The sequence below is a fragment of the Leptinotarsa decemlineata genome, unplaced genomic scaffold (assembly GCF_025532065.1).
Source record: "Leptinotarsa decemlineata unplaced genomic scaffold, Ldec_3_MD MMD2_tig00000035_RagTag_RagTag, whole genome shotgun sequence".
Classification (NCBI taxonomy): domain Eukaryota; kingdom Metazoa; phylum Arthropoda; class Insecta; order Coleoptera; family Chrysomelidae; genus Leptinotarsa; species Leptinotarsa decemlineata.
The window spans coordinates 20,506,302-20,650,480 of NW_027412540.1; the positions used below are offsets into that span (position 1 = coordinate 20,506,302).

General features: G+C 35.9%; 3 protein-coding genes across 4 annotated transcripts; 2 read left to right on the forward strand and 1 right to left on the reverse strand.

The window, feature by feature from the left end:
- The first annotated feature begins 18,274 nt into the window (after positions 1-18,274).
- mRRF1 (mitochondrial ribosome recycling factor 1) lies at positions 18,275-23,527 on the forward strand. Of its 2 annotated transcripts, none has more exons than XM_074172005.1 (4): positions 18,275-18,427; positions 19,858-19,995; positions 20,054-20,264; positions 22,097-23,527. In XM_074172005.1, the coding sequence occupies exons 1-4, from the start codon at positions 18,418-18,420 to the stop codon at positions 22,335-22,337; spliced, it is 600 nt and encodes a 199-aa protein (XP_074028106.1). In that variant the 5' UTR covers positions 18,275-18,417; the 3' UTR covers positions 22,338-23,527. The 2 variants fall into 2 exon arrangements, with proteins under 2 accessions (XP_074028106.1, XP_074028105.1); XM_074172004.1 differs by having other exon boundaries at positions 18,279-18,680.
- On the reverse strand, positions 23,167-24,745 carry LOC111511224 (Proteasome alpha6 subunit). The gene is made up of 2 exons (XM_023167241.2): positions 24,312-24,745; positions 23,167-23,863 (listed from the first exon to the last, which is right to left on the reverse strand). Exons 1-2 carry the CDS (start codon positions 24,646-24,648, stop codon positions 23,355-23,357), a joined length of 846 nt encoding a protein of 281 aa, XP_023023009.1. The 5' UTR covers positions 24,649-24,745; the 3' UTR covers positions 23,167-23,354.
- Positions 24,746-32,132: 7,387 nt separating this feature from the next.
- Positions 32,133-89,683, forward strand: LOC111511713 (LIM homeobox transcription factor 1-alpha). Its single transcript, XM_074172006.1, has 7 exons — positions 32,133-32,263; positions 49,012-49,192; positions 76,575-76,792; positions 77,023-77,219; positions 79,733-79,856; positions 82,987-83,160; positions 86,298-89,683. Exons 1-7 carry the CDS (start codon positions 32,260-32,262, stop codon positions 86,501-86,503), a joined length of 1,104 nt encoding a protein of 367 aa, XP_074028107.1. The 5' UTR covers positions 32,133-32,259; the 3' UTR covers positions 86,504-89,683.
- The last annotated feature ends 54,496 nt before the right edge of the window (positions 89,684-144,179 follow it).

A 144,179-nucleotide genomic window follows, 5' to 3' on the forward strand; every position in this document is an offset into this window, starting at 1 on the left:
TTCTCATACATCAAATAGTATACAGATCATGTGCGTGAGAGCCAATACTTGCTTCAAATTGTAAAATGTAGAAAGATAGAATGCTTTCGTCCAAGAAGTGGCTTATTTAGGCTGCTAGACAGCAGGTTCCTTTCACCGTCAGTAAAAGTAAAACAAACAGTTGATGGCTTGCTTCAGGATTATGGAGGGCAATTCATCTCTACGCTCAAATGCTCCACTCAAAGATTTCCTACGAATGCCTTACGAATATTTTTGTCCGACGGTAAAATTGAAGCTATCAAGTCGGACATGCAAAACTTGTGGTCTTTATCATCAAGTCGATAAATCGTAACATCGAAAAGATCCACACTGATGTGCCTCATTCAAAATTCAGAGGACCACGACACACAGCATTGACCAGCAAACATATAATATCAATGGAAACTAAATCATGGATTCGAGTGTCATGGACTGAAGACTGTTAATTGGAATTGATATGTATACAAAAAAATTCCAAAGAAGTTTGTTTTGTTCGTAATATTACTTAAGATTATTGTTCGGACTAGTCAGTCCCACTGTGAATTCTTTTGATTTAAAGTCGAAATAATCCAGGGATTAAACGTTTCAAGTCAATTTCTTTATTTTATGAAGTTTCAAATATTATTGTAGATCAATAAAAGGATTTGGAAAAGCTAAATACACTTATTTGAATTAATGAATCGAAGAGGTTTTGTATTAAAGTGTATAATATTTTAAATTTCTTGCAAAGCGCGACGAAAGTCGAAAGCGCTTTGCAAGAATTTTAAAATATTATACACTTTAATACAAAACCTCTTCAAATATTATTGTCAATGTCAGAATCGTCTTTTTTGTAAAGAATCCATGATCAATAATTTCAACATACTATTAACAAAATTAATTTAAAGCAACAACATTCTACCCCTCGTGATGAAATCCCTGCATTTGACATATTTTTCAATCCATTTCCGTTAAGAATCTGTACCACTGATCAATTTACTGATTCTTGTAACTGGCCGTTTGTAGGTTCCTGATTTTGTTTTGAAGTCCACAACTCCAATTTTATCATCTTTTCCTCTATAAACATTTACAATTTTCCCAAGTGGCCACAAATCCCTTTATAAAGTGATGTTGATGCCATTATGTGTGAGTACTGGTATAACATCGTGCAAATGTCCGTTATGGATTCTCTAGGTGGAGCGCATTTGAAATGTCCTATTTTTCATAACCGATGACGCAGCCAGCCCAAAATCGACACCAACCAATGAATTTTTTGAAATGCATTGAACGCTCTTGGAACTCATGTTGATTGATTTTGTCACAAATTTGAAAATTTTGTTTGTTTACGTACCCATTCATTCAAAAATCGGCCTCATCGATGAAGATGACTTTTCGATGGGAATCAGAGCCAGTTTGTCAATTGCTCCAGAACCCATTCAGCGAACACTCTTCATTGTCTATTGTCTTTTACCTTCAGTTCCTGGGTCAGTTTTATTTTGTACTGGTAAGTTACGACACAAAATTCGCCAAGTTATGGTCTGCGAATGGCCGAGTTCTTATGAGCGACGCGAAATCGACTGCCTCGGATTCTCCTGCACACTCTCACAGACATCGGCAATGTTTTCGGCAGATCTTGCGTTTCATCGACTCACGGGTGTTGGTCAATCGTTTACTTAACCATCAGTGGACTAAAATTTATCCACCACATTGCGAATAGTCCTCATGAATATTACTGGAGTTTTTTTCCCAACAGGAAGATAAAACAGTTTTATCTTCTTCTTCAAGATGATCACTTGGTGATCGAAACACGTATCGAGGTATAAAAATAACGATTTGGTGTTGGGAAAAAAACTCCAGTAATATTCATTACTACACCAAAGGTTCCAAACAGTACATCATAAATAGTCCTCATGTTAGGACGATTATGGCGACCGTAAAAAGTGGAAGCGCGCGGTACGTTGCCTGAACAGAATATTAATTTTGATTGAAAAATTTCAATATTTGCCAGTGTGGTTGTGGCTATATCCGTCCATGGTGTAGCTTCATCAAGATGGCCGTTATCAATTGTCAAAGTTCCCATGATTTCGCTTCTGTTGAGAAGGATAACCAAAAGTTAAATGAAATCATGCAAGAAAAAGAAACAAATTTTATAAAAAAAGCTGATACTTACTAATCACACATGAATAATCAGAATCATCATCATCAGAGATAAAACTGTGAAAAATATTCTGAGTCTGGTAAAAAATTGTTACTGTGAGGATAATGCCTACTCTTGGCAGAAATTGAACCGCAGTTCTTATTATTTACAGTTACATCGAACACAGGCAGCTCATAACCACAGTGTCTGCTTACGCATTCTCTTCTGTGGCCACTTTTGAACAGTTTGCTCGATATCCTCAATAGAAAAAATATAGATATTCAAGAGGAAACAAATATCTGTAAACCTTAGCACAACTCTGACGATACCCTTCACCAGAGCAAGGACAATAGAAAGGGTGGACAGAATCTATCACTGGCATTGCTTTTGCTTGAATGAAGCAAATATAATCACTGAACTGCAAGAAGAGTTCCAGACTATCTTCAAAACCTGTCAGATCAGCCTATTCCAGAAAAACCTTACATCCTTTAAAGAATGTCACCAGACAATTGTTAGACTACGGCAGAGATGACTTTAGTTACTCAACAGACCTAGCTACTGTCATTTGAATCATCATATGAAGAAACTGTCAGAAGATCTGAATTGCTGCATCTTTTTGGAAGAACATACTTTGTGTATCTCGCCGCGGCCTGATTCAAATTTACTGTTCGGCAGAGTTCCACTTTAACCATCTGGCCGGATAGATCATTCACCAAACGAACCAATCGCCTTCGATAAGAAGCTGAACTAACCTCGTGAAGTTTGAATTGACCTAACCTTCAAATCAAATAAATCTCCGCGAATGAGTTGAGAACGTACCTATAAGGTAAAAATACCAAAAAAAGTTTTGAAAAAATCAAGAAGATGTCCACTCAGTCTTCTAAATAATAAGACCCTGTATTTTATATCATCAAACATGCTGTTCTTCGCCTCTGGTTGGTAATTACAGTGGTCCATTATCATCCCCGAGATTGACGTGACCGCCGCTGTCCGACTGGCGATGGCGCCGCGCTTCACTTATTCTGCTGAATCGAATAACGCCTTTGTATCATGTCTCGAGAAATTAATCGAGATCCGGTGATAACGCTCGTTGTGTTTACATCCTCAAAGTGGATAATTATATTCCCGACCCGGGACTAGGTCGGATTTATGTGGGCGTTCATTGCTTTAAGATGAAACGGAAAGGAAAGCGTCATAGTCCTTGCCTAAGCCCTTGATGATCTTGTCTTGAGGAAGATCAAATCACGGAAACGAATATTACTTAGGTTGGATATTATACAGGGTGCACTACGGGGTCAAAAAGATTCACTTTAATTACGGAAGATAATATAGGGTCTTCCAACAGGGACTTCCAACTTTGACAATTGATAACGGCCATCTTTCTGAAGCAGTGGCGATTCTAAAAATTGAAGGCGGGGGGGAAGGGGGAACACCAGAACTAGGCGCGCCAAGATTCAGTAAAAAGGCATAGGTATGTGAAGTGATACTGTATTTCTCATTAAGAATAGAAATAAAGCCGCGAAACTATAATAAAAGAAATATTTCAATAATAAACAATAAGCACTATCAAAAAGCCAGCACACAAAACAAAACAATTTATCAACTCTTGGAGAGAGAACTAACCTTTCGCGTACGCTGCGCTGTCCAAAAGTCGTTTTTTTTTTTAAATTTGTACCAAGAGACGTTAAATTTTCTGTAATTGGAAACTGAAAAGTCTTGGAAGTCATCTAATAACTCAGGTTGGCAAGGTCCTTTTAGAATTAGTTGACGCCCTATTTCAGAGATCAAAATAGTATTTTTGAATGAAAATGAGTCGACAAGATAAGCATCTTCATCGACAGAAAGGTGAATACCTACAAAATTGAAATATCAAATATAAAATGATCCATGTAATAACAAAATGTTTTCCCACCTTCATTCTCAGCAGACATCTTATCAGAATCGTCTTGTTCTTAAGTACTATCATATCCGAATCATAATCTTCTTCCGTAAATGTTAAATCAGCAGAACCTAATGAAAAATCGGATTTTTTCCATACTATATCGATTGATGTAGATGGAACATCAAGAAATGGTGACCCCGTACTGACCGTACTCTCCGTAGTGTAACGTTTATATGGCACCGATCCCTCTGCACAACTTTGAATTTGAATTGATTTTTCTTTTATTTCTCTGTAAATGCATAAAAGTTTCCACAATGAAAGTGGTTTCGGAACTTCAAAATTGAAAATTAAGAACTTACGAATTGAAAGTTTTACAAAAATTTTATTTTGTTTGAGAATGTGATACGTAGCAGCATATTTTAACTTCTTTTCGCGTGACTTTCGACAATCCTCTCCAGACAATTTTATCTTTTTTTCCATAATCAATAAAATCGACAAACTGTTCATTCGTCAAAGTAACAATAACAAACCAGACTGCTACTACTGCCTCGAGTGCCACGCCAATTTCCAATCTCTTAGAAAATGATCACATTCGCATTAGACAGCGAACGATATGGGATTCACAAATGATCGAGGTCGAGGTATTGATACAACTGTTTTATCAAAATTAGTGTTCTGTTTGGGCAACGCAACCCTTCGCCCATTTCACGGTCGACATAATAGTCCTACATAGAGGGCTATTGGCAATGTAATGGATAAATCTGAGTCTACCAGTTCTGATCTGCCAAATACATCGTCGCAGTATGTAAGAGTGTGCAGGAGAATCCAAGGCAGTTAATTTCGGGTCGCTCACAATAACTCCTTTCGCAGATCATAACTTAGCGAATTTTATAACGTGACTTGGACCCGCACCCATACAAAATTCAACTGAACCAGGAACTGAAGATGAACGACCATAGAACCACGACGTGTGTTCACTGAATGGGCTCTGAAGCTGTTGGCAACGGACCCCAATTTTCATCGAAGAATCTTCCTCATCGATGAGTCCCATTTCTGAATGGATGGGTACGTGAACAAACAAAATTGTCGAATTTGGGACGATATCAATCCACATGAGATCCAAGAGTGCCCAAAGTATCCAAAAAAAGTCATTGTTTGTTGTGGAATTTGGGCTGGCGGCGTCATCGGTCCATATTTCTTTGAGTACGACGTTGGCCAGTCCATCACTGTCAACGGCGAGCACTATAGGTCGATGAATACCAACTTCTTTTGTCCTGAATTGAATTATTTGAAGGAGAGGTTTGAGGGCATGGTCATTTTACGTGGAGGTGCTGTGAACTGACCATCGTGCGAATCGACCCCGTTTGACCATTTCTTGATGGGTTTTCGTCAGTCACAGGTGTACGTGAATAAGCCACAAACTACATCTGTCCTCAAAGCCAACATAATCCATGCCATAGGTCAAATTCAGCCTGATTTATGCGCCAGAGTCATGGAAAGTTGGACGTTTCGGATGCGCCCAACCCAGAAAAGCCGTGACGGACATTCAAACGATGTTATATTTTACTCATAATGGCATCAATAGCTCTTTCAAAAAAATAAAAAATTTCGATGACATTTCACATACACTGAGATTTATTCAAATTTATAGATAGGAAAAGTTCAATGAAATATCCTATAATTAACTCCTCGGTGTTACAACTGATAATATTAGCGATGAAAGTGTCATTGCTTTTCGAGTTTGAAAGCCGTGGATTTTTGGAATTTCTCCCTGACGTTTCGCTGGCGCGAGTGGCTAGCTTCTTCAGAGGTTTAACCATCATGGCTTGCTGTCCGATGACTACCTTTTAGGCTTCGTAAAGCGTATTTATGCCTTGTCAGGTGATCAGTTGTATTTGTACCTGTATTTGTGCCTGTATTTGTGCCTGTATTCGTACCTGTATTTGTACTTGTATTTGTATCTGTACTTTTAACTGCACTTGTACCTGCACTTATACCTGTACTCGTACCTACACTTGAACCTGGAACATTAACAATCTTGCTGCCTGTTGTCTTATTCGTTATTCTAGAATTCCTTAAAATGGGGTTCCATATTCGATTGAAGTTCACCGCTTCTTCTTTTCTGTTGAAATTCTCCGTGTGTTTGTGGATCTTCATTGCCTCCCGTACCAGTCGGCTATGGTATCCCTAGTTGGGGGAAATTAGTTCTGTGTTTTCAAATAAAATTATGTGGTCTCCTTCACTAAGTGCGTGTTCTGCCACAGAACACGCAGTCTTGTTCCCATGGATCGTTTGGTGGTTCCGATATATACCTTACCACAAGTGCACGGTATGCGATAGACCCCTGCTGCTGAAAATTGGTCACTTTTGTCTTCAGCCGACCTGAGGCTTTGTTGTATCTTCCTCGTGGTTTGAAGACTGTTTCGATGTTATGTTTGCCCAATAGTTTTCCTATTCTGTCCGTGACCATAGGTTTGAACGGTAGATATGCGCGTGCAACCATATGATCCTTTTCTGCTTTTTGAACCGTGGTGCTCTTTGGTTTCATGGCTTTTCTGGTCTCTTCAAGATATTTCAATTCCCTCTCCAGATGTTCTGGTTCACATATTTTCCGAGCCGTTCCGTTAGAGTTGAGATGACTCCTCTCTTTTGGCTAGGATAGTGGTTCGATAGTGCGTGCAAGTATCTATTTGTGTGTGTGTTTTCGATATACTTTGTGGTTTAGTCTGGTACCACATTGTTCTACAAATACATCTAGGAAAGCTATACGTTGGTCTTGCTCAATCTCCATGGTAAATTCTATGCTCGGGTGTTGGACGTTCAAGTGGTTAAGGAAACGGTTCAGGACGTCTCTTCCATGTTTCCATATGACGAAGGTGTCATTCACGTAACGTAGCCACAAGGTCGGCTTCAATTCAAAAGTGTCTATCGCCTTCCCTTCAAACCGTTCCATGAAATAATTAATAAGGTGCTGGTCTTTCCCACATAGGCTTGTAGGAGCGAGGCCAGATATCTCGCCAAGTGGTATGTCGGAGAGCCCGGGGTACTGACTATTCGAAGTTCGTAGAGCTTAGGTGGAACAGCTTCAGTTCTAAGAATGGCTTCCTGTATGGTTTCCGATAGTGAGGAAAATCTTATGATTTTGTTCACGTTCCTTAACTTAGATTGCGTTGGGTCCCGTTGAAGTTTGCGATAGTTTGCCGGGTCTAGTACTTCTTCAACTTTGTTGTTATATTCTTCCGTTTTCAGAATCACCGTGGCAAACTCGAAAAGCAATGACACTGAAAACCTCAGCCGTGAAAGTCTAAACCATTTTGTCATTAGCGATGAAAAACTACCTAAGAGTTGCCATCTCATTATAAATATGGGGGTTCAGTAGTTTACTGCCTAAATGAGGTGAAGTACAAATCCAGAATAAATGATGATTTATCGGTTTGTGATCAGTTCAAAAGTGTGGCTGTTGAAGCGACTTAATAGAACATGGTTAGTTGTCTGAATCCATAAACTATAAGGAACTCTTATTGATATATTTATGTCTTAAACGGAAGAGCTGTTAAACACGATTCAAAAACATCTAACTTTATAGCTGATGATTTCAATAAGAAATCAGAAAACACAAATAAAAAAAGGAATGTAGGGTTTCACGGCTGGCGTCAATGTTTTGGTTGATTTCCGGGCTTTGCCGTGGTCATCTTTGGTTACAATCTCCATTATAACCGAAGAAGACCACGGCAAAACCTGGAAACCATCCAAGACACAAATGAAATAAGTGAGGATATACTGTTACTGTTCATATCATGGAACATGTTGGAAACAATGAAGAATTGAACCAGTGTAAACATATTCTTGATGTGTTACCAGTTTTGGCTGGAAATAATGTTTCAAAAAACAGTATCTAAAACAGAGCTTCACTAGACCACAAAACTGAATATATGCTCAACTTTTGTAATGAACTGACAGGTAAAAACAAAACCTCAGATTGTTGAATGGAAAAAAGCAATTATAATCTGAATATTATAACTGAATATGATGAAGAACATTCCAGTTATTTCATTTTAGTAAGAAAAGACGTATCACGCAACATTGAGAATGAACAAAATTGTGGGAAAGATGGTATACCAACAGTTTTATAAAATATCCTAATATAAAAGAAATGCTCACATGAACAACTCTGAAAATTTGGCATTGAAGATCGACCTATGTGCAGCACATTCCTTTCCTTCAAATGGGGGTAATTTTCTACAATTTCGGTCTTCAAACACTCCAATAACGCTATATAATATTCAATTAATATTACACCACACACTTTCTCAAAATACCGGGGCCATAACCTTTACAGCCGATTGTTTGAGTACCCAGGTGGATATCTAGGGTGGATTACTTGAGGGTGATGATGCTAGTTTTTGAGATATTAAAGGACAAGAGATTAGCATCACACCAGTCTTTTATTTTTATAATATCCATGCTGATCAAATCATGCAGCTCCCTTTCATTCTTGGAATGCGAAAATAATGTAGTGTCATCAGCGAATTGGGTTATGTCATCCACATATATATGTCAATACAAGAAATACTTAAACAAAAGATGCTTAAGAATCGACCTTTTTAGGTTACCCATGAAAATTTCCGCAAGTGAGGGACTCAACGGATTTTCCATAATTGAACCTTTTGAAGAGTTATAAATGTTGTTGTGGAATTGAAAATAATTTTGTTTGAGACAACGACAGAAGGTCAGTGATTTCTTTTTTTTTTTTTCAAAACTGGGTTCACTCGATTTTTATCTAATAATTCTATAATCAAAGTAATAGTATCATCAAGAGCTATGTGGGTAAATTGATTATGCACATCGAAGGATATTAATTTTGCGTTGTTTGTTAGAGTTATGCCCTTTATTTTATTTACCAACTCATATGAATTACGTAGAGTGCATTTAGGTTGAAATTTACTATGGTTCATGATGATACTGATTAATCTTTCTGATAATTTCACTGATGGTGCAGTGACAAAGGAAACTACCAGGAACTAACTAAACTAACTGAAGGAAACCAGAAAACTCTGTTTCTGCAGTTTTAATGGTTAGTGCCATTTCGGAATTCATCAAAGGTGATTTGAATTTTTTCCCTTCATTAAAAGGTAGATTTCATTTTTTTTCATGAATTCTAGTATTTCATCTAGAAATTCACTTTCGAGATGCAAGAAAGCGATCATTTCATCCATCATCTTCAATATAATAGATTTCAAGTCTGAAAATTTTTTCTGGTAAGCAAAAAGTGTTTTCAATAGATTCATTTCACAACAGAGGTTCCAAAATCTACTCGTAAATCTAGGGAGGAAGTGGTGAAGACATTCATATCTTTCGAAGTAAATCTGATGGTATCAAATCAAAATGTGTCATCTGAATTATGCAGAATTGGTTTCTTCATTTTATTACTTCTAACTGGAATCAACTTGCTTCCAAAATTGGAACAAGAAGCGAAGACATTAATGAGATCAAACTATTCATGATGTTCACTACGAAAATACCTCTGTAGATCTGTGAAATATCTTTTTTCTCTCTTCTCTGTTGACTCTGTTGACAAACAGTTGACTTTAAATCACTTCAATATTTCACTCGATATTCCACATGGCATTTAATTATGTACTGAAATCATACTTTCGCCTTGGTACCTATATAATTGTGATTAATTCTCTCATCGCTTGAACCGAATTGATGTTGAAGAATTACCTTCACATCGATCATTGCAATAAAACACAATTCACGTTATTAAGGAGCATTTCATTTAATAAGATTCCATTCAGTATTCAATTAATTTCACGGTCCAAATCTGTTTTCTATTACTCCAATAAATCCTCTAATACATCTCCCTTTATCGATAAAATCAACCGGAGTGTCAGCCGTAAAGAGAAAATCGTTCCTAATTCTTACTCTCTCCTCCCGAACGCATCAAACAAAATAATTTCTTTTATTCATGACTCTTGAATTGCTTCCATCGAACTGAAACCAATGAAGTCAAGCTCTCAGTTAATGTGTTGTATATTAAGTCGACGTCGATATGTTAAGAGGTCCAAATGAATTATCATACTAATGGAATCACGGAATCATTGATCTAATCAGATCAGAGAGCAAAATAGGTTTATAATTTAATCAGTTGAGGAATGAGGAAGAGAAAAAATATACTGCTACCCAACGTTAACGGATGAATTATAGGAAATCTTTGACAGAAGTGTCAAATATTTTTATTTTTGAATTTTCATTTGGGAATAAAAATTTGAAACACCCATCCCTTTAGCCTCTAGAAGGGATAGTCCTTACTTGATAGTACTTAATTTGGATTCCAAAGTATCCCTTTTGATAAATTGATTCATAGATTTTTCATACTGAATATAATATTAAAATAATTTTCAAAAGCAACTGTCAAGTAAATAAAATATTCATCAAAATGTATTCCCAGAAGGCGTATTTGTATTTCTCACAGTAATGTCGTAGAAGCAATTGCAACTCATTCATCACTCGCGTCACGAAAGTTGAGAGATCTGTTTTCACAATTCACTGAGAACAAAAGAATCGAAATTTGAATGATGATTGAGTTTGAAAATGTTAATAAGGCGCACAATGAAATTATGTGTCTAAACTTTCCTACAATATTCCGAACAACAGTGCGTCGGTACGTCAAAAAAAAACATTTTCCAGACATGAGCATTAATTTCACCTACATAAAGTGTAATTGGCATAGGAATTGTCCGACAATTATAGACAATGATGGAATTGTACAATGTTGATTATTTGTCAATTAGAAAAATCGTCTTTTCTGATGAGGCATCATTTTATTCGAATGTTACTGCGTATGGCTCTCCAGCTTTCTGAAAGAACGGTTCCTGCAAGTGGTCATCGATGGATATCTCTGGAATACTTTTACCATCAACGTTGGTGTTCCACAGGGATCCATATTATCTCCAACCCTCTTTTTATTGTGTATTAACGACTCATTGAAAAAAATCCAAAAATCCAATATATTGCTTAGCTGTCGACAGCACACTTGTCTCGTCATTCCATTTGGATTCCAGGCCGTTGGCTATGGAGGCACATCTTCACCGGCAACAGGAAGTTGCATATCTTAATGAGGATCTAGAAGTGATTTTGAATTGGGTTCAATTCAATGCCACAAAAACTCAGGCATCGGTTTTCTCCAAGAACATAAATGTCGACGAACCGGATACAATAATTTCATGTCAGACAATTTCGGTTTCTGCTTCGATAAGTTTGTTTTGGGTTAAAACGGACACCAATATGTCTTGGAACAGTCATGACGCTGGAATTGCAATGGCTGCTTCTCAAAAGTTTGGAACACTGTTCCGAACAAACTGTACATACCTCAGCAACTTTTGATGCTTCATAAAGCTTAGATCAGACCTTCTTTAGAGTATTGTTCTCATGTATGGAGACGCGAACATCACGTGCAACCTTGATAGCCTGGAACATCGAAGGAAGGTTGGAAATTTGTCTTTCTTCTATAGATACTTTCACGGGAGGTGTTCAAGTGACTTGGCACATTTGATTCCATCAAGAGCGGTACATATCAGAAATACGCGACGGACTGTGGTGGCTCATCGTTTCGAGGTTCAACTCAGTACACCTCGAACTTCACTGTTCAAGAAACCTTCCATTTGGAGAACTTCGTTTACATGGAATAAATTTCCTAAGAACGTTTTTCCAAATGGATTTAATCTCAAGTGATTCAAATCCAATGTGAATCGCTACTTTCGCACATGCGCTGCTCGTAGAGCTCCTTGAAGATTTTCCAGAAGAGTTTGTGTTTTGTCCTTAAAAAAAATAAAAATTACCATTACTAGGCGCTTCAAAATTCACATTAGATGACAACATATATACACTTTCCCTAGTAGTCAATGTATGGGCTCTAGAGTGATTGGGCTAAATGAAAGCTGATGATGAAAAGTACCTGAACTTTTTTCAAATTCAAATAATTCCTTTGAAAGTGCGATTTTCCAATGCATAATATTCTAATGCAACCAATGACAACATTTTGTCAGAAAGAGGATGTCGCTCCATTTCAAGCACGTTCAGATCTATCTCACCTAGATCAAGTATTTACCAATAGATGAAGTGAAAAACACTGACCTATTAAATGGCCAGCAGGATTGCCAGATTCATTTCCGTTGGATCGTTTCCTGCGAGGTTATTTGAAAATTGAGTTCATTATGATACATCTGAAAATATTTAGACGTTGAAAGATGTAACTCATCAGAAAATCCACACAATTACTTCAGAAATGGTGGAGGATGATGATCAATCTTTTTTTATAGATTGGATCATTGTGTCGCAAGTGAAAATTTTGCGTTCCATCATTTCCATTTTGTCAAATCGTAATAATTGCTCTTCCAAATGGATGCGACTGAGTTAATCTCATAACTCAATTTTCACCAGTTTTTGAGCTACATGTTGTTGAATATAAGATACAAGTTTGCCCACTTTTTTTTAAACCGTATTTCAATAAGCATTCTGACGGGATCTCAAAAGGATTATGTTCAAAATTACGCATATAGGTAATTAAAAATAATAATAATTGACTTTATTCATCATACGAGATAAAGAATAAATTGATGGATGTAGCCGTTACTACGTGGTAGGAAATCATAATGAAGAAAAAATAAATGAAACTTTCTATGTTTTTTACCACTTTTGTCTGTAACTAACGTTATGTCCATATAGGACGAAACTGCAGGAACGTTAGTTTCATTTCTTTATTGTACTTTATTGTATAAGTTTGAAAATGTTCGTATAGGACGACGGTAACGTTAGTTACGAATAGAAGTGGTAATAAACAGAAAGTTTCATTTCTTTATTCTTCAGATAAAGAATATCTCATTTGTATTCATATTAACTGAAAAATGGGCAGTGTCAGATAAAGCTGTTTTTCAACTCAATTCTGTCATGCAGGTTTCTCTCAATACAGGGTGGTCCACTAAAAATAATGAGAAATGTTTTTTGTCGAAATAAACAAATAATATTCATTGCAAGCATCAAGATGGCCAGGACAGACAGACACCAATCACTCAACGGTAAGAAAGTTAGATGGTTTGAGAGAAGTGATAATTGGAATAATGAGTTCATTTTTTGAAGCATTTCAACACTCTGATAAAATCAATATTTCTATTGAGAAAATTCATATGGATATAGATTCGACAACTTTCAAGTTCAGTCTGAGTCATCAGTAAGTTTTATTCAAATTTCTTGATGAAAAAAGTGTAAATATTTTCTCAATACCCACCTAAACGTTTCAAAAAATATCCTTCATCAAAAGTCAATAAGCCAATATAAAATCGGTTTTGTTTTCAACAGCAGCTGCCGGCACTGGTCAACAATAGAGGTCCGATCCTGCACCACGACAACGCTTGTCCGCACGTATCACAAAACACCGCACCGTCCGCTAATCAGGACCAAGCAAAAACGGCCTTCGTCGACTTCATAGAATTTCGAGCACACAATTTTTATGCTGAAGGGATTCAAATGGAGCTTATTTCGAATAAATTGAATAATTATTCATCGATATATTACATTAAAATAATTAATTGAGAAAAATTTTTTAAAACAACCAAATAATATAGACGAAGACACCTGTAATGAAAATATTCTGTAATTTCAATGTTTATTGCCCTGATTCTGATATTCACTTCAATGAATTCCATATCTTATTGAATATTGAGCTTATCAACAACTGACTCAAGTGTTTTTTTTAATTTGTTCGGTATTTTTTTACATCACTGTCAGTTTACTGTTAAATATTGTTTCTTTTTATTTTTGTATTGTCCCGTGAATAAAGTGATGTGTTTGTTGGGCAATTTGAATACATTTTTATTTTTATTTCATTTTTATTATCAACATCCAGTGCAATACATTAGGAGTTAAGAAGTCTTGACTTCTTTCGAAGAAAATCAAATTTTTCATTTTACTTTCATTGTTTCGATTCTTGATTAATTTTTTCTTCACGATTCAATAATCCGTTTCGATTTAGAATCTTTTTCAATTCAAGGATAGCCTTGAATCTGGACAACTCTAAAATATATGTATAGCTAATTAGGCTTTCAAAGAACAGGTTTAAAATTTTTAGGGGTCTAGAGAGTTGTCAATGTAGTCCCAAAAAGACATAACTTTTTTCCTCCTTCTACATACTATAGAAACTGTTTCAGGCATTTTTGTATGTCTTTTATTGTTCTAACTTACCTACCTACTGTTAGTTAGTTAGTCAAATTGTCGTCCAGTATACATGAAACTGTGCGATATGAGCCAAGTGAAATTAAGTTTCTTTCATAAGCTGAAATAAAGTGGGGTCCAAGAAAAATCAAAAACTCGCTACTATCAACATCATTAATAGAAATGAGTGAAAATAAAAGAAATCGTCCAGAAAAATTGTGTGGTGATAATTCCCAATATCTCAGTATCGACTGAGATTGCTACCAAAGAATGGGAACAACTAATTTACGGATTATTGAATTGCGATGGAATTCGGGGAATTTCATTAGCACATTTCCTTTTATTCGGAAAGATTTTTTTCCTTTTCTTTCCATCCGCCCATTTATTTTATTTTAACAAACATCTATCTTTCCTCCGGTCTTGACCTGCAAAAACTTCGTCGAAAAGAAACGAGAAACATCTTTTCACGTCATTCTAGCAATATTGCCGGTTTTTATAGTCGATGGATGATGTGGTTGTGGATTTGCCCTTTTCGGTTCTTAAGAATTCACATATTTTATTGTAATGGCCATGTGATATTTTCTACTCATTTAATAAGTTTCTGAAAAAACTATGTTACGATAAATAACAAATGTATTTTCAATCAAATTATTTCAAGCATACTCCTCGTATCGTCTCATATAATAATAATATTCTTGGCCCACTGCGCTTGCTCAGGGCACATGATACTCGGACCCAATGATCACTTACCCAACCGAGTAGGGAGTGGTCATTGGTTGATAATGCTGGCGCTCCCTCCCGAATGTATCGGGGCTTCGGGGGATAGGGCCTGACCAGCGCATAATACGGTAAAATAATAATAATAATACTCTCGAATCTGAAAATCATACCGGCTTGCCGCACTAAGGCAGAAATCTTCGCCACACAGATGCAGAAGGCTGTCATTCTTGGCTCACTGCGTTTGCTCAGGGCACATGATTCGCGGACCCAATGATAACTTACTCCACTTACCCTATCGGGGATTGGGCCTGACCAGCGCACACTGCGGTGAGAAAAAATAAATAAATAATAAACACTCGAGGGTATAACTGTGGCACCCCCGGAAACCGGAGGCACAAGGTCACACATTTGTTTTATATGGATGATCTTAAACTTCATGCCTCTGGAGAGAAGGATCTCCATCAGGCCTTGAGGATGGTGGAAGAGTACACGTATGCTATCGGTATGAAATTCGGGATATACAAATGTGCAATGGTCCATCTCAAATCATCATCAAAAAAGTTTGGAGTGTGTACATGACAGAATGGTGCTGGATACAGCCTATCAAGTCGTCAGGAGTTTGGATCCCCTTCTCTGCATGATCCGTGACCATGAGAGAGCAGGAATTTGAGCATTTTTCTTTAGGGCAGCTGCCCCAGCAGCTGGTGATCTCGGTATAGTTTTCGACACTGAACGAGGTGACCACAACTCTGTCACCGAGTTGGAACCTGTTCAGCAAAAAGCTCAGATAAAAGCCGCAGAGATCACCTTACTTCTGCAGAAACACAAGGAAAAGCCAATGCATGGGGTCTTCTTCAATAACATTGGAGACCTTGACTTATCAAAGCGCCTGACCTTCGCTTTTCTCAGGTCGAGTGGGCTGAAGTCGGAAACTGAGGGGTTCATCATGGCTTGCCAGGATGGTGTCTTCAACACCTTAGTCTGCCACAGCCGCGTGATGGGTATAGAGGTTCCTGACACAAGGTGCAGGGCCTGCCACAAGGCGCCCGAGACCCTAATGAACTTGCTACCAGCATGTCCAGAATATGCGGTATCGGCCTATATCCATCGACATAACGCGGCCCTAAGAGTGCTATATTACCATCTACGGCACTCTTACTGTATTGACGACACACTGGTGTTGCCCTACGCTCCGGTGCCGAATTTATTGGAACTATTCGTTCCCCACCCTCAGGCTCACACAAGCTAATAAGCCTGATGTAGTCCTTCTCGGCCACCAGAGCAAGACTATATTTGTCGTGGAGTTTTCAGCTCCTGGCGAGACGAATATCGTCCAAAAAATGAGAAAAAACGAATAAATTATCGAGATTTTCTCTTCGAACTCCGCAGACTGTATCAAGACCCCTCTGTCAACCATTCCTGGCAAGGAAATCAGCAGCTTCAATACTTTACAGGCCAATGTGGCCAGGAGTTCAGACCAGATACAATTTCTTGAGTCTTTCCATTCTCCAAAAGTATTTTTAATGAATTATATGATATAAGTATTTAAACTAAACGGTTACCTACATAACCTATTCATTCATTTATTTATTTATATTCAAACATACCTCAGGGGTTTGTAGGCCTGAGTTAATTTCTGATCGGAAATAAACTCAGAATGTATGAACCACGGCCTTCAAACTCAGAAAATAACGAAAGCATTAACCATTTTGTCATACCTCAGAGGTATGACAAGGATAAGTCATTTACAATACGATAGGTATTGTACAAGTTCTTCAAATCACAATTAGTATCTATTGATCGTACTGGTCTCCTCGCTAATATTTCTGAGGACTTGATTTTATAATTGATAATTTCAAATAAAAAGAAAAGCATTGACGTGATATGCCTGTGAAATTGCAAACTCATTTCTCAAGTAGGTAAGTTGTTCTTATAGTCAGCTCTTCCATGGGATTTCTTGAAGTGAAGGAATTTATTTTGAATGTTCTCAATTTTCTGCAGTGAAAATTGACCCTTCCCATACCGTTGTTTGATAGAAACAAATATTTTGAAATCGATTTTTTTGCCTTATTACAAAGTTCAATACGCAGTTTGCTAAACGCACAATACCTAATAAAAGATCACCTATTTATTTAAAATTCAATGAGTTGTTTTGAACGAGTCAATGACATAATGCTACATTTCGTGATGTTGAAGCTTGATTCATGAACATAGTCTATATCCTTTTGTAATTTCCTGCATTCTCCCACATTATGAACTCTTCTTAATATTTTAGGATTATTTGCAAAAAGCAGACAACCTGAATGTGTCGATATTGATAATTCAGAATTTGATGGACTGCATCGGTGAAAAAATGTGAGTCTACACAATTTTAATCTAACCTAAATAAAGTTAGTCCCACATTTTTGGTGGGCTGAAAACCAACATAGCCGTGTTCTCCTCAATGGTTTGTATAGAGATGTAGAGGTGGACATTCGTTCCCTTTCGTATTGTTCATACCAGTTGTAATAACCGGCTGGCTTCCCAGACTTGAACCTCAGGGATTTCGAAATTCAGTTTCTGCCTTGGTGCAGAAGAGTTTGGCTGTCGATCGTCGTTGCTGTGTCGTCGAATTTCGAGCAAGTGAAACAAGGGTGTTGAGAGCTGCATTGTCTCAATGTTATAAAAGTGCTGCATTGTCTTAATGTTATGAAAATGTTTGTTACGTGTCTCATGGTCTCTGATCAAGAGCGGATTTATGGGGGGTAATGGGATACTGTTCCCAAACAACAGAACTGCAACACTTTTGTCGACGTCTTTCAGGATTTAATTCCCAGAAATCTTGCTGAAAAACATGAAAACAATAATACTTCTAGTCTCTAATGATATCCATTCTGAGAAAGTATTATGATAATACTTTTGAATAATTGATTCATCTATTTGATGGAATTACTTCTGTCATCTTTTTCGCGATAGCTTGAATATTCAGTTAAGGGAAATTGAAATGTTAGTTACTATACTAAAGAACTCTGTAATATCTCAACTCATATCTTGTAATACACACGCTAGATGTCCTTTAGTGGATGCCTTTACCTTTGCAACTACCTTTACAAATTTTCTCGAAAATGTATAAAACTACTTCAAATTATCATATCCGCAATACATTCTCAATTAACTTTTTCGTCTCATCTGCCCTAATAATAAACAATGATTCATCGAAGGGCAGAACTGTCAATAAGCTTGCCAGGCCAAAGAGGATGGCTGTCTCTAAATACAATCTTATTTTCAGTTTTTATTTGTTGTTTGATAATATTGATAATAATTACCACATGACATTATTAGATATGTTGAAAATTTCATTGTGGAGGTTAACATATTGTAAATAAGGAATGCATATACATTCATTATGAAATATTACCACTAGGAAAATGCGTATTGTAGGTTGCATAAATCACACCAAAGAAAACGACAGATAATAGGCGATAGGTCTATAATGTATAAAAGTGAGGTTAAAAGAAATAAAAATGTTTGTTTCAAAAATTTTTCAAAATTGGAGAACGCTGATAGGGCCTATTAGCTCAAATACAATTAGATCTTTTAGGTCAACATTTAATTGTGATGCAAATATTCTGAAAAGGAATTTAACAACCATCTGTGAAACACGTTATAAACCATCAAATATTTGCAAAACCTCTTCACAATTAGTTCATATCACTAGAAATTATGCAAAAGGCAAAGACAAAAAAAAGGAAAAAGGTGAATTTTCAACTTCAGACGTACTATCTGTATCTGTAGAGTAGGGAGGGTGAGTGTAAGCCCACGCACTTAGGCCACATGTAACCCATCGAACATCCTCCCGAGGAGTTGTCCTCCTAGGTCATTGTCCATCCTGGTCTTTCCAAGAAGGTGGACAGGTCGCTGGGAGACATCTCCTTTATATAGACAGGTGTAGACCAAGCCTCGCCGAACACACACTCTCTTATTGACGATAACTCCAGGCACTCGCACAGGACATGCCTGACAGTTTCATCTTCCTGTTCACACATCCTGCATAGAGGTGTGTCCACTAGCCCCATATTATGAAGGTGTTTCCTTAGTTGACAGTGGCCAGTCAGAAATCCTATTGTAAGGCGTAAATTTTTCCTGGTCATCGCCAGATATTTCTTCGGCGCCAGCTTCCCAGGATCGCCCAAGGTGATCCTGGTAAGATTACATCCTCTGATTTCATCTCATCTCTTAAAGGATTAAGCATGGGTGTAACATTTGACTAGTTCCGCAATTGTCGAAGTCATCAGGCCGTGGGTGCCACTGGGTCCTAAAATTCTTAGTCCAGCCGCTTTCTTGACTAAAGAGTCGGCAATGTGATTACCTTTACTCTTGTCGTGTCCTTTAACCCACCTCAGGATAATGTTATTATCTACCGATGCTTTGGCTAAATCTTGGTGGCACTCTAGTATTAGCCCTGAGGTGACACGCTGTCTGTTCAAGGCTAATAGTGCTTGTCTGCTATCAGTGCAGATTGTTATGTTTTTTCCAGAAATTCCTTTCTCGTTTATTTCTTTTGTGGCGATTGAGATACCAGCCAGTTCTCTTTGGACCACGCTGGTATTTCTTCCCATTCCCCACTTAATCCATAGGCTTAGTGACCTGGAGTACTAACCATTGATTTCAGTAACTGAAATTATTCATTTTTCATGAGTTACTTCTGATATATTTACCCTTTCAAAGTAAAAAAAAAATATCAAATCAAAATTGAGACAATTTGGGTACTTTTAGATCTGAAAGTTCAACTAAACATATATGTCGCTCTCTATAGCTATCTAGTTTTCGAGTATAAGTGAATCTTTCCATTTTTTGCCATTATATAAAAGTATTCTCAAAATGTTGCAAGACATCTTTCATGAAAACGTTTCCTTCAACATGTTTATTGTAGGTAAAGGTAAAGTAGAAGTAAATGAAACACAATTATCAGAAGTGATAAATGTATCCTCCATGAAGTCACAAATGCAAAACGTCATAGAACATCTGAAGGATGATTTTATAAAAAACTTGTCTTTACGTTCTACAACAGGTGAGTTATGAGAGGCTGACAAGTCTGATAATTATTAAATTGTTACATTTCACTCCAGGTTCCATTGAATTGTTGCCTGTGAAATTTGAGGAAAAAGAACATACCTTGCAGGAACTTGCTCAAATTGTCAGAAAAAATCCCAAAACTCTTGTAATAAATATGTCAATATTTCCACAAGCTATTCCAGCAGCACTGAAGGCTATAGAAACCTCAGGAATGAATTTGAATCCACAACAAGATGGTACAACAATTTACATACCAATACCCAAGTAAATAGTCAGTCCAAATTAAGGAACTATTTTATCCAATTTACCACAGTTCATAGAGAAAAGTTCTTTGAAAAGGAAAAATTGCACATATTTGTTTAGAATTCCACACTTTAAATTATATTGAAAGTATCAAGTATCAAATTTTACTCAACTTTTCAACAGACTCAAAATCTGAATTAGAAACGTAAAATTTACCAGCACTAGAAAAATTGGAAAATTCAAGAGTAATCCACAAAGTGAATTGATGATTATTTTCTAATAGAGTGGAAGCCCATGCTAACTTTTTTGGGATTCATATGATATCTTTCAAAAATATGATTTTTATAGTACAGAACAGAAATTATATAGTATAGAAATTTTCAGAAAAGTAAAAACGATAACTCAAATGGGGGAAGGTTTATGCCAAAAGTTTTGGTATGTCTTTCATAAATTAAGATATTGGTTACGAATTATTCTTTCCTAACCAATCTCCTTACAGAAAAATAAGTAAGGAAAATGGGATAAGTTACCTGTATATACAAAGGTGATACATTCCAGAATGGCTTTTTGGGAAATTAGTTTTTTCTATCAAAACAGGTTATTTATTTGGCCATACCAAATATATTCATGGGTTCATCAGCCGGTAAATGTGACATCAACCTCCTGAGTTAGGGTTCAAAGTCATTCTTGTGGAGTCAATCTTAGATTCACCGTCATATAAACCGACCAATTTGTACTCGTACTTTATGACCAATAAATGATCATTTTTTATTTTCAAAATAATTCTACAAAAGCAATACAGAAACTTGTTACCTATGTAAAGTTATGAAAGCTGTACATAAGTTTTCAGAGATTTTCTATTTCTCCATAAATTTTTGTCCCTTTATAAAATGTTTCCATACAATCTACGAAGTTGAGATTATTCTGCCATTTGTATTTTAGCCATCTTCAATTTTATAGTACCTATCTGTGAAAATTGATTTTGAACAGAAAATAATTCATATTTGTCTGAGAATATATTTAATCTATCAATCTGTAAAAATTGTCGATCAGTATGTATTTGGATATAAAGTCTTTTATTTTCTTTATGCAATTTTTGAATTTTCCCTTATCACTAGTATTTATATTTTATTCAGTATCATCATTTTCAAAAACTCATTTTCTATATCACATAATAAGTACAACTAACTACATCGGGACTTTAGCAGAATATTTCAAAATTATGTAGTTGTATAGCTTTCAAAATTATTACACATGTCTGGTATAATTCATTTTTTTTCAATTCAGTGCAATCAAATGATCTCATGAGTATTAAACCTCATCAGTATTTTTGAGGAGACAGAATGTATGATATTATATAACCAACACAATTTGTATATATGACATTTGAAGGGGCTTCCTCCTTCCCATGTAATAGCCTACGGTTGCACACACACAACCGAAACTTTTTCCTGGAATATGGAAAACTTCATTCAATCCAAAAGTTCTCAATTTATTTGGAATACTTAGTTGAATGATGTTTGCCTATTTTCTACAGGCAGCAACTTATGAACTGAAGTCAATGCTAAAAGTACCACAGCATTCCAAATATTTGTCACCAACTCAGTGGAAACAGTTGAATATTATCCAGTAGAACTGGCTGATTAACATGTTTCAGAAAAATGTCAATACTTCTTTGGTCAGTCACTGTTAACAAACTGAACAATTCCACCATAAATTTCGTTGATGATGCAATCAAAAAATTATCCAATATGCCTCTTTCAAACATTTTCAAATTATTTAATTTGGTTCCAAAACTCTATGGAAGGTGGTTGCTGCAAATTAATTTTAATTTAACAAATATTTTTTTCCAGAGTAACAAAGGAACATCGAGAAAATCTTGCAAAAAATGCGAAGCAGTTATTCACAAAATGTAAGGATGGAATTAGAGATGTCCAGATAAAACATGTTAAACAAGTTAAACGAAAAGAAGGCCTTTCACAAGATCTTGCAAGAAGTGTTGAAGCTCAAATCATTGCAATAGCTGATGGTTTTATAAGTGAAGGAGAAAAAATATATGAAGCTAAAAAAGAGGAACTAATTGGAAAGGATTAACTGTTTCTTGCAAAATTGATGAATCAACTATATTAATGCAGCTAGACCATGATTGCAATAAGCTAAGTTCAAATCGATTGGACTGCCAGTATATAAAAATGCATACCTCTTATCAAAACAGAGTGTATCAGTGGCTTTTATTTTCTCAGTTTGTTCATTGTAATATATTCATTCATTATAGAATGTATGTCCTATAAAGTGTATGTAATATTTATTATATCCTCAACTGCCACAATTATGATCTCAATAACAAACAAGCAAGCAAAGAATAAAATGAAGTAATTTAAATTCATATAAAGATGATTCTTGTGGAATGGTGTATCCTATACTTTTCCCTCGATAATGATTAGAGGTAAAACTCAATGCAGTGCAACTATCTTCTTTCCTACAGTCCAGTACTAGTATCTTAATAATGGGAAGAGTTGTCAACAGAAAATAGTATATAATAAATTGGATGCTCTAATATCAACTTGTATATTCCTAAAATACCAAATTCACGTTATGGTGACTTTCAAACAGAATAAATTAACATGGTCGGTCATCCCTTAATCCTTTGTATTTTTGTCGATTTGAACCAAGATGCATTTGGACCCCCACTTCCTTATGTAAAAATATTTTCAAAAACTCTCAACCTACGGCACTCTTGCTAAATCAATGAAGATTTATATGTATACTAGGACTTCTAAATGAAGTACATACATTTATCTACTTCACCCAAAAAAATTTCAAGACAAAAAATCGTTAATCATTTTACTAGTTAGCTTACTTTAACCTATCTAATGATAACAATCCATCTTTCAGTTGATTGAGGATGTAATTAAAAATTAAATGCCAGCAAGCAAGTTTAATAGATTGAAAACAAGACAAATTGAAATGAATGGAAACAAGTGAAAAATATTATAAATATCCTGCCGTGGCTGCCTCATTTAAGACAAGACAGCCACGGCAAAAGCCCTTTATACTTATTGGAAAAAAAAAAGAAAAATTGATGTTTGAAAAAATACAATTCTGAAATGTTTATTCTGTGGTATCCATTGCTGTTGTTGGCACTGGGTCTCTGGGCCCTTCGTCCCCCGTATCTTCTCTCAGGGGATCGGCTTGCTGAGCCTCAACACCAGCTCCTCCTGCCCCACCACCTCTTCTTTCCTCTCCCTCAATCAGGGCCAAATATGGAGCCGTTTCATTTTCTTCCAATATTTGGAAAGGCTGTCCCTTACCAACATAACCAATCGCAACATTTTTTGTAGTCAAGTCTACCTCTGGGGGCAAGGTATCTCTTAAGGCACGTAAACCGTGTTTGACGAGTTGCTCCAGGGAACAGGAAGGAAGTTCATCTAGGTGTTTTTCGAGGTAAGTTCTCGCACTTTGGGACCTAGCACCTATTGACATAGCTTTGCAGTCATAAAAGTTGGCTGACGGACATGTTTGATAGATATGAGAACCTGACTCATCATAGCCAGCAACTAGAAGACCAACTCCAAATGGTCTACGGTCATAGCGCTGAGTACAGTGCTGCATTTTATTACCTGCAACAAAATTATTTTATAAAAGCTTTCAGTGGAAACAGAGATGTGGAAAAACAGTTTTTTATCTACAGGCTGTTCAAAGGTACGTGTCCATCATTAAGATGAAATACTCAAATTTTGACATTGCCCCAAAGATCGACACTCTCAACAAAAATCTAGTAAAATAAAATAGTTCACACAAATGTCCACAATACTTTTAAAACATGATAAGGAAAAAGTTGGTGTTTGTTGGAGAGTTTTGTATTTTGTCAGATATTCGAAGATATTGTCAAATGTTAGGAGAATACAAAAGAATTCCAATCTTTTGGAAAATTTATCTAGATCACAAACCTGATATTGAAACATACATTGTATGAAAAATATATGCTTGGATAGGTATGAAATGAAATTGAAATAAACTTGAAATCAACAATAACTCCCGTTGAATAAATACCAAAAACATTCTTACCTAACGTGCTTATGAGTCTATTCAGAGGCATATGGGCATCTAAAGAATATTTGTAATTCAAACACTCATTCCTCATATATCGACTAAGGATCCTAGCATCTGCAGTGAGTCCTGAAATAGTTATTCCAATATGCTCGTCGATGTTGATGATCTTTTTCTGATAGGCAGAGAGCTCCGAAGAGGCTCTTTTAAGAGCAATGAGCACTGCATGAGTTTTACTTTTCAAACCTACAGTCGCTGAACCTAGATTAACGGCTTCCATTGCATATTCTACCTGATGAAGACGCCCCTGGGGGCTCCAGACGGTCACATCACTATCATATTGATTTCTAAACATTTTTGTAGTTTGAAATGAGACGCCGACAAGACACAAATTGAAAAATTGTTTGTAATGCTAGGCTAAACTACGTCAAATATCAAAAATCAAAGATGTAATGACAATGACAATGACACTCAATAATGACACTCGTTTGACAGTCGGTTTGACAGTTTGATCACATTTGTTTTGTCTAACAGTCGCAAGCAGTTACAGCTGCTTTTGAAAAACATCAAAGCATGATGGACTTCATTTACGAATGCTAATTTTATGAGAAGTATCAAATTGTTATTGAACAAAATTCATTTTTTTGTTGTGGAATCAGAGTTTTCGTTCACTATTTCTGGGACTATAATACTGCCACCTTCGACCTGTTTGTTAAAGGTTGCCATCCGTACTGTTGTACTGTTGGTTAAAAAAATCTCTTGATGTGAACTTGTTTCGAAAGAAAGTCGTCAAGAAAAGTCTTATCATAGACCAAGTATGTAGGGACAGTATGTTCGTTAGATCATTGTTTGTAAGAGATACATGAACTCTGTTTCCATATGTAAAGGTGCATTTGGTAAAAATAAAAACTCAATAATATTCAAAGAGATCGATGTTGCAAAATGTCGATGCATACCTCTCAAGGAAGTATTGAAGTGACATTCTGTAATCAGCATTCCCGGTAACACTGAATTTTTTCATTTAACAAAAATTGCCTCAAAATTCTTGTGGTGATACTATTGTTGACGAAAATAATTATTTAAAATTTCGAAGATAATACTAGATGGAAAGTGGAAATCGAAGAAGTTCTCAGAGTAAAATCATGTGATATTATAGAGCATCTGCCAATAACATTCCTCACGAAGTGAGAAAAGGTCTGATGTCTCTAGCGAATCGAGTGGATAATTGTCTGTTCAATATTGCATAGCAAGTCAGGTTTAATTTAACAATCTATTGTTATGAGCTTCCAATATTTACTTAGGAAAAAGGAAAACTAATTGGGAATATATACACCATATTTAGGTAAAGTTATCTTTCGTGTCAACACATAGATATGTATTGTATTTCCGAATATACTTTTCCATTTCTTTGCTAGTTTCGGATCCCATACATCTCGACACATTTTCGGATATATTATAATTATCACACTGATTCACTAAATAATAACTTTTAAATTTCTTTTATATGTCACATGTCACATGTCACAACAAATATTTGCTTGTTTTCGTGACTACGCGGTTCTTTTAGGCGTTGGAATTTCGAATTACGATTCCCAGGTATGATAGCGGCATCTATGAATGGAAAGATAAATTTGTTTGTCCCTCTCTGTTTGTGACTGTTTGCTCCCAACCCAACCTTTTTTATAACCTTTCATCTTTCCACAAAAGATGCCACTAGTAACATTCTTCAAAGAAAATATCAATAATGGTAATTTGAAATTTCAGGTAAATCATGCATTTTTACGAAAGCGCAAAAAGGCCATATATTTTTATTATTCGTGTCCCAGAAATGACGACTTTTGATCTTGAAATTACGACTTTAAATTCGAAATCACGACTTTAAAATCGAAATAACGAATTTAAACTCGAAATTTCGAATTTAATTTTGAAATTTCCAGATTGAAGTCGGAATTGCAATGGACTTGCGAATCAACACCAGACAGCTCTGATCTCATCAGTGGTACTCGGCTGAACCACAGAATAGTAATCAATGCCGAACCTCTGAACTGTACTGAAACCTGAAACATTGATAATAAAAATCAGAAATCACTGGGTTTGAAAATCACTTCATAATTCTTTGTGAGTATTATCAATTGACCTGGCATGAGTGTGAATGCTCAATATTTTTTATGGTAAAATTCAGCTATCATATGGTTATAGGATTTTTCATCAGCTCATCAAAACAACCAAAATGATACTGGAAGCGAACACTGTGATTATAGAAATATGAATCTTATCGTGCATATTATGAAGAATATCAATTTTCATTTCAGAGTAGTTTTTGGCAAGTTATTCAGAAGTTAAAATATAAGTGTTATTCAAAATTTACAATTGTATTTCAACTCTTGGATAGCTCGCTAAAATTGAGTTGAAGAAGAAAATAGGGAATAATTAATTTGAAAAATAAATACGCTATATTTTTTCGATCATTACAAAACATACGTATAAAAAACATGTTCAATTAATTTCCCGGGTTGAACCCTGAGGAGTAGGAAAATTTCGACCTCAGTGCACTGGTATTTTCATGAAAATCGCATCATAGTCGAAGCCGAAACGTCGAACTACCAAAAGCTACCAAAAACACAAGACGCGGTTCAATCCAGACTTTAAATTATACCGAACACACACATGCGACTAAATGAGCCAAAAAAGATAGCCTTTTGCATTTATCCTGCTGAGAATTCCGCCTTAGTGCGGCAAACCGATGAAGTATCATTATTGTTGTGATAGAGTGAGTACCTAAGTAAGAAGTCTCAATTGTGTTGACATTGAATATATAAATATCAGAGCAAGAATGAACTTTCATTTCTTAATTCACTACGGAAAAAGATACTACGTTAGTGAAACATGTGATATATATTTCATAAATGAAGTTTCTGGAGCTCAAATCGTAAAGTGTAGTTTATGAAATTACTATGGATCTTCATCAAGTAACAGCTGAATCAATCAGGTTGAAAAAATTAGACTGTATTTTAACGAAATTGATGCCCATACCAGGCTTACAATAATTAATCATTCATTTCAGTACCAGAACCACCCGTCAAAGACGGTTTTTCTATATGCAAAATCATCGAACCAACTACATGGAAAAACTGCTTTCACAAGATTACAAAGGAACTATTTTGAAAACTTCTCGTCCCTTGATATCACACATTTGACTTCTACCCAGTACAAACAGCAAGCAATTCGGAAGGTCAATTACTTTCAATACTCTTGAGTTGCCCCAGTTGCTAGTTTTAATTTGTCACACATTTGTTTTGTTTTTCTTTGTCCTTGTGTTTTTCCTCTTTTTTATATTCTCTATTTTTTATTGATATTGATTATATGCCATTTTGAATTGTATATGTTTCTGTAGGTTTACTTTGAATCTTCTTTCGGACGATATTCGTCTCGCCAGGAGGTGAAAACCCCACGACAAATATCGCCTCGATCTGGTGGTCGAGAAGGACTACATCGGGCTTATTAGCTTGTATGAGTCTGAGGGTGGGGAACGAATAGTTCCAATAAATTCGGCACGTATCATTTCCCACAACAGATTTATTATACCTTGAGCAATACTGGTGTCTTGATAATACAATAAAAGTGCCGTAAATGGTAATAGAACACTCCTAGAACCGCGTTATGACGATGGATATAAGTTGATAAATATGTGATGAATATAGGCCACAAATGTTTTTGCCATGTTCAGCAATAGGTTGGAGTAGACCTGCCAGGATGGTGTCTTAAACACCCTATTCTGCCGTAAGTAATGGGTATAGTCTAGGGGTTGCTGGTGGCAGGTGCAAGATCTGCCGTGAGGCACCTTAAACTCTCATAGAGTCGCTGTCGGTATGACCAGCATATGCGGTCTCGGCAACAGAAAGCGACTTGCTTTATTACCACCCCTAGCTCTTTTACAGTATCGATGAGACACCGGTGTTGCTCTACGCAATTCATTGTGGGGAAAAAGAAGTGCCAAATTTATTGGAGCTGTCCGTTCCTCACCGTCTGGCTGGTGGAGTTTTCAGCTTCAGGTATGACGGAAAGAGGGGAAAAAAGATAAAGTAGCGAGATTTTCTCTTCAAACTCCGCATACCCTCTCCAGATCACTCTGTCGAGATGGTTGTTCCGATTATTTGAGTCCTTGATGGAATAATGACCTCTAATCTGCAATCTCAAGATCACGTCATGTATTGGCCGGACAAATGCAGAAGGTTGTCATTCTTGGCGTATTGCTTCGCTTTGGGGCATATAGTTTTTTGTTCCAATGATTACTTACCCAACGGTGTGGGGAGTAGTAATTAGGTAGTAGTAATTAGGTGATAATGCTGGTGCCCAATATGTTGGGGCTTCGAGGACAGGGCTCGACCAGCTTAAACTTGGCAGACTGTCACTGTGTTGAAACCAGTTTAGGGAAAATCTGACATCAAAGGCACAGAGATCACTTTACTTCTGCGGTTATATGCATGATGCATGAAGTCATCCGCAACAACATTGAAGACGTTGGTATATCAAAGCACCTGACTGTTGCTTTGGTCAGGTTGATTGGGCTGAATTCAAAAACCGAAGCGGGGAAAACGGATGAAATATCGATATTTTCTCTTGGAACTCCTCAGACTTCATCCAGATATTTCTGTCGAAGTAGTTTTGATGATAATTGGAGTCCTTGGTGAAATGATGCTCACCCGACTCGCAATTCTCAAGATCATGCCGGTTTGCCGCACTAAGACAGAAATCCCAGCCAGACAAATGCAGAAGGCTGCCAATATGATTCAAAAACGTTAATTCAAGTTTGAGTCAACATACATTCAGTTTGAGATAGTGTTTTGAGGGGGGCCCTGCTATAAGCTTATGCCTCTTCAGGCATAAGCTTATAGCAGTACAGAAGTACTGCTATAAGACTGTAATGAGGAATGTTTCTCAATTTGGGTTATTACAGCAAATACAAGTTTGAACAAAATAAAGTTGAGTTCAATTCATGAGTTTTTCAAATTCACTTCGAAAAGTATTCAAATTGATGTTTCAAATGTTGGGTTTTAATTTTCAAAGGGATTTGTTTCTAATTCACATATTGGCAACAGCGCCTATATTAAGTTGAAATAATTTATACGTACCTAGATATCCTAATTTAAAAAAGGAAAATCATCTTTATAAATTAAGGTAAAATTTAAATTATAGTTCAAAATCATCTCCACAAGCCACATAAACAACAGTTGTTTTGTTATTTATTTATATAGAGGAAGATAGGTTAGGTGCACAAAATGTCATATGTCGCAGAATGTCTCGAAACTCGGAACATAAGTAAATAAAACAGCACGCTTCTGAAATATGTCGTCTTTGTTTGTCTCGTACAGGTAACAGATTCATTGTCCTTTATTAGCTATAACCGATGTTGCCAAATGGTGGAATAGAAACGAATCCGTTTAAATGTTGAAAGCATGTTGAGTATTTAAATAATTTTTTGAAGAAAAAGGTTGAAATGAAAGTTAAAATGCGTTGTTTTAGAGCTCTTTTATGAAAACTACTTTATTTTCGTCAGGAGGAACATTCCCCATTCTTGGTTCATATTTCTACTCAGGCCGTAGTTGGTTGATGATGCTATCACGCCCTTCGAAAGTATTGGAAATTCGTGGACAGGGTTCGACCAGCGTAACCTTTGAGGTGAAAAAATGATAATGAGTCACAGTGTATATATGTTTTACACACCATCCCCCTATTGAGTTCCAGCAACTTCAAAACTCAGACCTTGTATAACCTATTAATATACTAAAGAAACGGATGTTACAAGTCTATGTTATTTATAATAATGTAATGAAGAAATTGAAGTCTGAAAAAATATGAAATGGAATTTCTATTTCACAAATGAATACTCTGATTCTACTTCCATTCTCTGATGTTTAAATAAAAATCCATATAAGGGTCCGAGACAAGAAAGCATTTTACCGATGCTACTTAAAACCTGTAGATTTACAGTAGCTAAACCATTGTTCTTATTACTTTCAGCTTCACTTAGTTTGGGAAAATCACCCTTCATTTGAAAATCAAGTTATATAACACCAATTCTCAAGTCTGGTAACAGAGGTGACATAAATAATTTTAGACCGATCAGCATATTAAGTATAATACCAAATTACTTGAACACAGCGTTTGTGATAATATAAAGATTCCTTTAAAACAAGTGATTATCGACGAATAGCACGGATTTAGTGAAGGTAAGTCTACCAACACTAATGTACTGTTGTACACCCAGTATATTTTGACTGCTCTGGAAAATAAACAACAAGTGGACGTAATTACCGATTTTTCAAAAGCATTTGACATCTTGAACCATAAAGTTCTTTGTGAAAAATTAAAGGCAATTGGCTTTTTTCGGAGTTTGTTGAACTGGTTCTCAAGTTATCTTTGTAATAGATCACAGTTTGTGAAAATTAAAGGATTTATCTCTCACGAGATATCTGTTATCTCAGGAGTACCTCAAGGGAGTCACTTGGGACCTTTTCTCTTCAATATCATTGTAAATGATATCAAAGAAAAAATTACTCTCTGTGAAATACTGCCGTTTGCAGACGATCTGAACATTTTTGGAGCAATAGATTCGTTGCAGGATTGTGCGAAAATTCAAATGGACCTTAAATCTTTTTCTGATTGGTGTAAGATGAATGATATGGATGCCAATGTGGCAAAATGTAAAAGTATTTCCTTTTCAAAGTCATTAAACTTTCATACAGCTGGTTATAGTCTTGCAGGAAAGAAGGTGGAACGTGTACAATCTATACAAGATCTGGGTGTTATGATGGATGACAAAACGATGAAAATGTTAGCATTCATATGCAGATCAACTAAAGATTCTACCAACATTTTTTCTATTGAAATACTATACTTTGCATTGGTTAAATCAGTGATTGAGTATTGCACTTGTATCTGCGGTCTCCAACTTACTTCAACCACAGTTATGATATTGAGAAAGTTCTGAAGACATTTTTTAGATATGTTGCTCACAAAATGAACATGCCAGCTAGAAATCATTCGCTCTTTGAAATTCGCTCTACCATTGGATTGCTCAAACTCAGTACAAGACGGGCACATGCAGACATAATATTCCTACAAAAATTGTTGAACAACGGAATTTACTGCCCAACTCTTCTCTGTCAAGTCAATCTGCATGTTCCCCAAGAAGGGCATGTAACAACCAAACTTTCAGTCCCGACTTTCATAGGTGTAATTATGGAAAAACATTCTTCTCTGTCCAGAATTCTATCGAATGTCAATGGAACCAATATTGATTTTTTTCACATCTCTCAGAGCACTCTTAGATATACTCTACGTGGTATAGATTTATAAGACTATTTTTTAATCACAATTATATTTTAGTTTTCTCTATGTTGGTTGATTTATTTGATATATATATATATATATATATATATATATATATATATATATATATATTTAAGGTTGATATATTGTATACAAATTGGAGGTTACCCGTTGAGTGAATGAATAAATAAATAAAAATCTACAAAACGCATTGTCCTGGTAAGAGAAGAATTCATCAAAATAAACAATTCTACCACCATTTTAAATAACATAAATATCTGTTCCCGCGAAGATCGTTCCTAGCAAACATAAAACCCAGAATGGATCCAAGAAAGCGTCCCGAACGTCGTCTATGATCGACTAGCATTGGCGTCGACGATTTGGGGAGGAGCGTTGCGACGCCTGAGGGGATGTCTCCGCCCACCATTTGCCCTCGTGGGGATACAGAAATGGCGGGGTAAAGGAAAAGTCCGCCAGAGGGCCAGAAAATGCATGTGTAAGCTCTTCGTAAAAGTATATGGCGGATCGCTCATTCGATTGTTTAATACTTGATTACGTCAAAATAAACATTTAGTTTGTGTTTTCTGATTGATCGATTCTCGAGGAATTGCGGGGTGACAGTTTAGCATAGATAATGGGTAAAGTTTGATGTTTTAGACAGCTTTTCGCATTTTTTGACTGGCAAAGCTTTCAGCTGATACTGTGTTTGTTATGTTTTTGTTGGTTGAAATTATGGACGCATATCTTTCATCTGTTCTACGTCATACACAGATTTTGTCCTTACGTTAAAAACACTAGTTCAAACTGAAAGATGTTTGCTTTTTAGAAGAGAATAATTTTTGTTAAACAGAGCTTTTGGTTTTCTACTTCTCCATCTTTATACAAAAAAAAATGTGTGAATTTTCCAAAGAAAGAAAAAAAGCAACTAAAATCAAAGATAGTTAGTTCATGCATAGAAGTAATTCAATGTTTATATGGAGATAATTGTTTCGAGAGGCCTTTTTCTTGTAGTTTGTCTCTGGAAGTTACTTTTTGCATGATCTACATAGCTTTGTGTATAGATAATTTTTGTAATCAATTGCGTTTTTTCTTTTTTTGTGAGATTTCCATATTTTTTTGTATAAAGATGTAGAAGTAGAAAGCCAAAACTTTTCTCTCCCAAACATACTAGTCTTGTTAAAACGATACTGGTTTTATTCTAGGAACTGTTTCGCGCATTTACCTGCAATAATAAATGAGATGATATTACAATGATGTTCACACATCTGATGGTTTTAATTATTTTCCTTTCTATTTGTATAAAACATGTTCAGATGGCGGATTGTTATATTTGTGTTTTTGATGAATGACCTGCTACAAATGTGAAATTTTACATCACATATGAATGAATGAATTGACCTCACATAAACAAATGAACTGACATGTCAGATATATGACAGACTGAATTCGAACTTAATAGGTATAGAATAATTATTTGAAATTCACAAGAACTGAATAATTCACATTATATTGAAATCAACCAACTCAGTAAAATGTGAATTATTTGTCTAACGAAAAAATTATTCGTGTGGCGTTTTTCATAATATGAACTTTCAAGTTTTGATTAAATTTCTTCGTTTCCATAATTCTAACCTTTTCATTGACTCAATATGTTATTGTAGTCTTTCTCAATTCAGTTCCTATGTAAATTCATCCAATAACACTTTACATTTTAATTCTAAACAATAATTTTCCTCTCTTACGCCACCCGCTTCTGAGGATGAGAGACATAACACAATATAATTGGATATAAAATTATTACATTCATCTGCTTCAATCAGCCCTGTATATCAAAAAAAGCCTTTCTATAACTTCAACGTAGGGAACTTCGGGCATTTGAATGATATCGCGAATTTTTTCCTATATACACTGAGGACAGTGTTTCTAAAATGTTCTATATCATAGATATAATCATAACAAAATTATGTATCGAAATATGGTAAACATAAATCTGTGTTTCCCATTGGTATAGTGGTCATACTATGAAGACTGTCAGGGAAAAAAAGAAGATGTCATGAAAAATGGAAAATGTAGCGTAATAATATTGACTACTTAACATTTAAACTTTTGAGAGGCAGGTCAAAATTTCTGATTGACTTCGACTGCAACTTCTATATAACCAAATAGAAACCAGAATAACTTCCGATCCCAAACAAATCTAGCAGTTTATAAAGCCGAAAAGAGCGGTTACACCACAATCAATGCTATAAATAATTCTGGCAAAATACTTTTAACAGACGGGCAGAAGATATGTGACGTTTTTTCAGAGTTTTTCCCTTCTTCATTTAACCCGGCAATAGGTATGAATCAACCAGATACTAATAGATTAACCGATAGCTTTACAGTCCTTATTACATCCCTGAAAATACCATTCTGAGAAAGATACTGGCTCTTTCTCAGAAATCACCTGGCGTGGACTGTGTACCCACTTGCGCTCAAGAAATGTCTCACATCCTATTTATTTTATTCAATGAGTCTATTAAAGAAGGCTCTTTCCCAAAAATATGGAAAATTGCACTTATAGTTCCCATCTCCAAAAGTGGTCATGAGTTATTATGTGAAACTCTGCTTGATTTCCAAACTTTTCGAATCAATCATTTGTGACTTCGATGTTGGATCCTCAATCAATAATGAACAGCATGGATTTGGAAAACATCGCTTAATTGAAACCAATTTATTTATTTACACTGAATATCTCTTAAAGAGCATGGATAAAAACCAAGGCATTCGACAAAATAGATCATGCAATTTTACTCGACAAGCTGGCGGAAATCGGTATACACGGTGATCTGATAAGATCTGATAAGTTGTATATTACAAATAGGTCTCAGCCAGTCACTCTGGGAAATTTAGTTCTAGATTAATCAATATCACTTCCGGAGTCCCTCAAGGCTCCGATCTGGGGCCTCTCCTTATCAACATTTATATTAACGATATATCTAGTTGGTTCTCCTGCTGCGATTTTTTAATATATGCCGACGACTTGAGAGTATTCCATACTGTGACATGTTCCAACGATTCACTCCTCATTCAGAACGACATCAATAATCTTGTTATATTCTGCGAGAAAAACTCTTCATTCCTTAATCTTAAAAAATACTACGCTATTACATTTATAAGAAACAAAAATATTTACCACCACCAATATCACATAAACAAACAGCAACTAAAGAAAACATCCGATGTCAAGGACTTAGGAGTATTATATGTCTCTAAGCTATTATTTGACTCATATATTAACTATATTGTAAAAAAGCCAACAAAGCTCTTGGATTTCTGATCAGGACTTGTCACGACTTCCGTAATACTAACTCTGTTCGTACACTTTACATGGCTTATGTAAATAGCCAGCTCAGTTCTGCTTCAGTTATTTGGAACCCCCCGTGTATCTCGTATATTGAAAGACTTGAATCTATACAAAGCAAATTCGTCACCTATATCAATAGAAAATTCTTTAATAATCTCAAAGATCCATTACAAATTAAAAACAACTCAATCTGATATCTTTGGCGGATAGACGCCAAATAGCTGATATTAAGTTCCTATGTAAAATGATAAATAATTGTTTGGACAGCAGTTTTATATTGAACCAACTTATGATAAATGTACCTCTGTATAATACCAGAATATAATATTCATTCCAAACAAATCACAGTAGAACTAATTAATATTTGAATTCTCCCCTAATTAGGTGTTGACTTCTTTTCTAATTTCCTCGCAACCTTCACCACATCTCTCAAACGTTCATACAATCAGCATTTTCATATCTTACTATTGTAATTGGAACTGCACTGCACTGTTCATAACACGATATTGCATATTATTTATAACAACCAAATCATTTATTGTTATTTCCACCTCCTCTTTTTGGGTTTGTCCTGTTTTATATTCCACTGAAAATAAATGAAAATAAATAAAACAATAGTTATTTATGTTCAATAGATATCCATTTCATGGGTAATAATATTCTTCTAATTGAGTGAAAGAATGTGCATTAAAAGTTTTATTGAAATTTTCAATTCATTAACAGTAAGAAATACAAACGCAAAACAAATGAGTTTGTGTCCAAATGTCAACACTTCCTGTGTGTTTACAACTCCTGTGTCAAATATTCACCCGGTGACGAGAGCTTAATTGCGTTCTAAACACAAAAAGTTCGGGCTCATTTTCAACACCATTCAACATGTGAAGCGACTTTGGCGTCATATCTGTTTTGAAAATATGGTGGAGACACCTGGAGAATGATATTTACTTTAGAAATGATATTCGACTCTACTTCTGGATTTCTTTAATGCTAATATACAAAGGGTTTTATACGGTGTCTTATAATTGTGGTGAATTCAGAACTAATTTTATGATAGAAGTTATTACAAAACAAATACGAAAATGCATTGTTATTAACTCACAGATTATTGGATTTTTCTGAAGAAATCTTTTTTTGTATCAACATTGTAAATAACCGTTGTCAATGACTTGACAAATTGCAAATATCGCAAACAATAAGTTCTTGCTCTTTTGGTGCATAAGTACAGTAGTTGTTTTTATCCGTTTTTTGTTTTCATTTTTTGTTATGATTTCAAAACAAGATCAAGACAAGAAGTAATTTTAGATTTCTAGACAAGAGATGATTTCGAGACAAGAAATTCTATGTCAATACCAAGATTTCTTGTCAAGAAAACAACAAATCTTGAAATATCTTGACTAACAATGAAAACCCTAAAACGTATTTATTTGTGAAAAATATAATATATTTTAACGTAACATAACATACTTTAATTCACTGATTAGATACTTTTTTTTGCTAAAACGTTTTACAAAAATGAAAATTAAAAATAATAAGTGATATTTACCTAATTCTAGATTTTATTTTAAATAACAAATTTAGCACTATGCTTTAAATCTCAACTAACATTCTCTTTACTCTGACTTCGATTCATCCAATCTAAAATACTATTACTTCCACTTTCACTTGACGCAGAACATTGAAACTTGCTTCGATCAGGCACTCCTTAAGAAAACTCTCTGTCAAATAACATCCCATGCTTTGCTTTTAAGTGTCTTTTAACCCAAAAGTCCTAGGAAAACAGTTTTATTATGTTTTTGAAAACATGGTATACATTTGGCTAATTTATCATTTTTGTTTTTGCTATTGGTACTGGTGTCCACCTCAATTTCAAAAAAGTTACAGAAATTTTTCCAGTATCGTTCACTCATGGCAAAAAATAAGAAATAATTTTAATATAATTTACTTTTTATCACCAATATACACAAACTCGCATCAAAAATATAACGAAACCGGTACAGACTTCCACTTTGTGATATTAACCTAAGCGGATAAAGTATGCAACTGCACATCAATTTTGCGTTCGGTAATCACCAGACCGGGTTATCAAGAAATTTCAAGATCTTGAAATTTCTTGAGTCAAGACAAGATATAAGACGTCAAGAAAACGCCAAGACAAGAATTTTTTTAATTTCTTGATTTTTTTCGAGACAAGACAAGAATTCTTGTCTTGCTGACCCCCACATATTTGGACCAACTCTCGTCATTAGGTGAGCTCTAGTTAAAGCGGTACAACGGAGAGAAGGAAGAGGGGACAGGTGAAAGCACTCCAAAGACATATGAATAGACTAAGTCCAGCCATAACCCGAAGACAACTGTGGATAGAAATTGATTTTCAAAGACCTGAAGTGATACATTAAACATATCTAAGTTATCATGATATTGATTTCCCATCTTCAAAATACGAGGCATCGAGATCTTTTAAAACTAATTCAGCATGTTCCCGGCAAGTAATTGCTCGATAAAGTTTAAAATCATCAGCAAACATGAGAAATTCTGAATATTTGAAAACAAACTCTATGTCCAATACAAAAAAATTGTACAGCAGTGGGCCCATATGGTATCCCTGATGGAACCTGAATGGTCATAGATGTTGTATCTTCGTATTTTACAGACAGAGTTCTACCAGTTGAAAAGCTATTGATTACTAGCAAAACACTCCCGCCTATACCAAGCGCTTGAATTTTAGATATAAGTAGACCATGGTTGACTCTATCAAAGGCTTTGGAAAAATCAGTATAGGCTGAGTAAACTTGTAGCCTCCTCCCAAGATTTTCAGTTAAGTAAGAACAAGGTGGGTACAAGTGAATTTACTTTTTGAGAAACCTTTGTTGTTGGGAATTGAATAAAGACTTACAGTCCCAGGAAAGTTTCTTTGTAAGCATAGAATCAAAAATCTTAGTAATCTCTGACTGACTGCAAACTGCTCTATAATTCCTAATATGTTTCTTATCTCCTAGTTCATGTATTGATTTCAGGAAACTATATTTCCAATAATCTGGAAAGGTTCCTAGAGAAAATATTTGATTGAAGATGTTTCGTAATGGGATTGCTAAAGTGTATAGATATTTGTGTATAAAAAATGAAGGTATCCCATCAGGTCCCATTGTGATCTTAGGTGAAACAGAGAGAACGTAATCAATTATATCCGTAGTAGTAATACTGTAATTGTTGATATAGACTTTATATTCAAAATCATATTCAGGGGTAAAATTCACTGTCTGGTTATTATATACAGATGAAAAATAAGAAGCAAACAATTTGACAATTTCAGAAGTATTATTACAGACTTCATTTTTCATAAAACATGATGATCCGTTCTTTAAATCTGAATATAACCCCAAAAGGCCTTTGGATTATCAGAAATATTATCTTCAATTTTATCAATGTAATTTTCATAGCACTGATCTCGAATGGCTTTACAACTGTTCCTCAATTTACAGAAACCATAATAGCAATTAATGCTGCCTGTTTCCTTATATTTTTTATGAGTGTTTTTTTTTCGATTCCAATTAGAAAGTATCGTTCTTCCATGTAATAAATACTTGTCTCGTGTAATATAACCACATGAATAAATCATGGAATTACACTCTTTTGCAACATAAATTTAACGCAGCCAGAGCTATAGCACTTCACCTCGTCAAAGAATCCGGGCATTTCCGAATCCTGAAAAGTGAGCGAATCACCTGTAGTCCGAATTGGAATTATTTACGCTCCGCAATAATAACAGGCCTGTCTTCTATATGAATCAATTAATCATGCTTCAGTTAAGCTCAATAATCCCCTCACGATCCGATTATTCGGCTCTTTGGCCATTAGGGAGTCCCCCTGTACATAGGGCACGCAGGCTGCTCTTGTCTAATTGATAAAATATTCCAAATATGTTTACACATCCGCGAGCACGGGGCGTCCGAGAAAAAACAATTAGTTCTGCTTAGTTGTGCTGCTGAAATTTCACTTTTGATTCGGTAAAGTTGCCGACGAGACAGCGATGTACATGTTAGTCAATGGAAAATTCGTCTCGTCTCTTGATCAAAATATCATCCAATATTAGTTTATTATATTTCAAGAAATACAGTGAATTTTCATTTTTCTCAAAAAATATTAATTCATTCATCAATTTCTATTTTGTCCGCTTCAAAGTAGTCCCCCTCAGATATAATTAATACACTTGTATCAGAGTTTCATTGGTCTATTCAGTCTTGGGGACTAGAAAAGTGACAGGGGCCAAATCTGGTGAAAATGGTGGCTGAGACATGAATACGGTGTTGTTTTTGGGCAAAAAATTACGAAAATGCAATGACGAGTGAGCAGGTGTATTATATTGATTCTAAAAGCATGACATTTTTTTCCACGATATCGAAAGTTTTCTTCATATTGTTTATCACAAGCGACGCATCACTTTAAAAAATACTCCATATTGACCGTACGACCATTGCACAAATCAGTTTAACGCAGAGTGCAACAGACTGTTGGTTGACACTGGAAGTTAGAGCATTCTAGAAATGACCTCTGACATCATGCCGCCAACTTTCAACTATAAACTGCCTCATAAAGTACTGTTCTCGAGTAGAGAGGACTGTATCCTTCGGAAGAATGGAATATTAAGAGCAGATAATTGTTGGTACTCAGATGGATCAAAAACACCTTCCGGTTCCGGTGCAGGTGTTTTCGGTCCGCAGACCCGGGACAGAGATATCAACCTGACTAGGAACCTATGCGACTGTATTTCAAGCGGAAATTCACGATATTTAACCCATTAAGGACCCTGGGGTCGTTAACGACCCACTTCAGATTTTTATTGTCAAACCTAACTTCTTTAGCATAAACAAAAGATCAAAACTTATTTCCATATTAGCATTGTTTACCTTTTGCATGCCGGGCGCTTGTTTCAGGGTTTTTGTGATTTTCTGGCTTCAGAGAAATTGTTGAAAATAGTATTTTTTTCTTGTGCGTGCAATGACTTCATATCGGAACTGGTAAGTACCTTTTTTAGTATTTCATTGCTTATTTTGGTAAATTAGTACAATTATAAAAGGTGTCTCACAAGTAAGGTTATAAGAAATCAAACTTCGATTGCGTGGTTGCCAAACTGCATGTGTTTTTTTAGTGGGTCGTAAACGACCCCTTGGGCCTGAGAAGTTCTTGAATATTTTTATTGGTTATTGTTTTTAGGAAGCGCCCACTCACAGCTGCTGAGCTTTCAGAACAGATAGAGAATTTAGAGGCAGATGATGTGATTCCAGACGGAATTGTGATATTACCACCTAATGATGGTGATGAGAGTGCCAAAGATTCAGGAGACGAAGACTGTAGGGATCCGGACCGTCTTTGTGCAGCACAACTAAATGCTGAAGCAGAGTTCTTTTATGACAATTCCGATCCCCCAGAAGAAAGCAAAGAAGCCGCAGAAGTAATTCAGGAGACAATTCAACCCTCTACTTCTAAAACTTACCTGTGAATCATTATATTGGAAACTTCATTTTTTCACAAACATTTCCAAAAATTGCAGATTTCAAATGGCAAGCACCAGGTGATTTCCAGAAAAATGAAACCAATACTGATTTTAAATTTTGTCAGCCCCTAACTGTTTCCAGGGAGAGTGATCCTTTAGATTTTTTTGAACTATTTTTGACCCCAGAAATTATTGAAAATTTAGTAAGATTCTCATGCTTGTATGCTGCGAAAAGAAATAAAGCAGGATTTCAGTTGGATGTTGGCGAAATGTAAACCTACATAGAAATTCTCCTTTTGAGTGGATATGCTTCATTACCACGAAGAACAATGTATTGGGAAACAAACGAAGATGTTCATAATCCTCTGGTGGCCAAGTCTATGCACAGAAATCGTTTTTTGAAATATCTTCTGATTTGCATGCAGCAGATAACGATAACTTGCCTCAAAACGATAAGTTTGCCAAAGTAAGGTATCTTATTGATGCATTAAATAATAACTTTTTGCGATATGCACCTGTTGAAAGCAACATATCCATTGATGAATCCATGATTCCTTACTTTGGAAGGCATGGATGTAAACAATACACAAGAGGTAAACCTATCCTTTTTGGATATAAGGCATGGGTTGCAGCACTAAAGTATGGATACTGTGTACAGTTTCAAGTGTATCAAGGCAAAGACAAGAACATGGATATCGACAAAGGTATGGGACTGGGAGAATCAGTAGTATTTCATTTTGCAGAAATACTGAAAAAACATTACGATGATCAAAAATTCTCCCTTTATTTTGACAATTTTTTCACTTCTGCAAAACTTATTACATTGTTGGGTCAAAAAGGTATAGGAGCAACAGGTACCACTAGAGAAAACAGAACTGGCAAATGCAAACTGCTAGAAACTGCCACAATGAAGAAGCTTGATAGAGGCTCCATGTGTTCTGTACTTGATAACCATAATAATGTGGCCGGTGTTCGCTGGAAGGATAACAATATTGTCACACTTATGTCTAATGAGTATGGGTTAGAACCAGTGGCCAAATGTAAAAGATATTCGGCAAAAGAAAGATCTAAAGTCAAGATATCACAGCCCAACGTTGTAAATAGGTATAATACTTTCATGGGGGGAGTGGATCAGCTGGATAATCACGTCTCAAATTACCGAATTGCATTTAGAGGAAAAAAGTGGTACACTCCGCTAATTTTTTGGATGTTCGATGTATGTGTCACAAATGCATGGCTTTTAGCGCGTGAGTATGGATACAGTGAAGACAATCTTACTTTCCGTCGTACAGTTACACAAGCACTCTTACTGAAATACGGAAAACGAACCACATGTCCAGGACCAAAGAGGGCAAGCATTCAGTACCCAAAAATTGCAAGCGGACGACACATAATCTAAACTGGACAAAGAAGACTCCGATGTGTGGTATGCAAAAATAAGACCAACAAGTCTTGTGATGCTTGTGAATTTCCGCTACATGATAAATGCTTTCAAACGTATCATAGTTAATTTCAAATAATATAAAGTTAATAAACCACCTTATATCTCAAGTGTACATTTATTGCACTCCCAAGTCCCAAGGGGTCATTAACGACCCATCTCAAAACTCAAAAACCAAAAAGATAGCATTTTTTAAAGTTTTTTTCTGAGTCATTTTTGACGTTCCTTGAACTGAAAAAGTTATCAGAATAACCAATTTTGGAAAAAAAATAGTTCTGGGCCTTAATGGGTTAATTGTGTGCGGACAGATTGGAAGAATCCAACCTCATACACAAATAAATAAAAATATTCTCGGAGAGTCAAGCGGCGTTGGAAGCTCTTAGCGCTTACCGAGTAACGTCTAAATTGGTAGCAAATTGACCAAAACCACTCTCCTCGATAGGAATACTCAACAGATTGTCTCTGGTCTGGATTCCTGACCATACTGGCCTGGAAGGCAATGGCTGACTCCCTTGTGAAGAGGATGCTGCAAGCAGTTTCATCGAACCAGAACCTGTCATTGGCATCACTTCAGGCTCTACCAAACAAAGATTGAACACCTGGATGGCAAGAAGATTTATGAACTTCTGGCAGAATCTTCCATTATTGGCTCACTCCAAACTTGAAACCAAACAGTTGTTGGACCACGATGTCTAACAGGTCACTGTCATTTGAATCTTCATGTGCAGAAGCTCGGATTGTCGGAAGACAGTGTATGTTGTCTGTGTTTGGAAAATGATGAAACAGCAAAGCACATATTTTGTGCCTGCCCCGCTGGGGACCGAATCAGGTTTTTAGAGTTCGGCGGAGCCGTACTCTGACCATCTGACCTGAAAGACCACTCGCCAAAAAAACTAATCGGCTTCGTTAAGAAGTTGGGTTTATTTGGTCGAGTGTGAGTAGTTGGAGGGTTGAATAGATCCACTAACTTTGGACCTAACCCAACGACCATGCGGCGAGATCTCCCGAAGCACTACGCCGAAAAAAACATTGGATAAAACCTTGATATTTGGTCGAACTTGGCGTGATTTTTTTTATTTTGGCTTCCCTCTACTCTGATTTCGATGTCATAACTATATACCCATTATTCGTCACTAATAATGATCCTTTCAAGCAAATCTGGATCGCCGTTGACGTCATTCAACAATTCATGAGAGATGCTCATGCGACGGTATTTTTCGAAAAAAAAAAGGCACTTTTGGGACAAATTTCGCTGCCACATGTTTTGTGGTGATTCGATGAAAAGTTTTCCCTTTCTATACACCAGTATAAGGTTCTCTATTATAATTTCTGTTTGATTTCTTTCTCAGAAAATGACTTTTATTTTGTACTTTACAACAAACAATATAAAGTCAACTTATTTGCTGGGTAGAAAAATCTTCAGATATGAAGACTATCAGAGAAGTAGGTAATGGTCATTCTTTAATGAATAACAGGTGAACTATATTTCTTTGATCTCCGTGAAAATGGATAACTATGTGTGCACTCAACTGTCATTATTTTGTTACTAGATCACAATTACATATTACCTATACCATTTTTTCTCAGATTTGATATAATTCATTCGTTCCTGCCAGTTTTGTTAGAGTTAGAAGTAAACATAGGTATGTATTTTCAGAACACCAATTCATGATGTAGCTACGTTAGGTCAGAAGTGAGTGGGTACCGTCCATCGCAATCCGCAAGGGTTTATTGTGGCTCACACCTATTCAAACTTGACCAAATAAACCCAGATTCTTAACGAAGCCGATTAGTTTGTGTGGTGAGTTGTCTCTCAGGTCAAATCGTAAAAGTGTGGCTCGACCAAACTCTGAAAACCTGATTCGGTCCACAGCAGGACAGGAACAAAGTATATGCCCTGCTGTTCCATTATTTTCCAAACAGAGGCGACACACAGTGTCTTCCGACAGTCCGAGTTTCTGCATATGATTTAAACGACAGTGACCTATGAGCATCGTTGTTCATTCCTGCTGTAGTCCAACAGCTGTTTGGTTTCAAGCTTTGAAGGGTGAATGAACGTGTTGGAATGAGCAAATCCTGGAAGATTTTGTCATAATTCCTAGAATATTCCTGTCATCCAGGTGTTCAATATTTATTTGGAAAAACCTATAGCGATGCCAGTGACAGATTCTGGTCCGATGTATCTGCTTGCAGCATCCTCCTTCGCAAGGAAGTCAGCAGCCTCATTGCCTTCTAGACCAGTATGGCCAGGAATCCAGACCGGAGACAATTTGTTAAGTCTTCCTATTGAGGAGAGTCGTTTTTGGCAATTTGCTACAAATTCAGAGGGTACTTGGTAGGAGCCAACACCTTCCAACGCTGCTTGACTGTTCGAGAATATTTTTATTGACTTGTGTATGAAGTTGGATTCTACCACTCTCTCCGCAAACAATTCAATAGCATAGATTTCCGCTTGAAATACAGTCGCATAGTTACCTAGGCAGGCTGATATCTCTATCCTGGGTCTGCAACTGAAAACACCTGCATCAGAGTTCTAAGGTGTTTTTGATCCATTCAACCAACAACTATGTGCTCTTAATATTTCTTTTCCTGGAGGATCCAGTCTTCTCTACTCCGGAAAAGTACTGTATGAGGCAGTTCCTAGTTGACTGCATGATGTGGTGCTCCTATTTAAAAGTCGAATGAACACTTCTTTAAGAAAACTTTGGAGTTTCACGTTTATTTTCAACTTCCAAGATGGGCAACCTTCGAACCTCCGGTATATCAAATATCATTTTTGTTATACGAATTATTTCATAAGAAAAAATCCTGTTCTTGACAACGTACCACTCCGTTGATATTTCAATGGTTCTTTGCCACTATTTACTTCATTTGCCTGTGATCACAGCGTCACAATCAATATACCAAAAATATCATACTTCATAATCTATATTAAAAAAAAATCATCTGTATTATTTTCAACCTAAATAACCCCTAAGCTACCATACCGATTAATGGCAAAGTAATCAAAATAAATCCAAGCTTCATCATTTGTAGAAGAGCTGCCCCAACCATACACCTCCCTCAGAAGATGCCTTTAAATCCCCACTTTTTACTCTGAACTCAGTTTCTTTTCAGTAGAGAACGATTTCCAAAGCTTAGTTTACAAATCAAACAGAACACAAAGTACAATATCATGATATATCGCAATCAAGTGCACCCGTAATAGGATTTTAGTTCGGTAAACAATCATAATTCAATATCGAGACTGGACGGAACACTTGCAGCACATGCACCCTTCGAACGGGAAAGGGTGTCCTTGCTAAACGCTAATAGGTATGACGTTGCATGAAATTGTGATTAAAAGAGTTAAATAGGCAACAAAGGATTTATGTCTCGGATTAACACCCTTGGAACTACGAAATGTATTCTGACAGCGTCAGAGCAAATTTTAAGTTGGTGGAGATTGATGAACTCCTACCGCAGGTGGCTTGTATTGGATTGGGCGAACGGGTATGAATTCATAGTTGATTTGTGGAAGGGTTCCTATTCTCAAACTTTTTGCTCTTGACATTGAAATTGAGGAGGTGTCATAACTTCGAAGCAACCGTGTTTTTGATAGTCAACTTTTCAGTTTGTAATCACAATCTCAAACATATTTTATCATGAGAATGAAAGGTTTTGGCTTTCTACTTCTCCATCTTTATACAAAAAAGGTGGGAATCTTCCACAGAAAGGAAGAAAGCAATAAATTTCAAAAAGGTAACTCTATTTTATACAGATCTGTATGTCATGCAAAGAAGTAACTTTCAGGCACAAACTGAAAGAAAATTCCTCTCGAAACAGCTCCTTTCATATAAACATTGATTTGGGAATGATCAAAATAGTACTTATCTATTCATATTTTGATTTTCATGGAATTATTTTCCAGCAGCTTGACTGCATTAACCTTTCTCGATGTCATATCATTTCTAGAAACAACTGGATTCGTTTTCCGATGGCATTTCAGGTTAGCTTTCCAAATTTCTGCTTTCGCAGTTGTCGGTTCATTGGTCAAACCACCAACACTGACATAAAAACTTGGCAAGTTGACTTGGGTGTCACACCAATAGGTGGTTCCACTTATGTCTCGCTTGCGTTTACGCAGTTAATTTTATCAAGTACTTTTTTTGGTTATTCACATATTGTCTTCAATCGAGGATTGCCTGCCCGGTACTAATGATGGCCAATAGGCTGAAACAGCTGTCTACCGGTGGCTCTTAAATTGAAGTCAATATATATATTCGTTTCACCAACTCATGGAGAATACATACCAAAAACTAAACAAAAAACTGAACACATCAATACAGAAACAAGATAAGGACACAACAACGATGAGAAAACACCACACATTCCATCCGAGAGTCATCAACATAACGAACGTACACTTCAACGATATAGAAATACAAATACTTGAACAAGGCCCAAAATTCAGTCCATATCAGAAAATCACGCCACAAACCATTGAGAACCTAACTGTTGACACAGAGATGGCTTTGAACCAAGTAGAAGCATCAAAATTAGACGAAATCAGATCAGAAGCAATCAACACGCTGAAACAAATAATCAAAAAACCAGAAAAGACTCCGGAGAAATCAGCAATCACGAAAGCCACCAAATCAATAAAAAAGAAGTTGATCTCCAACAACCTCACAGCGGTTAAAGCCGACAAAAGTAACGCCACAGTTATTATTGAAAAACAGGAATTAAGTATGAAAGTGAACAAATATATAACTGAAAACGATTTTAGCACGATGAATCACGATCCAACCACAAAATATGAAAGACAAATTAATAGCCTAATAAAATCCAACAAACAGATCTTTAACAACAAAGCATTGAACAGATACACAGTCAATAACCCAAAAGCACCAAAACTCAACGCACAGATAAAGATACATAAGGAAAATAAAGACTGGTTATCAATTTCACCAAAGCACCTTCATACAAAATTTCAAAAATCATAGCCGACGAACTGAAAAACAAAATCAACAAGAACAACGACCACAGCATCAAAAATTCAATGGAACTCACAGATAGAATCTCTACGACAAATGTCAGTCCGAACACTAAACTGTTCTCGTTCGACATAAAAAACATGTACTCCACTATACCAGTCAACGAAAGTATAAACATCATATCTGAGAAACTAAAACACTAAAACATAGACAAAACCTACATTAACCAAATGGAACACAGTCTAAATACAATACGCAATCAAAAATTATTTCGAATCTGAAGGGAAAATTTATAAACAAACAGATGGACTAGCGATGGGATCCCCACTATCTAGCATTATATCCGAAATATACCTGCAAACCATAGATGAGAAAATCTTAACAATAATAAAAATACATGATGAAATAGGAGAATGGTTCAGACACGTTGACGACGGACTGTACATATCACAAAACAATGGAATAAGAATAGAACAAATAAAAAAAGAAATTAACGAAATGAATCAAAAACTATGTTTCAGCATTGAGGAAGAACACAACTCAAAACTTAACTACCTGGACATAACTATAGGATATAACCACAACAAAACACAATTTCAAATGGCAATATATAGGAAACCTACACAAACAAGCTCCACCATACCCGCAAGTTCAAACCATTCACCATCACACAAAATGGCTGCCTGTAACGAATTCATATATAGAATGTTAAGGATACCACTCAGCAATGTAGCCCGAAACAAAGAACTGAAAGTCATATACCAAATAGCGAACGAAAACGAATGCACCCAAAAGACAATAGATAAACTAGAAAACAGAATCAAACATAAAAAATAGAACAAAGATCAAGCCACCCAAACAGATAAAACAACACAACGATGGACAGCATTTACGTACGTAGAACATCAAACCAAAAAACTAACAAACGTCTTCAAACCACTGAACATCAACATCACATACAAGCCGAACACGAAGATAACACAAAAAATAAACAACTATGAGAAAGAACAAGACAAAGACCAAAACGGGATATACAGTATACAATGCTCGGACTGCAACAACTTCTATATCGGCCAAACCAAGAAAAAACTGATCCAAAGGTACAATGAGCACAAAAAGGCATACATAAATCCAATAGTATATAAATCAAACCTCGCAACACACGCCATAACAAAACAAACATAATTTCCCCCCACCAGAAAACATAAAACTCATAAAACAAGTCAACAAGGGAAACCGCATGGACATTTGGGAAAACTTGAACATCCATAAATTTAACAGTCATAAATCACTATCGAGGAACAAGTACAAATCAAAACACAACAAGACCTCACATTCAATATATTAAACAAAACCATACACATTCCTAGAGAAGATCTTCCTATGAATATTATAATGTGTCGAGGTTATCGTCAAAAAATTCGTTTAATGTATAGTAAGCCTTTTTGACCACAATTGCCTTCAAGTTTCTCCTAAAAGACAGTAGCGTGAAACATTCTCTTGAACTTTTAGTTAACTTGTTATACATTTTGACTCCATTATATATAATTGAGTTCTTGGTTTGACTATTATGGAATTGAATCAGATTTCATTCACAGAATTCCTACACAATATAGTAAATGGAAGAAGTAAAATTTCACTAACATGGAACACTGTCATCCTCACTGGTAGACATCCGATGTTACCGTAAGACACTTGCCTTCAGTACCAGCTCTTCAGTACCAAATTTGGATAATATTATAAGAAAAAACACTCAATTGATTCATGAAATTACAACTTTGTCACGAAATGAGTTCAATCTACTCATCTTATCGATGACAGTACGTAATGAAATTCATTCATTTGTTAAATCCCAGCCAAAGGAATCTTGTTTGAATTGAAAGGGGTATATTTTCAGGGTAGGTAAATTTTTGGAAAAGATTTTGGCTTTCTAATTCTCCATCCTGATGCAGGAAAAATGTGGTTTAACGTAAACAATGCTGCTAGCTGATGTGGTTTTTATGTAAATAATTGATTTGATATGTTACAGTCGTCCCTAATCCCTTTCATTATTTCGTCTACTTTCTCCACTTGTGCATTTATGTAACATTAGAATGCATATTTCTGTGACTCAGTTGTTCCATTTGTTCCAGCTGCAGGCGTGGGCAGCTTGTGTGGCATGTGCTGCAGACCTATAAACGATCGATTTCTCCTGAGAATCATGGATATATTCTATCACGAGCAATGCGTTCAGTGCTGTGCGTGCGGAGATCATCTTCTCCACACCTGTTTCGTTCGAGACTCCAAGTTGTATTGTAGAATAGATTATGACAGGTTAGTGGAGCATGAAAATGTAGAATAATGAATTTTTATAATATTTCAGTACTCTTCGATAAGAAAAATAGATAATAGTGTGACATCACCCGTCGCCCAAATACCGCTTTGAACTTTTATCTATAGAAAAGACGGCCTTATGACAACTCATTTGATAGTTTTTTTCAATCATCTATCCAGATATTCATGAGTAATCAACAGTTTTATATCATTTTTGAGAAACTGGAACCAAATGAAAAATATCACTATTTCAATAAAAAATATTCAAAACTCACTTCAGTAACGGTTCAAAATGTTCACCATTCACTGATTGAAGTCTGTTATCAAATTCACATGCTGTACTTTTTTATTCAAGGACAAAACACAAGCACAACAGGAAAATCCCTAAGACGCCCCAACAGCTGTGTCTGTGCAAAAGTAGCGATTCACATTGGATTTGAATCGCTGGAGATTAAATCCATTTTAAAAAACGTTCTTAGGAAGTTTATTCCACATAAATGCGGTTCTCCAGATGAAAGATTTCTTAAACAGTGAAGTTCGAGGTGTACTGAGTTAAATCTCAAAACGATGAGCAGCCACAGCACAGTGGATTTTTTATATGTACTGCTCTTGGTGGAATCGAATGTGCCAAGTCACTTGAACATTTCCCGTAAACACATCTATAGAAGAGAGACAAATTTCCAACCTTTCATCGATGTTCCAGGCTATCGAGGTTCTGGATGAAATCCAGCAGCTTCAATGCATGCTTAGGAGCTGAGCTCCATGAGAACAATACTCCAGAGAAGGTCTGATCTGAGCCTCATAAAGCATCAAAAGTTCCTGAGGTGTGTATATACAGTTTTCTGGTTTAGAACAGTGTTCTAAGCTTTTGAAAAGCAGCAATTCCAGCGATATGATTGAGCCAAGACATATTGGTGTCCATTTTAACCCCCAAAAAACTTATATCCGATTCGGAGATATTTATCTTTTTGGAGAAAACCGATGTGTGGGTTTTTGTGTCACTGAATTGAACCTGGATAGTTTCACCCCAATTCGAAATCACTTCTAGATCCTCAATGCAACCTCACGCTGCCGGTGAAGATGTGCATCCGCAGCCGATATCCTGGAATCCAAATGGAATGACGATACAAGTGTGCTGCCGACAGCAAAGCAATATATTGGATTCTTCGTTTTTTCAAAAAGTTGTTGATATACGTTGGATACAATATGGAAACAATATGGATCCCTGAAGAACACCAGCGTTGATGGTAACAGTATTCGAAAGATATCCATCGACTGCCACTTGCAGGGAACGTACCACACACAAAAATGATCCAACAAGCCATGGCATCGAAGTTTGTTCAGCAAACCTTTATGCGACACAGGGTCAAAGGAAAAAAGTTTTTGGATTTCTACTTCTCCAACTTGATACAAAAGAAATTGAAGGTTCCCACATTTTTTTGTATCAAAAATGAACCTCTCCTAAAATTATAACTCTTCCAATTTAAACATTCACTTTTTCTTCCATTAATTGACAGGTTATGTATCAACCAACTACTCCCAGTATTTCGATTCATTTTTTCACTCATTCATTTCATTGATTCATTTACTTTTATATTGAAAATCTCCGGTATATATCAGTTTGGAATCATAAACATTATCTTTGTTTTATTTCAGTTCGGACTTCCATTGTCTAATATAATATAAATTGATTTGAAATTCCTGAAATATATTGAAAAGATTAACCGAAAATAACAATTTTATTTGAACAAAAAAACTGAAATTACAAAGAAATAACATAAAACCAAAACAACAACCAAAAAATAAAAATTTAAATATTAATAAAAGCTGAAATTTAAAGATTATCATTAAGAAAAATTAAAATGAGAATTAAAAGATTCCAAACCAAGTTATGTCACGACGTTTCGATTGTTAGTATCAACAATCGTCTTCGGGTGATAACTGGACTTATTCCTTCGAAGTACGACTATTTATAGGCCATTCGAGTGCTTTCACCTATCCCCTTGTCCCTCTCTCCACATCATTGGTTTTAGCGGGAGATGATCGTTTGACGGGAATTGGTCGTGTTTCGCTTGAATAGAGGTTTCCATATGTCACGTATCTCTACGCTAGCTTGACTAAATGCGTTGTTGGACAACATATACGCGGCTTCTTTGAATTTTCACCTAAACCAGTGTTCCTCTTTGTGGATGATTTCAGCTTGAGCCCACTTGATATTACGTTGATGAGTCCAAACATGCTCTGCTATTTCGGATTTGCTGGTTTCTCCTCGCTGTGTATGTTTCTTGTACTCAACAATGCGAACTTTCAATGACCTCTTAGTTTCACCGATGTATGATTCTCCGCACTTGCAGGGTATCCGGTGAATGCAATTCTTGGAATCACAGTCCGCGTTTGATGACCTGGTTTTCGTGAGGTTGCTACGGATAGTATTCCCAGATCTGAAGCAGGTCCTGATGTTATACTTGGACCCAATCCTTCTTATCCTTTCCGATAATCCCCTGATGTAGGGAAGTACAAGTACTGGTTGTGGAGGCTTCTCTTCCTTGTGGAGCTCTTGCTGTCTTCTAGCTAAAGCCTGTTCTACCATCACTCCGGAGTAACCATTCCGTTGAAGGTCATTTTTGATGATGCCTAGCTCCCTTTCGAGACCTTCCTTTGTATTACAGAGCTCGAAGGCACGATCTAGTAGAGTCTTGATGATTCCTCTCTTAGTCGATTGATGGTGGTTGGATTTCTGGTTCAGATACTGTCCTGTGTGGGTGCGTTTTCGATATACAGATGTTTCCCATTTAGTGTCGGTCCTAAATACGGTTCACCAATACGTGTTCAAATGAAATTGTTATTTTCGGTTGATCTTTTTAATATTTTCCAGGAATTTCAAATCAATTTATATTATATTAGACAATGGAAGTCCGAACTGAAGAAATACACCACGAAACATTGTCAACCACCTTCAAACAAACTGTTTATTACACATTGTTCATTACTGGAGTTTAGTCCCATCATCAAACCGATATTTTTAACAACTCGACACGTGTTTCAATCAGCAAGTGATCATCTTCAAGAGGAAGATTGAACTGTTCAATCTTCAAGAGTTTAGTCTCAATACCAAACAGTTATTTTTAACTCTTCAGGATTGAACAGTTTAATCTTCCTCTTGAAGATGATCACTTGGTGATCGAAACGCCTGTCGAGGTGTTGGATTAAACTCCAGTGATATTCATTACTACACCAAAAGTTCCAAACAGTGCATCACAAGTACTATTACTGTTATATAATGGAATAAACTTCAATTCAATTACTATGATAATGTGAACATGTTTTGAAAGAACTGTTCAGGTGTGATAAGATTCTTGGTTTCTAAACATCAAACTTTCTTCTGTTTAAACAATTTCGATTTTTCTGAGACTATGTCATTCGTGCTGAAAAATATTAAATGAACTATTTATATTGAAAGAGTATAACTTTTCTCACACAAAAACAAATATTATTCGAACCAGGCTGATAGCGTATACGCATTCTATGTTGGGAAACATATTGCAGGAAAGGGAGTAGGACAATTGCAATATGTTTCCAGCCCTCCGAGTATTCTCCAGTGGCTTTACTATTATCACATGTGACAAGTATACAGAGAGAAGCTTTATATTACTTGCTTTTGGGGTTGGGTGAAAATTAAAGTCGATTGGCAAAAACAATTCCTTTTGATTTCAGCATGAAATGTTTTTTCTGATTCTGTTATTACCTCCAATATTTGCATATTTCTTAATGACTATGGATCTTCATCAAGTAACGGCCAAATCAATCAGAAAATCTTAATTTGACATTATATCAAACTGATGAACTCAGATTCTTGAAATACGAAAAATAATTCGGCGTCTTCTTCAGTCAACAAATTACTTGATTCATCTTCAATTGGAGGCTTCAATCTAAACGTCTCTATCTCTATCTCACTCGATAGAAATTCCAAAAAAACAATGCTTCCTAATTAAGGTTTGAACAGTAACTCAATAAATGATCCTGACTTGGTTTTGCACCGAACTACTTGTGAGATCTTCGTATATTTATCTATAATATTTACGGATTGATTCTGGGTAAGGAAAAAAGGCGACTGGAGAAATGTACAGTAAACTGGATTAACGGGGTCTCCCAGTCAGAAAATAAAAAAAAAACTTTGCTCTGCTTTGCCAATCTTTCGACGAAAGAAATTTGAACATGTATGAATTTTTTGGTTTGACAAATGTCATACCTTCACATAAATGTAATTTTTCAACGCGTATGATGATTTGATGATCTTTGACTCTAAAGAGAGAGTTGATTGATACAATTTTTATTGTTATCATTATGTTTTTTGGTGTAGTTTCAGTAAGTTACTGTATATACTGCTGAGATTATCAATGTCAGTTTTCTTATTCATACGATCAGAAGACTTATTCATTTCAACCATTTTATGAAAAAAGTGTTTGGAATAATTTTTTTCTGGACATAAACCATATTACTTCAATATCAAAGTTTTACATATAGTTACAAACAAGTTCGATAATATTATATTATGAGCTCATATATTGAGCACATTCCATATTTTGTGAATATTCTACCTTACTTGATATACCTATATTTTACTCTTTGTTCAAACGACTCGACTCAGCGAATCATGTTTATCCAAAATATTCCGTCTATCTTACACATACTCGAGTCCTTTCGATTTTTTTGCAAAGTTCATCGTAAATCTGCGCAGATTCCCAAACTCCCCCATTAATCATTATTATGACAGTAATCCCTCATGTTTTGGCAGCAAACACTGAATTTAATATAGATAACTCAGCATTTATGGGGTTTATCAAAAGTCCGAGATCTCACGGTCTAGTAGACCCGACTGGAACAGAGCAAACGGATAACTGTTTACACAAGGACGACATACTGCCGTCCTCCTGCTATCCCAATGTTGACCAGAACTTCAATATCCCGGCCTCAGGGCGTGTAACACGTGACTTTGCCGTCTGCATACAATTTCAAATCTCTCCGTAAACTTTGATCACTTGCTGGAAGTTACATACGCACTGGTTCCATTATTAGCGGCTCTTTCAGTAGATTATTCATGGAAAGGCTAATTGACAGTTGTGAGAATGGGCGAATCAAGATTTTTATTTGTTTACTCAAGGCTGCATGGAATAGTATTTGTTGAGGGGAGGGTGAAGGTAGTGTATTATCGTAAATCAGATTTCACAAACAAGGATTTTTGAAAAAGAGAACAACCAGGGATTATTAGATTTAGGTAGAATATTGAAATTAATTTTTGTGAAATATATTTGATAAAGTTTTTTGGAAATTTGGAGGCTTGATTTTTGAATTCAGCTCATTGGAAACTATAAGAATATGCATGTCTTACAATACAATACAATACTTTATTTTTCCTGAGACTTTTTTACAAGCATGGAAATCGTCATATACACAGTAAAGATTGTAGTTGAAAAATATCAAGTGATAAAATATGGAACATACATAAAAAAAATTAAATCAATAGTAGATGTAGGAGATAGTTTTATAAAACAATTAAAAAAAACCATAGTATAAACAGTAGAATATTGACAAGCAAACAAGTAGCCAGATCAGTTTGAAAATATTCATCAAGTGAATAAAAGGCATTTTTGTAGAGACTATTTTAAACGCTATTTTTGAAATTAATGGGATTTGAAATTTTCTTAATGAGGTCCGTTTGATACAGATGTTAATTTGTGTACAGGAACTATCAGATTATAATTTTGCCTAAGAGTATAACCAGCAGCTATGCGGATAGTATCCCTTTGCTGAAACTCATGGTGATGATTCTTAATGTAAGTGACACAATTCAAAATATACATGGATATTACAGTTAAAATTTGTAACTCAGTAAATAACTGCTTACAAGAATCACCATATTTTTTGAAACACATAGTTCTTAGTATCTTTTTTTGAGCAATCAACAGATCATTCAATTTGCTGCTGTTACCGTAGCAGACTAAGCAATAATTTAGACTTGAGTGAACATAGGCATAGTAGTAACTTAATAAAATATTTATAGGGACAGAATTTCTGACATTCCAAATGACGAAACAATGCTTGGATAATTTTATAGAAATAGAGTCAATATGATCATTCCAGGATAATTGGGAGTCAATGTTCAACCCTAAGAATTTGACTGATTTTTTCTGCACAATAGATTTAGTATCAGCTCTAATTAGCTCTTGATTATAACCTAATAATTGATTGACGTAGATGTTACTACGTGGTAGGAGATCATTATGAAAAATGAGAAATTAAACTTTCTGTTTTTTCCACTTTTATTTGTGACTACCGTTACTGCAGTTTCGTCCTATATGGACATTTTCAAACTAATACAATGAAACAGAAAATAAAAAATAATGTTAGCCCTTATACAGTGCATTTCTTCAATGTCCTTCTCGTTTTATTTTTTGAACGAGTCAACTCAAAAAATTGAAATTTGGGATAATGAAATCAATGCATGAATACTTTATTTTGAAGTGAAATTGACAGATGAAACTTTCAAGATGGCGATTGGGCGCCATCTGGAAAAAAATTAAATGGAAAGGGGGATCTTGTGACACATCATTTTGAAGCTTCTGACAAATACATCACAACACAAGGAAATGTAGTAAATATCTTAACTTACTACAAAATGGCGGAACATTTAATAATTTCTTAAAGACAAATACATTAATATCGATATTTCTAGAAATATTCCTTTTTATTTGCCATATATGGCATTTCCAACAACCCGTTAAGGTTTAGTTATTTCAAACGTTATTTTTAAACGTTATTCTCAAACGTTAAAAACGTCAAAAAATGTCAGTACGACAATGAACATCATTATTCAGTTACAATATTCTCATTTAGTTTTCGGTTTCACTAGTAGAAAGGTACCACGTCAACAATCTCTAAAACGGTCAGTTCTCGTCCACTGGAAGAAAAAATTGAAGCGATTTTTATTTACGGTACGACGCCTTACTTTCACGAGACTTAAAGGATTTTCAATAAACGTTCTCCGAATCGTCCTATCTGTAGAAACTGTTTGAGGGAACTTATATCCAAATTCACGACTACCGGTAGTGTACCTAACAAGAAGCCCCAGGTCATCCGTCCATTCCGTAAGAACAGCAAGTGTAAATATTTGGTGGGATGGTAGTAACTCCTGAACAGTCTACTTATTCCGTCGCGAATGTTTGTGAGGTTTCTCCTTCTACTGTGTGGAGACTTTTGAAGAGGAATAGGTATCATCCATACAAAATTAAAATGGTACACCAATTAACTGAAGATGACCCTGATCGAAGAACAGAATTCTGCGAAATCATGACGGAAACCATTGCAAGGCATCCTACCTACTTCCACAATGTTTATTTTAGTAACGAATGTACATTTTTTTAACGGCAATGTTCACAGACAAAATTACCGTTATTGGAGTGACACCAACCCTCACGATTTCCGGAAAACACATACCTAATACCCAGAAAAAATTAACGTTTGAGCAGGAATATTGGGAAACCATATTGTAGAACCTCTATTTATTATTAAAAATTCAACAGGGAAACTGTATTTGAATATGCTGGAAACTACTGTTGACCCTCTCATCACTGAAATCGTCGAAGCGAATTCTAATGAATTTGATATGGATATTGTATTCCAACAAGATGGAGCACCACCACAATACTCCAGACAAGAAACTATTTGTATACTACTATTCCTGGTCATTGGATTGGCCGTAGAGATCCTACAGAATGGTCAGCCCGCACGCCGGACTTGACACCTTGGGCCTTTTTTATGGGGCTATTCGAAGCAAAACTGAACCTGCTTTAATACTGGATATACGGCAGAGAATAATAAATACTTGTAGAGATATTGGCGTTGTTGTGTTCGAAAATGTTCAGCGTGAAATATTGGATAGGCTGTTCATATGTCAAGAAGTTCAAGGCAGCCATTTCGAGCATCTTTTGAACTGACCTCAAGCGCATTACCTCATATTATGTAGTTGAATGTCAATGTATTTAGGTAATTATTCAAAGTTCCGTCATATTGTAGTAGTTGGAGACATTGACTTCATATTCTAGAGTTGTGAAGTATTCGTCAGGAGCTTCAAAATGATATGTCACAAGACCCCCCTTCCATCCATATAGTGCAAGAAATGTACTATATATTATAATAATTTTAGGCCTTATCAATGTTAGTCCTTATATCACATTCCGGACACTTGATAGTGCCAATGCGGGACAATGGCCGAAATTTCTCAAGACGGCATGCTAAACATGAAAGGTCCTTCAGACTAGGTTAAATTGATTCGACATTTTCAAACCACTTTTGTGAATGCAACCACAAGGTCAAGAATCTAAACGATACGGAAATTTTGCACTATGAAAGTAAAGGTTGGAAACTCAATTATATGGAATGCTTGGAAAATCATAAGCATAAGCAATGCGGATGTAACCTGCTAAATGGTCAAATGGATCTTGTTTACGGTTTTCAAATTAGCGTACCCACATTGTCACAGGTTAACAAAATTCAGGTAATCAATTGAGTTAAGTATTTTTGTTATTACCTGAAGTGATGTTTAGTTATATACGTATCTTGAAGTAGCCCCGAGTCTGGTTGAGATACGTAGACGACACCTTCATAATATGGAACCATGGGAATGCAGAACTAAACACTTTTCTGAAGCACATCAACAACGTAAATCCTTCCATCACTTTCACAATGGAGAGGAAAGTCCACAACGAATTGCCTTTCTTAGACGTATTGGTGAAGAGGACCGACACTAAATAGGAAACATCTGTATATCGAAAACCCACTCGCACAGAACAGTATCTGAACCAGAAATCCAACCACCATTAATCGACTAAGAGAGGAACCATCAAGACTCTACTAGACCGTGCTTTTGGACTCTGTAATACAAAGGAAGGTCTCGAAAAGGAACTAGGCATCATCAAAAATGACCTTCAACGGTATGATTACTCCAGAGTGATGCTAGAACAGGCCTTAGCTAGAAGACGGCAAGAACTCCACAAGGAAGAGAAGCCGCCACAACCAGTACTTGTACTCCCCGACATCAGAGGATTATTTATCGGAAAGGATGAGAAGGATTGGGTCCAAGTATAACATCAGGACCTGCTTCAGATCTGGGAACACTATCTGTAGCATCCTCAAGAAAACCAGGCCACCAAACGCAGATTGCGATTCCAAGAATTGCATTTACACTGCATTTGCACAAAGAGGAACACGGGTTTAGGAGAAAATTCAAAGAAGCCGCGTATATGTTGTCCAACAACGCATTTAGTCAAGCTGGCGTAGAGATATGTAACATATGGAAACCTCTAATCAAGCGAAAAACGACCAATTCCCGTCAAACGGTCATCTCCCGCTAAAACCAATGATGTGGAGAGAGGGAAAAGGGGATAGGTGAAAGTACTCGAATGACCTATAAATAGTCAGATCTCGGAGGAATAAGTCAAGACGGCTGTCGAAGAATAAGTCCAGTTATCACCTGAAGACGATTGTGGATATTAATAATCGAAACGTCGTGACATAACTTGGTTTGAAATCTTTTAATTTTTCATTTTTTGTTAATAATATTTTTTTAATTTTCAGCTTTTATTATTATTTAAATTTTTTTATTTGTTTGGTTGTTAATTGTATGTTGTTCAATAAAATTGTTATTTTCGGTTGATCTTTTAAATTTTTTTCCGAGTTTGCAAATTCAATTTATACTATATTAGACAATGGAAGTCCGAACTGATGAAATACACATATTTTTCAAACATATTGGGCCCGAAATGGGTGATTAACCCCCTCCCCCCATGGATTTACCCTAGGCAGGCGCCTCTGCAGATCAGAACTGCTTTGAGAATTAGGAGATCATCGCAGAAAGTATTATTTCTCATTTCGAATTGATTGAATATCCATAAATGTTCAGAAAAACACAATATTCCCTCAATCCGCATTCAGAACAGTATGGTGAATTGCACCAAACTATTTTAATTCCTCTAGAAATCAAACACTTTCTTATTCGATTCCTTTCGAATAAAACAGAAACTAATTAGAAAGTTTTCGCCTCATCGATCAAAAGTCCTGGTGAAGAGGAAAAGTCAAATATTAAGACGGCCTTTGACAAAAACTCATTTCTGAAAGTTCCCCAACTTCCAGTCGAACTCGACAAATATTTGGTTTGGAGTCGAAGGCGAATCTTCAACATGACGAGAAAGAGCCGAAGTTAGAATAAAGTACCTTCGAGCAATCGGAAACGATGAGGGCTTCAGGTTATCCAACAAATATTTTACATAAAGAATGTGGAATATTTGGAAGACGGTTTCTTGCCGAAAAGCGGAATACTTTCCGCATACTCATAAGTCTGCAAGAGTGAAAGGGTGTTTATGAACGGAGTTCTGGACTCGTCATAGGGGGATAATAATGATAATAATACTCTCTTAAGATTGTTTACAGTAAATATACATATATGTTACAGACATTTTGATAATTCCGGGCACTATTAGTAATGGCCGGTCTGTATTCATAATGCCCGACTCAATTGGGTTGAAACAGCGTGAATAATCACTTTTCCTGGCCATTATGAATAATGCCCACCCTATCTTGGGCAAAGTAATAAAATAGGTGAACTGTAGTGCTTTTGACGTATTCCAAAAACACTTTATTGTGAGATTTTCACTAAATTGTTTTACAAAAACGCAACACGTGTTTCGCCATACAATGGCTTCATCTGGCATGTCTTTCAACTAATTCTACACATTCAATACTAAATATATATATATATATATATATATATATATATATATATATATATATATATATATATATAGTTTATGGAGTACCTGAAATCGAAGTACCTGTAAACGAAGTACCTGAATTTTAAGTAGCTGATATTTTACCTGAGTTTCTAACGAATTAAATTACCTGCACTTATGTTCCATTTTCACATTTGAAAAAATATATTCAGTAACGGAGAGTTATTGAGTTCTAATTGATCATTCAGTAAATTACCCGAATTCCTGAATCTATTGATTTCTAAACATTCTAGAAGATTAAGTTTCAAACTCTTCTCTTCTAAATGTAACACCTCGTACTCATGATTGAACTCATGTCCTTCTGCTAAAAGATGGTTTGCAAATGTGGAATTGGTCTTTCTATTTACAAAACTACTCCTATGTTCTTTAATTCGTTGGAAAAATGTTCTTCCTGTTTGGCCAATATACAGTTTTGGACAAGAGCCACAAGTCAGCTTATATACTCCTGATCTATCCGACACCAAAGTTTTGTCCTTATTGTTTTTAATAAATTTACTTAGGGTAATATTCGGGCAATATTCCTGTTTGGTTCCCCCACATATATCAATGTCTTATAACTAACGTTATCGCATCTTGAATATGGGTAGACCAGATCCATGGCTTGCTTTTGTCGTTTTTTAGAAAGGATGGAGTTTACGATATCTACCTTATAACCGTTATTAATCGCGATTTGTTTGATCAAATTCAGCTCTTTCTGGAAATCCCTATCAGACAGTGGAATATTCAATAATCTGTGAAGCATACTATTGAATGCAGCAACTTTATGCTGGTACGGGTGTGTGGAGGAATTATGTATGATAATGTCCGTGTACGATGGTTTGTGGAAAATTGCAAACTCATGTTTATTGTTATTTTTCGTAATGGTTAAGTCCAGGTAATTTATTGAATTATTTACCTCCCTCGTAATAACATCAGTAGTTAGTCACCTACTTCTATTTTGATAAAAATATTACTTGAGAATAATAGTTTGAAAATTAGTAAACTGAGAAAAATCAACAGAAATATCTAATAATTAAGGACTGCGCAAGAAAGTTATTGAGTTTAGAATTATTTATTTTTGCAAGATGAGCTTTTGTGACATTTGGAATTGCAAGGAATGTTTGATTTCTTGCATTTACAACGTTTTGAATTGCAGTCACCACTACAGTTGCTGGAAGCCTTGTCCATCAAAATGAGAGTTTCTTCGAGCACATCCTCGAAGAGGAACATCGTCGATCGAAATGAACTTTTCTTAAAACACAGTTAACTCATTTCTGGAGTACAGTTGGTTCAAAATACCGTGTTTATTTTCAAATGTGTATAATTTTTCTTTTTCGACATATATAATAATAGCAATTACATTACGACTATCCGTCTTGGCTCGATCTAAATCTGGTATCCTTACTCGAACGCTTCTCCAATAGGAAATTTTGCATTCGAACGCGCTAACATTTTTTCGGCTTGCATATCAAGTGATTCTTTATCTGCGTTACGAGCCTTCCGAATTTCGTTTGATTTTGCGTTGAGTAAAGATGCAACCTCTTCATTATCAAAAGTTTGCTTTTCATTGCTCATATTGGCAGAAGGCTGTTGATCGGCTGCTCGCGGGTTCTCATTTATTATGTCCACACTCACAGTGGGTTGCTGATTTTCTGGTAGACTATCGGTAGAATGTTGTTCCAGTTCAGAAGGCTGTTGATCGTCCAGTCGAGGGTTTTCATTTATCATGTCCACAGTAGGTTGCTGATTTTCTGGTTGAATATCGTCAGATTGTTGCTCCAGTTTGGAACGGGGTTCAGGTTCAATCGTAATAGAAACCAGTAACAGCGGCTGAGTTTTCATCTATGTTATCGCTGTTTTCGTTTACGGCATCATCCGCTCTATCCACAATTACGTTTTGACCTTTACCGGAATCACCATCTTTATACATTGTCTCAAGGTCATCTACATCAACCCGTCAAATGATAGCGAGACTGATTTTAAACTTACTTTGAGTTTACAGCCAAACATAGCTTCGTAAGGACTGCGATCGATGCCGGAGTGGTCATGAAATGTACGAATCTTAACCCTTCCGATCATTTTGTGGTTTCATTTGTTTCCAACCATGTAAATACCATCTTTTCTATATCCTGATTTGCTCTTTCTACTGAACCTTGAGATTGTAACCTTGAGAGTGGCTATAACGGGGTTTGTCGTGCACCAATTCATCGCATTGCCCGGCTACAAGTAGAGAATTATTTATGCTGCCCGGTCCAAGTGATAAATTCAAGCTATCTCAAACACTGACTTATTACATGGACCACGGGCTGTCGGGCATTATTGATAATGGCCGGTCAAAGTGATAAATTAATGACTTTGCCCATCGCTCTTGGGCATTATCAATAATGGCCGGTCCTTATTGTTAAAGCCCAGTTAATCACGTTGCCCGTAACATATACATATAGAAATGAACAGTGAACAGATAAAATACATCTTATGAGGTAAAATGATCTGCCTGTGTGTAAGGAATGAGAATACTGAATCTGACATTGAATGAGATTTATGCATTAAATTGAGTACTAAGATATAAATTTGAAATAGCTACATTTGAACAGAGTATAATTAAATAAAACTAATCAATCTATTGGAATAAGTACTAGATACTACTGTGTCAAGGATAATGTCGAAATTCAGAGAAACAGGATCTGTAGCAAATCAATATAAGAAAAAGCAGTATCCAAGTAAATATGATGAGGAAGCCCAACTTAACATTTGTTTAAAACTTATTGAACACGGGCAAACGAGCATAACCGATATTAAAAAAATACCGATTACAAGAGAGAAAGTGTTAGAAAAAATTTATTAAAGAATAAATTTTGGCCTTACAAGCCAAAATTTATTAACACATTGAAAGAACGAGATTTTGATGTCTGTTTGGGGTTTTCATTCTGGTTTCAAGGAGAGAGAGAAGAAAATGTAAAGTTTCCGTATAAAATTTTATGGACAGATGAGGCAACGTTATCTTCAAATGGAATGGTAAGTTCTCAAAATTGCCGATGGTGGGCCCGAGAAAATCCCAATTTCACAGTTGAATGTAGTGATCAGTATTCCTTCAAAACTAATGTATGGTGAAGGATACTTAACGACAAAATAATTGGGCCATTTTTCTTTAGGGAAAATTTATCATCCGTCGGTTATCTCAACCTTTTAAATAATGAGGTTAGTGAAGTTTTAGATAATATGCCTTTGAATATTAAATACGACCTATGGTATCAGCTTGATGGCGCACCAATACATTACACGGTTGCTGTAAAACAGTCCCTCCAACAAATGTTCAGAGTCAAAGTTATTGGACATAACTGGGAACATTATTGGCCACCTAGATCACCCGACTTGACGCCTTTAGACTTTTTCTTGTGGGGTTACCTGAAACAAAAAGTGTACCGAATTTGACCATTTACTGGCATACAACATCTGGAAAATGCCATTCGCGAGTGCTGTGCAAATATAAATCCCCGATTTATTAAAAATGCAGTTACAGATGTCAGTAGAAGGACCTTATTTTGTATTTAACGTGGAGAACGACATACTGAAATGTAGGCTATAAGTGTTTAACAACCTCATTTAGATCAATAAGTAATTTTTTGTACCCATTTATATTTTCTATAATATTATTGTTGTTTAAAATTTATAATAATAATAATAGTTCTATCGAAATTATTTGCATTTTTTTAGCTGCCTCTGCTTTTTCGAAATCAATGGTTTGTTTAAGAAAATATTGGTGCATGACTGGTGCAAAGTGATTGAAACTTTGCACCAGTCATGTTAAAATTTTTATAGCAAATTTTTAATTTCTCTCTAAAAATGTCCGTATGAGTAAAAATGTATTAGAAAAGTTAAACTCCATGATGAGTTTCTTATGTATACATGAATTGATGACAATTAACCGAACTTGTTTTTTAAAATAAAGGGGATATCTGTCGAAAATAAGCAAAACGTTTACTTTATCCTAGTTGCATGAAATTTGACATATGGATATAAAATTGCCGTAGACACAACTTTGTCAAGTAACTTTTTGTTAAACTCGATCTAGAAATGCACTTTATCAATTTTTTTCAAAAAAAAGTTTAATTTGACAAACACTGAACGTCAGTGGGTCGCAGTTGGCCGCAGCATTTTAAGTTAAATTTAAAGCACAAACAAGTGCCTAAGTTAAGTTTCCCATATGGTGTGGACTTTAATGGTGACACTATATATCCACCATCGTGGAAGTGAATTTTTAAATTTATATTCGCCTATGTATCTCTGTTCGTGGTGTATTCTTGACAAATAATTTAATCTTTGCCATACATTTTTTGAGATTTGATTCGTATCTTGAATTTTCAGGAAGAAAACTTGTAGAGTTTTGGTCCTAAATAGCGGTAGGATTTCTGCTCAACTGATTTGAGCATTATTGGTATGACGATACTATGATTCCGACTTGTAGCATATTTTTATGGTGATAAGTTGTTAATAATTTTTTGTTTTCATGCTGTACAGCAGTAATATTTATAAAAAAGAGCTGTCTGGGATCAACTATTCCAGATTCTGAATAAAGTAGATCGCTAGGGTAGTCCTAACCTTTCCGTAGGATACATCTGATGAATTTCTTCTGCATAACCTCAAGGGAATGTAGATGAGTTTTCGTCATATTCTGGTAGAGAGTTGTCATTACTACTGACTGGTACGTAATAGGTTTCCTCAAAGTTAATAGATAAGAGCCTGTAGTCGAACCACAATTTGATTTGATGAAGGTCATGTTCTAATTTCTGTTTCAAATTAAACCAGTTTTCGTCTTCTCAAAACGACACAGTATCATTGGCGAAACTCAGAATATGTAGGAGTTGATGTCACTATTGTAATAAAAGGTTGTTCAAGTACATATTTAATAGGTTTGGTCTTAACACCGTCCCCTGGGGCACACCACATTTAATAATTTCCTCTCCAGCTATATGATAACTGGATGAATATAACTTTTAAAAAGATTATTTGCTATACCTTAGCGCAATTCATGGAATCAGACAGTTATACCCAAGGAAATCAATTCTTGTCCGTATAAAGGAAAGGATATCCAAGCTAATGCAGATTCAAAAATGTATTAAACTAATCTGGATACCCATACTGGAATCAGAAGCAGTGAGAAAGCCGATGCAGTCGCTCGCAATGTTACAGTTACTCCTTCCGCAACACTGTTTGAACAAATTTCCCACTCAGATTACTTTAAAATCATAAAGAAACTAATAGCAAACACTTGAAAAGAAAGATGGATGGCCATGGAGTCAAATAAATAACGTGAGATAAATCCCGATATGCGCTTCCAGAACTACCAATCGGCCCAACGAAGACATCAAGTCATTCGTACTCGCCTCAGAATCGGACACACAAGACTAACACACCAACACCTTATGAAGAAAGAATATGCTGCGGAGTGTGATTTTTGTGGTGTGATCAACAGTGTGAAACACATTATCCTGGAGTGCTAAGTTTTTGAATATGAAAGACAAGAAGCAAGACTTCCCAGTGATCTCAATTCTGCCCTAGACGTGGTGAACTTGAACTCTTTAGTAACCTTTTTGAAATCTATTCATATATTACATAAAATATAATTGTTCCTCCGCTAATAATCCTTTGTGGTTGATGCGGTTATTTTTGAAATAAAAAAAAAATTTGCTATACCTCTAATTCCCATATCGTCCAGAAGATTCAGTGAGTGGTCGACGGTGTCAAAAAATTTCCTAAAGTCTAGGAAAACAGCAATAGAGGGTTTCGATTCATCCAAACATGAATAAGGGGCGCTGCAATTGAAAACTATTAATGTTTGGAGTTTGGTCTATTTATGAGATTCATTACATCATGTAAATAGTGAAGAAGGACCTAAAAAACACATAAACCTGAAAATATGAAGGAAACTCAAGGATGGATCCAAGTGCATTATTACGAGGGTGATCTGAAAAGTTTCCGACTTCAACACGAAGATAGCAGTAGTCGTAAATAAAAGCTAGCGAATTTCGTTATTCATCTGTTGTCAGTTACTCACCAAAGTTTCAGGAATTTTGCACGCGCAGTTGTTATACAGTGCATTCCATATGAAACGAGCCTACCTGAATAAATTTTGGTACAATGATTTGCAGGAAAAATTAAAAAAACACATCAACCATAGTATACAGGGGGACACATTCTGACATATTCACATTTGATGTTACTTCCCCTATCGCAATTCCCATGGTTTTGAGTTGAAAACGAGCCACCCTAAATGAACTTCTATCCAATCTGGTACCTAGGTTTCATAGGTGTTTTTGTGAAGTATACATCAAAAAAGTCTTATTTTGCCTAGTTAAGTTTGAATTCGATATTCTCTTCCTTTTGTATTTGTCTCATTCTACAATAACGATTACCTACCAGGTGAAGTTACAATTGGTGTTTCTGTTTTGTGAGTTCTTGAGAAGCAATGGTTTATACTCTTCCAGAACGACTTTTTTCATTAACTGTTGTTTCATTAAAATTATTAAAACTATTACAAAAGCAAACTTGATAGGTGAAAAAGCATTTTATTGCCTTTTTTGTGTACAGTTATCCGAAAAATTGCAAACTGAACGTTAGTACAAAGAATGATTTTTTTTTCTGTAGAGCCGTGTTATTGTCGAAGGAATAGTGAAATGATAATATTTTTGGACGCCACTGTTGAACAAGCTGTTCGACAGTAAACGCGACATACTAAATAGCGACGTCACACGTGTGGTCGCGGCGTAAGCGACGCCGCAATAATATATTAAAATATGCACGACTACAAAACTGCTGTTTAATTTCATATTTCATGTTATAGGGTGAGCATTAAATGGGGTTACATTCGGAAATAGATCAGGTCCAACGATATTGTTGGATCTTTTACCTTTATTGCTGTGGTAAAAATCGCACGTTGAAAGGTGATACCATGTTATTCCTTAACTTACATAAATTTCGACTTCTGAGGATAATCGTTCATAGTAAGCGACAGCTGATTAAGGGAAAACCGGATTATAATAGATTTAACAGGGCTTTTAAAATTATTTTATAAAATTTCTGCAATATTGAGACGTTAACATTGAATTCAAATCTGACTTCATTCAATGATCTAGTTCATGCATGTACAAATGAAATATTAATTTTCAGTTTGAATTCCGGAGCACAATTGTGATAAATTTTGGCATGATACGAATGCAAAATGAACTATTGATAATGATAATTCAAAATTATTTATTCTCTTCTTCTGGATTACTTTGGGTACTCGGTGCTTCTTTGTGTTTCCAGATTTCAATATGTTTTCATTATTTCGGTTAGATAACTAGATGTTTTCGTCTGTGGATAATTCCAAGAGAATTAATCGTCGTAGTGGACGAATTATTTCGCTCCTATTCACTTTTATCCGTGCTACTTTTGTTATATTATCTCTTTCCGAGAAAATCTCCAAAAATTCTTGCTATTGGCCAATCCACCGTCCTTTTATTATCTACTTCTAACAATATACAATATCACCTACTTGAGTAGACGACTGTTCTCGCGAACCTACGCCAGATATTCGTTCCTGAAGCGTATCCTGTAGTTTTGTCTCAGTCGTTGAATATTACTGGAGTTTTTCCCAGCACCAAATCGTTAATTTTAACACCTCGAAACGTGTTTCGATCACCAAGTGATCATCTTCAAAGAGGAAGATTAAAACTAGAAACTAACGCGAAGCTAACCCTATTTATGCTAGATAGATATCCCATACAGGTAAACCATCCAGGGGTACCACCCATACATGTATACCAACCTAAATTAATTTTACAATTTTTCCTTATCTATTATTTTACAATATATGTTTAACTGTTATAGCTGTATATAAAACAATTTTCAGCTGTATAAAAATTAATTTCACAATATTGCCTATCTAAATTTATTTTTGCAATGAATCAATGTATGTAGTAATCAGTAAACCCAACAATATTATTTTAACAAGCTATATAGTATAGGTCCTTCATCGTTATTCATAATATTATTGTGTTTACTTATTTATACACTCTTATAGGCATCTAGTTGCCTGTTGTTAACTTGTCTAACTAATCTTAATGAAATGAAGTCTATGGAATGGTTTTGTTGCAAAATATGATGGGTGACTGCTGATTTTTAAGGTCTTCCATATTTTGAGTGTGCTATGTGTTCCTTATATCTTACTTTAATAGATCTTTTTGTCTGTCCATAATATTTTGCATCGCAGTCCTTACATTCAATTTCGTAAATTCCAGACTTTTCCGAATTCTCGACTTTGTCTTTTGGACTTCCCAAAAGGCTCTGTAGTGTATGACTTATTTTAAAAACCACCTTCATACCTAGTTCCTTGAAAATCTTTCCAAAATTCCTCGTATATTGATGGTATGGAACTGAGATGTATTTATCTTGGTTTTTGTCCTTTCTGAAAGTCGAGATTTCGTTCATTCTCAACGTAAACTTCTTCTTCCTCATTATGTCATCTACAAAACCCCTCGAGAAACCGTTTGTGGCTGGTATTTCCTGTATTGTACGTCTTTCTTTTGTGAACCTACCATGTGTTAGGCTAATTGCACACACACCGATTGTGGAGGGCCGATTTTATACCGGTCGTCCAAATTCCAATAATGAACCACATGTGGCAACGGGACCTTGCACACATGCTTACCAGTGATCGACGCCGATCACCGGTCGGCGTGTGTGCCAGGTCCCGTACCCACATGTGGTTCACTATTGTAATTTGGACGACCGGTATAAAATCGGCCGTCCAAAATCGGTGTGTGTGCATTTAGCGTTAGAGGGAAAGTCAAAAGACGATGCACTAAAAAATTCATAAGCATAAGTAATCAATCGTTGAAGGTCTTTCAAATAAATATGTTCTATAGATTGTATCGAAATCAGGCATTGGAATGCTCGAGAGTGCTTGTGAAATACATGATGGAGTGAGAGATCTCAGTTCCTCATCATCTGGAATATAAGTGAGCAGCTTAATATTGACTGTGGATCCACAATCACAAAGAGGAGTTGATAGTTCTTAGTAGTTCTAAATTTCCTCTAATGAGGCCCATCGGCATCCTCACAATCCGCCCTCACCATTCACTCCACCAGGCGGCTGTGGAAGGATTAAGAACCCATTTAATTTTTCTGACCAAAGAAAATTCTGAAGTCTCATCTCAATCAATATTTCTCAGAAGATTATTACATCCAACAATGGATGTGCCATTATCTGAATATATTATTGCAAATGCAAAAATAAATACCTCCGTGACGTGACCAATTCGAAGCGAACCGCCCTATATACAGCATAAGTAAATAAGAGCAGCCACGCTTTTCTTTCAAGAAAGAAAGGCCCAGCATAATCAACCTTCGTTATTTTAAAGGATGCCACAGTTGCTATACCATCCCTTGGGAGTGGTGCAAAAGAAGTTTCCAAAGTTTCCTGACTATTTCGTTTGCAAACTATATATTTAGATAAAACTTGTTTCATCGTTTTTCTTAACTTTATGATCCAGAACCTTTTTTAACCAAATTTAGCCGCTCCTCACTTTGCACCTCCGCTTTCTAAAAATCTAATAACAAATTGAAAAAATACCAGCCATGACTTTAATTGAGACAGAGTTACGATTTCCCTCCCATAACCTCAAAATATCTTCAGGAAGAGCAGATTCTACCAAAGAATACAGCAAGTGCTCTCAACTGGGTTTCCAGTTTATCAAACGAACTAAACAGAGACGTACCCGCATCTCTGGCAAATCTAGCTTTCAGTTGCTAGGCAACTTTGCCGTAATTGGCTACTGACGGTGGCTACTGAACCTGGTTTCATTGACTGCATTTGATGTTGGAATTCATCTTCTTTATCAATTTTTTGTCAACCTGAATCTTATTGAATTGGCCCCAGAAGCCTATCCAGTTCTTGACCTCGCCATTGAATTTCTTGTGTTCCAACCTAGGAGGTTGTAAATTCCTCTTTGGCGTTAATTTTTCGTTAATACTCGATGAACTTGTCGATTCATTCTTCTCATTGAGTACGAAATGAGCTTTTGACTTGCTTGTGATGAACTCGATACGGCAATATTCTGAAGATGATAAGTCCTGTTCAATTTCTTCATATTTTTGAGATTTTGCATGTCATTTTCAAGCATTCATCTGAGGAAAACCCTTGTCTTTTGAAGTACACTTCAAATATCCCATTGTCTGTCCTGTCATGATGCAATTAATGTAAGAAATGGAGTAAATTTTGGCGTAATACGATTGCAAAATAATCTGCTCATCAACTTTTCAGATAATACTGATAATTCAAAAAAATTCAACGATTCTAGAATATCGTTCCCATAACGAATACATTCACATGACAATCGATTCAGTGAAAGGCTGCATGAAGGATTAACAATTTCAATTAATGCTTCATTACATCTTTGTTTATAATCTGTAACAGAAAGTCGATGTGAAGCAGGAAGTACAAAACAAAGCGAATATAAAGAAGGACTATGGAGATCCCCAAAATTCTGACGAAATATAACGAGGAACAGCTGGAAAAAAATTCAAAACAGTGTGACTGAGAATTTGTCACTTTCTTCATGAAAATTTCTATAATTGTATGAAATTAAATATTACCTATGTTTCTAACAATCAATGATATATTCCCTTTATAAATAATCAACCCTCATCAAAGGTTTTCCGTATGATTTGATGCCATGGAATTGTTCTAGGTGGAAATTATAACACCAATATTGTCGACTTCCCCTTGAAGAATGAAGACACAATTTCACCCTCTACAGTCCCCTACGCGATGCACTCCTCGCATATATATCATAGTTAAAGAGCCCTAAGGGCGGAGATGTGCCAAGTCAGAGGCGTCACGTGTTACGATCACGATCGTCGTTTTTTCCACCCTCTGTATTTCATGCTACAGGTGTGAGTAATATCGGTGCATTGTTGCTTTATGCATCACAGGAACAATGAAGTTGAATTCATATCTTTTTTTGGTTACCCCAAAACTATTCATAAATGATAAAATTAAAATTTTCGTCAAAGCCCTATACAATGTTGATAGTTATCTGAGTAAAAATAAAGAAAGATAAGTTTGGAGTATCAGGTGCTTCTAAGTGCTTCCATTTATTTCAGTCAGTATGTTGGTAAATACGAGTATGAGGAGCAGAATTTGTATAAACTGATTGACTTGAGTAGAGGAGATATGATCGTGATGCTTTTGTAAATTTCTTTCTATAATTATATAATTAGCACTCTCATGTTCAGCAATGCATTTGTGGTTCAGCCTAGCAGCAGTGATGATACCTATGACGTTTAAAAACGGCGCTGTCTGGTGTTGAATCATAAAAGCTTTTGGTTTTCAGCTAGTTTCCTTGCAGTGAAAGACAAAGTATGAACCTCGTCAGCGGTTGATGTCGAAGCTTAGCTTTGTAACTGACCGCCTTGGGAGCCTCATTCACGAAGATCGTCCAACAACCGATGAAAATGTTGAGAAAGTGGCTTTTTCGTTTGGCTTTTTTCCGAAATTTTGGGCATGAAGCATGTGGCAGAGAGGTTCGTTTCAAAATTGCTGAATTTTTATCAAAAAAACTGACGCATGACATCGCTCTGGAATTGTTGAATGACATCAACGGTAATTCAGATTTGTTCAAAAGGGTCATAGGTTAGGTTATGTTAGGTCCAAAGTGAATGGGTCTATTCAACCCTCCAATGCAACCCGCTAGGGTTCATTGTGGCTCACACCTATTCACACACGACCAAAAAAACCCAGATTCTTAACGAAGCCGATTAGGTTGTATAGTGAGTGGTCTTTCAGGTCAGATGGTAAGAGTACGGATCTACCGAACTCTAAAAACCTGATTCGGTCCCCAGCGGGGCAGGAACAAAGTATATGCTCTGCTGTTTCATCGTCAATGAGGTAGTCAGATAGTCAAGGTGCAAGATTCCCACCTTGATACCCGCGACAACCTTCCCATATGAGGGTTTTGGCACGTCAGCTACACCTGACGATGCCTCAGATTCAACCGTGCAGGGCTTTTTTGCCTTTGGTTTTGGTGAATCACCTCTTGAGCGCAAACGTTTGCTGACCTGCTCATGGGGGTTTGTTCCTCCACCTGAGACAGATTCTGCGTACGCTGCTCAAGAATTTGATGCAAGGCGGTTTCATAAGGTACCCCGCTCTTGATGAGACGACTCGGTCATTTCCTGGCTGCACCACCAAACCTTTTTTTTAGGTTCAGTTATTGGATCAGGAGTTGAAGAGTTGAGAAGCTCTCGCTCCTGATCTAAATTTACAGGGAGGTCAGTTGGAGTCGTAAGCTCGACATCCATCTCCTCTGTAGACTCGCTCCTGATCTAAATTTACAAGGAGGTCAGTTGGAGTCGTAATCTCGACATCCATTTCCTCAGTAGACTCAGCGTCAGAAAGAATTTTTAAATTCACCCTGTTTATAAAAGTCCCACGAGTAGCTATGGAAAGAAGATCAATCACGACAGAGCCCCGCATTACCGTGACAAGGCGATGCTACGACGAGAGGGCGCCCGGTATCTCGAAGGTTTCATTGAGACAGCTGATGAGCTCAGTGTCATTCATCCTCTTGGCACGGATACACACACCTTAGGATCAGGTCATCGTTGGGATGCCATTCAATTAAGGAATAACATAACCACAAGTGATTCTGTCATTCCCGTATCCAGCGGGGCTACGTGGAAGCAGCCATCCGATGGCTGGTTTGCTCAACCCCTACATCCCAAGCCAATGTACTCGCCAAAAACAGCATGCGCAGTAGTTCGGATAGTGAAAGATGAACAAGGACAGCCAAGCTGCCTAAAGGGTCATAACTGTTGACGAATCATGGGTATATGGTATCATAGCCAGGGTCCAATCGTTCCAATAGAAGAGCCCAGGAGAGCCAAGCCAAAAAAGCACGCCAAGTTTGATCAAATGTCAAGGATTTGCTCATTGTTTTCTTCAATCAACGTGGCGCAGTGCATCAGAAGTTCTTGCCACATGGTCGTAAAGTCAATAAGAAGTATTATCTTGAAGTTATGCGCCGCTTGAGAGAAGCCGTACGAAGAAAACGTCCGGTATTGTGGGGAAACAATTCACGGCTTTCCCATCACGATAATGCAGCTGCTTATTCGTCATTGCTTGTGTCCTCAAAGGACACCGTAATCAAGGCTCAGCCACCGCATTCACCAGATTTGTCCCCTGCGACTTTTGCAGTCCCCAAAATGAATAGACTCATGGAAGGATGACGTTTTGCGACGATTGAGGAGATAGAAACCGAATCTCTGAGAGAACTCAAAGGCATGCCAAAAAGTGCTTATCAGAACTACTTCGACGAATGGAAAAAACGCTGGCATAATTGTATCATTTCTAAGGGGTAATGAAGGGGACAAAATAGAAATTGATGAATAAAAAATATTAAAAAAAATATAAGTAAGGGTTTGGAAGGTTCGAAATAGATGAACATTTCAACCTAGCAGACCACTGTTATAATATTCATGCAGTCATTGTTCACTGTGGTTCTGGCTTTGAACGTGGTCATTATTACGCCTTGGTCAAAGAAGAAACGGACTGGTTTAAGTTTGACGATAGTCGTGTCACGAAGTGTTCTGGCGATGCATTGAATTTATTGGAGCCTCTGGAGACACCCTACATTTTGTTTTATGAGAGAGAGGACATTGTTGGATCAAGATCTTCAGATGATGTGGTGCTGCAGGTTTTTCCGGGTTTTCCTGCAGCTGAAAAAGCAAATGCGCCACTGGAATCAATGAAGTCGCCCCGGAGCGCCAGTTAATTTTTATTGCATTTATTTTATTTTTAATGTCATAAATTAAAATTTTGTAATAGTAAGGGAAACATATCAATTTGGCCTAAAATCTAAATGAAATATTAAATGGGTGAAACAATATGTTAGATGTTTTTTTATAAGGATAAAATACAAGCACTACAGGAAAATCCTTAAGGCGCTCTTAGAGTGGTGCCTGTGCGAAAAAAGCAGTTCCCATTGGATTTGAATTTCTAGAAATTAAATCCATTTGGAATAACGTATTCAGGAAGTTTATTCCACATAAACGCAGTTCTTCAGATGAAAGACTTCTCAAACAGTGAAGTTCGAGGTGTAGTGAGTTGAACCTCAAAACGATGAGCAGCCACAGTCCGCCGCGTATTTCTGATATGTACCGCTCTTGCAGGAATCAAATGTGCCAAGTCACCTGAACACCTCTCGTGAAAGTATCTATAGAATAGAGACAAATAAATCTCCAACCTTTCTTTGATGTTCCAGGCTATCAAGGTTGCACGTGACGTTCGCGTCTCCAATCAGGCGGATAGCTCTTTTCTGGATGGAATTCAGGAACTCCAGGGTATGTTTGGGGGCAGAGCTCCATACATGAGAACAATACTCCAAACAAGGTCTGATCTAAGCTTTATAAAGCATCAAAAGTTGCAGAGGTGTGTACAGTTTTCTGGTTCGGAACAGTGTTCCAATCTTCTGAGAAGCAGTCTTTGCAATTCCAGCGACATGATTATGTCAAGACATACCGGTGTCCATTTTAAACCCCAACAAACTAATCGAAGCAAAAAGTGGAATTGTCTGACCTGACATTTTTATATCCTATTCGGATACATTTATCTTCTGGGTTTTTGTGGCATTGAATTGAACCTAGTTACTTTTACCCCAATTCGAAATCACTGCTAGATCCTCATCAAGATATGTAACCTCCTGCTGCCGGTGAAGATGTGCTTCCATTGCCGATGTCCTGGAATCCAAATGGAATAATGAGACAAGTGGGCTGTCGTCAGCAAAGCAATATACTTATTGGATTCTTGGTTTTTCCCAATAAGTCGTTGATATACAATAAAGAGATTGTTGGAGACAATATGGATCCCTAGAAAACACCAGCGTTGATAGTGAAAGTATTTGAGTTATATCCATCAACGGCCACGTGCAAGGAACGTTTTTTCAGGAAGCTGAAGAGTCATACACAAACAAGCCATGGCATCGAAGTTTGGCCAGCAAACCTTCATGTCACACACGATCAAAGACCTTAGGAATATAAAGCGCAACAGCTCTTGATTCTCCATGTTTCTTGATTGCGTTATTCCAAATATGGGTGACATACGATAGAAGGTCACCTGTTGATCTTTGTTTCCAAAAGTCATATAGATAATCGGTCAAGATGTTAACGCCTTCCAAATTTTCAAGCATATGGTGGTTTACAGCAAAGCCACTACTCTATATTTATTTAGAAGATTTTTCTTGCCCTTTTTGGGAATAGGCTGAATGCGAGACAGGTTGAATGTAAGACAGATTGAAAAGACTGCAAAATTCTGATGCGGGTTTATTAGTGCACTTTTTGATTACGATGACGGGTGGAATTGTGAATTTTGTGAAATTCTGAATGACAGTTTTAGCTACCGACGAGAAGAATCTAGACCCGTTGGGATTGGCCAGCAGTTTATACCTAATTCTCTGATTGTGAAGTTCTTTGATTTCATTTATCCCAACAACAATAATACAATGAAAACAAGGGAAATTAAAAATTTCAAATACATTATCGTCATATTTTATTTGGATGTTTCAATTTTTCCATTTTTATTTTATTGTTAGTATGTAATCTACATTTCATTTATCATTCAATACATTACACAATTCATTTCAGTTTCAGATTACAACATTTATCTCATTACAAATTAGTATTCTCACAATTTTTATTCCATTTTTGTAAAGTCATCTCATTTTTGACATTATTTGTGTATGTCATCCAAATATATTGGTCAAGCTATTTCAGTATAGTTTTATTATTTCTTTCATTTCAATTATATTTTTTCTTCCATAGATTTAAAATCTGTTAACACTGTTTTAGTCAATGGAAATCCGAACCTTTAGTAGCATTCACCAAGAAGTTTTGTCAAACAAATTCAAACAAAAATTCGACGTGAGTCCTTGAATTGATATACAATTTTTGTTTGTGAATTGATCAGAATAAAAGTTGATCTTTTCAAAACACATCAGTGAAAAACTCACCAAAGTTTCCTCTTGAAGATGATCACTTGGTGATCGAAACACGTGTTGAAGTGTTAAAATAATGGTTTGATGTTTGAAAAATAAAAATCTCCAGTAATTTTCACCAAAATCTGTTAAACCGCTTCATAAACTAGCGCTTACAAACTCACAAACAGATAAAAAAGACAGAGATCATTTGAAATTTTATTATATTATCAATTCATTCTATTTTCTGCTCTTTTATTTATTCTTTTAATTGCTCTTTTATTTATTCTTCGGTGAAGATATTTTGATAAAATAATAATTCAAACCATTTTTTTAATTCGCTTTTTGTTTCCTTCACTTTCTCTTTCCCTTTTTTCAGTTAATATATCCCCAACTTTTTTTTTCAAATTTGTATAATTGTCCTTGTATGTATTTCTTGTACTTGTATAACCCATCATCGAAACTCTCACCGGTTCAATTCGGCTTTTACTCAATATCATCACGAATCTAGTCTGATGCACCTAGGTATAGTAGTTGTTCATATTTCAGATTATTTATCAAGAAATGTCTTGGATGCTCTGAAAGAGTCTCCCCGGAAGAATTGGTGATGAGAGCTAGCGATAATATTTTCCACTTACGGTGTTTTGTGTGCGTTGTGTGTGGAATACGACTACAAAAAGGAGATTTGTACGTCATCAAACAGGGACAATTGTTCTGCAGAGCTGATTATGAAAAAGAAGTGGAGATGATGCAAGGATTTGGTTATGGTAGGGTCATACAATGGCATTAAAAAAACATGTCATTTGAAAACTGTTGATGAAATGTCACCTTTTTTCAATTTGTAAGTCTGATTGCTGATTTTCTTCATCTCGAAGTTCACAAACATCACGATATATTTTGAAATTATTATTGGAAATTTCTCTGGAAAGATTGATTTTTCATATAATAAATCAATTTACGACTGATAGCATACCATACACAATTGTTAAATTTTCAGGAGAATTCATTTGCGATGAACTTATACCATCCAGCAGATCTCACGATGGTCGAAGAGGACCAAAAAGGCCAAGAACAATTTTGACTACTCAACAAAGGAGAGCCTTCAAAGCTTCTTTTGAAGTTAGCTCCAAACCTTGTAGGAAAGTAAGAGAAACTCTGGCAAAGGACACAGGATTGAGCGTTCGAATAGTTCAGGTAATAACATTGCTAACAGAGGAATCTATAAGAGACTGATTATATTTTTTCTACTATAACATAAGGTAGATGAATCTGAGTTGTATAATTGAATTCAGAAACTATCCATGTATTCCTCGCGATTGAAAAAACATTTTGTACTGCCAAAAAGACACTTAGCCAGAAATTTATTTGGTTTACCTCATGGTTGTAAGTGGTGGAAAACGCAACCCCTAAAATTTATTTTCAATGTAACTTTTTGTCTTATTATTTGTTTACCATTTAAAAGTTTATTTCCGATAGCCTGTTTTATTCTAAACAAAAAATGTCTCCTTTGTTTTTTGACCAAAATAAACCAGTTCGTAGCAAAAAATTATTTTAGGAATAACTACAGAGATACATCGTCATATATGCGAAAACACGAAACTGATCTATCTAGTAGGTCGCTATTAGCGATAGTGACAATTAAATTGGTATGAATCTGTCAGTTTGTGAATTATCGAAATTGAATTAATACTAATTGTGTGTTGTTGTTCTGTTCCTAATTTGTTACTTCAATAATTCACTTTTTATTAAAATGGCATACACAAATGAGGAAATGGCTGATATGCATTACGTTTACGGTCTGTCGCAGGGGAATGGGTTAGAAGCTTCTAGAAGATATGCTCAATGTATCCTCAACGGCAGCATCCTTCACATAGAATATTTGCTCGACTTCATCAACGATTACGAGAATATGGTTCATTCGACAAAAGAACGCAGGATTGTGGTCGCCATCGAGAAGTACGAACACCACAGCTTGGGGAAGCAGTACTTAATTCGATTGAAGAACAACCTACTACCAGTACTGGAAAGATTGCTTTCCAGCTAAATGTTGCTCATATGACAGTATTTTGAATTTCAAAGGAGCAACTCTTACATCCTTACCATATGCAACGAGTACAGGCACTGTTACCGCGAGACTTTCTGAATCGTCTTGAATTTTGTAATTGGATGCTGGAAATAATTAGAAGAAATTGTGACTTTCTGAAGACGATAGAATTCACAGACGAATGTAGTTTTTCTCGGGACAAGATTATTAATTTTCGTAATTACTCATATGGGCTGATGAAAACCCTCACGCTATTGTCGAAACTAACCATCAAGAACAGTTTTCTCTTAACGTGTGACTCGGAGTTATTGGGGATGATTTAATTGGGCCTCATTTTCTACCTCCTCGATTAAATGGTGAGGCATACGTTCAATTTTTAAGAGAAGTGCATCCAGTACTGCTGGAGGAAGTTCCTTTGGGCGTCAGAAGGGATATATTTTTTATGCATGATGGGGCTCCCGCCCATTTGAGTCAAGTAGCACGTCAGCATTTAACTGAAACATATGCAAATCAGTGGATAGGTCGAGGAGGACCACAGAACTGGCCCGCTCGATCCCCGGGTCTTAATCCTCTTGCTTTCTCTATTTGGGGCCATTTACAGCGTTTGGTTTATCTTACTCTTGTTCGCGATGTAGAGGACTTAAGAAACCGCATCATCGATGCGTGCAGGATAATCAGAGAGACTCCAGGAATATTTGAGCGCATATGTGGCTCAATGCGCCGACGTCTAGACGCATGCGTAATGTCTGAAGGTAGACATATTGAACATTTACTATGATTTCTATATGTTGTGTGTTTTGTTATTAATAAATTAGTTTTGTTTATCACCTTTTAATCGTTAAATGCAGGTACTAACTACAAAATAACAATAAATCCAGTTCGCATTTATGACGACGTATCTCTGTAGTTGTTCGTAAAATAATTTTTTGCTGCGAACTGGTTTATTTTGGGCAAAAAACCCAAGAGACATTTTTTGTTTAGAATGAAACAGGCTATCGGAAATGAATGGTAAACAAATAATGAGACAAAAAGTTACATTGGAAATAATTTTTAGGGTTTGCGTTTTCCACCCATTAAAACCATGGGGTAAATCAAATTATTTACTGGCTAAGTGTCTTTTTGGTAGTACAAAACGTCAGGTTGATTTCAATATTGTAACTTTTTCAGTGATTGTGAAAAAATTGTTATATAAATTTTGTGTACCCCATTTAAGGAGCTATATCTTAATAAGGGATGCTCCAATGAAGTTTCTTTATATGAAAGATCCTTTCTTTTTTTCGATGAGGAATCGCCTCCTCAAATGTTTCAAACTTATTCACTTACACTCTGTATATTGAAATTTTCGCAGTCACTCCGTTGATATTAATGAATACCACAAAAAAACACGTCACACACTGAATTGAGTACAAGAAGCCATATTTATTATTTACTATGGCGCTCTGAGGTGATATTTGATAGAGGGAAACCTCATCCATCATTTTCCAAATAGACATATTTTAAATAATTCATCGGCAAACTTCAAACCGTAAGGCTGGTTCAATTAAACAATCTCATCTCTTCTTTCCTTTCTGTTTTTGGGATTCCTGTAAGAAATATTTCACTTCAATTTCTTTGACCAGTCGTGAAGTTTTCAGCCCCAAGCTAATTAGACATTTTCCACCAGGTTTGGTTCCAAAATCAACGCGCTAAAATGAAGAAAATTCAAAAGAAAGCCAAGCTGGATAACAAAGCGCCCAAAGACCTGGAAAATGATGAAAAGAAATTAAATGTCAAAGAAGAGGAACAAAGTGAGTACTCCTTTATTATTTTTCTCTGTCCCGTATTGATTGTTCGTTAATTAAGAGGTTATTTGTGTAGAATACAGTTTTAACACCAGTCGAAAAGGAAAAATCTTGATGCATTGTTATGCGAAGTGACATTTAATTTAAATTAAATTATATTGTTGAAAAAAACTATCCTGTTATTTTACAACAATAGAAAGGCAAAATAAATTATGGGAATGAAATATGTGTCCATTAGAAGAGTTCAAATATTTTGAAGCTAACATATGACTTCAGATTTCAAATTTAGTTGGTGTCGATTTATGATGGTATGAAAACGACTAATACAATAGGCTGGTCTAAGTAGAGTCTATAAATTTGATGAGTCACTGAGCTACTTCAACTCGTTATCTTAAAATTTATATAGCATTGATGGTTTAATTTTTCTGCGAATCTGTATTATTATAGAATAATTTCTAAATATTTTGAAAATTTCCATATACTTTCTTTTTTTACTACTCGATATTGTTTCCTAAATAACATTCATGATCAGATTTATTCTCCTTTCATCAGCTAAGATAACAAAGATAATTGATAAATAGTCAAATTGAATTGCACATTGTATAAAATGTTTAGTAGGTTGAAGTTAGAATATCTCAAGGGTTCCACACCAACGAAACCTAATTGAGTAATTTTTTCCAAATTAATACAGTTATAAACTAAATCAGAACTGAAAAACTAATTAATATAGTTTATTGTACGATTTCCACTATGAACATAAGCTACGCTGTATCTAAAGAAAGTAGACAAGGAAAAATCAAATGGATAAAAATAGAAAGAAAGATACAGTATAGCAAAAGATACGTTGCCAACATCTATAGTGAAAATCATACAATAAACTATATTAATTAGTTTTTTAATATGGATTTTCATCAAGTATCTGCCAGTTCTATTCCATTAAATCAGAACTGTATATTTCATCGCAAAAAACCGAAAACAAGAATAACTCAAAAAGTTTGAATGTTCGAACGAAAAGATATATTTTTGATTTCAAATAGTCTTCTCCATGATCTTCCATCACTCTGTATGCATTTTTCCGCCTTCATTTCTTTCGATAATCCCAAAACAAGGCAGTTTCGTGTACAGGTTTGTCTTCTAAACTTACTTTCAGTTGTCCATAAATCGCTCAGTTACTGTGCAAAATCCCAAAAACATTTCGAGAGTAATCTCTGTGCCAAAGTAGCCATTTATGTTGGATTTGAACCGCTGCAACCGAATGAACCAAGTTTTAAAATGTATATTTCATGGTGTAGATGGGAAGCTATAGTTTGATCTGTACCATAGTATATTGTGCTCTCGGTGAAATCAAGCGGATTTCACAGTTTCTTTGGAGATAATAGCCCAACCTTACTTCTATGTTCCAGCCTATCTAGGTTTCTTGTCCGATCAGAATAATAGTTAATTCTAGATAGAATCTAGCAGCCTCAGGCTAGACTTATGGGCGATACAAAGATGGTCTCATTTGAGATGTGTACATCTTTCTAGTTGGTAATAGTGTTTCAAGATTGAGTCCAGATATTTTGACGATTGCTTCAGTCGACACTTCTAGTGAAATTGTATGTTCTGTGTGACTTTCTGTCATATTTACGTATGGGAAGTCAAGTGTATTGTTAACAGCAAAGCAAAATATTGGATTTCTGGCCTTTTCCAAAGAATCGTTGATGTATAATACAAACATAATTGAAATCTAAAAGGATCTCTGGAGAACATTTCTTGAGAAAGCTGGAGAGCCACGAATCAAAATGTTCTATCAAACCATAACCAAAAAAAGTCAGAGATCTATTGAATATCATTATTTTGAGTCAATTCCTGTTGTGTTGAGGCAATTTATTCATTCTTTTCTCAGATGGTCCTTTACGAAAGTCCTGGTCCTGGAAAGTTTTCCAGTATTCCTTACATTTTTTCATCGAATTTCTGATTTGATCTGGCACCTCTGCAGCTGGTAAAGGAACCTATACAAGGAGATGATGATATGAGTATTCTAGAAATAGTTGATCTGGTCCTGTGAGCCAGTTCTTTCAATTCTTCACGGCATTCCTAGATCAGTATTTGTATTACTTTTGAATTTGACAATGCCATGAGTGCTGACTGGCTGTCTGTATATCTGTAGCAATATATATCACTTTTCACTAAGTTGAAGACAGAAATTGATTATTGTATATTATAGGATTATATTCACTCAATCTGGAGTAATTATGCTTATTGACTAAATGGATAGCTACGACTTTCCTCGATAGAAAGACCTAACATATTGTCTATGGTCTAAATTCCTAGACATACTGACCTGGAAGGCAAAGAGGCTGCTAACTTCCTTGCAAAGGAGGGTGCTGCAATCAGCTTCAGCGGACCAGAACCTGTCATTGGCATCGCTTTAGGCTTTGCTAAACAAACATTGAACACCTGGATGGCAAAAAGATTTTTGGACTTCTGGCAGAATTTTCCAGGATTAGCTCACTCCAAAGTGTTTATTCACCCTTCGAAGCTGGGTTCATTTGGTCGAATGGATAGCTATAGTGTGAATTCCTCTATTCGTTCAATTTTTAATCACCACACTGTAGATTTTATATTTTATATTGTGAGTTCAATCATCATTGCATTTTATCAAAATCCATCATGTATGGTAATACCTTTCATATATTTTCGAAAGTACCTCTAGTCAGTATCAGTTTTATTCTCTACCTTTTTTTATCTTAGTTCCAGGCCAATCTCATAACTAGTATTACTTCACATCCCGACTGAAATATCAGATTTTACTGAAAGAGCAATTACATTAAACCTAGAAGTGAGCTGAAATGAATTGCCAAACGCGTTTTGTCTTGATACTGTCATCTGAGATGATTTTGAAACGTTGACCTTTGATGAACTTTGAAACTATGTTTATTGTATGTCCTCTCCCGAAACAAGATTCCATATACATCATTACCGAAATTACATGTTTCAATTTTCAACATTGTTGACAGAATCTACAATGAAATGGTAAAGAGTGATAGTTCTTGGCAGTCTATACAATGAAATGTTAAATAATGTTCACGATTTACACGAACCAATAATTCGAACACCCTTTAGAAACAAACGAGCACGTTTCTTATTGTTGCAGGTCCCCGTTCAACCCCGTTCTTCAACGACAGCTGCAGCGACAATGAAACCACAACCGACGAAACTATTCTCCAGAACACTCCCAACCCCCATTTTCTCAACATAAAGGAAGAACTCGAGAACGATAACTCCTTCTTCAAAAGCAATAACAACATGCCGCTACACGCTTTTACAGGTAACGCTTGTCTCATATTGTCTTTCGTTGTAAGTTACAATTAGTTTATATGAGATTTAAAAAGCGCTTGATGCATCGTCGACGGTATGTGATTTTTATGGTCGTAGATGAAAAATGCTCTTCGGCAAATGGCGAGACAGTGATTGAGAAATTGAATTCTTTCGAAAAATATGCCACGCATACAAGAAGTATTTGATTATTTTTGTTTCCATGTTTTACTTCACTAGCGGTTTTCATAGAGATGCAGGACATTCGTGTATGACTTTTTTTATTTGATATAAATTGTTATTTATATAACATTGATTGTTATAGGAATGTAGGCTTTCAGGGCTAGTGTCAATGTATTGGTTGGTTACCGGGTTTTGCCGTGGCCTTCTTTGGAGATTATAACCAAAAAAGACCGCGGCAAAACCCGGATACCAACCAAATCAACAATAATTGTTGTTTACTCCTCATGACAAACTGAGAAAGTGCCTTTTCGCGAAAATGGTTCCCTCAGAATCTGGTATCTGTAGAGTAGGGAGGGTGAGTGTAGAGTCACAGCACTTAGGCCACATGTGACCCATTGTACATCCTCCCGAGGAGTTGTCATCCTAGTTCATCATCCATCCTGTCCTTTCCAGGAAAATATCGCCCGATTAGTCTGCTCTCGTCGGCGGCTAAGCTGGCTGAAAGAGTCGTACTTCAAAGGCTCAATGAAGAAGTTGAGGACCGAAATGTTCTGCCTGACGAACAATTCGGCTTCAGGAGAGAGCATTCCACTGAGTTGCAGGCTTTGAGACTGGTCGAAAATACCATCGCGGAGCTAAACCGAAATAAAAAAGTTCACATAGTCTTATTAGACATCTCGAAGGCCTTCGACCCTGTTTGGCATGAAGGCCTTCTACATAAACTAATTGCGTTCGACCTGCCTCGGGGCCTGATCCGGTAGATTGGGTCTTTCCTGAAAGACAGAACATTTCAGGTTAGAGTAGAGAGAGATCCTTGCTGGAGTGCCACAGGGAGCCGTGCTCTCTCCCACACGCTTTATTCGCTTTACACCAGCGACCTTCCGAGGTCCGAGCATGTGAAGGTATCTCTCTACGCCGACGACACGGCTCTCCTCTCGTCTTCCATGGGTCGGGAGCTCGGGATCGTCTATATGCAACGTGCATTGGGCGATCTCGAGCGCTGGTACCTTGAGTGGAAGGTCCGGGTGAACCCGGAAAAAACTCAGGCAATAACCATGGGAAGAACGACATCTCCGGCTATGAAAGTGAGAATTTCTGGTAGGGAGATTGACTGGCAAGCGCGGGTCAAGTACCTCGGTCTTCTAATAGACCGTAGGTTCACCTGAAACCCGCACCTGTTAAGCGTGAAGGCAAAGATCTAGGGTCGGATGGCAAGCCTGTACCCTTCGATTAACAGAAAATCTAAGTTAAGCCTCAAGAATAAAATCACGATCTATAACACGATGTACAAGTCTGTCATCATGTTCGCTTCAGGCGTTTGGGGACAAACGGCTCCGACCAACATCTCCATCTTGGAGACTTTACAAAATAAAATTCTACGGATGATTGTGAATGCTCCGTGGTTCGTTCGGAATGAAGCCATCCGCAGAAATTTGAAGCTGCCTTCCATTCAGCAGTCCATCCAGGATACATCTCCTTTATATTGGCAGGTGTAGGCCAAGACTCGCCGAACACACACTCTCTTTGGCAACCTTGAGGTGTCTCACGGTGGCCTCCGAGAAGGTTTTGGAGGGTGCAGCGATATTACTATCGTTGCGCGGCTTCTTCAACCTTCTTGGGGTTCCCTCCGTGGAGGTGTATAAGTGGGGAAGCTTTCCTGCAGAGGCAGCCGGTTTCTTGCCTCTATTCAAGGCGGAGCTCTTGGCGCTCGCCGCAGGAAATGCCCTTGCTGTCGGAGGTGATCTGCTATGTCTAGCCTTATTCCAAGTGGTAGATTGGGGTTGACATTTCTGTTCATCCCCAGCTTCCGCCTTAGATTGAGGTGAGCTCTCCTGTCCAGCCTCGGGATTGGTTTTTGATTTTGTTGTTTCTGTTGTTTCATTCATGTGTGTTCCTACGCTCTGGCACAGCTCCGCATTACCAGAGGTAGGCTGATTATAATGAGGTTTTGCGCAGTTCCCCAAGGGTATTCCTTACACATTAGCTTGGGTAGGCTGGTCCACGGTGGCATGTTTTGCAAAGGCTCCTGTAGAGTTTTAGTTCCCCTCACCCTACTTATTTCTGTCACTGACCTAGAGTCCGGCGACCCCGTCGGTAAGGCCACATTGGCTTCCCTGACAGGACCCCCAGTCCCCTGGCCGTTCCACTATCTACCACCTGGGGACGCGCCTGATAGGTAGCCCAACCCACGAGTTTCCTCAGAAATATTACCATGTAATTGTGAAAAATTAAAAACATACTTCAATGGAGATAACTAATATCAGAAATATTGTAGGTATTCCTAAAAAGAATGAAGAAAGAGAAATTTCTCTATAACATATATCAAATAATGGAAAATCAAATTGATGAATCTATAATTAATAAAATCAACAAACCGATTCAATGATCAATGTGATAGAGCCTAATCCCGGTCGAATTGTCTTTGTCTGGATTTTTCAATTTTGTGTGTCTATACACACACAGAAAATGTATGTGTGTATACACACACACAAAATGTATGTGTGTATACTATTGTTGACGTGTTTTTTTATTTTTCCTGAAAATAATTGTTGCAAAATGTAAAAGTTATTCAGGATGGCTCGTTTTGAATGGAATGTACTGTATACTATTCATTAGTACTGTATACTATTCATTAACTTTATAACGGTCATAACAAACTAGTTTCACAGACACTATGAAGAACTGAATAAAATTTGAAACTGATATTGAGGTGATGTGCACTCTGATAGTATTAATATCAATAATAGTATCACCAAAATGTTTGTCTTTGGTCACTAATTAGTCAAGAATCATTAACTGATTCCGTAAACCCTTCGGGAAACAAATCAATTATTCGACTGTGTATAATAAATAAATAAGAACTTTTCTGTCGCTTGCCAGCCTAACCCTACACAAAATCGATTCCTTTTTGCTTTGCAAACCATGACAACACTTAGATTTAACCACAATTTCCCTGCTCTTGAACAGGAATAGAAGTTAACAAAAGACGAGAGGAAGGCTACATGGGCATATCGTTTCCTGCAAACTTAGAAACGGCACAACAGACTTTGTTCCTGAATCCACCAATGGCACATCAGAATCCTCCTCAAACGACGTCAGGACTGAATCCGATCGATCGACTGTACTCCATGCAGAACTCGTATTTTTGCGAAGAGGAACAAATGGAACCGTGAGATGACTGTCTTTGAATGTGTAGCACTGAAATGAAGTTTGCGTGCAAGAAATCAGCCCGCAATGAACTGTACAATGAAAGGGTTAATGAGATTTTCTGGAACTATTTATTTATGCTTAGTAGTTTTTGCTGAATTGTTCATCATTTGAGGGTTGTTTTGAAGATTTTATACGGGATATTTCAGAATGTACTACAAAAAATATGCAGTACATCCAGCGATGAGGTGGACAAGAGCAGAAACGGACAAATAATCTAATTTGCTCAGAATAATTGCTCATTACAATTTTTGCTTGCTGAAAAAATATGTTTGTCGATATGAAAAAACAATTTTCACAGGGTGTCTGAAAAATTGAAAATCTAATTTTTCACAACAGTAAACCAACCATATACTGAAGTTTTAGTATAATTCTATGTCATATCTTCATAATTCACTTCCAAATTCAATTTCACCCTTTTGTTGATAGTACTTGACATCGATGTACGTTTTATATAGGCCGTTTTGGACGGTTTTACTTAGCTTGACCTGTTTGTTTGAGTCAATTTGGTATTTAAAAAGTGACCCCCTTTCTGTTAACAGATTGATCTGAAATTTGTTACACACATTGAGTTCTCATGAGTTTTCAATACAATTTAATCTGAGATGGCCGCAGCTACAAAATGGCGGATTACATATTGTTTCACAACTACCTCAATATGGGTATCAAATGACATAGCTTGACTAGTAGAATAGTAAATGAATATTACTGGAGTTCAATCCAAACACCAAACCGTTATTTTTAACACTTCGACATGTGTTCAAATCACTAAGAGATCATTTTCAAGAGGAAGAATAAACTCAGTTTAAACTGATTTTAAGAAGATGATTGAACTCACTAGGTGTTTGGAACACGTGTAGAGGTGTTACAAATAACGGTTATACTGATTTCGATCTTCGTCTTGAAGATGATAACTTGGTGATTGATACACGTGTCGAAGTGTTGAAAATAAAGGTTTGGTGTTGTGATTAAACTCATTTTGATCTTCCCTTCGAAGATGATTACTTGGTGATTGAAACACGTGTCGAGTTGTTATAAATAACAGTTATACTGAGTTTAATCTTCCTCTTGAAGATGATCACTTGTTGATTGAAACACTTGTCGAGGTGTTAAAAATAACGGTTTGGTGTTGGAATTGAACTCAGTTTAATCTTCCTCTTGGAGATGATAACTTGGTGATTGAAACACGTGTCGAAGTGTTGAAAATAACGGTTTGGTGTTGTGATTGAACTCATTTTGATCTTCCATTCGAAGATGATTACTTGGTGATTGAAACACGTGTCGAGTGGTTAAAAATAACGGTTATACTGAGTTCGATCTTCGTCTTGAAGATGATCACGTGTTGATTGAAACACGTGTCGAAGTGTTAAAAATAACGGTTTGGTGTTCGGATTAAACTCCAGTAATATCCATTACTGCACTGAATGTTCCAAATAGTGCATCATAAGTAGAATAGTAGTACACTTTGAACAAAATACAAATTCAAGATAGCCGCAGCTACAAAATGGCGGATTACATAATACCTTGTAATACTGAGGCACTGAATGAACTAAACAGAATGAAGAAGAATTGAGTAACAAAATCAGAAACTAATAACTTGATAATAAAATAAGTAAAAACATTATGTTAAACGGTTTTATCGAGAAAAAAAAAAGATGTAGATAATGTAGCAAGAACTGAAAAATAATTTGGAAGATCCTAGGTAGCAGTCATCACACCATTTTCCTCAGCAATCTACGGTATTGAACAGATGAAAAAATAATAAAATCGTTGGGCATAGTATTAACATTTACTCAGGTTACGCTAAGAATTTGAAAATTTTGTTTTACGGTTCTTTTGCCTCCAATTCGGATGATTTGAAAAGGCAAAAAACTTTCAATGCTATTTCATATTTATTGTAATCTCATATAAACCAATTTGCAATGCGACGTTATGTCCATTATATTTCATTATCAACTGTATTTTTTAATGGATCTCTAGTTTTTTCTTCAATTTTTGTAGCTACTGTAAAAAATTCAGCTATTCAATACAATACAGGTACCTATTCAAAAAATAAAGTTGATGAAGAAATCTCATGAACGAATCGAGGCATTGCAAATTAGTTAATATCATATTATAACAAGTATGAAACAGAAAGTTTATCTGTTTTTTATTTATATCAATCGAAATGAAGGCGGTAGAGACAAAAAATGGAATTCGACAATTCCAGTTTTTCGCGAGTATTTCAAAAACAACCACCCATATTCTCCATTTGGAAAGAAATTATTTTAGTTCCCCAAAATGGGAAACGTTTGTGTAATTCAACCGACCTTGTAAGATTTATCATAATGAAAAAAGAAATGGAAATTTCTATGTTTTTTACCACTTTTATTTGTAACTAACGTTACTGCAGTTTCGTCCTATATGGACATTCTCAAACTTATACAATAAACTTATTTTTGTTTATGGGACGAAACTGCAGTAACGTTAGTTACAAATAAATAGTTACAAATAGTTAGTTACTCCATTATGATCTCCTACCACGTAGGAGATCATAATGGAGATCGTTTCCGAGACAGCAATGGTGCAGGTAAAAAAAGGTCTTTATAGAATAAGAAATGAAGAAAATTTTAATTTTTTATGTCAACTCTATTTTGACTAATTTTGATATTGATATTGCTAATATTGCTCTGTGGGCATCTACTAAAATTGCTCGTCTTCTAAATAAGCTACGGTCTTGATGGTGTCAGGTGCTAGGAGTAAAGACACGCGTGAAGAAGCTATTGTATAGCGAAACACGTATTGCTTTTTTATAAAACTGTTCTGTGAAAATCTTGCAATGAAGTTTATCTTGAATACGTTATGGATTTTTATCAAGTATCTACCAAAATTTCAGCTGGAATGTTTCGAAACAAAAACTTTGTTGCCATCAATATTTGATGGAAATTTTTAATGTTTTTCTGAGACACCCTTCATTGTATTCTCAGCAAGCAGAAATGTTGGTCTGCCTCATCGCCAGATTTAATTTTTTTCTAGAGACAAATATTTTTATCGCTATATTTATTGTGTTATTCAAACATCATGTGGACATGTGGACAAGTCCAAGGACTTTTTACTTTCGTGATGGAAAGTTTGATCCGTTCTCACAAATATTAATTGAATATCAAAGTGCAATATATAAACATATTATTGAAAAGTTGTTTTATTTTTCCTTTATAATCTATCAGTTTTGAAGAAACTCAATTATCTGAATCAAATATATTTCTATACGAGGTCTGACTTTCTGATACTGCAGAAAATTTCTTAATACGCTCTGAGAAATTAACGGTTACTGCAAGGACGGATCCAACTTTGGCGACAGGGGGTCACATAGCCGTGGTCAAGTCACATAGATGCAAGGAAAAAGTTGGTATTTTAATAATAAATGCAAGTAGATACTGTAATTGAAAATACCTACCTTTATTCGTGTTAGGAATCACACGTTGAAAGGTAAGACTTCGTTAGTCCTTAGCTCGCACAAGTTTCTCAACTTCTGAGAGTTGTCGTTTGTATGGGGGCGGCAGCTGATTAACGGAAAAACAGATTTTAAACAGATTTTAAACAGATTCAAATAACAAAACCAATTTTTCTTTTACGTCTTTTCCCGAAACGAGTTATTACTTTATCTATTCCAATGGGTACGTTTTCATTTACGTGGAGAAGTTCCAGTCCGGTTGAACGTTCTTGAACCATTTCAGTTTAAACAACACACACACATTGGCACACTGACAAAATGAAAAAACTGATTACTTTATTACCATTTCTTTTATCGAATTTGCAGCAACAATTTTTAAGTACACTATTATTCATATTGGAATTTGAAAGTTTATTAACTTGCAGTTACTGTGGATTTCCAACGTTATGGGTTTCATTCATTCGGAAAACGGTTCAGGAAAGTTCATTCCACTGAAACGATGGTCTTGGAAAGAATAAACCGCGAACCATGCTGAATATTAGGGGTCCATTTGATACTTCCTGAAATATATGATTTTCATAGTCCAGAAGTGAAAACAATAGACCAAGAGGCCAAAATGTCTTGCATGACTTTTATAAATCAGGATATTAATTACGACTGTGACCTTTTTTAACCAATGCAGAAATTCATCATCTTTTACGAAAAAGAAAATTTGTCTCATTTTGTACTTCCATTTCTTTACGGAGTTTGATTAGAAAAGATCCAGTTATAGTCAGTATTCGAATTCATGAAAGTTGTACAGGGACTTTTAAAAATGATCCTCTGAAAATTCAGTATATAGGCTTGCGGTCTAGAAATGATTCTTAAATGTAGTTTGACAAAAAATTAATGCTATTATGCCAAATTGGTTAGCGAAATACTTGTCGAGAGACAGTGCTTCAGTTCTGGTTTGGGAGACATATTTTCCATTGACTTAACGTCAGAGAGTCTAATACTTCCTATTAAGCTAGGGTTTCAAAATGAATAGTAAATAGCTGATTTGATAGAAACCTGAAATTGATGAAAAATATTACATAAACTATCCAACCCCCCTAGGCTTAAGCTCTACCCGTATTAAGAATCGCAGGTTGAAAGTTTTGACTTTTGAAGATTGTCATTCATAGGGGAGTGAGAGCTGGTTAATGGAAAAACAGATTATTTTACTTCTGGTAAGTAAGAGCAAGAAAAGTATTGAATCCAAAAGTTTTATTATTTTTCCCTACTGATTTTTCGTAATTTTTCTCTCGATTTGATTCGATGTTGACTAAAGTTATCAAGAAGAGGAAACAAATAGCTTGGCTGAAATATGAATGTCAAAATGTCTTTTCCCGTTTTGATATACAACTTAAAATATATTCAATTCTTCTCATCTCGTATATAAGAGAAGAGAGAAATGGAAAGAAAAAGAAGAAGAAAGAGCTTTCCTTACTTATGAAGATTACTTACTGTTCTATTCATTGTTTGTTAATGCAAACGAATAAAATCAAGAAAAAGTCTCAATGACGGTTCAAACCTCTGAATAAAATCAAAGCCAGGCCACTGGCTGAATGAAGTGAAACATAAAGGATGGAATGAGAAAAAACTGTTCCAAATGTGAGTCATGAGTATTTTTATGGCTTTTTCAACAACTTGTTTTTTGTATATCTGCTAATTTGATTACCTCTTCGGCAACAATCCCACAAAAAGATTTTCAAATAATCTAAAAATTTGTTACTCTCAACATAGCTGGAACTGAATGACAATTCAACTTTAATAGTAACAATTTCTATGACGATCGAGAAATGTCTGAGACCTATCTTATGAAATTTTCTCCTGGTAAGGTGCCCAGAAATGATAAGAGAAGTTCAAAGAGGAATTAGAGGCAGGTAAGTCTGCAAGATCACTTCAGGTCTTTTATTTTCAGAAAAATACTCCACACAAACTTTGGAATTTCAAGACTATTTTCTCCAGATCTAGTAATGCATCCAGCCGGCTGTAAATTTATCAACAGCAAAATTCAAGTAGTTCTCAATCAGATCTTCCAAATAGCATGAATGAGCAGAAGAAAGTTCGAAAAACGATGTATTGTCGAATGCATAAGTGTCTCACGATGTGGAAATCATATAAAAATTTGTATGTTATAATTTTATAGGAGAAAAAAAAATTATGACTTCGATTTTGCAAGATTCTATTTCCAGATAAGTATAAAATATTTAAAAGTGAACCAATTCCCCAGAAACAGTGATAGAGAGTATCAGTTGATAATAATCATAATAATGATAATTTTAATTGAGAGTAAAATAACGAAAATTCGGTACCTATCAAAAGACACAAAGCTCTAGGAAATACGAATCGTTTTTTCTATCCAACCATTAAAAATATATAAAGTGATAAATTGCGATAGTTTATTTTTTTATTTATTCATTTACCGAAATAGGGGTTACAAACAGATCAACAAATCCAAGAGAACCCACTTTATAATTTTAGTTCAAGTGTGCTTCGAGAAAAAATAATGTAAATTTTAATTTTTTTTTTAAATACATTGGATAATCGATGAATAACATAATTCTTATAAGAGTGACAGAGACTACAGAAATGATCACAACTTATCAATGAAAATTTTCTCCATCCTGCGTTTGAAACAGTTTAGAGATTTCAAAATATTGAATATCATTGCAGATTTCATTAAATGTTTTAAGCATTCTATAAAGTAGTGAATTTTGAGCAGCATTTGTCCTTGTGCAAGTTAACTCAAAGAATTCTGTACGCCTCAACGTTGAACTCGATTTTGGAATAAAGCTCTGGGCTCAACTTGAAAATCATGATAAGATCCGTAACAGTTCTTCTATCCTTCATAGGCATAATATTGTATTGGGGCATAATGGGACTGTAATCGCTATTCGTAATTGGGAAATTTAATTTGTGACTAATGTAGCGAAGAAATTTGTTTTGGACTCACTCAATACGATCTATGTTTGTGTGGTACTGAGGTTTCCAAACAATCGATGCAAAGCAGAGCCTACTATGTACATATGCATAATATAAATCGAGGAGAGGTTTTGCCATTCTGAAATTTTGACAGTTTCTTTTGAGGAATCCTATAATACCATTACATTTATTGACGGTTTTTTCTATATATGAATTGAATGACAACTTTGAGTCAATAATTATTCCCATGTCTTTAACTTCTGAGACTGATTTCAATTCGTGATTTTCAAAGTAAAAACTATTTCTGATTATATTTTTGTTTCTGGAGAATGAGATTGACACGCATTTTTGTGGATTGAGAAACAAATCATTATCATCACGGAATTTTTTGAGCTGCTTCGAGTCCTCCTGAATTTCTCTGCTGTCATATGAATCCTTCACTCTGTGATAAATTTTTAAGTCATCGACATATAGTAAAAATTTAAACTCATTGAAGCAACTGGAGATTTCTTTGATGTATATAATGAAGAATGAAGGACCCAAATGGATGCCTTGAGGAACTCCGGAGGATACCGTGAAGGGGAGTGACGTAAATCCATTTATGGCCACTATTTGTGACCTGTTATTCAAATAGGACCATATCCATCTCAATAAAAAGTCATTCACACCGACTTCTGCAAGTCTCTTTAATAACGTTTTGTGACTAATCTTATCAACCTGAACTTGTTTATCCATCGAGTTTAACAAAAAATCGGTGAATCCTAATAAATCAGTTTATATCGACCTATATGGGAAGAAACCATGCTGTTCACTGATTATGATGTCCTTGACCGTATCAAGGATGTTATTATATATTATTTTTCAAAAAGTTTGCCAAATACACATAATTTACTGATCGGCATATAATTCTTTACATCTGTCTGTCGCCGCTCTTGTAGATTGGTGCGATATGCGAAATTTTCCATTTAGCAGGAAAAATTCTACTCTGCAATGATTTATTGAAAATATATAGTAGAGGCGAGACAAGGTTGTTCTTGCACTGTTTAACAAAGGATACACACAAACGGGTAAACCCGTTTGTGTGTTGAGGTCCTGATGATATATCATCAGTATATCTAACGAGTTAATAGCTGCCAGTAAGGTATATTTATTTATTTGGACGAATTCGACTGGGGAGATGAGGAAATTTGAATCAAATATGTCAATAGGTTGGATGAAGTTGTTTTTGAAATTTTTAGCGAAAAGGTAACAAATTGTGTGATTACAAAATAAAATACAAATATAATGGACAATAAATCATAATAAATAAAAAGCATGTGAAGATCGGAATCAAAAACAAATCACCTTACATATTATCACGACATGAATTGAAATATAAACAGCTAATCTTAAGTGGTTGATTGGCGGGGTAGTTTTTATAGATATATCTTTCTGAGAAATCGGAGAAGCGGAAAATTCTATCATTGAATAGTACTGAAGATACTTGAATTTTTTTTAAGTTGATTCAATTTATTTTTATTTTTTTTTCATTCATGTTTATAAAAATTTTCCACGACAAATTAGATGTTTCGATACATACAGTAAACAAAATACTCAATTCTCTTCGTCATTTATCATAATTTGTCGGGTAAACAAAGCGTTTTATTTAGGCATATACTCCATACGTCTATCAAAGACATAATCTTTGTGTGCATAACGCATTTAAATTTATGATGTATGGATTCAGGATACGAAAATTAGGTATTCAGGTGCGATTTCCCTGCCACTAGAAGAAACACCTGCAGAAGAAGCTGTCGGCTCTCACATTACTTTTATCTTATCACGCTTATCAGAGTTTGTGTTGCAACAAGTGTCTCCAAAGGTACGTAGCGCTCACTGTACCACTTCACTAAATATTATAAAACAAAGTCCCCGCGCCGCGTCTGTATGTTTGTCTGTCTGCATGTTTGTCTGTATGTCTTAACGCGGTAGAGTAAAAAACTATAAACATATTTTAATACGGTCTTTATTTGCTTTACTTGCTGTATTTCATAAAACTGACCGATATTGGTCTGGTTTTGTGAACTGTCAAGTGGAAATTTCACATTAAAATGTATTTTTTGAATACCAATTGAAGTGATTCAAGATGATGTGTGTAATTCAAAAATATGATAGATCTGTATACTTGTATAATTCATTAATGATTCATGTGCGAAGCCGGGTAGTTTTCAACTAATGTGCCACTTTACCCCTTTAAGATCAAATCAATCACTATACATTTTTCTTCTTTTATATATGTAGTAATAACATGTTCATTAGCAATTCTGATATTAAACATAGAAAACACTAGTTCCAACTAGAAACATTACAATAAAGGCTGGAAACAACACGTTTCCGGAACGTATTTGTTGAGAGTTGTGTATGAGACAAATCTTCTTATCGGGGGCTCTAGGGTTAAAAAAAGGCCAGGAGTCAAAACACGCAAATCGTTTGGATCTGGACTGACCGAACAAAGAGATCTTAAATTTTAATATCGCCTCAACATGACATAGAACTGTACTGAGTTCTTCGTAGGTCGAAGTCCAATAACCTGAGTAACGCTAATTGCACACACACCGATTTTGGACGGCCAGTATAAAATCGGACGATATTTTATTGGTTCACTTTCACACTCACCGGATTTTTATCGGTCAAACAATCAGTTGCTTTATTGTCGTTATCAGCACGCACTACCAAAACGAAGTTAATGCGTAGTAACTACAATTTCACCGAGCATTCGAGACTGGAATGGTCGGTAAAAGACCGGTGAGTATGCAAGAGTGTATTTAGTCATGTACGCCACTACTTCCTGGTACTGCCGGCGATACAGTGGCAGTGGACGGCTGCTCACCGGTATTTTACCGGCGACGATCACCGGTCGGCGTGTGTGCAAGGTCCCGTTCCCACATGTGGTTCACTATTGGAATTTGGACGGCCAGTATAAAATCGGACGATATTTTATTGGTTCACTTTCACACTCACCGGATTTTTATCGGTCAAACAATCAGTTGCTTTATTGTCGTTATCAGCACGCACTACCAAAACGAAGTTAATGCGTAGTAACTACAATTTCACCGAGCATTCGAGACTGGAATGGTCGGTAAAAGACCGGTGAGTATGCAAGAGTGTATTTAGTCATGTACGCCACTACTTCCTGGTACTGCCGGCGATACAGTGGCAGTGGACGGCTGCTCACCGGTATTTTTCCGGCGACGATCACCGGTCGGCGTGTGTGCAAGGCCCCGTTCCCACATGTGGTTCACTATTGGAATTTGGACGGCCAGTATAAAATCGGACGATATTTTATTGGTTCACTTTCACACTCACCGGATTTTTGTCGGTCAAACAATCAGTTGCTTTATTATCGTTATCAGCACGCACTACCAAAACGAAGTTAATGCGTAGTAACTACAATTTCACCGAGCATTCGAGACTGGAATGGTCGGTAAAAGACCGGTGAGTATGCAAGAGTGTATTTAGTCATGTACGCCACTACTTCCTGGTACTGCCGGCGATACAGTGGCAGTGGACGGCTGCTCACCGGTATTTTACCGGCGACGATCACCGGTCGGCGTGTGTGCAAGGTCCCGTTCCCACATGTGGTTCACTATTGGAATTTGGACGGCCAGTATAAAATCGGACGATATTTTATTGGTTCACTTTCACACTCACCGGATTTTTGTCGGTCAAACAATCAGTTGCTTTATTGTCGTTATCAGCACGCACTACCAAAACGAAGTTAATGCGTAGTAACTACAATTTCACCGAGCATTCGAGACTGGAATGGTCGGTAAAAGACCGGTGAGTATGCAAGAGTGTATTTAGTCATGTACGCCACTACTTCCTGGTACTGCCGGCGATACAGTGGCAGTGGACGGCTGCTCACCGGTATTTTACCGGCGACGATCACCGGTCGGCGTGTGTGCCAGGTCCCATTCCAACATGTGGTTCACTATTGGAATTTGGACGACCGGTACAAAGTCGGCCGTCCAAAATCGGTGTGTGTGCAACTAGCGTAAGATGTGATTCAGAGGGTTCTACTCCTGCATTCCACAGTCCACACATAAGCAGTGGCGGATCTGATGGGTGGTAAAAGTCAGATCGGTATAGATTGTTATATTCTAATACATAAATAAAGCTCAGCTGTTTTCATATGTTACAAAATATTAATTAAATTCATAATTTGCCTCACCTATGTTCGTCTTTTTCACTGACTTTTCATGTTCTCGATAGATTTTTGGAGTGTTTATTATTTTCATCCCAATATATGGAAATTGTTTTGTTCCCCTTCGAAAGAGTAGGTGCTACGGTTGAAACCATTCATACATTGTTTAATATTGCCACAGAATGAAATAAAACGGAGAAATGGTTGAATTTCCATTCATAAAATCTATACACAATGTTAACAAATATCCATCTAAGCTAACTAAAAATTTTAATTGAAATGAAAGTTGTACTTTTTCAAATATTGAAAAATTTAATAAATTTTTAGCTTGGTTTTTCATATCATTTTCTGTCGCATTCTGAACAAGAGAAGCAGATAGCAGTTGGAAATAAAGTTATGCAAGACAAAAAAAATTTCTTGTAGATGAAGAATCAAACACAAATCACACTATATTAGACTTTTCAGAAGTTAACACTGGCGATGGAACTTCCGGTCACCTTTAACAAGATTGTGATTTCAGTCAACTTTTGAAGAAGCGAGATGTCCTGGTATCCCTTTCAGATGATGAAGAATATCGATAGCTGAAAAGAATCTTGGGTACTCCCTCAAAACTTCAAGTTTCCTATAGTTCCAGAAGAAAATAAAAACCATTATTTTCAGCACAGTTGGTTACAAACATATATATGGTGGACGTTCTAGCCTCACAATAAAAAAATTGTGAAAGGAATGATGTTTTATTGATAGTAAATGAACATACTGAAGTAATACACGACAAATATAATGAACATTACAATGAACCAACAGAAGTTGTTGAGAGCTTCAACAACTTGTACGTGGTAACACAACACATAATTACATTTTTTTTTTAAATTCAGTACACTAAACACAATATTCTATCACATAGGCTGTATATGAGTATATAAGTACAATAATGAAAAATCAAAGATTTATATAACAAACAAGAAGAATAAAAGGTAAAATTTGAATAGTAGAAACAAGACAGCATCATTCAATTATAGTTTATCAGTATTATCTTGACAATTCACTCAACGATGTGTAGCTATATTTATGATTATTATCATTATTATTATTGCCAGTTATATCAGCAAAACCAATTGCATAGATCTATTAAAATATTTGGAAATATTGGCTATTCACGCATGAGAGTGAGGAAATTTAAAACATTATTTTCATGAGTCATTGATAAAGTTATCCTTTGGTGTGCCCCCTTCGAAACTGGCTAGATCCGCCTATGGACACACATCAATAGAGTGCTCACATGTCATATTCACAAGTTCTTTGTGTTTTATATTGTGGTATAATACGTAGTATCTTTTTGGGGTAAACTTTTCAGCTTGCTTCGTTTTTTTTTTTCAGATTGTGAAAGTTCATGCACCCAAAAATAATAAGACACAATTCCCCCACAAAGATGTATTCCAACTAATACTTCTGAGTATTTCTACAAAATTCATATTTTCAGCCGCAACCCCACCAAATCATTTCAAATTGGAAATTGGGTTTGGGATAAATGCACACATCTAGTATTACATTGTTTCAGTTGTTTTGAACATCGATAGAATAAACCTGAACCCAATTCCGCAATAAAAACACTCATAACTTGCGGTAGCAGGATTTTATTGGAGTAGTCTGTGATTTGAAAAACAATAGAACAGCTTTCGGACAAATTCAGCGGTCGGCTAAAACCGTCTTTTTGCACCATTCTCCTATGTTCTGTAGAGTCATTCCGATGAAATGTTTTCAGTTACAATGACGCAAGTGTTAACAATGTCATGTACATAATAAAAGGTCGTTGTTAGTAGTTTTCGTTCAGTTTGTAATGGAAAGTGCCACTTTTATGGTCTGTAAAATAAATGTGTTTAGAGTAGTTTTTCTGATATTCATCAAGAGTCAAGAAATTTGAAGTGATGATCCAACAAACTCACTCAGAAACGAATATAATTTGAATATTTTCATCAATAAAAGATAGAATGGACCAGATTATAGTTCATTTCTTTGGTCAGCGGTGATAAATCAATTTTGAGTTTTCAACCAGAAGCCTTCAGAAATAATCATTATTCCTTGTGAAAAATTATGTTAGAATGGCCAACATAAGAAAAAGGTCACTAGAGAGTTATAGATAATTGATTCGTTGGTTTGGTAAATATTCATTCCCCTGATGACATTTTCGAATTCGGACCAATGTTCTCTGAGTAATAGGAATCACACGTGTTAGGAATCGCACGTTAACAGGTAAGGCCTCGTTAGTCCTTAGCTCACACAAGTTTCTCAACTTCTGAGAGTTGTCGTTCGTATGGGGGCGACAGCTGATTAACGGAAAAACAAATGTTAAACAGATTGTTTTTAATTAATAGTTTCCAGGTTGCAAAATTTCAGATCTGTTCTTGCAAAAGGTTTTGCCATAGATCTGTGCGACTTAAAAACACCTTAAATTCTTAAAATTCAACGCGATTTTGAGTCGCACCGGTCTAAGGCAAAACCTTTTGCAAGAACAGATCTAAAATTTTGCCACCTGGTTACATTCATCATACTACAATTATCCGCTCACTTTCCGAAAGTGAGAAACGGCATTCAGCTGTAGAAAAAAAAAGGCGTACCTATGCCGTTGTTGAAGCTCTCAGAAAATGGAAACATTATCTTATTGGAAGAAGTTTTCGACTAGTTACCAAAAATAGCTTCATTCATATTCGACAATAAACATAGAGGAAAAATCAAGAATGACAAAATTCAGAGATGGTGTTAGGAACTATCAAGTTACCGATACGATATCATACACCGATCTGGAAAAGACAATGACATACCCAATTTCTACTTTAATTTATTCATTGGGAGAAATTTTCGACTAATCAATCTATTTATAACATTGGATTTTCACAAGTGAGCATGACATTGTTCCATGTAAGTGAGATTTACTCCTTCCATTTACTATATTATGTAGGAATCCTGTGAATGATATCTGATTCGATTCCATAATGAATGTTTGGAATACAAAAGGAATAGAGAAAATTGTTTTTCGTATAATTCAGCATTTATATGAAAGTATTTGTTTCGAAAGTATTTTTCTTTCGTCTAATTCAATGTTTTTATGGAAATAGCTGTTTTGAGAGGACCTTTTTTCCGTTTGTGTATGAGAGTTACTTCTTTGCATGATCTACACACCTTTATATAGAGTTATGTTTTGGAATTGATTGATTCCTTCCTTTCTTTGGAAGATTTTCACATTTTTTGTATAAAGATGGAGAAGAAGTAGGAAGCCAAAACCTCGGTTTCTCCTAAAAACATACCCTTTCAATTTTCATTCAAAACATTCACTATACACATTCTGAAAATAAATAATTAATGTTTACCTATTATGGAATTCTTATGCGGTACCTAATGTTGTTGTAAAATTATCAACTGAACCATTGTTTCTGAGTTTTAATCAATTAGAAGTATTTGTGTTTTATTCCAAGCAAACATTTTCAACAAAGGTGAAAAACCGTCTGTGAAATCTAAGTAAGTGTATATTTGTCAAATCTCAGTTACCTCCTTTCAGTGATAGGGATATTTTTGATATTGATTCAGCAGATACCAAATGTACGATATTTTTTAAAGAATTTTTTTATTTATTATTAATAAATAAATCTGTAGTATGTTGGAAAACTATCTCAATGGAATATTGTTTTGCAATTACCATATTTTCCCAAATAAGTAGTTAATTAATTGTAGGACCCACCACAAAGAAGATCTTCTGAGGGACCTACTTCACCGGTTTGGATTATTGTCACCCAGGCACTCTTAAAAAATCTTTTCATAATGAGGAGTTCCTTGAACGTAATTCATTTTATTTACACATTTTATAAATCTTATTGTAAAGGATACACGGGTGAAATTAATACTCCAAATGATATTCCAAAAGAGATAGAAATCTAATATTGTTCTGAGAAAATTGTAAATTTCATTATAACGTGTCCAATTAGGGTTGAAGTAATAATATTTTTATTCTGTTATTTTATTTTCAAATCACCTTTGCCAAAATTTATTTGCTGCTATTCGCTCAGATTGAAATTTGTTATTACTTTAAATGAGTTCAATAGATGTTTTGAACGCTGCCAAATCCTTTGAACTATAACAAAGCAATTCATTAAATATTGTTCTTTCACCTTTTGACAGATATGTCCATAATTTTATATGACTACTTTTTGAGGATAGCTAATCAATGCTCGTTCCAATGTTTGAAACATGGTCACTTATAATGTGGTAATTAGGGGAAAGTTACTTTGACAGATACGAATATTGATTCTCGTCAAATTGAATACGTTTGTTTCTTTTTTTTTCGTTTCTATACTGATTTATTTAGTCGGATATCCACCTTGAGCAATTCATGCACATAATCCATGCATTTCATATAAATAACTCTGGAATTATTGCAAAATTGAAACTATCGCGGAATAAAATTGATAATTGTGAATATACTTTTTTCCAGTGAATTTTATTGAAGAACATTATTATTAGTTTGAAGGTGATTGACAATATTTCATGATGAATTTCATTAGTTCGGACTTCCATTGACTTATTTTATATAAAATGATTTGAAATCCTAAAAAAATCAATACAAATTAAACATTAAAACGAATAGCTGAAAAATAACAATTATGTTAAGCAAAAAAATACCTTAAATTAAATGAAATTACAGTGAAATAAAATACAAGTGAAAATAGAACAATTAAACAAATGATTGAAAATTATGAGATTCCAAGCCAAATTAGTTCACGACGTTTCGATTGTTAGTATCCACAATCTTCTTCGGGTGATGCTTGGACTAATTTCTCCGAGAGATGACTATTTATGGATCATTCGAATACTTTCACTTATATCCCCTTTCCTTTTTTCGTTTCACTGGTTTAGCGGGAGATGACCGTTTGGCGAGAGTTCGTCATTTTTTGCTTGATTATGGGTTCCCATATGTTGCGTGTAACTACGCTAGCTTGGCTGAATACATTGTTGGACAACATGTATGCGGCTTCTTTGAATTTCCTTCTGAACCAGTATTCCCTCCTGTGTATGATCTCAGCTTGGAAACACTCGATGTTATGTTGATGTGTTCAAACATGCTCTGCTATTCCTGATTATCATTAGTTACACGCTATTGCGACATTATGAAAGGAGAAAAATATAGGCATATTTGTTCTGATACCTGTGCGGGGAGATTGCTACTAATAGCGTTAGTAAACGATGAGTAATGTATTTGCAACTCCACTGAGTATTTTCATATTTTTTATGTCTTGACGATGATTCCATAAAAATGCAATCAACCCCGAACCGAGATATTAATTCTCTTTCTCCAATATATAGCATCGGTAATAAAAACAACTCCTTATATCCGACAAACTTTAATACACTGCAATATCCTCCATTAATCCCATAAACACATTCATTGTCAGGTAATTTCGCCCAGATAGTAAATTCAATTCAGTGTTTGAGCTTTAATAATGTTTGACAGTAATGCCCGTACAGACCTTCCACCCTCCTCAATAACCGAACATTACCTAATACCGACATGACCTCATGGTGTGTAACACAATCATTAGGCATTGTTTGGGTTAAGTCGGGGCCTTGGCCGTTTAGTCCCTCCTGCTACAATACAGGAAAACGGCTCCGTTGGGATTTCCATGTCTTGGCCTTTCAGGAGGTCGCTTTATATAATACTGTGTCCGATATTAGTTCTCCGGTAAACATTGTACTTGCAAAATGTCGGTCATATAACGACCGATGTCCGTCGTGAGACGTTATTCCATGAATGTCGATCATACATTTTTTATAATTTAATATTCACCAAAATCTGAACTGAGATATTATTGAATTTGTCTCACATAAAATCATTTTCTTCAAGCTGATGAAGTCACGTATCATTTCAGTCGACGAAAATCTATACTTCTGTTGATGAATTGAAAACTTTGGAAACATAATATCTTATGGAAGATGATATTTTTTGTTGAAGTGTTATTGTTTCCTAATGTTTCTGGGGTTTTCAACCTTCTTTAATTCGAAAAACTGATAAATATGGATAAACAGAGAATAATCTCAAGTATAATGAAGGCAAAACTGAAAATTTCACCCACAATGGTTACTGCGTTATATAAATCTTTGAATAGTTCATTACTTGTACTTATAAATTTTATATAAAAATTGTTGATACTTAACTTTTCCAATACGGTTTAGGTTTAGAAAAAAAGCCATTTTTCGTTTCCAAACCTTTTCCCCAAGTGTGGCAAATAGGCACTCTCAATTTTTGTCTCTTTGTTGGTTGATTTGACATATGTCATTTTTCTGTCACTGATTAGTATAGGACACTCTACACACACTTAGTTTCACATTGAAAGAGATACTCTGGCCCATAACTTCTTTATTAAAGAATTGTGAGATATGTTTTGTAATTGACAGAAAACTACCCAATAACAGAAATATAATTTTTTATTGATGTGTTCGAGAGAACTTTTTGGTTCAAAAGTTATGTACGCTCTGCCACCCGTGCGAAGGCGGGGTGAGGACGCCAGTTATCAAATCAATCTGGTTATCGCAAGAATCACTCATGCGAAACAGCGTTACTACTAACAGTTACAAAGTGGAGAAAAGTATTGATAGGAAAGAATATACAGGCTGATTCACGGTGGATGGCACATTAGACGTTTCTGGTGAACCAGACAACGGATCAATTTGAAAATTTAATGGAGGGCATATTCGTACATTCTCTAGCCAACTAAAATATTTTCGACAATGCGGTGTTGCCGCTTCTATTAGAAAGCAGTAGCAACTTTGATTTTTCAAATGGAACACTCTGTATATAATATTATTTTTGGAATCTCCAACAATTGCCCGACAACTTTTCTTGATATTTTCCTATACCTATCTGTTACCGTTTTCGAAATAAAAATTAATTTCAATTTTTTTCTTCGAAAATCATGACTTCTAAAAATGCCGATATCTTTTAGTTAAGAAGTACTATGATATCGGAATTTGGTTTGGAGTTAGGTGATACTTGGACACTTCCCACACGTCAGCCTAATCTCCGTTACTTCAATGCAGGGTGGTAAAAAAATACAGTTTTTTCATTTGCTTGAAAAAGTTGCTGAAATTTGATTATTTTAAATAGAACACCCTGTATATTATTGAAAATTCGGAAAGCTGCTGAAATTTTCTTTCTTTCTATGTATATCATACCTATACCTAACTAGTCAAGTTTCGGACTTATGAACATTTATTTGTGAAAATGTCCCTTCAGAATGGCATTTCCATTCGGTATTTGGTAAGCAGGCCATGATTACTATTTGACAGTAGCGTTGTGATATTCTCCTAATAATATCGACATTTTCGTCACTTCAGAAGTTGCAAATACCTTCAAAACGATGGAACAAAACTATTCAAACGAAGTTCTTATGAATTTGTTTATTATTTTTGGACAGTGTGACAAAATTATCAGCAGAACATGTAGAAAGTTCAATGAAATGTATCCGAATCTACCGCCAATGAACCTCAAGAAATTTATACGAATTCAGAACAATTTCAATATATTCGGATAAACTTTAAAAAGGAACAAGAAACTTGAAATTGGAAATATTGATATGAATAATTATAAAAGAGTAAAACAATCATGTGGAATATTTCAAAATATGTTCGAATCGCTGGCCGTTCACTTCCAAGCACTTTAAAATGCGGGTGTTGACTGCTTTCGTGGTGGTAGATCTGATTTCATTGGGATCCAAATCTTCAAATGTTTGGGCAATCCTTTCTAACAATGCATCTCTCGAACGCACGGGTATTTTGTAAACTTTTTCTTTAAACATTCCCCACAAATAAAAATCTAATGGATTAAGATCGGGTGATCTTGCTGGCCAATTCCATGGTCCCAAGCGCCTCATCCACCGATCGTCAAATAGTCTATCCAGTTCTGCGCTCACTTCTCTTGTGCAATGTGCAGGAGGTCCGTCTAGTTGGTACCAACAGTTTCGATAATCTTCGAGTGGCAGATTATCCACGAAACTGTCTACAGTATTCTCCAAAATATTCAGGTAGCTTCTGGATGTTAATGACTCCTCGTATATCACGTACCTCAATTTGTTATCCATCAACATGCAGAAGACATTAAAACTAAATTTTTCTTGAAATCCGGCTTCTTTTGTGACGTGAGGATTTTCACTGGACCAATAATGACGATTTTTTCTATTGAAAATCCCTTCTCTCGAAAATTTCGATTCATCAGTCCAAATAAATTTATTTAAAAAAAGTGGATCTTCTTGAATGCGTGTCAACAACATTTCACAAAATTCTACTCTCTGTTGAGGATCTTGAGGCTCCATTGCTTGAATTTTGGTGAATTTATAAGCATGCATTTTATGTCTTCGCAAGATTCTTTGAACCGATGAATATTTTATACCCAAATCTTCTTCAGCACTTCTTATCGATGACTCGGGAAATGCGTGAAAATATGCTAAGACATTAATCTGGTTGTCTTCGAAAGTTACGGGTTGAGGCATGTTTCTTGGTGCTTTTAAAGTTGATCCAAATGCATTGAAATTGTTCTGAATTCGTATAAATTTCTTGAGGTTCATTGGCGGTAGATTCGGATACATTTCATTGAACTTTCTACATGTTCTGCTGATAATTTTGTCACACTGTCCAAAAATAATAAACAAATTCATAAGAACTTCGTTTGAATAGTTTTGTTCCATCGTTTTGAAGGTATTTGCAACTTCTGAAGTGACGAAAATGTCGATATTATTAGGAGAATGTCACAACGTCACAAGTTAGGTATAGGTATGATATACATAGAAAGAAAGCAAATTTCAGCAGCTTTCCGAATTTTCAATAATATATAGGATGTTCCATTTAAAATAATCAAATTTCAGCAACTTTTTCAAGCAAACGAAAAAACTGTATTTTTTTACCACCCTGTATTGAAGTAACGGAGATTAGGCTGACGTGTGGGAAGTGTCCAAGTATCACCTAACTCCAAACCAAATTCCGATACCATAGTACTTCTTAACTAAAAGATATCGGCATTTTTAGAAGTCATGATTTTCGAAGAAAAAAATTGAAATTAATGTTTATTTCGAAAACGGTAACAGATAGGTATAGGGAAATATCAAGAAAAGTTGTCGGGCAATTGTTGGAGATTCCAAAAATAATATTATATACAGAGTGTTTCATTTGAAAAATCAAAGTTGCTACTGCTTTCTAATAGAAGCGGCAACACCGCATTGTCGAAAATATTTTAGTTGGCTAGAGAATGTCCGAATATGCCCTCCATCAAATTTTCAAAGTGATCCGTTGTCTGGTTCACCAGAAACGTCTAATGTGCCATCCACCGTGAATCAGCCTGTATTGTTGCTATATTTCTAGATTTCAAACGTGCCTTTGAAACAATCAATAGGAAAACTTTAATCAATAAACTGAAGTATTATGGTGTAAGTGGAAAAGCTTTAAACTGATTAGACAGTTACAGTTATATTGAGCAAAGAAGTCAAAGGACTAAAATTTGTGATGAAATGTCTGATCAAATTATGAATGGCATAGGTGTACCACAAGGCAGTGTTTTTGGACCATTGCTATTCATTATTTATATAAATAATATCAACTATGTACCAGGTTCACACCATATTAATTTATTTGCTGATGATACCCTTGTATATACAAACAACTGTGATTTAAAAGAAGCTGTATAAAATATCAATATATCTTTTAGGAACATCGAATTATATCTACAAGTGAAAACACTCAGATTGAATATCAATGAATCTAAGGCAATGATTGTTACAGAAAACTCGAATCAAAGAATGATTGATACTAACGACGCAACGTTGATATCAGCATATTCAATAATCAACTCACAATTGTAAATGAAAGTAAGTACCTAGGATTTATTATAGACCATCAATTGCATTAGAAAGATATGTAAGAAAATGTATTTTTTTTCTAGAATTTCAATATCTCTATCAACCTTTGCTAGACTAACATGTAAGAACTGCATAATAAGGCCACACTTTGACTAATGTGCCACACTGATGTATCTATTCAACCAAAATCGAATGGATCAGTTGCAGAAACTACAAAATCAAGGTATAAGAATTATTTTGAGCTGCAACCAGTGTACCCCTATTGAATCTATGTTGAATTCTCTACTGTGGCAGCCGGTACATAAAAGACTGTATTATTTGAGCATGATATTTATTTTCAAAGTTACGAGTGGGATACAACCACCCTATCTTAGCAGATATTTAGTTTGAAATAGTGACCTTCAATCATATAACACCAGAATATGTAATACTTTTTATATATCCCGAACAAACTATAAGAGTGGAATGAATTAATTGTTCTTTGAAGGTCTAAATAGCTTCAATAAGTTACCTGATGAATAAAAAATCATATTACGTGACGTACTCTGAAATTCTATATGCATATAAATCATTTATATATGCATAACTATATATTGTATATTATGATTCCTACATAAAGTCTACCACTATAATTTCCGAATTCATTACCTAAATTATTGATTTGAAACTAAAAAATAAATTTGGGTTTCATTCAAAAACCATTCATCGCCATTCTTGACAATAACATGGTCGTTTCTCTCGCGTTAAACTACTGGAAAATGTTTTCCGTGTTCTTTACCAAACCCACAGGAGGTCGACGACAACCTTTCTTAATAGTGCTTCTCTAAGGCCCAGGGTGTCAGCAGGATTATGTCGCGGGGATTATGATCGGCACAGCGTGTGCTGCCATTTACATGTGAATCATGACGCCAGTTGTGCCACTGTTACTGCGACTCTTGCTCACCCGGAGAATTTTAATAGCTCCGGGTGAATGCCGAGGCCGTAGGCGACAGACATTCTTTGATTACTCACTTTTTATTAGAAACTGCGCTCATAAATGTCCTCTGAACCATTTGCTGTAGAGAGGATTTTTCCAGGGTTCGTAAATTAGGAATTGTTAATCGTCTTTCATCAATTGTAAGAAATTATGTTCAGTTGAATTGTTAAAAAACTTTTTTTTGATTTACACATTTTCTTATTTTTGGTCATAAACAAAATGTTTGTTAACTCCTATATGAAGCAGTTTACTTTATTAATATTCTCCATTTCTTGAATCTTCATTTTTTGATAAATGATTTGGTATAGACACGCTTGAAGAAGCAATTGTATAGCGAAACAGGTGTTGCGATTTCGCAAAACTGTTTAGTGAAAGAACTTCCATTGTCTAATATAATATAAATAACTAGTAATTATATTGAAGACAACAACGATAAAAATAAAAACAATAAAAATCAATTGGCACTCAGGGGCGACTTATTCGATTCCAGTGGCGCATTTGCTTTTTCAGCTGCAGGAAAACCCTGAAAAGTCTGCAGCACCACATCATCTGAAAATCTTGATCTACTAATGTCCTCTTTCTCATAAAACAAAATGTAGAGTGTCTCCAGAGGCTCCAATAGATTCAATACGTCGCCAGAACACTTCATGACACAACCATCCTCAAACTTAAACCAGGCCGTTTCGTCTTTGACCAATGCGTAATAATGGCCAGATTCAACGCCAGAACCACAGTGAACAATGACTGCATGAATGTTATAATAGTGGTCTGCTAGATCGAAATGTTCATCTATTTCGAACCTTCCAAAGAGTTTCTTGCTTCCGTCAGAGGTTGAGTCTTGTTTGAAGATCATCAGTGTTATTTTTAGATTGACTGGTGCGTCAACTATACTTGTTTCCTTATAACAGTCAGTTTGGCACATGTTTGGCAATACAGTCGATCATCACCTGTTGAAAATTCCATTTTCAGATGATTCATCAATAAGCTTTGCACGGACTGGTTATTAGTCATATCAGGAAAAGCTAGATGAAATTCCAGAAATTCACATAAGTTTTCGCTACCTCTTGAACATTTACTACAAAGTAAACAAGTGAGGATTTTTCCAGCAGAAGATTTAAAAACACAAGACGAAATGGACTGTACGGAATCATTCAATCCAGAGCGGTCAGGTGGATTGATTTTGCTATTCAACAAGAACCCCAAGAATTCAGAACAATCCTCTTGTTGTCTTAACGAGTATCTAGTGAACTTCAAAGACTCCAGGAAATCGGTTGGAGGAAGAGATGATACATTCTTACGAAACTGCAGCTGCATGAACAGGTGTTTGAGTTTGATGAATAAGTAGGAAACAATCTCGTTCTTGTTCATCATTGAAACCTCGTTCTTGAAATTCTTCGTCATGAACAACACTTGTAAAATGCTATTCATGTAGCAAGTGATTCCCAAATCATCCAATCCAATTTTCTTCTAACTCTTTACTGATTCGTAAGGAAGAACATGTTTCACAGAATCTCCATAAGAAAAACAACCGATTCTATCCCGTTTCACGTGAAAACCGTGCTTTTCAAGATATAGAGTATTTTATTAAGCGCTTCCTATATTTGAATTCAAATAATACAAAGTGTGTGAGATATCATCGAAATTTTCTATTCGTTTGAAAGACCTATTGATGCCATTATGTGTGGAATAAATCAGGCTGAATTTGATCGATAGCATGGGTTATGTTGACTTTGAGGTTTGTAGCTTATTCGCATACACCTGCGACTTAAGAAAACCCTACAAGAGAAAGTCTAACGTAGTCAAATCGCGCGATTTCTTTGACCAGTTCACATCACGTCCAGGTGAGATGGCCATGCCACCATGCCCTTAAATCGCTCGTCCAGACTTTCCAATGTGGCGTGAGCTGTGTGGCCTGTAGAGCCGTCTTGTTGAAACCACACTTCGTCGGTGTCCAGATCTTCCAATTCAGAACAGAAGAAGTTGGTAATCACCGACCTATAGTGCTCGCAGTTGACAGTGATGGCCTGGCCAACGTTGTACTCAAAGAAATATGTATCGATTACGCCACCAGCCCAAAATCCACACCAAACAGTGACTTTTTCAGGATGCATTGGACGCTATTGAATCTGATATAGATTGATGTTGTTGCAAATTCGACAATTTCGTTTGTTCACGGACCCATTCAACTAGAAGATGATTCTTCGATGAAGATTAGGGTCAGTTATCAACTGCACAATTTGTAGAGAAAAACTAGCATAAAAATTGCCCAATGACTTATATAGTAATCACCTGAAAAGAAACAAAAATTTAAAATTTGGAAAAAAATTAATCAATGAAAATAAATAATCAATGATTTACAGAAAAACAGAATGTATGGAGAACAGAATTCGCTATTAGTCAGTGTCTACTGCAACACAGTAGAATAAATACGAGTATTAATTGTGATATAGATCTGTATCTGTAAAGTAGGGAGGGTGAGTGTAGAAGTCTAGGCCACATGTGACCCATTGTACATTCTCCCGAGGAGTTGTCCTTCTAGGTCATCGTCCATCTTGCCCTTTCCAGAAAGATGGACAGGTAACTGGGAGACATCTCCTTCATATCGGCAGATGTTGGCCAACACACACTTTCTTATTGACGACAACTCCGGTCACTTGCATGGGACATGCCTGACAGTCTCATCTTCCTTTTCACACATCCTGCATAGAGTGTGTCTACTAGCCCCATATCATGAAGGTATTTCCTTAGTTGACAGTGGTCAGTCAGGAATCCTATGGTTAACAGTAGATTTTTCCTGGTCATCACCAGATATATCTTTGGAGCCAGCTTCCCAGGGTCGCCCAGGGTAATCGTCGCAAGATTGCATCCCTTAATTCCATCACATCTCTTTAGGGTTTGAGCATAGTTCACTGGCTAGTTCCGCAATTGTCAAAGTCGTCAGGCCGTAGGTGTCTTTGGGTCCTGAAATTCTTAGTCCAGCCGCTTCCTTGGCTGAAGAGTCGACAATGCGATTACCTTTACTCCTGTCGTGCCCTTTAACACACCTCAGAATAATGTTATTATCCATCGATGCTTTGGCTAAATCTTGGTGACACTCTATTACTAGGTAGGTAACACGTTGTCTGTTCAAGGCTGATAGGGCTTGTTTACTATCAGTGCAGATTGTTATGTTTTGCCAGAAAATTCTTTTCTGGTTATTTCTTTTGTGGCGATTGAGATACCAGCCAGTTCTGTCTGAACCACGCTGGTATTTTTCTTATTTGCCACTTGATCCTCAGGCTTTGTGATCTGGAGTACACTCCACATCCTGAGCCTTCTTTGATTTTTGAGCCGGATGTATATATGCGTATTGCATTTGCAGCATCTGACTGTGTATTCTGTTTTATTTGTATTTTGTAGGGTTTATAATTCACAAACCTGGGTTCAATTGCATCACTGGCAGCAGAGGTTGCTCAATAAGCACTTCTCGCCATAGGCTCAGCCTTAATTGACCCATTCCTAGTTCGAGGTTTACACTAGCCGTGCGTAATCGTAACATGGCCATGATTCCTGTGATGTTTAAACAAGCCAGTCGCAGTATTTGATATAATTTTTGGATGGCCGTTGCTTGTAGAACTTTCGGTCCCCATGCAATGGCTCCATACGTTAACATAGGTCTTATTATTGCAGTGTAGATCCAGGTGACCACACGGGGTGAAATACCCCATGCGCGTCCCACTGTCCTCCGCCATTGCTCATAAGCCACATATGCCCTTTTTGCTCTACTCTGTAGGTGAGAGTTCTATGTTAGCTTCCTGTCGAGGGTAGTACCAAGGTATTTCACCTCTTCAGATAAGTTTAAGTTGCTTTTGAAGATTTCGGGAGGTTTTAAAACTTCTTTTCCTGGTGAAAAGGACCATCTCAGTCTTCTTGGGATTGACCGACAGTGAGTATTGCTTACACCATGTTTCTATTGATTTCAGCCCATTCTGCGCTCTATCGCACAGTGTGTTCACAAATTTTCCGGTTTACAAGATAACTATGTCATCTGCATATGCGATTGTGTAGAATCCATTATTGTTGAGGTGATTAAACAGTATATCAATTGGGATATACATATATATAGATACACAAAAACATGACATTGAAACGAACAAAACTTCTGAAGCAGCAACATATAAGCTGCTCTCAACTATCATCAATTGCTGACTTTTTGCGTTCCTAGAGTGTCATCCAGAAATACTACTTCTCTGTCTGTATATTTGTGTGTGTGAGCCTTTTATTCCCCATTCCATATTTTGGTTAAACCTGTAGAATAGTGTATGATAAATAAATAAAAAAAAACTATTCGTGATTTTGCTTCCCTCTGTAATATCAATTTTTATGAACTTCATCAAGAAATTCTAGATCTGGAAAATGTTCCTTGAACTCGATAATTCATCCCATTGCACTCAGAAACAATCGTCAATTCATTTTATGCAACCAAACCCTTAAATTGGGATAGAGGTAACCATATCAATATATAACCGAAGATTAAGGAACACTTTGGGACTTTAATAGACACGCATTGCCTATAGACGAGCAAATAGAATCCAATAAACGATTTACGATCTCGAATCGATTTACAACTTCACGCATAAACGAAGCAATATCCGGAAAACGATGGCAAAGGGCGCCAGAGACACCGTTTATGTGCTGCCGTCGTTCGTTTAAAAATAGAAGATGTATATTTAACGAAGAGATTTGTTCTCATAAGTTTTATCATTTCCAATATTTGATCACTCGACGTGTATCTGTATAAAAACAGTATTTTCTCTAACTAGATTTTATCTTTTCCATTGCAGTCAAAGGAACAGAGAAATACAGTCGATATACTATGCGAATATTCTGAAAATAACCATTTTACGGATATACAATCAGTATCACAATGGAAATATTACAGTAGTTTTTTTCCAACACCACACCGTTATTTTAACACCTCGACACGTGTTTCGATCACCAAGTGATCATCTTCAAGAGGAAGATCAAACAGTTTAATCTTCCTCTTGAAGATGTGGTGTTAGGAAAAAACTCCAGTTATATTCATTACAACATCATATGTTCCAAACAGTGCATCACAAGATCACAATGGAAATTTATAGTGGATCTGGAGCGGCAGCAGCATTTGTAGTGATGAGCATGAACCCTTGCGGGTTTCAGTCGAGGGTCGAATAGACCCACTCACTTCAGACCTAACCTAACCTAACCTTGTGACTGGGATCCTGAATAATTCTTTAATTTTCATGAAGGTACAGAAATTCAATAGAAACCTAATTTCACTACCCCATCTTCACAAAACCGAATGGTGTGTGGCACAACTGTCTCGGTATTTGGTGTCTTTGATGGGAGAAAGATACTGCATGCTACAAAGAGCATGTTGATTTCAATTTCATAGTCGTACACACTATTGGACATTTGCCATTTGTTAGCAGTATTAGGGTTTGCTATATGAGCGGTCCTCGAAGAGTTCAAATCAGTCGCACAGTTGAGACTCAGAAAGTTTTGTTCGAGTCTACTCTGAAAATTCAGCTGGGTAACTATTTTGAACAGTCCTTGAATTGTTGAATTTCATGGCTAGTGTCAATGTTTTGAATATCATCCAAAAGAAAAATTCGTTCAGGTCAGTGTCAACTCCCTACACTGTAGATTAATGGACTGACACCTATCAGAAAACAACTACTCCCCTGGTTAATACCACGAAGGGCGTTGGATTATATCGAACAGGTGTCACTGCAGGATTTTTCACTGAAGTTATTCCTGCATATGCTGTTGGCGATACAACTGCCGCAATAGATTTTCAATTATTGGAACACACTTGCAGACCGATTTCGTGTTGTTTGGCCACTGGTCAGTGCAAGGTAGTGTCTATCATCAACATAAAGTCGATGATTTTCGATAATTGAAAATCGAATTCCTTCAGAGTATCATTCCTCGAACGAGGCTGAAGCGGACAACAAACAACAAGTTTGTCATCGCCCCATCTGCTTGAAAACGAGGTAACCAACTGCATATCCGACTATATGTGAAAAGTTTTCTCTCCTTATACGAGGAATTAGGCAAATTTCCACATTGATATTGAATGGCGAGGAAAACCTTCATGGAAACGGATGTCTTCTCAGTTTTGAACATCTGGAATCGTAATTGAAATTCGTTGAATGAAATGTCTAATATTGATCGTATTTTTGAGAATTGGCAACAAGTTTTGTTTTTCTAAATATGGAGAGTGAGACACAAAAGATGCAAAAGATGATGTTTTCACAATTCCAATTTGCGCTCAAAGCCCTGATTTTATTACACAAATTGTGAATGAACTGTCCTTTGCCTTGAACTTCCACATTAAGATCATTGAGATCATGTCGATAAGAAACCCAAAGTCGCACTTCCATTCCTCATTACCAAAATAAGGAAAGGCATTTCTCTACACTTTTTTCATTTCAATTATTATTGTGTATTGTGACACTTAACGACATCTAGTGGCGAGTAGTAGTACTATGTACTATCTATTTCAGCTACCCGCTAGGTGGCATTAGGCGTTATTGAATATTTGGAATTACCGCATTGGTTCGAGAAAGCTCTGGTTCTAGCTAGTGTATTTCGATCACCTCGAGATGGCAGTAATAATTGCATATAAAATGGCTAGCGGCGCAACTGCGAGTTAGTCTGCGTAGGAAAGGTGAAGGAAGCGAAACTGTCTATTGTGAAATAAAGTAACACCCGTCAATAAAAGTATTTTGATTTGACTTATTGTTTTTATGTGTGATTTGTTAGTATGGAAAAGAATCGAAAAATCGACAGCGAATGCAGAACGTTCCAAGAAAAATGGAACTTTCAGTATTTTGTAATTGAGTCCAGTAATAAGGCGCTATGTTTATTTTGTAATGAAACTTCTCAAAGACTAACGTCAAACGACACTATGAATCGAAACATCTTCAAAGTTACTCCAAGTAAACAGGAAGTTTGCGGAAGGAAAAATTTGAAGCTTTGAAACGCGGACTCAATCGTAGCAATCTTTGTATACCAAAGCGAATACTGAACAAGAGTCTGCAACTCGCGCCAGCTTTCGTGTGGCTCTTGAAATCGGAAAACGTGGCAAACCATTCACCGATGGAGAAATGATAAAAGAATGCTTGATTGCAGTAGCCGAAGAAATATGCCCCGAAAAGGTAAATTTATTTAAAAGTCTCAGTTTGTCAGCAAACGCCGTGGCTCGGAGGGTGCAAGACATCGCAGAAAATATATCATCTCAACTATCTGAAAAAAATGGACATCATGAGTGGTTTTCTCTAGCATTGGATGAGTCAACGGATGTGTCAGATACTGCTCAGGTGTTGATTTTTATTCGCGGAGTAGATAAAAGCTATGAAGTGTATGAAGAACTTCTTGATATTGATAGCATTCACGGCACGACAACTGGGGCAGATATTTTTAAGGGAGTTGAAAATGCCATTAATAAAAAGAACCTTCGATGGAGGAATACTGCCGTACGCTGACTTAGTTGCGGAACTTCGACCAGAGATCGATTTTTTTTTAAATGAGAAGCAGCGCCCTTTTGCCGACTTAGAAAATAGTGAATGGATGTGGAAGTTAGCCTTCTATGTCGATTTGACAAATCATATGAACGAACTGAATTTGAGATTGCAAGGAGAAAATCAGTTTCTCCCTGATTTATACACCAATATCAAATCCTTCAGGCAGAAAATAATACTATTTCAATCGCAATTACGTAAAAAATGTTTCACACATTTTGAAACATGTGAAATATTCAGCCACACTACAGAGACTGAATTTACCGTCAGTTTTGCAATCGAAACTTTGAGTGCTTTAAAGATAAATTTTGATACTCGTTTTTCAGATTTTGATGTCATTGCGAATGAAATTAAGCTTTTTCAAAATCCTTTTGATTCTGACATTGCAACCCTGGCTCCGGAAGTCCAAATGGAAATTATTGATTTACGGTGCAGTGATATGCTTAAGAACAAATATCAAAATTCATCTTTGTTGGAATTTCATAAGAGTGTTCCACTGAAACGATTTGATAATTTACATAAATTTGCTCGTGGGTTGTTTTCTGTTTTTGGTACTACTTACTTGTGTGGGAAAACGTTTTCCAAGATGAAGTACACAAAGAATGTTTACAGATCTCAATTGACCAATGAGCATCTTAAATCTCTTTTGATAATTGGTACAAGTAAAATTGATCTACAACTACAAAGTATTGTCGGTGGAAAATCACAATTACATAAATCTCGTTAGTGTTTTTGTTTTACTGTGATTCATTTCAATTATTTGTTAGTTATTAATATGCTTAAACTTAGATACTTAAGTTAAGTTTCCTTTGTCATCATTTCTGTCGTTAAGTTTTACCTTGCAAGTAAATAAAACCGAGTAATTATTCTGTGTTTTCTTCTTCAACTTATCACAGATATAGTAACAACAATTAGGTAATCATTGGCTGTCGCGGGCCAGATTGATCACAGTAAATCATTGGATGTCTCGGGCCGGATTGATGACACTGGCGGGCCGGATTTGGCCCGCGGGTCGTAGTTTGGAGACCCCTGACTTAGACAGTCGTCGAACCTTCACACAACTAATGTAATAATGATACATTCACCAAAATTATCAAACATAAAACCAATATCTTAAAAATTAATCAAGCATTTAATTTTTGTTCACAATAGTTACTGTTTTAAAAAATCCCGCCACATAAACTTGTTATTTTTTCAATACAGTACACCATTCTTTTCATTATTACAGTGCATCATTCAACAGCCAGGGCAGATACAAGAACTATTTGAATACAGTGGTAAATACATAAATGCATAGATGTATATATATGTATATAGATGTATATATAAAAGCGTTCTTTCAGATTCTGAAATACGTCGCAGTTTCTTGACCCACCCAGTGAATCTACAGTATATGAAAGATAAAAAAATATTTTTAAGTATCAGCAAGATGTCTTATTCAAGGACAAGAAGTCATTTGATACGACGAACAAAGAGGCCTTGGGAAATGCCAAACACCCTGAAAAAAAGCATAAGAATTCTGTCCGTCCGGCGGCAAATATATCAGGGACGATGGTGAAAACTAAAGGGATCCCGAGCAAGAAGGGCCCTGCTATGTGCAGGGAATCTAATATCGGCTGATCCGAGCATTCTTCTCGAGCCATTTGGAGCTGTTGTCCGCGGGATTGCAGGGACAGGAATTTGCCACCCTCCGATCCCTTTCTTGGGAGATCTAGTGTCTCCTCTTTGTGCCGTTCTCGCCATGTGTCTTTTACATTTTCGATGTTTGTTTTATTTATTCGGTACTTTCTGCAATCCGATAGAAGATAAAGAGCTGAAAATTGTTGGAAGATCTATGCAAATTGCAAAATCTGCTATTTATATTTATTGAATTCAAAATGCTACAAAGAATACAGGACGGTACTCATTTAATATGTGTATGAATATAATACTCAGTTTGTCGAAAATGAAGCTGTACAGGCGAATTGCTATGTTTCTACTACTGGGACCTGATTTGGGGTCACTCTCATTCTTGCTGTTCGTAAGTGATATAAAGGGGGAAAATGAGTTTCACTTTTCGCAGTAATTAAGTACATAGAAGATTGTCGTCATTTGCAATCCTCGCTTACCTTATCTGGTGTAATGAGAATAGACTTCAGTTCAATTTAGGTAAATGCAAAATACGGTGCTTCCATAGAAAACATCATCCAATAATTTTCAAATATTCCATCAATGCTACGATTCTCAAAAACTGTGACACTTTTAAGTATCTAGGGGTCGTGTTTTATCAAAAGCTTTCATTTGACAGTGATATAACTCACATTGAATGGTCTGCGTTGAAGCTTTCGGAATATTTCTCCAGAAGTTGAAAAAGAATTTCAAATGCCAATGGATTTATATTTTTGTATGTTACTTTCATAAGAAGGTAGGTAGATTACACATCTTCAATTTGACCTCGATTATATCAAAATTCCTTTCAGCGCTTTGAATCGGTTCAGAGGTTTCTACCTAGCCAGGAGCATAGAACAGAATCTATTATTAGTTATATTCCACTCAGAGGCTTTGACGGTTAGTGTTCGTCATACAAAGTTTTGAACACTGAAATTGACTCTATATAGTGACTTGTTAGGACAAAATCTGTTTTTTAAACCTAGATCATAATCCAAGCACATGATTGTCCATGATAGAAGACCTAGAACAAATCTGTAATGTGTGAGTGATTCAATAAAGTGAATAATTTTGACAAAAGTAGGTTTTGAAAAATATTTTCATAAAAAAATATTTTTTTTTTGTTCATCAATATCTTGCCAAAATTGTATTAGGATGCTTTCGAAAATATCCACGTTCCATCCATATACAGGGTGCAACCAGAGTACGCTGTCCAAATTGAATAATTCATTTAGATATAAATTGAAAAGCAGATGACCCAGTACCGCCCCTTGTATCCTATTTCGAAAATAGCTTCCAAAAAGCGTTTGGCAGTTCCCTCTGATACCATTATTATCTAAAATTTGTAGGAGTAGTTGATGATCGACAGTATCGAAAGCCTTCGTTAGGTCTATAAATAGACACAAATGAGGTTTTCCTTTCTCTAAGGATTTATGTATCATTTCTGTCAGTTCTAGAATCGAGTGAGGTTTTTTCTTTGAAGCCAAATTGTCTATCTGAAATCAATTCGTATTTGGTTACAAATTAGTTTATTCATTTATAGTGTCATCCCCAAAGTATGCACGATATGGGAAACTTATTTATTAAGGGTTTTTCGACAAATAATTATTCGTGATGAAAGTTTGTGCATCCCCTAAAACTGAACATGCACCAACAAAATACAGTACAACACACGTTATATACGAGGAGCCTTCAAATATTTGATTTTGAGACAGGAGTAAAGTACTCTTATTTTGAAAAATTTCGGAAAATGTTATTCACAAAAGTTTTTCAGCATTGAAAAATACATCTTGATTTGAAATAATGTCCATCTAAGTGAAATTTTATTTTCTTACACATTTCTAATAAATTAGGACTTCCAAAAAAAATTTTGCTGGAATGATAAATAGACAGCATCCTGTATACGACGGTTAATTTCAAAAACCTGTAATATTACAAATTACACAACTATAGTGTTAACCACGGTCAATTGTTCTGAAAAGTAAATTATTTAAAGTTTTTGGTGCGAAGTTATTTTTATTTTATGTTAACACTGAAATTTACTCAAAATTATACAGTATTGTAACAAGAACTCAATATTCAATAATATTAAATCACAAAACATCAAAATAATTTAGATATTTCGAAACGAACTCATTGATTTTCTGGAGATTCAACTTAAAACACTTATTTTGGACAAGAAAATCTCCAGGAAATCAATAATTTTGTTCAGAAATACCTATTTCATTTTGATGTTTTGTGATTTGGTATTATTGAATATACAGTTTTTGTTACAATACTATATAATTTTGACTAATTTTCGGTGATAACAAAAAATAAAAATAACTTTACACCAAAAACTTTAAAAACTAATTTACTTTTCAAAAAAATTGACCGTGGTTAACACGACAGTTGTGTAATTTGTAATATCACACGCGTTTAAAATGAACCGTCGTATGCAGAATACTATATATTTATCGTTTTAGCAAAAATGTGTTTTTCGTAGTCCCTATTGAAATAAAATCTGTAAAAAACTAAAATTTCGCTTAGATGCACATTATCCAAATCTAGAAGTATTTTTCAATGCTGAAAAGCTTTTGTGAATAACATTTTTCGAGATTTTTCAAAATAAGAGTACTTTACTCGTCACAAAATCAAATATTTGAAGGTTCCTCGTATATTACGTGTGTTATACTTTATTTTGTTGGTGCATGTTTAGTTTCAGGAGATACATAAACTTTTATCAAGAATAACTTCTTGTCGCAAAACCCTTAATAAATAAGTTTCCCATATGGTACATACTTTGGGGATGACACTGTATAATGTGATATTGATTTTAGCAGTTCTGCTTTAATTTCGTCTTTTCCTACCGCCTTTTTGTTTTTAAGATAGCAGATTAAAGCGTTTACTTCATTTTTATCAGTTAGGCTTAAGACAAAAGAGTTTTAAAATGTTTGGATTAAAAAGGAGGTTACTATTTTTGACTATTTCATTTGCCAATTTCTTTCCAATGCATCGATATAGGAAATTGTAAATATCTCGAAAACGATCACCCCCAGCGTTGTTGAGGAAATGTACCTTTTTCACTTAGAAATGGTGTTGGAATTAGGTTTTTTCATGGAAAGTACCAAAAGTTTACTGCCAAAAAAGTTATGGCAATTTGAAATAAATAATGACAGCGTGCGCAGCGCCCTCTAGATGTTATATAGGAATGAATACGATATTATAATTTCTAACGTCAAAAAAACCCCGGGTACCAAATTTCTCAACTTGAATAACTTATTTTTTGCACACCCTGTACCTCCAAAACGAAGCATTTTTGGTCACAAGTTTATAAAGACTTTTTTTCCTTACAATTGTGTCAGGAATAAGCCACTTGAATATTTTAACGTACTTATGTTACACCCTGTTTATGAAAAGAAAAGGGATCGAGACAGTTAAAAAACTTTTGATAAGGTTTATAATTTAGTTTCCATTAGTTTCCCTAGTTTAAATTTGGTGCTAATGAAATACACATCAAGTTCATGTACATTTCCATTTGATTCATTCATAGCGTTCGTAGTAGGCTAAAAGAAATCCACCTAAGCGTCGCTACCAGCAATTTAGTCGCGTGGCCAGAGCATTAGTTGGCCATTATTCAAAAGCGGCCGTCGTTTTGGCCACCTCGGTTAATAGTTATGAGTCTTAACTTTATCACTGTGGGCGTGTGGTTTCAATGCGGTGGGCCACTGTTAACCAAAAGGGATGGGAAGGGATTACAGTTTGAAATATTCTTCGCACGGTGTCTGAACTATAATGAATTCACATTTTGAAATGTTCCCATTGAATAATGAGCTTCCGAATATCAATCAACCTGAAAATATTCACTCAGACACCCCCGAATAATGTTCATAACATTTTAGTTTCCTGGTCATAGAAAAAAGTGTTCGACTGACTAACCTCTCATCAACTATCTACATCTACATGGATGTATACATTCCTTTATCAATGAAATTAACTTCTAACGGCAAACCTTGGTTCAACAAAGATTGCGAGGAAGTTGTCGCCTCCAAAATTCTCGCCTACCGGCAGTGGCTCAAAAATCCCAGTGCCAAAAACAGAACTAGGTTTGTTAATGCTCGCAACAGCTGCAAAATTAGAATAAATGAAAGCAAAGAACTTCACAATCAGTGAGTAAGGGATAAATTGCTTACCAATCCCAACGTGTCCAGATCCTTCTGGTCGGTAGCTAACGCTGTTGATCAAAACTTTACAAAATCCACAATTCCACCACTAACACAAGCGGACAGTTTGATTGCAACAGCCATAGAAAAAGCAAATTTACTAGCTGAACAATTTGCGTCTCACTCCACAGTCGATTTTCTGGGAAAGGCACTCTCCCAGACTTTGCCTGACTAGAAGTTGTCTTGAAACAGCTTAATATCAACAAGGCGTCTGGTCCTGATGAAGTGCCGGCCATCGTACTTAAAAAGTGCGCAAATGAACTCGCACCAGTATTTTGCAGATTTTTCAACTTGTCTTACAAGAAAGGTTTTTTTTCTTTCTGTTGGAAGATTGCCTGCATTCAATTCAGTAAACAGTAACTATTTCTCACTTTTTTTAGTATATATCATTTTATAATCTGCAAAATAAACAGTATAAAACAACAAGAAATGTTGAGTTTTCAACAAAAAAATGTTTATCAAATAATATCGATAAACAATATTCTGCTTGAAAAAGGAATTCTTTGAATTTTTTTTCATTTTTTATTTATTTATTTTCCTGTTGACAAATATACATTGTGTAGGAGCCGTCAGTGATAAATGCTTAGGTACTACTTACAAACTAATGGGACATGTACTCTTCAATAGTATAAAAACTATAAGAACATAAAAAATATTTCAAGCGATATTTGAATTCGGCTTGAGAGCTGCTCTCCCTTATATTTATTGGCAAATGGTTGAATATTCGGGGAGCCATCAGATTTGGTGAGTTATAAGCCAGCTTTGTTCTGGCATATGGTAGAAACAAATTATTATTTTGACGAGTATTCACATTGCGGATACATCTATTCATCAGAAAGATTTCATTGTCATTTTTAAAAACATGTAAACACAGTTCAAATATAAACAAACAAGGCAATGTTAGAACATTAAAATTAACGAACACATTTTTGCAGGAATCCCTAGTTGACAATCCTGTTATGGTTCTCAGTATTCTTTTGTGCACTAGGAAAACCTCATTCCAACGTGACGATAATCCCCAGAAACATAGGCCATATCTGAGTCTGAACTCAACTTGAGCATAATACAGCGTCAGCAACTGACTAATATTTAACACTTGTCTTGAATTTCTGAGCTGAAATGTTATCGAATTCAACTTCTTCATTAAAAATTCACAATGATTATGCCAGCCTAAACTTTGGTCGATATGAAGTCCCAGGAATTTAGTACTTTCGGTGCCTCTCGTTACAGAATCTCCCCTCTCATTAATGTTGTGAATTTTTTGAAGTTGATTTTACTCTTCTCAATTCATTTCTATTGAAAGAAGACTCAATACCGATATACATCAATTTTGGTAACCCAGATGTGATAATTCTTGTCTGAACTCTGTTTTTCCGTTAACCAGCTGTCGCACCCCTACGAACGACAACCCTCAGAAGTCGACACTTATACGAGCTAAGGATTAACGAGGTCTTAGCTTTTAACGTGTGATTCCTAACACGGGATTGAAACATGCAGTATTGGTACCCTATAATTAGTATACGTTTTGGCCGCTTGGCTGTCCTTGTTTATCTTTCACTGCCTGTACCACCGTGCATGCTGTTTTTGATGAGTGTATTGGCTTGGGATGTGGGGGTTGAGCAAACCGGCCATCGGATGCCTACTTCCACGTAGCCCCGCTGGATACGGGAATGACAGAATCACTTGTGGTTCTGTTATTGCTAACTGAATGGCATCCCAACGAAGGCTTAATCCTAAGGTGTGTGTATCCGTGCCGAGAGGATGATTCACCTTCTTTTCCTAGCTACTCGTGCGACTTTTGTGAACAGAGTAAACTTAAACATTCTTTCTGACACTGAGTCTACAGAGGAGATGGATGTCGAGATTACCACTCCAACTGACCTTCCTGTAAATTTAGATCAGGAACGAGAGCTTCTCAACTCTCCAACTCATGATCCAATAACTGGACATGAAAAAATGGTTTGGTGGTGCAGCCAGGAAACGACTGAGTCGTCTCGCACCAAATTCTTAAGTGGCGTACGCAGAATCTATCTCAGGTGGAGGAACAAACCCCCCATGAGCAGGTTAGCAAACGTTGGCACTCAAGTGATGATTCACCTAAACCAGAGGCGAAAAAGTCCTGCACGGTTGAATCTAAGACATCGTCAGGTGTAGCTGACGTACAAAAACCCTCATATGGGAAGGTTGTCGCGGGTATCAAGGTGGAAATTTTGCACCTTGACTATCCGACTACCTTATCAACGATGAAACAGCAGAGCATATACTTTGTGCCTGCTCCGCTGGGGACCGAATCAGGTTTGGCAGAGCCGTACTCTGGCCGGAAGACCACTCACCATACAAACTAATCGGCTTCGTTAAGAAGCCGGGTTTATTTGGTCGAGTGTGAATAGGTGTGAGCCACAATAAACCCTTGCGGGTTGCGGCGGAAGGTCTAATAGACCCACTCACTTTGGACCTAACCTAACCTAGTTAGGTTACGTTACGTTTGCCTTTCGTGCTTGACGTTGAGTTATTGTGGAATTCCAGATATGACGGAATACGGTGTTACCTACATAAGGTGAGTTATTTTTGCATGAAAGTAAAATAATTTCGTTTACGTTCTCACTTTTTTGAAAGGAATATCTAATATTCAGCATACATTCGCACAATTATTTTATGTTGGTGTTTTTGTTTTACGCATGTGAACATATTATGCGTTACATATGTTTTTTAGGGGATTTTCTCTACCTGAAATTTTAGCAATGATAGAAGTTGTTGATTTTCAATAACCCTGTTTCCGCCCAGTGATGCTTGTGGTGATATCACCGATGAAGATTCTAGACAGGAAGACAACAAAGACATAAATAAATAATTTGCATGCCTCACAAATTCAAAGTGAATGTGAGGACCATAGCATTGATGAAGCCATGGTTTCCTACATGGAAAGACATCGCTGTAAACTATATATCCATAGAAAGCCCATTCGATATGGTTTCATAATATGGTTTGGGCCCTATCAAGATACTGCAATACATATCAGCAGAATTGGGTGTTGGAACTTCGGTGGTATTTGAATATGCTGATACATTGTTCCAAAAATATGGGTTTAGAGTTGCGATTTGTGTGTTACTAGGTTTCAAAAGTGTGACATTGGTTTGCATGTTAAATGTTATATAACATACCATACTGAATAAATAGTTACTGTTTCAAAATATTCATAGTATAGTTTATGCAATTGTTGTATATATAGTACACCTTGAGAAACGTCTTTGGATATTTTTTTTTGAAAACCGAAATTTATGAACTACTTTTTATGCTGAATTACCATTAATTCATAACAACCTTGTAATTAGCTCCAAATTGCTATAGGCATACCTGGGTTACTCACATTTAGCGTCGTTGTACACATGTTTTACGAGGGGTACTATTTATATTTCGGGAATAGCAAATAATAACAAACATTTTTTAATAAAATATTCCCAATGATGATCAATACACTTTTGCAGAAGAAGTCGTTGGGGGCCAAATCGGAACTGTGTGGAGGACGAGTCATTAATTCGTTGTTTTGACTGCTCAAACAATTCACGACCACGATTGAATTCACTATACCAGCGATATACTTGGTGGTGTTTTATCATCATACAAAAAACTGAATTCATCGATACATTCTTATTGAGATAATCTACGTGGAAAATTGTGAGAAAAAACCAACGAAAACCTTCTCTTGAAATTTCCATTTTTTGGTCGAATTGATTTTCTTTACTCACTGTGAACAAAACAAATAGCACTTGTACATCAAAACGTTGTGAGTAAGTGTATGCTAAAAAATCTCAAACTTTGTTATGGTGTTGCCACATTTTACCTATTGACATTAGTGTTGAAAGTTCCGGAAATATAAATAGTCGCCCGTCATAATTACTTTTGTAAGTTCTTGGCACAATTTTCAGAAGTCTTCTGGTCATGAAAATGTTACATTATTACACAATTTCCAACTGGAATGAAAGCCTTTCAAAATGATATGTTCTTTAGCCTTATTCTCATTTAACATTGAATCACGAGAGCTGTGAATGCTTTTTGAAAGTTTCCCTCCTGTATTCTATTTTTTGATCAATTTCACTGTATACATTATCATTCATTATTTGTATTATCATTATTCTACATGAAATATTGTGAGACTGTTTTGACCCGTAAATATTAATAAATAAATTAAGCAATGAGAACAATAAAAGATTCCAATTTCCCACACAAATAGATTTGGCTGCACCCTTGGTGGATGCCGATCTCGAAGTCCTCACCCCTGTCTCGTTTACGTCTCTTCTTCCTAGTTCAATATCTGACTGGGGTGCAGTCATCTATCAGATACAACAGACAAGAGTTTTATTAAAAGTCAGGCCAAGTACGTCAATGGGCAGCTGAAGGTGGTTGGGGAAGGGATCGATCAGTTCTACCGGAAAGGACACATTTTTTTTGTTAACCGAAATGCCAGGAAAATCATGCAGACAGTTGTTTTGATCTTTACAGTTTTCAGTCTGATACTGAAATTACTAGTATTCGACAGTTTGACTATTTACAAGAAATAACCGATGATTTATTCATACCAATTGGTAACTGGTTAATTCTTGTATTTCACTCATGAAATCACCCCGGTAAAGATTTTTTGTATAGGTGAAAGAAGTGTCCAATTTTTGTTTCAAAATATTTTCTTATGTGTATATCCAAAAGGATTTTGGTAAGCGAATCATATTCATTTAGTCTATATGTATTATCGGAAGTGTCTCAGGGGTCTCTTTTAGGACCATTGCTTTTCATCATATACACTGTAAATATTTCAAATGAGATGAAACGTCATGAAGTGCAAGCTTGTGCAGATGACAAACAGTTGTATCTGAATTTCAGAATGGAAAGCTAAAATGATTCATAATTTCCGTTGACGTTGGGCGAAAAGTTGGAATTTATTGCTGATACTACTATCCCAAATCACATTTACATTTCAGAAAGCATGTACAGAGTGTGATGGAAAATCTGAAGATGGTAAACACTCGTTTACTTCACTACTCCTTTACTTGAATCTTTATATGATACATTACCTTGCAATGCGTAAACCGATGGACATCAAACAATTGCGACAACCGACTTTTATAACATATATTTACATGTTGCATGAAATTCTTCCATTTCGGGAAGTTGAGAAATAATGTTTTTACCCAAGGCTCATTCAAATTGGTCACTCGGTCTGACAAACTGATTTTACTGACACACGTGATGAAAAAAGATTGCAATTGGTTTTGTGTTACCTAGTGTATCATTTTGAAGGTTAGGTTAGGTTTTGTGCTGTCTTTAGATAGGTGAAAAGCTCGAGAATATTTTTAATATTCTGGATTCCTTCTCAAATTTCTAGAAGCTGAAAATGCTTGCGCCCTTATGTCTTTAAAAGTACTCCTTGCCGAAAAAACATTTTTATGAGTTGGAGATAGAGGGCTACCACAACATACACTTGATCATGCCACAGTGACTTGGGATGTGCCCAAACTATCTAGATTATTCCCGTATATTTCGCTACATTTCATTATGTTTTGAAATGCTCTCGAATACTCTAGAACGTTCCAGACTATTCTCGAACATTCCTCCATATTCTAGATTGTTCCCGTATGTTCTGGACTGGTTATGAATTCTTTGGAATATTTTGTATTTTATAATAGGGAAGTACAATTGTTACACTTGTTACGGTACAATTGTAACACTGCCCATAATGCCATTAATCTTTATTCTATAGGTTCAGCAACACAGCATTTAAATGACCGTGTAGCCCAAATGAGTTACCGCCAGTTGAGAAGCATCTGTCGAAGTGATAGGGTGTGAGTGGAATTTGTGCTTTTTTTGTAAGTAAAATTTACGTATTTTTAAACTTTTCGTACAACTGACGTGTTAGCAATTTTCCTAAAGTAATCAAGTTAATGCTGGTAGGTTATCTGTTTACAAATAACAGTCTGTAAGTAATTTAAGGTTATGTGTTGTTCTTTTTTTATCGATTGCGAATAGTTTCCTATAATGTGATGTCGGTACAATTGTAACACGGCCGGTGGGTACATTTGTAACATGTTAAAAATGTACCTCCAAGTGGCATACTGTTAATTCAAATTTTTAGATTACAATGCCTCGTCAAAGAATTAGAAAAACCAATAGAGGATCATCCGACGAACTTATAAAAAGAGCTGCTAATCGTATTATGGAATAGAACATACCCATAAGGCAGGCAGCGGAAGAATTCAACCTTTGCCACATCACACTCTTTCGATATGTTGAAAAGTTACGAGAAGCTGTCTGGTATTTGGCCGTTTAATGGGGATATTTCCAGAGATGATGAAATATGCGCCCTCTTCTGTCACTTATAAACTTGTAATGCCACAAGAAAAAAATGAAACACCAAATTAAAACGAGACCCTTGAAAATATTGTTTTTCCAGGTCCTAGCTCTGAGCATGATTCTGGTTCTCCAGAAAGCCGGGTCAATAATTCTTTAAAGTGTTTGGAACTATTCGACCACTTCCAAAAGCTACTGTAACTAAAAAAAAAAATACAAAAAATAATGCAATTCTAACAGACACCCCAGAAAAACAATTGCTAGAAGAAGAAGCATTAAGAAAACAAAAAGTGTGGGCTGTAAAAATAAAAATGGATTCAGAAGAAGAAGTAGCGAAAAAAAAGTTTAATCAAACGAAAACCGAAACGAACGGGAAACGACAAAATAAAAATCTGCGATAACACAGATGAAGAAAAATCAATGTGTCCTCATCGCTTCAAAAAGTACGAAGAGTCATCGTCATCCACGTGGATCCAGTGTCACAAATCTAAAAAATGAGCACATGAAGATTGTGCACATGAGCTGCGTCCTGATTTTTTTTGTGTTAATTGTGATGATGATGAATACGATAGTGATTAAAGGTTTCAACTTTTTTCGAACAATAAATAAATTGAAACTGAATATCGCTATTTTTAATAAAAAATTCAGCATCGTCATGTGTAATGTGTATTAGAACTGTCCCCTCGGTGGGTACGTTTGTAACACTTCTCAGGTAAGCACAATTTGCATTTTTCTGGTTTCAAAATTCACAACATACATAGATATTATACGTAAAATGAAAGCTAGATGTTCAACTCATGCAACGGTGCCATTTATATTTGCCCGTGCGCAATAGTTGTTCTAAGAAATGAATCAAAATATTGTTACAATGGGGAATGTTCCTCAATTTGGGTTATTACAGCAAATGCAAGTTTGAACAAAATAAAGTTGAGTTTAATCAATGAGTTTTTCAAATTCACTACGAAAAGTACTCAAATTGATGTTCCAAATGATGGGTTTCAATTTTTAAAGGGATCTGTTTCTAATTCACACATTGGCAACAGCGCCTATATCAAGTTGAAATAAGTTATACGAACCTAGATATTCTACTTTAAAAAAAGGAAAATATTTATATAAATCAACAATTGAGGCAGAATATAAATTATAGTTTAATACCACCTCAACAAGCCACTTAAATAACAGTTGTTTTGTTATTTATTTATATAGAAAAAGATAGGTTAGGTTCACAAAATAAATGTCATATGTCACAGAATGTCTCGGAACATAGGTAAACAGAACAATACGCCTCTGAAATATGTCATCTTTGTTTGTGTCATACAGGTAACAGATTCATTGTCCTTTATTAGCTATAACCGATGTTGCCAAATGGTGAAATAGAAACGAATCCCTTCAAACGTTCAATGCATTATTTCATTCCTCTTTTTTAACTATTTAAATACTTTTTCAGAGAAAAAGGTTGAAATGATAAGTTCAAAATGCGATATAGATAATAATTTAGTACGTAGAAACGTGATTCTAGGTCATTAGCTGTCATCAGCATGGTACAGCGAAGTGCTAGGTGAGGCAACAGTCAGTTGCAGAAGCAACAAAAATGCACGAAGTCATCAAAATATAATTTTTTTTCAGTTTTTCAAGATAAAACAAAAGCACTGAAGAAAAATCTTCTGGACTTTCTAAGAGCAGCGCCTGTGCGAAACTAGCGATTCACATTAGATTTGTTTCGCTGTTCCGAATAGTTTGTTTCGAAGATGATTATTTTCTCTTGTTTTTTAATTTCTCAAATTTTTTATGTTGAATTGGATAACTAGAAAACAAAAAAGCTCTTTCCCAGAAACTAATTTCTTCTGAAAAATATTCCTTTACGATATTAGTAGTCTGAATGTTACTTCTCCTTTATCAAGTTTATACTACCTGGACATATTCCCTTTGACATTGGATTCTTCTACCTAGTTTCTTCGTATATCGAGATAAGAGATATAGGGAGATGATACCTAAGGTGGTACCTGATAGGTACCTGAGTATTATATAAAGGGAAATCATAAATCAAAAGAAACATTACGAGTCTTTCTGCAGTGAACGAGGTGAATTCCTGAAGTGTGAACTTGTGTGGTGATAATTTCGTTAAAGAATTTGTGATTTAGAGATCAAGGTTGTAAAATGCCAAAATACTTTTGTGATTACTGTGATACATACCTAACGCATGATTCCCCTACTGTGAGAAAAACACACATTACTGGCAGAAAACACATAGATAACGTGAAACATTTTTATCAGAAGCTAATGGATGATGAAACCCAGAAAATGATTGATGCTACAACCGCTGCTTTCAGAGCCAGTCAAAAGGCAACGAACCCGTTCGCACCAATAGGAGGTAAGACAGTTTCTATTTATATCCTATCCATCACCTAGATATTTTTCAGAATGAATGAAGTTTTATTTCAATATTCAGTGTCAGTCAATAGTAAATAATCATTATTAATGATTTTTTACTGAATAATTTTAACTTTTTCATACTAATAGTATTCTTTTTTTACAGCGATGGTTCCTGTTCACCCAATACATCCTATGTTGATGCATCCCGGCGGTCTAATGCATCCCATGTTGACAGGGCCTCCTCAAATACCTCCTCACATGATGATGAGACCTGGTGGTGGAGTGCCTCAAATCATGACGGGTTTTAATGTTCTACCACCTCACATGATGATGCCTCCACAAGTACCTATGATGGCACGTAAAAGCTAATGATTTCGCTGGACTCTCCCGGAAAAATTGATAAGAATGTCGGGTATCTTTCCAAATTTTGTCGGACAGTGTAGTTGCTTCATTGTTGACATTGTTATGAATTGACATGCAATCAATAAAATATATGTATATAAAAATTGTGGTATGTTTTACGTTATGCTTTACAGTGTATCTATATGTTTTCCGATACGAAAATTTCTTATTATAGGAGCATCTGGGTATAATGTGCCCCAACGTCACGTGATATTCTGCGAGAGGGATTGTCATTATAATTCACAGTTGACCAGATTTGTGAATCGCTGCATCTAAGCCAGTTGAATCTTGTTGCCTTTCAAGGCAACGTGTTGAAAGACAAAATTGGGGATAATACGAAACACTGAAAAATCAAACACAAATTTATTACAAGTAATGCCCGATGGCGTAATACGGTCCATTATCGAATGCGATAGACTATTTAAAAAGTGCCGAAATAACATGTCTGCCACAGTTTTCAAAGAAGAATGTTTGAATTTCAGGCATATACTGAATAGTTTGATTAGAAAAGGGAAAAAGAGTTATATGTACACAATAGAGTACGTTTCATTTATAATTTAACTGGCCGAGAAATTCCATTGTCTATAGCAGCTGTCGTTCCCCTCTCCCCTCCACGTTTTTCTGCCTATTCGATATTTATATGTCTACTCAGGTATAATTTAACATATAAATAAAAAAAATTACTGTTCAAATTGAAAATATATGGAAATATATATTAATTTTTTATAATAATTTGTTTAAACAATGGAAAAATGGAGTGCACAAAAAAAATTGGGTAAACATTGCAATTTATAGTTTGAAAAACAATATCCCACATCGATCATATTGATTCATTCACTATAACTGTAATCCAAGGTTTTACGGTTTTGAATGCTCCAGGCACTCCACTATCAATGTCGGTGAAAATCTCGCTATGCAGGTAATATTTCCAGAAAATCCTCCTCTGAGTAGATATTCTTCCCGTCATTCTATGTTTTTTATCCAACAGATGAAAATAAAGTTATAAATCTCATGGGTTCCCTCAAATCCAACAAAGCACCAGGAATTGATGGAATCAAATCAGAAACACTGAAGGAAATCGCAGAATGAAGTCGCAAGTCCGCAGGCACAACTGATAAATAAAGTATTAATTAGGTCATTTTTCATCAATTTTCAAAGAAGTTATTATCCAGCCTCTCTTTAAAAGAGGCTGTAAAAAGAACCCAGTTACTGTCGCCCAATTTCTCTTATCAGTATTCAGCACAAATACTAGAAAAAATCATAAAAATAAGAATGATGGAGTATATAGAAAAATATAATTTGATTTCAAATAGACAATTTCGGTTCCGAGATGGTATATCTACGGAAGATGCAATCCACTTAGTTACAACCATAATCTATGAAGATTTGGATAAAGGCCATTCATCCCTATGTATTTTTTTAGATTTTGCAAAAGCCTTCGACACGGTCAATCATACGCAGTTGTTAGAAGTATTGCTAGATCTAGTCATCACGAGGCAGCTTTAGCTACCTGCGTGACATCCAGATCCAGTAGTCGATATTAATAATAATTTAGTATGCAGACACGTGATTCTAAGTCATTAGTTGTCATCAGTATGGTATAGCCAAGTGCAAGGTTAGGCAACAGTTAGTTGCAGGAACAACACAAATGCACGGAGTCATCAACAGAAGCCAGTCTCACTTTGTGGTTTCGGGCAGATCATCTCGAGTTGGAGATATTACTGAAGTCACCATGAGACAGCTTTAGCTACCTGGGTGACATCTGGATCCAATATAGATAATAATTTAGTACACAGAAACGAGATTCTAGGGAAGGGGTCTCCAAACTACGGCCCGCAGACCAAATCCGGCCCGCCAGTGTCATCAATCCGGCCCGCGACAGCCAATGATTTACTGTCATCAATATGGCCCGCGACAGCAAATGATTACCTAATTGTTGTTACTATTGCTGTGATGAGTTGAAGAAGAAAACACAGAATGATGATTACTCGGTTTTATTTACTTGCAAGGTAAAACTTAACGACAGAAATGATGACAAAGAAAACTTAACTGAAGTATCTAAGTTTAAACATATTAATAACTAACAAATAATTGAAATGAATCACAGTAAAAATAAAAACACTAATAATATTCATGTAATTGTGATTTTCCACCGACAATACTTTGTAGTTGTGGATCAGTTTTACTTGTACCAATTATCAAAAGAGGTTTAAGATGTTCATCGGTTAATTAAGATCTGTAAACATTCTTTGTGTACTTCATCTTGAAAAACGTTTTCTCACACAAGTAAGTAGTACCAAAAACAGAAAAGAACCCATGAGCAAACTTATGCAAATTATCAAATTGTTCCAGTGGAAAACTCTTATGAAATTCCAACAAAGATGAATTTTGATATTTGTTCTTAGGAATATCACTGCACCGTTAATCAATAATTTCCAGTTGGACTTCCGGAGCCAGGGTTTCAATGTCAGAATCAAAAGTATTTTGAAAAAGCTTAATTCCATTCGCAATGACATCAAAATCTGAGAAACGAGTATCAAAATTTATCTTCAAAGCACTCAAAGTTTCGATTGCAAAATCGATGGGAAATTCAGTCTCTGATATCACTGAAGTCACCACGAGGCAGCTTCAGCTACCTGTGTGACATCCGAATCCAATATTCGATATAGATGATGATTTAGTACGCAGGAACGTGATTCTAGATCATTAGCTGTCATCAGTATGGTACAGCGAAGTGCTAGGTGAGGCAACAGTCAGTTGCAGAAGCAACAAAAATGCACGGAGTCATCAAAATATAATTTTTTTTCAGTTTTTCAAGATAAAACAAAAGCACTGAAGAAAAATCTTCTGGACTTTCTAAGAGCAGCGCCTGTGCGAAAATAGCGATTCACATTAGATTTGTTTCGCTGTTCCGAATAGTTTGTTTCGAAGATGATTATTTTCTCTTGTTTTTTAATTTCTCAAATTTTTCATGTTGAATTGGATAACTAGAAAACAAAAAAGCTCTTTACCAGAAACTAATTTCTTCTGAAAAATATTCCTTTACGATATTAGTAGTCTGAATGTTACTTCTCCTTTATCAAGTTTATACTACCTGGACATATTCCCTTTGACATTGGATTCTTCTACCTAGTTTCTTCGTATATCGAGATAAGAGATATAGGAAGATGATACCTAAGATGGTACCTGATAGGTACCTGAGTATTATATAAAGGGAAATCATAATCAAAAGAAACATTACGAGTCTTTCTGCAGTGAACGAGGTGAATTCCTGAAGTGTGAACTTGTGTGGTGATAATTTCGTTAAAGAATTTGTGATTTAGAGATCAAGGTTGTAAAATGCCAAAATACTTTTGTGATTACTGTGATACATACCTAACGCATGATTCCCCTACTGTGAGAAAAACACACATTACTGGCAGAAAACACATAGATAACGTGAAACATTTTTATCAGAAGCTAATGGATGATGAAACCCAGAGAATGATTGATGCTACAACCGCTGCTTTCAGAGCCAGTCAAAAGGCAACGAACCCGTTCGCACCAATAGGAGGTAAGACAGTTTCTATTTATATCCTATCCATCACCTAGATATTTTTCAGGATGAATGAAGTTTTTATTTCAGTGTCAGTCATTAGTATATAATCATTATTTATTGATTTTTTACTGAATAATTTTAACTTTTTCATACTAATAGTATTCTTTTTTTACAGCGATGGTTCCTGTTCACCCAATACATCCTATGTTGATGCATCCCGCCGGTCTAATGCATCCCATGTTGACAGGGCCTCCTCAAATACCTCCTCACATGATGATGAGACCTGGTCGTGGAGTGTCTCAAATCATGACGGGATTCAATGTTCTACCACCTTACATGATGATACCACCACAAGCACCTATGATGCCACCACAAGTACCTATGATGGCCCGTAAAAGCTAATGAATTCGCTGGGAAAAATTGATGAGAATGTTACTTCATTGTTGACACTAATTTGAATATGATTCGCATGCAATAAAATATATAAATATATATGTTTATTCCTAGGATGTTACACATATGTGTTTCTTTCCTCTTCTGGACTGTTTATATTCTCTTGAGAACCGGGGTACCTACCACTAAGTGGATATGTTTTCCGGTTCGACAATTTCTATTCTAATGATTGGAGCATCTGGTAATAATGTGCCCCGACGTTACCTGACAGTCCGCAACCACTACCAGTGGTATGTGGTTGCCTTTCCAGTAATTGCAAGTACATAGGATAGCTTCTTGACGTAGTCTCCAGGACCAGGTCATGTGGCTAATGTGCCACATGACCTGGCCGGTGTTGAGCCCTATCAGGCTAGCATGGCGAATCCAGCAAAATTGCAAAACTACTAAATACTAGCATAAAATAAATATATGTATATAAATGAATAAAATATGTAAATGCTAGCGGACAGCACAGTATATTTGAAGACGTGACAAAGGTTAGTACTAGCAATTGCAACAATATTCAAAATACTCTTTCAGATCGTACGGCGTACGATCAGACAGAGCCTTGAGGTATACCAATATTATTTTCTTGTGGAGAGGAAGAATATGTGAGTAGAAAAGAACTGAACCAATTGTGGGATTTCCCTCGAATTCCAATTTGTTAAAGTTTATCAAGTAGTTGTTTATGTATTACGCAGTCAAAAGCTCGACTGAGGTCACAGAATATTTTAGTTGGATTGTGTCCTAGCTCGATGGCATTAACAATTTTTACATAAAGGCAATGAATTGCACTCTCGGTGGAATGTCCAGTGCGGAAACCATGCTGGTTTGGGTGAAGTGAACTGTTTATATTTAGAAATTTCATAAGTTGTGCAAGCATTGTGTATTCAAAAAGCTTGGAGAATATGGGGGGAATGGTAATGGGACGATAAGATTTAGTTACCTTTGCACCACGCATCCTAGTAGAAGTAGTTCGAAACAGGCCACAGAAGTCTATTCCATCATGAGAAAAGGGTTTCAGTTCGGATATTCGGCATTTAGGAAGATTACCCATTGGTTGTTGAACCGGTTTCGGGTTGAGACGGAAGCATTTATAACATTTTGAGATAATTCTTCGAATAGTCTTACGTGGGGATATAATCCAGTAGCGTTGAGACAAAATAAAATGCAAGGTCTGAAGGCCGGGATGGCAGTACTTAGAGTGCGTGTACTTTATCACTGAAGTTGTGGAAATATGAGTACTGGGTAAAAGAATAGGGTGTTTTCATCAATAAAGGGACTGAGTTTTCGAAAGGGTTTTGGGTAAAGGTCTTTTCCGGTGGATTAAGGCTAATTCGGAGGAGAATGCTTATTGCTGAGTGACTTTTATTAAAAGCTGAAAAGCGAATTCCATTTCATAGGTACTTGTGGAGGCATCATCACATGATGATGCCTCCACAAGTACCTATGATGGCACGTAAAAGCTAATGATTTCGCTGGACTCTCACAGAAAAATTGATAAGAATGTCGGGTATCTTTCCAAATTTTGTCGGACAGTGTAGCTGCTTCATTGTTGACATTGTTATGAATTGATTTGCAATCAATAAAATATATGTATATAAAAATTGTGGTATGTTTATTGCTAGGGTGGTCTTCTTTTTGAATATTTTTTGTGCGTTATGCTTTACAGTGTATCTATATGTTTTCCGATTCGAAAATTTCTTATTAGCATCTGGGTATAATGTGCCCCAACGTCACATGATATTCTGCGGGAGGGAATGTCATTATAATTCACAGTTGACTAGATTTGTGAATCACTGCATCTAAGCCAGTTGAATCTTGTTTTCTTCAAGGCAACGTGTTGAAAGACAAAATTGGGGATAATACAAAACACTGAAAAATCAAACACAAATTTATTACAAGTAATGCTCGATGGCGTAATACGGTCCATTATCGAATGCGATAGACTATTTAGGAAGTGCCGAAATAACATGTCTGCTACAGTTTTCAAAGAAGAATGTTTGAATTGCAGGCATATACTGAATAGTTTGATTAAAAACGGGAAAAAGAGTTATATGTACACAATAGAGTACGTTTCATTTATAATTTAACTGGCCGAGAATTTCCATTGTCCATAGCAGCTGTCGTTCCCCTCTCCCCTCCACGTTTTTCTGCCTATTCGATATTCCTATATGTCTACTCAGGTAAGATTTAACATATAAATAATAAAAATTACTGTTCAAGTTGAAAATATATGGATATATATATTAATTTTTTACAATAATTTGTTTAAACAATGGAAAAATGGAGTGCACAAAAAAAAATTGGGTAAACATTGCAATTTATAGTTTGAAAAACAATATCCCACATCGATCATTTTAATTCATTCACTATAACTCTAATCCGAGGTTTTACGGTTTTGAGTGCTCCAGGCACTCCACTATCAATGTCGGTGAAAATCTCGCTATGCCGGTAATATTTCCAGAAAATCCTCCTCTGAGTAGATATTCTTCCCGTCATTCTATGTTTTTTATCCAACAGATGAAAATGATGTTATAAATCTCATCGATTCCCTCAAATCCAACAAAGCACCAGGAATTGATGGAATCAAATCAGAAACACTGAAGGAAATCGCAGAATGAAGTCGCAAGTCCGCAGGCACAACTGATAAATAAAGTATTAATTAGGTCATTTTTCATCAATTTTCAAAGAAGTTATTATCCAGCCTCTCTTTAAAAGAGGCTGTAAAAAGAACCCAGTTACTGTCGCCCAATTTCTCTTATCAGTATTCAGCAAAAATACTAGAAAAAATCATAAAAATAAGAATGATGAAGTATATAGAAAAATATGATTTGATTTCAAATAGACAATTTCGGTTCCGAGATGGTATATCTACGGAAGATGCAATCCACTTAGTTACAACCATAATCTATGAAGATTTGGATAAAGGCCATCCATCCCTATGTATTTTTTTAGATTTTGCAAAAGCCTTCGACACGGTCAATCATACGCAGTTGTTAGAAGTACTGCTAGATCTAATCATCACGAGGCAGCTTTAGCTACCTGCGTGACATCCAGATCCAATAGTTTTTATTAATAATAATTTAGTATGCAGACACGTGATTCTAGGTCATTAGTTGTCATCAGTATGGTATAGCCAAGTGCAAGGTTAGGCAACAGTTAGTTGCAGGAACAACACAAATGCACGGAGTCATCAACAGAAGCCAGTCTCACTTTGTGGTTTCGGGCAGATCATCTCGAGTTGGAGATATTACTGAAGTCACCATGAGACAGCTTTACCTACCTGGGTGACATCTGGATCCAATATTCGATATAGATAATAATTTAGTACACAGAAACGGGATTCTAGGTAAGGGGTCTCCAAACTACGGCCCGCAGACCAAATCCGGCCCGCCAGTGTCATCAATCCGGCCCGCGACAGCCAATGATTTACTGTCATCAATATGGCCCGCGACAGCCAATGATTACCTAATTGTTGTTATTATTGCTGTGATGAGTTGAAGAAGAAAACACAGAATGATGATTACTCGGTTTTATTTACTTGCAAGGTAAAACTTAACGACAGAAATGATGACAAAGAAAACTTAACTTAAGTATCTAAGTTTAAACATATTAATAACTAACAAATAATTGAAATGATTCCCAGTAAAAAAAAACACTAATGATATTTATGTAATTGTGATTTTCCACCGACAATACTTTGTAGTTGTGGATCAGTTTTACTTGTACCAATTATATTATCAAAAGAGGTTTAAGATGCTCATCGGTTAATTAAGATCTGTAAACATTCTTTGTGTACTTCATCTTGAAAAACGTTTTCTCACACAAGTGAGTAGTACCAAAAACAGAAAAGAACCCATGAGCAAACTTATGCAAATTATCAAATTGTTCCAGTGGAAGACTCTTATGAAATTCCAACAAAGATGAATTTTGATATTTCTTCTTAAGCATATCACTGCACCGTAAATCAATAATTTCCAGTTGGACTTCCGGAGCCAGGGTTTCAATGTCAGAATCAAAAGTATTTTGAAAAAGCTTAAATCTATTCGCAATGACATCAAAATCTGAGAAACGAGTATCAAAAATTATCTTCAAAGCACTCAAAGTTTCGATTGCAAAATCGACGGGAAATTCAGTCTCTGATATCATTGAAGTCACCACGAGACAGCTTTAGCTACCTGTGTGACATCCGAATCCAATATTCGATATAGATGATGATTTAGTACGCAGGAACGTGATTCTAGGTCATTAGCTGTCATCAGTATGGTACAGCGAAGTGCTAGGTGAGGCAACAGTCAGTTGCAGAAGCAACAAAAATGCACGGAGTCATCAAAATATAATTTTTTTCCAGTTTTTCAAGATAAAACAAAAGAACTGAAGAAAAATCTTCTGGACTTTCTAAGAGCAGCGCCTGTGCGAAACTAGCGATTCACATTAAATTTGTTTCGCTGTTCCGAATAGTTTGTTTCGAAGATGATTATTTTCTCTTGTTTTCTAATTTCTCAAATTTTTTATGTTGAATTGGATAACTAGAAAACAAAAAAGCTCATTCCCAGAAACCAATTTCTTCTGAAAAATATTCCTTTACGATATTAGTAGTCTGAATGTTACTTCTCCTTTATCAAGTTTATACTACCTGGACATATTCCCTTTGACATTGGATTCTTCTACCTAGTTTCTTCGTATATCGAGATAAGAGATATAGGGAGATGATACCTAAGATGGTACCTGATAGGTACCTGAGTATTATATAAAGGGAAATCATAAATCAAAAGAAAAATTACGAGTCTTTATGCAGTGAACGAGGTGAATTCCTGAAGTGTGAACTTGTGTGGTGATAATTTCGTTAAATAATTTGTGATTTAGAGATCAAGGTTGTAAAATGCCAAAATACTTTTGTGATTACTGTGATACATACCTAACGCATGATTCTCCTACTGTGAGAAAAACACACATTACTGGCAGAAAACACATAGATAACGTGAAACATTTTTATCAGAAGCTAATGGATGATGAAACCCAGAGAATGATTGATGCTACAACCGCTGCTTTCAGAGCCAGTCAAAAGGCAACGAACCCGTTCGCACCAATAGGAGGTAAGACAGTTTCTATTTATATCCTATCCATCACCTAGATATTTTTCAGAATGAATGAAGTTTTATTTCAATATTCAGTGTCAGTCATTAGTATATAATCATTATTTATTGATTTTTTACTGAATAATTTTAACTTTTTCATACTAATAGTATTCTTTTTTTACAGCGATGGTTCCTGTTCACCCAATACATCCTATGTTGATGCATCCCGCCGGTCTAATGCATCTCATGTTGACAGGGCCTCCTCAAGTACCTCCTCACATGATGATGAGACCTGGTGGTGGAGTGCCTCAAATCATGACGGGTTTTAATGTTCCACCACCTCACATGATGATGTCTCCACAAGTACCTATGATGGCACGTAAAAGCTAATGATTTCGCTGGACTCTCACAGAAAAATTGATAAGAATGTCGGGTATCTTTCCAAATTTTGTCGGACAGTGCAGTTGCTTCATTGTTGACATTGTTATGAATTGATTTGCATTCAATAAAATATATGTATATAAAAATTGTGGTATGTTTATTGCTAGGATGGTCTTCTTTTTGAATATTTTTTTGTGCGTTATGCTTTACAGTGTATCTATATGTTTTCCGATTCGAAAATTTCGAATCGGAATAACTGAATATTTGATTAAAAACGGAAAAAAGAGTTATATGTACACAATAGAGTACGTTTCATTTATAATTTAACTGGCCGAGAAATTCCATTGTCCATAGCAGCTGTCGTTCCCCTCTCCCCTCCACGTTTTTCTGCCTATTCGATATTCCTATATGTCTACTCAGGTAAGATTTAACATATAAATAAAAAAAATTACTGTTCAAATTGAAAATATATGAAAATATATATTAATTTTTTATAATAATTTGTTTAAACAATGGAAAAATGGAGTGCACAAAAAAAATTGGGTAAACATTGCTATTTATAGTTTGAAAAACAATATCCCACATCGATCATATTAATTTATTCACTATAACTCTGGTCCGAGGTTTTACGGTTTTGAATGCTCCAGGCACTCCACTATCAATGTCGGTGAAAATCTCGCTACGCAGGTAATATTTCCAGAAAATCCTCCTCTGAGTAGATATTCTTCCCGTCATTCTATGTTTTTTATCCAACAGATGAAAATGAAGTTATAAATCTCATCGATTCCCTCAAATCCAACAAAGCACCAGGAATTGATGGAATCAAATCAGAAACACTGAAGGAAATCGCAGAATGAAGTCGCAAATTCGCAGGCACAACTGATAAATAAAGTATTAATTAGGTCATTTTTCATAAATTTTCAAAGAAGGTATTATCCAGCTTCTCTTCAAAAGAGGCTGTAAAAAGGACCCAGTTACTGTCGCCCAATTTCTCTTATCAGTATTCAGCAAAAATACTAGAAAAAATCATAAAAATAAGAATGATGAAGTATATAGAAAAATATAATTTAATTTCAAATAGACAATTTCGGTTCCGAGATGGTATATCTATGGAAGATGCAATCCACTCAGTTACAACCATAATCTATGAAGATTTGGATAAAGGCCATCCATCCCTATGTATATTTTCATATTTTGCAAAAGCCTTCGACACGGTCAATCATACGTAGTTGTTAGAAGTATTGCTAGATCTAGTCATCACGAGGCAGCTTTAGCTACCTGCGTGACATCCAGATCCAGTAGTCGATATTAATAATAATTTAGTATGCAGACACGTGATTCTAGGTCATTAGTTGTCATCAGTATGGTATAGCCAAGTGCAAGGTTAGGCAACAGTTAGTTGCAGGAACAACACAAATGCACGGAGTCATCAACAGAAGCCAGTCTCACTTTGTGGTTCCGGGCAGATCATCTCAAGTTGGAGATATTACTGAAGTCACCATGAGACAGCTTTAGCTACCTGGGTGACATCTGGATCCAATATAGATAATAATTCAGTACACAGAAACGGGATTCTAGGTAAGGGGTCTCCAAACTACGGCCCGCAGACCAAATCCGGCCCGCCAGTGTCATCAATCCGGCCCGCGACAGCCAATGATTTACTGTCATCAATATGGCCCGCGACACCCAATGATTACCTAATTGTTGTTACTATTGCTGTCATGAGTTGAAGAAGAAAACACAGAATGATGATTACTCGGTTTCATTTACTTGCAAGGTAAAACTTAACGACAGAAATGATGACAAAGAAAACTTAACTTAAGTATCTAAGTTTAAACATATTAATAACTAACAAATAATTGAAATGAATCCCAGTAAAAAAAAACACTAATGATATTTATGTAATTGTGATTTTCCACCGACAATACTTTGTAGTTGTGGATCAGTTTTACTTGTACCAATTATCAAAAGAGGTTTAAGATGCTCATCGGTTAATTAAGATCTGTAAACATTCTAGATGATGATTTAGTACGCAGGAACGTGATTCTAGGTCATTAGTTGTCATCAGTATGGTACAGCGAAGTGCTAGGTGAGGCAACAGTCAGTTGCAGAAGCAACAAAAATGCATGGAGTCATCAAAATATAATTTTTTTTCAGTTTTTCAAGATAAAACAAAAGCACTGAAAAAAAATCTCCTGGACTTTCTAAGAGCAGCGCCTGTGCGAAACTAGCGATTAACATTAGATTTGTTTCGCTGTTCCGAATAGTTTGTTTCAAAGATGATTATTTTCTCTTGTTTTTTAATTTCTCAAATTTTTTATGTTGAATTGGATAACTAGAAAACAAAAAAGCTCTTTCCCAGAAACTAATTTCTTCTGGAGAATATTCCTTTACGATATTAGTAGTCTGAATATTACTTCTCCTTTATCAAGTTTATACTACCTGGACATATTCCCTTTGACATTGGATTCTTCTACCTAGTTTCTTCGTATATCGTGATAAGAGATATAGGGAGATGATACCTAAGATGGTACCTGATAGGTACCTGAGTATTATATAAAGGGAAATCATAAATCAAAAGAAACATTACGAGTCTTTCTGCAGTGAACGAGGTGAATTCCTGAAGTGTGAACTTGTGTGGTGATAATTTCGTTAAAGAATTTGTGATTTAGAGATCAAGGTTGTAAAATGCCAAAATACTTTTGTGATTACTGTGATACATACCTAACGCATGATTCCCCTACTGTGAGAAAAACACACATTACTGGCAGAAAACACATAGATAACGTGAAACATTTTTATCAGAAGCTAATGGATGATGAAACCCAGAGAATGATTGATGCTACAACCGCTGCTTTCAGAGCCAGTCAAAAGGCAACGAACCCGTTCGCACCAATAGGAGGTAAGACAGTTTCTATTTATATCCTATCCATCACCTAGATATTTTTCAGAATGAATGAAGTTTTATTTCAATTTTCAATGTCAGTCATTAGTATATAATCTTTATTTATTGATTTTTTACTGAATAATTTTAACTTTTTCATACTAATAGTATTCTTTTTTTACAGCGATGGTTCCTGTTCACCCAATACATCCTATGTTGATGCATCCCGCCGGTCTAATGCATCCCATGTTGACAGGGCCTCCTCAAATACCTCCTCACATGATGAGACATGGTGGTGGAATGCCTCAAATGATGACAGGGTTCAATGTTCTACCACCTCACATGATGATACCACCACAAACACCTATGGTGCCACCACAAGTACCTATGATGGCCCGTGAAAGCTAATGAATTCGCTGGGCTCCCACAGAAAAATTGATGAGAATGTTACTTCATTGTTGACACTGATTTGAATATGATTTTCATACAATAAAATATATACAAATTACGGTTTGTTTATTCCTAGGATGTTACACATGTGTTTCTTGCCTCTTTTGGACTGTTTCTATTCTCTTGAAAACCGGGGTACCTACCGCTGAGCTTTCATTCGATGTGGTTTTTTTAACAATTCTAAATTTATGAATGCATTATGCTTTCCAGACATAGTGGATGTTTTCCGGTTCGACATATTCTAATGATTGGAGCACCTAGTAATAATGTGGCCCCACGTTACCTGACAGTCCGCGACCACTACCAGTGGTATGTGGTTGCCTTTCCAATAATTGGATAGCTTCTTGACGTAGTCTCCAGGACCAGGTCATGTGGCTAATGTGCCACATGACCTGGCCGGTGTTGAGCCCTATCAGGCTAGCATGGCGAATCCAGCAAAATTGCAAAAAAAAACTAAATACTAGCATAAAATAAATATATGTATATAAATGAATAAAATACGTAAATGCTAGCGGACAGCACAGTATATTTGAAGACGTGACAAAAGTTAGTACTAGCAATTGCGACAATATTCAAAATACTCATTCAGATCGTACGGCGTAATATGAAGTAAGAAATCTTTAGTTTTTTTTTCCTGAAAATGTGTGCCTGATTTATTAACTTCAATTCATTGGGGAGGACGTTATATACTCTCAATCCCATATTATATCAAGTAGATTGTGACAGAGGTTTCGACGTGACTTTGGTAGGCGGAGCTCGTTTCTTCTCCTGGTGTTGTAACTATGAAAGTCAGTACTTCTGAGAAACGTGTTTTTCTTTTTATGAATATATGTTGCGACTTCCAACATATAGAGACCTTAAAAAGAAAGAATACCGAGTTTCTTGAAGAGATTTCGACATGACTGCAGCTACGGTGCATTTGTTATGCAACGAATTATTCT

Coding starts and splice junctions, on each gene's coding strand:
- LOC111511224 (XM_023167241.2), bottom strand. CDS start 24,648: ATGTTTAGAAATCAATATGATAGTGATGTGACCGTCTGGAGCCCCCAG. Junction 23,864..24,311: donor TAGACTCATAAGCACGTTAG/GTAAGAATGTTT, acceptor ATTTTGTTGCAG/GTAATAAAATGCAGCACTGT.
- LOC111511713 (XM_074172006.1), top strand. Junction 77,220..79,732: donor TGAGCGTTCGAATAGTTCAG/GTAATAACATTG, acceptor ATTTTCCACCAG/GTTTGGTTCCAAAATCAACG. Junction 79,857..82,986: donor TGTCAAAGAAGAGGAACAAA/GTGAGTACTCCT, acceptor TTATTGTTGCAG/GTCCCCGTTCAACCCCGTTC.
- mRRF1 (XM_074172004.1), top strand. CDS start 18,449: ATGTTTGTTTCAAAAATTTTTCAAAATTGGAGAACGCTGATAGGGCCT. Junction 18,681..19,857: donor AGACAAAAAAAAGGAAAAAG/GTGAATTTTCAA, acceptor TGTTTATTGTAG/GTAAAGGTAAAGTAGAAGTA. Junction 20,265..22,096: donor ATTTACATACCAATACCCAA/GTAAATAGTCAG, acceptor ATTTTTTTCCAG/AGTAACAAAGGAACATCGAG.